Source organism: Acomys russatus, chromosome 29 (assembly GCF_903995435.1).
Source record: "Acomys russatus chromosome 29, mAcoRus1.1, whole genome shotgun sequence".
Lineage (NCBI taxonomy): Eukaryota > Metazoa > Chordata > Mammalia > Rodentia > Muridae > Acomys > Acomys russatus.
This window is the reverse complement of record NC_067165.1, coordinates 11,700,998-11,836,955: the sequence shown is the minus strand read 5'-3', so window position 1 is coordinate 11,836,955 and position 135,958 is coordinate 11,700,998. Positions and strand designations below refer to the sequence as shown.

The window sequence follows — 135,958 nt, the reverse complement described above, 5'->3', positions numbered from 1 at the left end:
TATTTCCTTTCATCTTTCTCTATTTCTGGATGTTGAAGGTGGAACATAAGAGGCTCCCAAGCAGCCAGGCATGGTGGCACACGCCTCTAATCCCAGCACTTGGGTTGCTGTGAGTTCGAGGCCAGCCTGGTTTGGTCTATAAATCGAGTCCAGGATAGCCAGGGCTAAAGAAGAAGGAGAAGAAGAAGAAGAAGAAGAAGAAGAAGAAGAAGAAGAAGAAGAAGAAGAAGAAGAAGAAGAAGAAGAAGAAGCTCCTACACACAAGCTTTTAATCCCAGCACTGGGAGACAAAGTCAGACAGTGAGTCTGAGGCCATCTTGGTCTACATAGTGAGTTCCAGGCCAAGCAGGATTACATAGGGAGACCCTGTCTCAGAAATGATGATGGTGATGATGATGATGGTGGTGGTGGTGGTGGTGATTGAGCTAAAGGAAGCATAAAAGCCAACAGAGGACCTCTAAACACCCAGGACTCAATAAAGGCCAGCTTCCCCTCCCCGCTCTGCATGTACTCACCACAGAGCCTGGCTCTGCAAATGGTGGCAGGCTCTACAGATAATAATGAGACATAAGCGTGGGGCTTGGCTCTGAAAACAAGAACAGCCTTAGTGACATCTTGGACTCTGAAAATGGTAACAGACTCTGCAAATTATCACAGAGTCTGATAGACTCAGGAATCAGCCACGAGCTGTGCTCTGTGGATGGCGATTGGCTCTGCAAACACTTATGAGCTTTGCATATGATTTCAGGCTCTGCAAACAATGACAGGCTCTGTAAGCAGTGATGGGTCTTCAAAATAAGAACAGACTGTGAAGGGTAATGGGCTTTTCAAAGTGTGATGGGCTCTGAAAAAAAAAAAAAAGTCTTACCTGTTGAGGACAAGATCCATGGAATCTCTAAAGAAAAAAGCTGCATCTTAGTAAGATCCTCCTCCCTTCCTTTCCAGGTACACCTAGAGGCCCTTTGTCTATTTTCCTACTGGAGTTGGCAGGCTGGGTGGAGTATGCAACAGAGGAGTGAGACAAGAAAACATATGAGGCTGTGTCGCCACTCCCAAGGCTTTGAGAAGATGACCCTTCTATGTGGTCAGATAGGGGCCTGTGTCTGTGATGACAGATTTGTTCTCAGCCCAGCTCTTTGCAAGGAGGAAAGTGTCTTTCTACACCAGAAGCTCTCAGAATGCTAAAAGGGTGTTTAAACCACTCTAGGCTCCCTAGGGGAGCCACAAAGTCAGCTTTACAAAGCACATCTTGCAGGCTCCAGCCAACCTTAAAGTCCAGCTGGTACCTAAATACCTTCGCAGCAATTTAAATCCCTGTCCATTCTTCCTAGGCCTGGCCAACATTAATGGGGAGCATCTCTCAGAGCACAGGGTCTGGGGGGTGGGGTGGGGTCATGGGCTGTGGGTAACAGTACTGAGACACTGTTGCCGGAGGCTGGGAGGAAGGTGATGATGATGATGATGAGCCACGGAGGTGGGGGTAGCCAGTGAGGGGGAGGCTGCACTGATGTGGCTGCAGAGGTGTCAGGGAAGGGATGGGAACAGTCAAAAGGTGGCCATGCTCGCCATCTCTGAGGTGGCAGGAGACAGCTTGGCGTACTAGCCAAGAGCGCAGCCTGGGCTCAGCTTCTGTGAGTGTGACACTAGGTGATTTATTTCAGTCTTCTGTGCCTTCATCTCCTCATCTATAATACAGGCATAAGAGTAGTGCCTATCACCCAGTGCTACTATGAAGATTAAATCAGTTAACCTCTGTAAATCCTTAAAATAGCTCTTGGCCTGCTGTGTGTGATAGCTGCTGGTACTGTTAAGGAAAGATAGAGGAGGAGATGAGAGTAGTATGGGGCAGGGACGGCATTAATGGTGGTGGGAGCAGAGATAATAACGATGATAGTGATAATAATACTGTTTTAGACAGGTGTGGTGACACATCCCTTTAATCCCAGTACTGGGAGGAAGATGCAGGCAGATCTCTGAGTTTAAGGCCAGCCTGGTCTATGTAATGGGTTCCAGGACATCCAGAGCTGTGTAGCCAGACCCTATCTCACCATGTTCCTCCAAAAACAAAGTTTTAATGGAAGTCTGGTTCACATTGGAATAATTTAAGCTACTTAGGAGGCTGAGACAAGAGGTTAACAAGTTCAAGGCCTGCCCGGGGCCTGGATACCACAGTAAATTAAAATACAACATGCATAGTAACTTAGTGAGATGTTGTTTCAAAATAAAATGGGGTGAGGGTGATGGCTCAGTCGACAAATTGCTTGCAGCACAAGTTCAGATCCACAGCATCCATGGAAAGTAAAAAAGGCCTGGTGGCCAGGGCCATAGTCCCAGTGCAAAAGGCCTGGTGGCTGGGGCCATAATCCCAGTGCAAAAGGCCTGGTGGCCGGGGCCATGCTTCCAGTGCAAAAGGCCTGGTGGCCGGGGCCATAGTCCCAGTGCAAAAGGCCTGGTGGCTGGGGCCATAGTCCCAGGGCTAAAAGGAAGACACACAGGAGTCTTCTGGAGTCTTGTCAGTTGGTGAGAGATCTTCAAAACATAAGGGGGAGAGTGATAAAAGAAGATACTAGATGTGTTTCTAGCTCTGGTCTCCATAGGAACATATGTACAGGTATGCATGGAAGCATACAAGACACACACACACACACACACACACACACACACACACACACACACCCCGCTTAAGTATGTTGCAAGATCTAAATTCAATCCTGATTACAAAAAAAGAAAAACAAACAAACAAGAAGCAGAACAGAAAAGGCAGCCTGAGTACCACGTGCCCTGCCCTGCTCTAAGCATTTCACAGGTGATGATTTGTTTATATACTAAGCCCCTTAAAGTAGCTAATGCCATCTCAGTGTTAAATACAGTAATGATACAGGCTCAGAAGATAACACAGCCAGGAACTGGAGGAACTCTCAGGAGTGAGTTCGTCGTCACGTGTCAGATGCTGCTGCTGGTAGAACTGGGTACAGCAATGGTAAGTGCTGCATAAAAGTGAGGACAGCGTTGAGTTGCAGGTGGCAGGGATGCTCATGGGGGTGGCCTGGGTGGTGGTTGGTGGTAGCAAAGGAGGAGGTGAAGGTGACAGGGTATGTAGGGACATAAGAGCAACATTCATTGTCTCCTATAATCCCAGCACCTGGGAGGCTGAGGCCAGAGTATGTTGAGTTTGAGGCCAGGTTGTTAGCTAGTGAGACTCTATAAATAAATAATAAAATAAACCTGAAAAACATTCATTGGCTGAGCTCTGATTTATGGCCCAAAGGACCAGGCCCTTCCCAGTCCTTTAGGGTGTCAGGGAGGACTGGCCTTTAGTAAGACTAAAATCAAGAAGTGAGCAACAATACCATGTTCTATTGATCAGCTAGGAATTCTGGGTCCCAGATAGTGAAAAGGAGGAAGACAGACAGTGTTGCTGGGGTACACACTGGGGCTTGCTGGCTTTTCTTCCTGCTTCTCCTGGTGTTTGACACTCTCTAACTCTAGTAACTACCCAGTCTATCTGCTCCTGCCAGTGGTCCCCACTAACGGTGCAGAGGATGCCATAGGCAAGCCACCCATCCTGTTGTGGAACTCTGCTGGCCTTGCCTGCCTAGTGCAGGCCTGCCTGTCTCTTGCTGGCTGCTGCACCGAGCAGAGAAGTCTTAATAGAGAATCTGTTTCTGTGCTGCAGCTCCCCGCCCCACCAGCCCATCCCTATTATCAGCACCATCAACGGCAGCAAATGACACTCTAGGAATCTTGACTCCAATCTGATGCCTGGTCCCCAGGGCCTCGGAGAGGCACAGGCCAGCCAGGCTGGGGGGCTGGGGAGGGGATGTGCAGTAATAGGATGTGGCCGAGGATAGTCTATTAACATTGCTGGAAACGTTGATGAGCCCCCTTCCTGGCCCCTTGTCATCCCCATCCTCACTTAGCCAGGTACCAAGGAGGCCTTGGTGGGGGTAGTGGGTAGCTTGTGGAGCTGGGGGTGGGGTAGGCTATCTTTAAGTCCAGATATCAGGCTCTGTTGGGGGCTATAAGACTTAGAGGAAGGTCAAGAGAGGAGGCTACTCAACCCTTTAGCCTTCTGACCACGGATCTGGGCGGAAGAGGGGGGCAGTGCCCTTTCAGGGAGACGGTATGTGATTTCTCCTGTTTCCAACACAATGTGTCTTGGGGCTCTGAGTCTGGAAGGAGCCTCAGGGAGCAGTCCTCCCACCCAGGCTCCCTTTCCCTGCCCCTTGAACACAAACAGCTCACTTCCTCCCTGGGACACTTGCTTCATAGCTAAGAGCTTCATCTTTTGAAGTTCTGATTGGCCTTTCTTAGTACCAGCATCCTGAGACACCTAGACAGCCTCCCTGGGTTTGGAGAGGAGGTTAGGTCTCAAGTCACCTTTCCTGGGCTGTCACAGTTCTTCATGGCCACAGATCTTTTAGCCCATGTGTGATGTGTGTACCTTTTACTCAAGGTACAGAAGAGGCAGGGGAGGTGGCAGAGAGTTCCCTAGATGAATCAACGCAGAACACTGGCATTCTAACGCAGTCCAGTTGCTTTGTGACCCTGGGAGAGCTACACATTGCTACCCTCACTGCCTTTCCTTGCCCTGCCCTCTCCCCAGAGCATGAGCTAGGAGTGGCAGCACACATCCATAGTCCCAGTGCCTGAAGTAGAGAGGCAGGACCACCAGGAGCTCAAGGTCATTATCTGCCATATAATGAGTTCAAGGGCAGCCTGGGCTACATGAGACTGTGTCAAACAAACAGCAAACAAGCAGACCCCAAATATGAAGAGATAACGAAGCTCCTCAGGAGATGGAGCAGTTCAATAGCTCAACGCTTTGGGAAGCTGTGCATTTAATGCTTGAGTTAACAGCCCTTCTGCCCATGAAAATCGCACCAAGGGGATGAGAGAAAATGGAGCAAAATGAAGAATGTGATATTGGGCCTGGCTGTGTGTGACAGACAAACGGGTGAGAGGTTAGAACTCAGGGCTCTGCTTCTTCCTGGAGGGTGCTTGGCAAGTTGGAAGCCAGAGCACTTGGGCCCAGCAAGGCCAAGCTTCTTGCCTGGCTTTGCTACAGGAAGGAGAGGTTGGGACTAGCTGGATCAGGAAGGGTGAGGAAAGCTCGCTGCCCCTCCCTCAAGTCTGGGCTCCTAAGCATCATGCCGAACAGCAATCTGTTCTGCCCACTGCCTCCACCATGGCCCATAGTCCAGAGGCCACAGACGGTCAAGCTGTTTGCCTCTGCTGAGTGGCTGCCCTTGGTGCCCCCAGCAGGGGCCTGGCCATCAGTCACAGGGCTGGCGGTCCTCAGGGATGGATATAGAGCCTTATGGGCAGGGATAGATGCAGACTGTGGGTGGCAGGCAGCAGGTAGCAGGCAGCAGGCAGCAGTGGCTTCTGCTCATGGGCCCCCTTGGTAGCCTCTATTCCCTCTGCAGCTCTCCTGACCCACTTTACTCTTCCTCAGGTCACTGGTACCATATTTCCTTTACCCACAACCTATCACCTGCCGGCCTCACCTGTCTTGTTCCGTGTGCTCTTTCCTCTGTGACCCTGTGATCTGTTCCTTCTCTTTGTTCCCTAGTCCCCAGTCTGTGCGTCACAGTGACTCAGGCTTAGTTTTTGTTTGTTGGAGACATGGCTTCTCTAGGTAGTCCTGGATGTCCTGGAGCTTGATATGCAGACCAGACTGCCCTTGAATTCACAGCAATCCACCTGACTTTGCCTCCTAAGCTCTGGGATTAAAGGTGTGCAGCAGCACCACACCTTACTTTTAGTTTGTGAGGCCTCTACTCAGCCTGACCAACTCCTCTCCCAGTTAACTGTAGAAGATTATAGCCCCAGGATATAAGTTGTTTTTTGTTTTGTTTTGTTTTGTTTTCTTTTGTTTTATCCGACCTAGGACTTCTAGAAGTCAGAGGAAGAAGTCTTATACCCCCGGAGGATGCAGAGAAAGCCTCTCTGCGGGCTTCAAGGAGAATGCCATTCTGAAAGTCTGACAGCAGGGGGCGCTGAACCCTTGGTACTTTTGGTTTGTCTTTAGTCTTAACAAGCTATAAAGCTGGCAATTACCCAAAGGAACTAGGTGGAGTGTGTAGTGGGTGGGAACCTAGAGGGTCCTCGCCAGGGAGTGAGTTTATCCTAGTCTGATGCTGATCCAGGCTGTTAGGGTTTTTTTTTTTTCTTTTTTTTTTTTTTTTTCGAGACAGGGTTTCTCTGTGTAGCCTTGGCCATCCTGGACTCACTTTGTAGACCAGGCTGGCCTCGAACTCACAGCGATCCGCCTGCCTCTGCCTCCCGAGCGCTGGGATTAAAGGTGTGCGCCACCAGGCCCGGCAGTGAGAGCTTTTATAAATTGTATGCACATTATGGAAGGCAGGAGAGGGTGGGAGGAGAGAGTGCCTAAACTTGGGGTGAGGTCAAAGTGACTATGTGACATGGATTCCAAGAAGGGGAAGCAGGCCTCAGGCCTGCACTGTCACTGTCTTGGTCCTAAGGGCATGAAGGGTCACTGTCACTGTCCTTAGGTGCTCTGTGATGGGCTGGCAGGGAGGCCCAGCAAGGGCCTGGGGAAGACCCAGGCATCTGGAGACAGAGACTGTTAGGGGAGACTTCCTTAAAAAGCTAGAGATGGGGAAAGGGCTTCAGATAGCTTTGCCATCTGGGACAGGCAAGAAAGATGGCCTGCAATAGTTCTTTCAGGGCATAGCAACACCTTTCTAGGCCTCCCAGGATGCTGGGAACTGGAATTGAGGCCCCCACCCTCCACTCTAAGTAGACCATGGAAGGTTGGTAAATATTGTAATCAGATTAGCGAGTAGAGTAGAAAAGGCAGAGGTGATGGTGGGAAAATACTCTGGCTGAGCTAGCCCCTAGCTCAGGCCTGGGAATCCAGCCCTTCCCATGTGGCCCCACAGCCACCCTGGCTCCCTACCCTCTGTAGGCCTTGGTAACTTCCTGGCACTTGGCCTTCTCCCGGCCTGGTAGAAATTTCTGTATCCTGGGTCTCCCAGCCTAGGGAAGAGATGGTTACACTAGTTCCTCAGGGTCCCAGAACCTTCCCTTTTTTCTGGCCATTGTGCTCCTCACCTGTGAGATTCCAGGATGGTCATGTATAGTGGGAGTGTTTGATAGGGGAAAACCTACAGCTCCTCAGGGATGAGCCAATCACTTTCCTTTTCTGCCTTCTCCATGGCTAAGCTGAGTTCATGTCAGAGGCTCAGGGAAGCCTGGGTAGATGGACCAGGAGCCAGACACAGCTAGTGAAAAGACTGGGCTGTCTGGTCCTCCTAAGAGGGGAGGGCCAGGGGAATAAGAGCCAGCTTTCTGTAGAGCTGGATGTGGGGGAACTGGGTAATAAAAACCGGGGGGGGGCGGATTGAGGTAGAATTAGGGCTGGGAATTAACAGAGGTAGAGTGGGGTACCCGAGGCTTGAGAATCTGGGTGTGTGGGTGAGAAAGGCGGGGAGCCAAAGGGTTGGAGGCCAGAAGGTTTTAGTCTAGAGAGATATTGGGAGGTGTAGGATTTAGGGTACCAGGAAATTTAGGAGCTGGATGTTAAGAACTGGGGTGTTGGGGGATGAAGAGATAGCTCAGAAGTTAAGAAAACAGCCTGCTCTTCCTTAGGTCCTGAGTTCAATTCCCAGCAACCATATGGTGGCTCACAACCATCCATAATGAGATCTGGTGCCTTCTGGTGTGCAGGTGTACATGCAAGCAGAATACTGTATACATAATAAATAAACAAACAAACCAATCTTAAAAAAAAAAAAAGAACTGGAGTGTTAGGGGGAGGACATCATGTATTAACAAGAAGAGGTTGAAATGTCTCGGGGATGAGGAACTAGGGGAGTAGACTAACTGAACCTGGAGAAAAGTAGTAAAGACCCAGATTCTTCTGGGCAGAGGTCTGTCCAGGGAGATGAGAGTGCAGGGCAGTCCCAGGCCAGACCCCCTTTAGCCCCTGTGTCCTTGCTGAGGCCACTGGGGGCAGGCAGTGGTTTCTCCTTGTTGGACTGTCAGAGCGGGTTAGGCTTGGGGGAATTGGTTCTCTGGATCATCTCCTGGGAGCTAGCCCCTCCTGGCAGCTTTGTTTGGGAAAAGCGCAGGGATTAGTAGGGCTGCCCCCACACCACCTCCCAGCCCCGCCAGCTCCTGGTGCTTTCATCCTTCTCCCGAAGGTCGCTAAAGCTGCAGTGCTTTGAGATTAGGCCCCCACAAAGGGGCCCCTTGTGCTCTAGCCAAGCCTTGGGGGCAGGAAGAGGAGGGGGTACCAAGAACTCAGTGCAGGCCAAGCCCTGGAGACAAATCCTCTCCTTTCCTGGAACATCCTGAGTGGTCCTCAAGCCAAGGGCAGAAGACCCCCTCCCATTTCCCCCATCCCTAGCGCCAAGAGTTTGTCTCCATCTGAGTCTTTTGAAGGAACACCCCAGGATAGCTTGCCTCGTACAGCCTTAGGCATCTCCAGGTGCAGCTGGGAGGTAGAGTAAGGCAGAGAGTGCTAGGGGAGCAAAGCAGAGGCTGGATGGATAAAGAACACTGATCCGGCTTGTCCACTGAGCAATCAAGGAGACCAGCGTGGCAAGAGGAGCTCCTGGGTCTGACAGAGCTGAGGCAAGAACGTGGAGGGGCAGGGCGTGGTAGTCCACACACACCTGTAATCCCAGCACTCAGTAGGCAGAGGCAGGTGGCTCTCTTTGAGTCTGAGGCCAGCCTGGTCTACAGAGAGAGACCCTGTCTCAAAAAAAGAATGTGGAGAGTTTTACTATTCACCAGGTGTCTGAGCCCAGGGTCAACAGGAACTCTGGACAAAAAGGAATGACTGACTCTGTGCAGATGAGTGGCATTTGCGTTTCATAGGCCAATCAAAAAGTGTTTTACATGTGGGTACCCATGTCAAAGTGCCCTACAAAGGCATAAAAGGAAAGCTACCAACTGCTATCAGTACCATTTCATAAAGGAAAAGATATCTTGGCGTAAGAAATTGGAAAGATATAATCCCAGAATAGAGTTGCATTGGTTAATGTGCCTTTATGAAAAATTTCCTACCCAGACCTTCCTTATAATTTATTGGCATTTGGGTGAAGTGTCTCCAGACTTTGAAGGAGGTGCTTGCTTCAAGGGGTTGAGGGTCCTAGGTCTGTGCACTCATATCTCCTAGGCTGGAACTCTCCCCAGCCCCCCTGCAGCAGCAGCAGCAGCAGGTGGGAGAGGCAGTTGTTGGAGGTGTGGCACTAGCTGCTCTGCAGAGATGGGGCTCTGCAGAGATGATGGCACTGCTAGTCTTGGCTTCCCCATGGCTAAGGAGACTAAGAGGAGGGGGAGGGGAGCGGGTCTGACTGTCGGTCGATAGAGGGAAATTTCTTCCTGTCTTCTTGCTCATAAAATGTTTGTGGTCAACATATTGCACAACATTCCCAGAGAGACCACAAAAGGCGGTGGTTGGCTAGCAGGGTCAAACGGAGCACACGGAACCCGGTCTGTCTGATCATTGCACGGCCGGATCACTTGTGTGTGGGGGGGCTAGTGATAAGGAGGAGGGGCTCAGGGTAGCTGAAGTGGTGGTGGACATTGACAGCAGCAGGAAAAACATCAAAGGTGCCCGATAAATCCCTCTGAGAAAGTGACCCTGTTTAGAGGACTGCTGGTGAGTGGTAAAAGCTGGTAGAATTAGCCAGTTTTTTATGTAGCATTTACCAGGCATTGTGCTGAATTTCAAACCAGTTAACCCTTATGACAGCCCTGGGGATTAAGTATGATTATTTGATTACCTCTCCCATTTTATAAATAAGAAAAGATAAGCACAGAGGTTAAGTGACTTGTCTGAGGTCATGTGGCTAATAAGTAGCAGACCCTAGATTTGCACCTAAGTGGGCTGGCTCTGGTGTCTCACCACTGTTTACCACAGATGCCTTACCAAGAGCCTGAGCAAAGCCTCCTTGAGAGTTGCCACTGTTCCCTGGCCTTATCCTTCCACTACAGGGCAGCTCCGCTGTTTTCCTGGGATTCAGAACCATCATGAGGTACTTGTCTTGTAGGCATTCGCCAGAAAGGAAGTGTACCCTTGCCTCAAAGTGGTAGCTTTAAAAAAAAAAAAAAGTGTCCACGAGTCCCTTTTTCTTATCTGCTAATTGATATTTTCTTTTGAGAATTCCATATGTGAGTGTGCTGTATTTGCATAATTTCCACTCATCATCTCTCACCTCCAGCTCTTCCCATCTCCTAGCCCTGTCTACTCACACACACACACACACACACACACACACACACACACACACACACACAGGCCTACCAAGTGCATTCCTTCCGTGTTACCCATATGTACATGTTTGTTTAGGGCAGATCTCTTGGGACTGAGTAACTTTATCAGGAGACAACTGACTCTCCTTCCCTTAGCAGCCATTGGCTACCTGCGGTTCTTCATCTAGGGGTTAGGGTCAGGGTCTCATAGACTTTCTCCCATCTCATGTCCATAAATGCTGTAATGTAATTTCCTTTGAGAGGTGGCACTTATTTTTCTTTCCTCCACGCATGGACTGGACTAGACTTAATTACTTGCTTATGATGATCAGAATTTGGCAGAAGGGATGGGATGTCACCTTAAAGTTTTTTCTTTTTAAATTACATTGTGTCTGTGCACCTGTGTGCCATGGTGTGTGTGTGTGTGTGTGTGTGTGTGTGTGTGTGTGTGTGTGTGTGTAAGTCATAGGACAACTTAACAGGAATTGGTTTTCTCTTTCCACCATGTCAGTTACCACAAGGGTCACTGGGAACAAGCTCAGGTGGTCAGCGACAAGTGCCTTTACTATTTATCACTGAACCATCTCACTGGCCCAATTTATCACTTTTGAGAATAACATATTAAAGGTATTAAAGATTCATATTCTCTCTCTCTCTCTCTCTCCTCTCTCTCTCTCTCCATCCTATTGTGTAGGTTCCAGCTGACAACACTACTTGAAACCAGCACCAGCCACTAGGCATAGCGTGAACCTTCCTGGAGGAGGACTCTCTTGCCCCAGTGGAGACTGGGACAGCCTGGCCCTGAATACCAACATGACCAGACTGTGGCCTCACAAGACCCTAGGCCAGAACCACCCAGCTAAAGCTCTTCCTGGATTCTTGACTCTCAGAAACTGATTCAATAAAAGTTTGTTGTAGGTTTCTATGTAATCTTTGTTTTGTTTTGTTGAGGTTGAATGTTATTATGTTGCTTAGACTGACCTGGAGCTTGAGAAAACCTCCTACCTCAACACCCCCTAGCTGCTGAATTACAAGCTTGCACCACTATGTTTAGCCACAACTCTCCTGGGGTAAAGCATTGAGGAAAGTGGAGTTCTTTGAGAGGTTTGAGTAGGGCCCAGGCTCCATAGATGCTATTTTGAGCCCCTTCTGTTCCTGGGCTGTCTTCTTTTTCTGTCACGCCCTCAGCTGCATTTGTGGGGTCCCTTAGCATCTTTCAGGCTCTGTTTAGAGTCCCCACCCAGAAGATCTCTCACACACACACACACACACACACACACACACGACTGTGTTTCCGTGTGTGTGTGTGTGTGTGTGTGTGTGTGTGTGTGTGTGTGTGTGTGTGTGTAGCAGGAGAGATATATATGCAGTGTGTATTAATTGCCTTCCTGTAGCATGGGACATGCACTGAGCTGTATTTCTGTATTATTTGGAGAGAACATGGCTGTCTGCAGGATAGCTGTGTCAGATGGCCCAGGGTGGGAACTTGTGTACTTCATCTATGTGTCTGTGTTTGCTAATTCTGGGATGTGTGTCTGGGTTTTCATGAGCAAGCATTTGGAGAGCCTGAGCTGTGGTTGTCAAAGGGTTAAGGGAAACAGGCGCCACCATAACTCTTAATCATAGCTTTGCAAGCTTAGCCAGTGCCCCTGTTGAAAAATGTTTCAAAAAGCAAAATAAATGATCTTTTAGTTACAGAAGTATTGATTTTGCCCACATCTAGTAATAAAGAGCAAGTCACCTGTAGCTAAAACTCTTGTAAAATATATTTTATACTCTAATAGTCTGCAGATAGAGTCACCCGCTGAGCACAGATGACAAATCTCCCCAGTGTGGCCTGCGTTGCCCATATTTCACGTCAGGGACACAGTGGTGGCGCAGGCAGCAAAAGAACTGGGCCTCCCCGCGGGTGAAGACATGGCCTGGTTGGCTGGAAGAAAAGAAAAGAAAAAGCCAGGTTCTTAGCACATAGAGCTTCCCTGCCCCTACCCTGGGCCCTCAGCATCGGCTTGGGTCGTGATGGAGGCTCATAGCAGACAGATTACTCCTCTTATGTCTAGATGGCACAAAAAGAATTCCCCTAGTTTCTCCAAGCAAGGTGATGTTTCTCTATACCACTCAGCTTTAGAAGCTGATAATTTGGGGATGTGGAGGCTGAATTTATGAGGAGAGAGAGAGAGAGAGAGAGAGAGAGAGAGAGAGAGAGAGAGAGGCAGACAGGGAAAGAAGAGAGATTATCCTAGGTTTGCTCAGTAACTTTCACATATGTATCATGGTTTGATCTTTCCAAACCTTCCTGTTTGCATAAAGGGATATCTTGATCCCCAACACACAAGTGTGAAGGGTCTTCCCTCCATGCATTCAGAGGCGCACACTTGACACTTTCTGCTGGACATGTACCCTGCACGCATACCACACTTGGCTTTGTGTATTCGTCCAGACACCTTGGGCTCAACCGGTCCCTTCACACAGATCTGCCGTTTTGTTATCTAAGGAACTAGGCGACTTCCACTGTCATCTGTAATTCCTTGGAGAAACAGGCTTCTGTCTGAACCGACCAAGTAGGCACTCTAGTTTGGGGTCTGGACTGTGCACTGCACTATTCTGCCTCTAAGTAGCTCAAGGCCAGTCCAGCATTCTTGCCTCACTGTGGCGTGGCATCCATTTCTTCCAGCCCTTACAAGTAAAGGCACACTGCTCAGTGGCTCAGTGGGCACTCTGCCTCTTTGTTTTCTATACTTCCTAGAGGGGACGCAGCCAGAGATGAAGCATAAACCCGGGAGGCCACACACTTGGCACCAGTCTCTCTTTTGCCCCAGCCTGATGTGTATACCAGTGCAGGTCTCAGCATTTCTGTGAACCTCTGTTCTCATAAAACCCACCATTGGCATCATCCGAGTCTTCCCTTAGACAAGACTCATTCTTTTTGCTATCTTCTGGATGAGAGCAGCCTCAGAGAAGCCAGACATCTCCCTGCCTTCTGGCCTCTGTGAATTCTTCTGTGCCTTCTGCCTGGAACACTTAGAAAGTGTCTGCTCCAGGAGATGGCTTGTGGCATTAGATGCCACCCCTCCATCCCCACAGAAGGCAGAGTGGGCAAAGGAAACTTGGTACTCAAAAGCACTACCGAGTACCTCCACATGGAAATGTATAGGGGTATAGGGGTTTCTAATCCTTGTTGATGGAAGCTGAAGGTGGAAAGACAGAATTAGGAGGCTGCCGAGTTGAAGGAGCTCCAGGGGAAGGGAGCGAATGTTAGGTGGTCTTGGAGATCAGGTCGGGAGGCAGGGGCGGGTAGGAGCCCCAGGGGTATTTGGAGAGCACTGGGAGTGGAAGGAGTGGAGCAGGGAGTAGTTCGAACTAGGAAGGAAGGCGCTGGCAACTAACTGGGTATTTGTGTGTGGGAGGGTACTTTTGGATGGAAAAGCCCGGAGGACTCAGGAGAATCTCTTTAGCAGCCGGGGGCCATAGCCTGTCAGAGGGAGGGGACAGAGCAGGTAGCTGCACCGTGCTGGGATTGGGAGGTGGGGGGTGGTGATGAAGGGGTGGGGAGGGCTGTTTAAGCGGCGGCCGCGCTAATAACCTGTCCAGGAGATGGCTCGTGGCAAATTGCTTTGTTAGTCTTGTCAGCGCGGCCAGGGCCGCCGTCAGCGCGCGCCATGGATCAAGATGATGAATCGCCGTGGATGGCGCAGATGCGGGCGGCCCGCGGCCGGGCCCCGGGGTAGGGGTGGGCTGTGGAGGGGGCCGCAGGGGGCCAGACCACCGCCATTAACTCCCGAATTAGCTCTAAGCCGCCCACCACCTAGCCACTGCCCTGGGGAGCGCTGGCCGTAGGGGCGGGAGTGAGCAGAGGCTGCTTGCTCCCTCTTTCGCAGACCCTGAACCTGCACCCGGGCCTCCAGAATTCTGGCTCCTCTGGATGCCCAGGGCTTCTCCTGGGCACCCTGAGAGGGGCAGGATCTGCAGTCAGCCCAGCGAGTATGCCTGCATTGTAGGTCTGTGTTCGGCTTTCTTATGGTGTCCTTTACTTAACCAGCTTCGTCCCATGTACCACTCTATCTATATGTCCCAAGCCCCGACACAGGGAGCTGATGAGGGATGATGGGAGGAGGTGTGATCAGGAGTTCTCTTTCAGTGTGGGGTGTGTGTGTGTGTGTCTGTGTGTCTGTGTGCACGCGTTGGGATGGTCTATGAGGGGAGCAGGTTTTGAGTTTAGCGTTGCTATTCTAACCCAGCAGAAGTCTTAGGCACCTGAATTTCCAGATACTTACTTGGCAAAGACAACTGAGATCCCTAGAGTCCATGGAAACCTGTGGGCACTCACTTCTCCCAAGTTCTTAACTGGACTCATCCCTTGACCACTCCTTCTTTGTTCTAGAAATACCCCCCATTGCATACATGTATACATAAGCAGAATCTACATGTTTACATGTGTACATATTAAACACACATTATGTATAAATTTACTCATAGGACATAACAGGCTGATGAATTGAGCAAACATGCAAGCACATCCAGAAATGTAACACTCACCTGTCTCCACCCAACCCCCACCCCTGAGGCCAGGGCAGTATATTGGAGGGGGGGGGAGATCCTAGTTTTGGGTATGCCTTTCTCTTAAACTCTTTGAAGGTATTAGCCACAGCCTGGGGCAGGTGGGTGAGGAGGCTGTAGGCGCAGTCTTGTGAGGAAGGTCCTGGAACCACTTTCATTTCTTAGCTTCTGTCTAGACAGTGGCATTTTCTTTTCGAAGCGCTTTTGTTAAACCATCAGGACCCCACACATTGTGGCAGGCCAAGATTCCCACCGGTCCAGGTCTCCCTAAAAGGCACAGCCTCCTTTCCCTGCTCTGCTCTCTCTCCCTGACTTTCCATCCAAGCAACTGAACTCATCAGGGATTTTTGTGCCTCTCTTCCCCAATCCACAGTAAACCCAGGAGCCAGCACCTGCACTTCAGTGTTTGTGGAAACTAGGGTGGAGGGTGGAAATGTGACAGAGTGACAGCAGCTCCCTCTGTCTCTGGTATCTCCTTGTATGAAAGCCTTTGAAGGTAAGTCTAGCCTGGCAGTGTGAGCTTCTCTAGGTGCTCGGAATTGTTTTATGAGAATGGAGCATACTGGCCACTTAGCCACCGTCTCCAGACCTGGGGTGACTGAGTTGATTGCGGGGGGGGGGGGTTGAGGGAGGGGTCTTGGCAGCCTGGGATAGGAAAAATAGAAGGGTGACTCAGAGTGTGTGGTAGACAGAGCCTTCCAAAAGCAGGTGCCTGGTTGGGACAGTTGCTCATCCCCTGCAGCCCCCCCAGCATGGGATCTGTGATATCTCCACCTCCCTGACCTCTTCAGGGCAGAGCCATTACACTTCAGCTTGTCCAGTGGTCCCAGTCCTGTCCAAGGCAGGGGAACTAGGGAAGGATGGGTGCAGTCGGGTCACTGAATAAAGAACGAAGATGCTTACCTCACTGGAACGAGATTCCTTACATGATGGGGGAGGGGAAGCACCATTCCTGGGCCTTGTCAAGTAGGGATGGCTAGAAGGTAGAGCTCTATATCCGGCTTACCTTGGAAAGGCCTTGCACATCTATACTCTGGGACCCAGAGTTGTGTGACAGAATAACTAAATGTGTATGTGTGTGTGTGTGTGTGTGTGTCTGTGTGCAAATCTCTACAGTTTTCTCCAGGATGATCTGCATGAATGCTTGTATGTGAAGGGCAGTTGGGTGGAGGTGCAGCATGGAGCTTCAGTGACAGTCTTGGTTATCTAAGCCAGAGAGAGGCAGCCTTCACTCCCCTCCTCCTCTTCTCTCCTTTCCCCTGCTGCACTGGACCCAGATCCCCGAAGAGAAATTAAAAGGTTATTTAAAACCCCTGCCTTCACTTTTTTTTTTTTTTTTTTTTGTGTCCCTTTAAATTGAGCCTAAACGGTTTTGCTTTGGCAGAAGAAATCTTTTCTGGAGCATTGGGTGGGGGTGGGGGTATCCTGGTGTGAGAGAAGGGTCTAAGCAGCCTAATCCTCTTATGCCCCCTCCCAGTCCCTTTCTTTGGAGACCCCTCACCCTCCCCTCAGGGGCGCCCTGCCTCTAAACTCTGGGCTGGAGATCTATCCAACCTTTAAATCTGCTGGTGGCTCATTCTGTTCTACCAACGCCGCCAAATTTTTCTGACCCTCTCGACTGAGCCTGGGATTCTAAAATCGACTGTTATTATGGCCACTCACTCCATGCCTTAGGCCACAAGAGAACAGCCCAGCTCCTCTGAGCTAGGCTGGAGAGCTTTGCCTGTAGACCTGAGCAATGCCAGGACTAGGATCTAGCTGCCTATTTCCGAGGGTAAGACTTGGTGTCTGTTCTGCACAGCTATCTGGATTACACTGTACTTGACTTGGAAAATCACATGAGATTTCTTTACTAACATGCAAAAGAAACCCCACAGGTAAACCCCACCGTTAAGCATGGGGCTACATGAGCGCTAGTCACAAAGACACAACACAGTTTAGTCCTAGCCACCGAGGCCAAAGGTACGTTGCACAAAGTACTTGCCACACAAGTACATAACACGCATCCTACCACCACACAATTACAGAGCTTCTCAGAGTAAATACCCACAACAGACAATCGCAAACTCAAGGTTCCCACTACGAGAGTGGACACTGACCTGACCCCTCCTCGGCACACATCTCAGATGCACAAAGCCTTGCCTGGTTCCATAGCCTCTTCCTATGTCCTCTTCCTATGACTCAGTCGCATCTGGAAGGAGAAGAATGCCTACAAGGACCTCAAACCCTCTCCAGGGATTTTTTTCCCCTTGTAAAGTGTGTGTGTGTGTGTGTGTGTGTGTGTGTGTGTGTGTCCCACCTGAGACAGGCGCATGTCTTGTATGTGCATGAAAAGCGAGCCCCGCGTACTTGGCCTCTCCAAGTGCATCCTGCTATCAGAAGTTCCACCCTACACAGGTTGAGCTTGGGTGGCGAGTACTGCGTGCAGGTGTGGTGGGTTTTCACAAGCTTATCCAGCTCAACCTTGATGTGTGTGACAGCGCGGGGAGGGGGAGGGGCGGGAGACAGAGCGCCCCTCAAGCCATCGCAGTGCACCCACAGGGTCAAGATCCTGGGAGACCAAGTAGACGTAGAGAAAGGTTTCTCAGTACCTCTCATCTCCACAGGAATTGACCAGCGGCTTCACCCGCCTAAGATCCCAGATCCCGAGACTGGGAGCCAGCCAGTGAAGGACCGATGTTCTCGGGGAAATGATGAACACTGGCGGGGGTGGCGGGGGCGGCGGGGGGGGGGAGGCCCGCAGCTCCTCTAAAGGTTTGACCCAGGCTGCCTTAGGCCCTGAGCTGTGCAGCAGATCCAGAGGGTCTGGGCGGGGCCGGGGCGAGAGTGGCGTGTGATTGGCAGCCAAGGGGGCCAGTAGGAAGCGCGCGGCCCCGCGCCTCGCGCCCGGGAAACGCTGTTTAAAACTCCAGCTCCTGTCGCGACGCGCGTAGATGGCAGCGGCGGCGGCGGAGCAGGCCAAGGAGACCAGGTGTGAGCGGGCGGGGCTGGCGGGGTGCAGCTAGGAGGGGCACCGGGCCTGGCGGGGAGGGGAGGGCGCAGGCCGTCAGCTCCGGGGACCTCCTCCCCTTTTGCGGTCCTGCTGTCTGGGACGTGGTCAGAGGCTCGGAAAGTTTGCAGAGGGCAAGAGACTTGGAAGGCGACAGACTCTAGAGGAAAAGGAGACTAGATCCGAGGGAGGCGGAGGGAGCCGCAGAGGGAGAAAGAGAGAGCGATCCCCAGGGCTGAACACGAAGGCAGAACAAGCAACCCAGGGAAACATAAGGAAAGAACTAGAAATTCCGAGGCAGAGTGGAGGTCGAGTCGTGGGCAGAAAAGCGCTGGGGCGGAGACGGAAGCCTCGGCCGCCAAGACGCAGGCACCCGCAGAGAACGCTTCGGATCCGTCACGGTTTTGCCTCATTTGGAAGATATTACTTCGCCCCTGAAAAAAAAATAAATACAAAAAAGGTTTGGATATTAAACGGAGACAAATCCTTTTCAGTTTGGAAGGGGGCGGCAGCGGGGGGCTGGCTGGGGTAATGCAGATCAGATGCGCCCCGAGGCGTCTCGCAGCCCGCGGCCGGGGCTGGGGAGGGGACGCGGTCCTCCACCCAGGTTCCTTGCCCTCGGATCACCCGGAGTCACCTCCTAGCTTCCCGGTTCCCGCGTGCCCTGAGTACTGGGATCTAGCTCATATGTCATCCTCCATGGCTACTGAGGGCTCCTTTTCTCCGGGAATTGCGACTTTACACGAATTTTTCGGCTGGGGGTGGTTCGGCACTCAGCTAGCCTCTGTCCTCGTAGACACGACCTCAGGTTAGGATATTTCAGGCGGGTTTTTATTCCGCAACGGCTTTAGTTTTCTGGAATTCGTTTGGCCTCCCACGACGGCCTATTCTGGCGTGGGTCGGGCGAACTCCGGTAGGGATTGCGGGCTGGGGCGGCGCTTGGGAGGCGGGGATCAGAAAATGAGGGGCTCTGCCAGGGTCTCTTCTTTCTGGGCCTCTCATTCCGGTGACCATAACCTAATCTTGGACGGCTACAAGCTAGGGCCTCTAATGGACCGTTCTGGATCTTGGCTGAAGTTTCGTAAGTTCTCAGACCGTGCTCAGGGGCCGCTAAACGCCTGGACGGCGCATTTAGAGCACTGGGGTGTTTGTGGGGGGAGGGTGGGGGAGAAGAGTGTCTTCTTTCTCAAATTTCTATCAATCTGGGGACCCAAATCCTGGTAGGGAACTAAGGGCTCTCAGTGTAGCGACTTGCGGGAGAAAGGAATGCTAGATCCCGGGAGAATTGTGTTTAGAGGCCCGGCCTTTCGCCCTTTCTAAGTTGGGAGCATTCCAAAGCGAGGAACCCTAGGGGGCCTCGTGCGTAGCCTCAGCACGGATTCTGCCTGGGGCGGTCGAAGGATTTTTTCGTTTTAAAAAAGCTGTCTGAGGCCGAGGGTCCTCTGAGTTACTACTGGTTTTCTGTGAGCATCTCCGGGTTCGGGGACGTGCGGAGAACAGGCCTTGGGGGCAAACAGGCTGTTAGCACCGCTGAGGTTACGGACAAAGCTGCGGAAATTGTAGGAGTTCCTGGTCCGCTGTCTCTCGAAGGTGGGAGTAGAAGAGTCTTGCCCTTCTCGTGCCAGGGATCCCGTGCGTCGCAGGCGGGTTGGCTCTATAGAGCGTCGGCTAAGGAAATTCTGTGGCCTATCAGTTTTAGGTGCGTTGCAGTGAGGGCTGTTTTCACTCTTTGGGGGGGGGGGATCTACGCTTCATTTCTTTGCATCTCCAGATCTTAGAAGGGGGAGACGCACTCTTGCCTGAAGATAAGTTCCTATAGCCCTTCTCCAATAACCAGCTGTGCTTATGTATGTGTGTAGGCTGTTAGGGGGAAAAAAAAAACCAACGTAGAATTTGCTGCCTAGCGAGAGCAAATTATCCAGATAATTGGCTCCAATTTCTCTCCTCTGTGTTCGGGTTTTTGGATAAGAAGCAAAGCACCGCAACTCAGTACAGGGATGGTCATCTTACCTCAACCCTTAAGACCCCAGGAGCACCGACTCCTGCAAGGACGTGGGAACTTGGTTGCGCAGTTGAAAGTGGAACTTGAAGGGCGAAGGTGCGAAGAATTGGAAACCCGCCCCAGGCGAAGGCACAGGAAAGAGAACGTGCTGGTCTGGTCTTTATCTTAACTCTGTTGGCTTAAGGGTCAGTTTCCTGGCTTACCGGTGAGTGCTTATGGGACCCCTCCACCATCCTCTCGGTTATTTTCAAAATCCAGAGGCAGGTGTTCCTCTGGTTCAAATAGACAACATAAGTTAGGTATGTGGTCTGAGCACGTAGAGACTTAACCGGGAGGGGGTTTCCACGGAACCCTTGACTGGTAGGTCCGAAATGGGGACCCGACCCTAGCTTTTGCTGAGGATGTTCTGATGGCTGGGATGTTGGGGAGCGATAGATGTGGTAGGATCGTCGGAGCTCCAAGTGGGCTTTGAAGGCAAGAGGAGCACCAGATCCAATTACTGCAGCTCCCCCTGCCCCCATAATGCGTCCCTGCATTAGAAAGGTGTTGGTCCAAGGTGACTGCCAAACCTAGTGGGACTTGTGGCTTACAGTCACCTGGGCTATAGATAGCACACAGTGACACACTCAAGTCACACACTAGAAGAAAGATCTTCTGGACCCAAATTCTCGGAATCCCCTGGTAGATACAGCTACATACTCCAAGGTTAAACTCTCACCGACACTCGCAGGTAACCCTTAGGGCGACAGGGCACAGCGGACAGCCAGGACTAGCGACCTCGCCTCGACAGCCCAAGGGCAGTACACCTACCCTTTCGTCCAACTTCCACCCTCTATTTCTGTCTCTCTCCGGAGGGAGCCTGGCGGAGGCACTCTCTACCCTTCCACACAGCCCGAAGTCCCGGCGGAGGCACTCTTCTCCTCCCCCGCGATCCCATTCCACACCCCTCCTCTCAGGCTCAGCCTCTTCCCCCGTGTCCCGCTCGGCCGCCCCGCGGTGCCCATGTAAATGACAGCAATAAATATCTAATCAAGGCCGCAGGCTACGCCGCGGCCCGCCAAAGCCCATTACATACGGGCAGGCTGGCGAAGTGGGAGGGGTGCTTGGGTGATGGTGAGCTTTGGGCCGGCCTGTGTTCTAAGCTTACTCATTCTTCCTGCTTTGAGTACCCCTCGTCCCTGACCTTGAGCGAGTCTCAGTTTCCCCTTCTGTGAACGGGTTCGGTGATAGTTTCTTCTATCCGGCCTACCCCTTCCTGCTATCCTAGCCGCTCTCTTTCAATTTGGTTCTGGTCTGTTTTACCGACACCTCATTTGATTCTGCTCTGGTCCTGCCTCGGTGTCAGTATCCCAGCCAGCAGAACCCTGATCACAGCGTTAGCCGAGTTTCTGTAAGCAAATGCAAGAGCGGTCCTGGATTCCCAGATCTGCACGCTTGGCCTTTCCCATCCCGGCCACTCAGTTTAGCACCTCTAAGCCCGCCGCAACCCTACGCCCTTAGGTCACCAGAGCCCGTTCTGTCTCCTAGCCCCGTCTAAGCACCGCTGCTTCAGCTGTCAGGCTTTGGCGACCGAGCGGTCCATCCGAACACCAATCTGTGTGCAGAGCGCAAATTGCGCGCTGGGCGCCAGCACCACAGGCTCATACGGAGCATCCTCACCAGAGATCTTGAGATACCTTCTCCACAGGGGGACTCTACAGTAATTGTTTGCAGCCTAAGTCTGCTCGATCCCAGAGCCGCGCAGCTCCTGCCGGCGGGACTCCGGGCCAGGGCAAACCCACCGAACCCAGCCGTCTTTTCTGCCCAGGAACACCGGAGGTCTCCCGCTCTGTTGCAGCTGCGCCTAAGTCTCTTTGCCTTTGGTTTCCAGTGCTCTCTGCCTCTTTGAGAGTGGACACAAGAAGCAGAGAATCAAGCAGTTACCTCTAAAGCTGGGCTCACAGAGACTGTGGTCGGGTCCACCAAACTGCCCTCAAGCTTAACTAGAATCAAGAAAACAACAAAAAGCGCTCTCTCTCTCTCTCTCTCTCTCTCTCTCTCTCTCTCTCTCTCTCTCTCTCTCTCCTTTTTCTTCTTTCTTTCTTACCTCCTGCGGTCGCTGTGTTTTGTTTTTTTAATTTCAGCGGTCTGATTTCTTAGCACCCCCAACATTAAGGACCTCGGAAAATCGAGGACTGTAAGGCAAAAGGGCCTCCCTCAGTCTTGGCCCATTAGCCTGTGGGGGGCTAATTACCCCAATTAGCGGCTGATTTATAATTAATGGCTCGGACCGAGGAGTAATTGGATGTTAATGGATAACAGTGTGTGTAGGGAACTTTAAACGTCTGAGCTTCTCAGGGGGCAGCAGGCTAGGTCATCTTGAGACACCCCTCAGCCTTCTGCCTCCATCCCTGAGTGGAGAGGGATGGCCAGGGTTTTCTTTGAGCAATTTTGCAGGTGCTGGGTGCCTATTGAGTCCTGCACCTCTCCTGCCCTGACCCTGGTACCTCAAACCCACACATATGCTTTCTTGGCTGCAACTCCAGGAGCACCTGGGAGGCTGCCCTGCCGTGAAGGGGCCAGGGATTTCTTTCTCGAGAAGGTGGCTTGATGTCTGTGTGGTGGGAACAGTGGGTTTTCCCTGCTAGGGTGGGATGGAGAGAGTAGAATGGGGAGGAGACAGGCCCCCAGTTTATTATTCTGGGCGCTTCTTTCATCTCAGCTGTTTTTTTTTTGTTTTGTTTTGTTTTTGTTGTTGTTTTTTGTTTTTGTTTTTCTCACCCAGGGCATTCACTCATCTGAACCCTCACACTGAAACTCATTTCACTGAAGTGCACTGTAGGCCAAACAGTGGTTCTATGTTTATTTGCGGAATCAATGTCTGATACTCTGTGTGTTGCATTCTGGGAACTGAGTACCAGCTGGGAATTCAGGTCCTTGCTGTAGAGGGATCTCAGACTGGCCAGACTGAGAACTCCTCTGGTGGATATTGAATTCACATTTTGGAGTCACATTTCTTGGATTCCACATTGCTTAAGCTGCTTAGCTACGTGGCTTTGGGCAGGCAGGTGGTTTTTACCTCTCTGTATCTTGGCTTCTTTATCAGCTAAGTGGGAATTACAATGTTGTAGTAAGTGCATGCAAGTGAACTTTGAGCTACTGATCTCCTCCAGGGGGTAGCAGGCCAGGCTGTCCTAAGACCTAGTTCCCCAAACCCCAACTCTCTGCTCACCAAGAATATTATATGACTTGTACCAACAGGTATCTATGCGCATGGTTGACAAAACTTGTCGCATCTTTGGTAGAGGGCAAGCAAACGGGCAACTATACAATTTGGTGAAGTAAAAAGTTGTGAGATAAATTTAAAGAAGTCACCTGGCTCTTTCTAAAAGATCGGGAGAGGCTTCCTGGAGAAAAGGGGTGGCTAAGCCTAATCTGAAGAGTTCTCCAAGTGATGCTGAGGAGGAGGAGGAGGGGGAGAAGGAGGAGGAGGAGGCAGTGGCAGAGTGGCATTAAGGGGACAATTCCTCCTTGGCTGGTAGTAGGGTGATCGACACAGTGGGTTAGCAAGGAGCAGCAAGGGGGCAAATGAGATGAATTTCAATATGCCTTTCAAGAAAAATTGGCCTTGACTGGTACCAGAGATGATTGGGAGATAGAAAATAGAAATAGGATCAAATATACATTGGAGCAAAGGCTGGTGACACAGGCAGTGAGGGTCTGAGGGACGTGACCATGCCTCAGACTTCCAAGCTTAGGCAACAGAAGCAAATGATGCCATGTTTCTATCCAGTGGCTCTTATCTCTCTCTTTAGACTGTCTTCTTGGCTCCTCCCTGTGGTCTTAGCCACACTGAATCATGAATCACCTCATGTCCCAGCAGGAAACCTGGCCTGGAATAATCAGGTGCCCGGCAAGGAAAGGGTGAGGCTAGTCCTAAGACTCATCACCTTTGAGCACCTGATTTAGATTAAAAATCTGGGGAATTGGGAAGGTTTGCAATGACAGATCTGGGGATCACTGTGCTAATGGCCATCTGCAGCTCTGAAGAGGTCCAGGGTATGGTCTCTGGTGCTGGATGCGGATGCCCTTCCGGCGGCTTTATCTCTTGGGTGGCCAGAGCTGATGGCTCAGGCAACTGGTCAGGATTGAAAGGAGGAAGAAGAAAAGGGAGCCCAAGGTTTCTTCTCTAGGAACTGGCTATACTGAGGCTGAGGAGGAGAACTTAAAGGGACCACAAGTTTCCTATGGCCGAGGCTGTAAAAGTGGTTTCTGGCTAGAAACTGTGCAGGCACGGGGTGGGGAGGTGGGAGGTGGGGTGGGGAATGGGGGGCATAGGGTTGGGGAGTTGTAAAAGGAGGCTCTTTGATCTGTAGCTAGGCCTCCTTGTGGAGATCTCCAGTAAGCCAATGTAAACTTAGGCTTATTAGCCATAGAAGGCTGATGGCCCTGAGTCGGCTAACTTGTAATAAGAAATAAGGAAGAGATAGAAAATAAACCACTCACACACATGCATTCAAGAGAAGAGGCAGATGAAATTAGGCATCTTGACTTCAACTGAAGTCAGGTTTCCCAATCTCCACACGTACACTGAAGAGAAAAGATTCAAGAGAAAAGGTGGATGAAGTCAGGCATCTTAACTTCAACTGAAGTTAAGCTTCCCAACTTCAGCACCGTTTATTGTAGATGACCATACTTATACTTCCGAGAAAAGGGTCTTACCTCACAGTACAACAGGTTACATGTTTTAAATCTAAACATTTTAAAAAAGATTTATTTTATTTAGACAGTATTGTGCACAACAGAGGAGGGCACTGGATCTCATTACAGATGGCTATGAACCACCATGTGGTTGCTGGGAATTGAACTCGGGACCTTTGGAAGAGCAGCCAGTGCTCTTAACATCTGAGCCATCTCTCCAGCCCATCTAAACATTTCTTATCTAAGTATCCATTACATAAGTTCACAGTGAATTCAGAGTGACAAGGCCTAAAAGTTATAAGAATATACAACTTATCAATCAGGACGGACCTAACTATACATTATCCAACTATCTCTTAGTTCATAATGAGTTCAGGACAATAGCTTTATCTGTCTTTCATTCTAAGAAACAGAGTAAATTCAGACATCTCTAGGTAGCTTCATTTCAACTTAGGTTCATTGAAAGTTTACACAAACTTGCCCATATTTATGGTGAAATACCAGGACTCTTGGAGGCTCATCTGAAGCCACAAATCTGCTACAAGGCTATCCTTAGTGAGGCATTTGAAGTTCCACAAAAGTATTTATTACAGCCATAAACTAACTTTAACTTTTAAAACTATTTGAATCAAATCAGGCATTCCATAATCAGGGATTAATTCATCTGAATAACAAACAGTACATCTTCAATAAAATCCTATAGGAAGTTTGCTCAATCAGAGCTGGTCAATACCTAGAAAGTAACAGTTCACACCAGTGCCACATGTTTTTTCTTTTTGGTTATTTGAGACAGAGTTTCTCTGTGTAATCTTGGCTGTTCTGGACTCACTTTGTAGACCAAGCTGGCCTTAGACTCACAGTGATCCACCTGCCTCTGCCTCCTGGGTGCTGGGATTATAGGCATGCGCCACCATGCCTGGCTCTAATGCCAGAATTTAGAGAGATGCAACAAAGCACAATTGACAGAGTAGTCAGAGGTTGGAAGCAATTCTGGGGTACATCACTATACAGACTTTGCAAATACCGGATCAGCTCCAGAGATCTCTCATGCCTACTGTGCTTCCCCAAATCAATGGCTCCTGACAGCATGTCAGAGGCTGGAAGCAGTTTGGGGTGCATTATGGTAGAAGACCTTGCAAATACCAGATCACCTCCTAGACAGCCCACATGCCTAGTGAGCTCCCTTAACATGGTGGCTCTTGGCATCACTGAGCGCCTACAAAGCAAACAACATCTGTGGAGTAACTGGAATGTCTCTTTGCCAAGCCTATACCCAGATGTTGTGCCTGAGGGTCTTGGTAGGCAGGGGCTCCACATCCCGCATATCAGATACTCATTGCTGGTTTCTTGAAACTGAGAACTAAGGATAGATGTGGGAATAGGGGCACTTGCTGGGGTCAGCCTCAGCTTTTCCAGTTTCTAAGCCATCCGTGGCTTCTTTCTTAGCCTCGGTTCTTCATCTGCAAAACAGCAACAATAAAATCACCTACTTAGTTGAACAGGGTAAAGAAACTAATGAGATTCCTGAAGCCAAGCATCTGGCAGGTGCCAGGCACAAAACAGAAAACCCTGGCTTATCTGTGTAGCTATTCCACAGGGCATGTACACTTAGGCACTCATGCCGAAAGAATTTCTCTTCTTTGGCGTCTCTCATAAGATGTTTGGCTTGACTGAGTTAAAACACTCTCATCTCAGTTCTCCCAAGCGCCAGCATTACAGGCATGGGCCACCTGTCTCTGTCTGGCTTGATCACACACCTTTCTCTCTCAGAACAAGTAACAGAGACCAAGGTCACATGACAGGTCAGAGTCAGGGTGTATTTGTGTGTGGCTCTGGCCTCATGTTCTGTACTCATGGATTTATATTTTTCTACCTCTGGGTACAAAGGTCCTTTGGGAATTCAAACTGCTCTGTAGGAAAGATAGCTGCAGAGATTTATCCCCTGAGAGGGTCTCCTAAAACCTCCAAGGCAAAAAGGGCGGCAGCACTTCAGGGAAAAACTTCTCTGGCAATAGGCGGCTTCATTGACGCCCAGGCCTCGTTCTCACTGTGGCCTATCTAATTCTTGGCCCCATGCTAGAAATTAATGCTAGCTGGCACCCATCCTACCACTGCCACTTGCTAGCTGGGCAGTGGACGTTTATATCCTCAGGTTAAGGGGGACAGGGCTGTGTTGAAGTTTATTCCGAGAGAGCACAGTGCACTGAACAGGGCTTGGCTCAGAGTGAGGCCCCAGTATGAGATAGCCATCACTGTTAGTGAGGTGGCATGCCTCAGGGTGCCTGGAGCCAGCAGAGGAGAGAGAATGCTTAGAGAGTGTTGGCTCCCACACTTCTTGCTTTCTTTCTGTGAGACAAAGTTGCTCTCTGCCTTCTTCTCCACCGCGTGTCGTGTGTCAGAGTGAGAAGAAATTGGGGGAGAATTAAACGTAATGAGAAAGAAAGGCAAAGAGTGATGGAGCCAGCCTGTGAGGTGACCAGCTGAGCAGGGTGTGACCGGAGAAGGAAGGGTCCGCTTTCCTTTTAATCAAAGACGCTTCGCATGTGGTTTCCTGGGAGTGCTGTTGTTAATTTATAAAAAATGCCCCCTAATAAAATTCTGCTTGATTCTTCGATTGGCTGGGCATTAGGCCGCAGCCAGCAGCGACGCGGGGACATAACGGATGCATTTGCAGATTTGGAAAATTAAAGCCATCTATATGGCGCCTGTGGCGGGAGATCCGCCGATCTGCTTGCTTAATGAAATATAAAGATTCTTTTAACCAATGTAAGCACAATTCGACAGCTTGTGAAACGCGGCCGCACCATGATGGATGGCTCTCCTGGCTCGCCAGGAATTGCAGGGCGGCACCTTTTAAATATATAATTGATTCTGTTTGGAGTGTGCAGTGGGCTGAGCCTATGCAAGGCCCAGCCTGGGGCTGAGCATGCAGGCCCTGGTTTAGAGGCTCCAGCAGGCCCTGCAGAACGGTGCAGAGAGGTGGCTCTGGCAACCTGATGTAGAGCAGAGTCCAGATGCTGGGCTTGGCCGAAGACTCCAGGCAAGTTCAGGCTGTGTTGCTGGGAAAGGGCCCACTCAGCACCAACCTCTATCCATCTACTGTGTTCATGGAGACAGAGCCATCATCCTTTCCTGTGCCCCACAGTGGGGCATGGTGGCTTCGCCTCTCTTATTATATCTTGATCTAAAATTCTTATTGATTTAATACTTTTTGATTTAATATTTGCTAGGCCAAGATGCCTACCAGGCTCTGTATTAGGTGTTGCAGAAGAAAAAAGAAAGGAGAGAGAGAGAGAGAGAGAGAGAGAGAGAGAGAGAGAGAGAGAGGCATCTTATGTTGGACCTTCTATCCCCTGGATTTCTTTTTCTTTGCCTCATACTCTGCACAAAACTGGCAGAACCGTAATACATTGGCCAGCACCAGGAGATGGATCCCATATTGCTCCCTAGACTCACTTACACACACACACACACACACACACACACACACACACACACACACACACACACACCATTGTGTACAGAGGTTCACAGATATACTTAACTGCAGAGGCGTGTGAAAGAGGGGCAAATGTATAGACTGCAGACAGATGCACACACAGTTCTGTGGTGGATCCCAACAGTGCTGTTTCTACGTGTGGACACATATAGTTACTGACATAAGCTACGAGTATATGACGATATGGTACCACACTTATGTGGCTTGAGTGGGAACTAGCATTCCTAGAAAGGGATCTCTCTGAGGCCTGAGAGGAAGCTGGAGCCTTAATATCCAGCTGGACTGAGGAAGGGAATATGAGACTAGGGGCTGGATAAATGGTGAAACAGTTCAGAGCCCTTACTGCTCTTGCAGAGGACCTAGGTTTAGTTCCCAGCCCCTTACCTGGTGGCTCACAACCATCAATAACTCAAGCTCCAGAGACTCCCACACCTTCTTCTGGTCTCCACAGGCACTGCATGACTGAAACCAGAGAGACAGGAGCTCAGCTGGCATGACCTGGTTTGCACGTAGCTTCATCTCAAAGCGCATGCGCGTGTACACACATGTGCACACACACACACACACACTCCTGAGTGTATGTGCTGGTGGGCAATCAGAGTTTTCTTTATTATCCCCTGTCACCTTGGTTCCAATCAGAGATGATAGAAGTTGAGCAATGTCACAGGCTGAAGTGGAATTCTGCATGCCTCGGGGTGGGAGACATTGGAGAGGAACTTCACCTGTGGAAACACAGCATCACTTTCTGGATGCTTGGACCTCTGCAAATTATCTGGTCATTCTTATCTCCCATTTCCACATATATATATAAGATAGGGATAGTAGCAGTTTCTACCTCATATGGCATTGGAAGGATTGATGGTGATGTTTGTGTTTCAGAGCTACTTAATAAATGGTTGTCATTAATTCATTCGTCAAATCCTAATCTCCTGAGCCCTGATTTTTGTGTGAGACCCTGGCAATTTGGGCTGGAGTTGGAGTGTCCAGAAGTGCGTGAGATATAGACTCTGCTACAAAGGAGCCGTCTAGTGGAGGAGCTAGAAGTATCTTTATCTTACTCCAACGTAGGTGATAGAATTCAGAAAAACTACGTAGTCTGGGAGTACGGCTTAGTGGTAGAGCACTGTCTAGCATAAACAGAGTCTAAGGTTACATCCCCAGCAGAGGCAAAGGATCCGTGTGAGGTGCATTGTATTGAATTTGGTACAGAAAGTGTGTTGTGTAAGTGGGAACTGCTGTGGTTGCCACTGTCATAATTTTCGTGCCTCAAGTATACTTAACTGGAGCCTGGAGAAGGGGGAGATGCCTTCTCACAGTTTGTGAGGACAAATGCTTCCCTTGAGCTAGGACTTGGAGAAGAAGTAAGAATCTGTCAGTTGAAGGGGGAGGAAACATCCGTGTTTTGGGTAGAGGCTTATGGGAGAAATTGACAAAAAGTGGAAGGTAGTGACACATTGCTGGGTGCAGGAGAAGAGGCAGAGCACCTAATTGGATGGAGCAGTGGAAGGAAAGCTAGACTGGGAATGTCTGGGGGAGACCAGGCACCACGGAGATGAGGAAAGTATGGGGCTGAATCATGTATATCTTGGCTCACTTAATGAAGATCTTTTGTGTTGGGGTGGGAGTGTCCACCTTTGATCTCAGCACTTGAGGGAGCAGAGGCAGGTGTGTTTCTGAGTTTGAGGCCAGCTTGAACTGCATAGGGAGCTCCAGGCTAGCCAGGACTACCCAGAAAGACCCTAAGTGGGGAGGGAAACTTTTCTACATCAAAAACTGTGAGATCAGCAATCATTACATGAATTAAAATGCCGCTGCATGCAACAATATGCTTTTAAGAAAAAAAAAAAAAAAAAGCCCTGAGTGTGGTGGGGGAGTGGCATTGCAGTCACAGGGCTGGGAAGGAGGATGGATTAGTGGTTTTTTTTTTTTCTTCAAAATTTGTTCCCCTGCCTCATCTGGAGTTTGCAACACTCTTCGAAACCTAGCTCCATCTCTGCATCCATTGGAACATATGAGTAACCCTCCACCCACTCATACCCACCCCAATGACAAAAGAAGATTATAAATATAAATATATACATATGGAAATTTCCTGTAATCCCATCTGCTATCTCTTAGAGATAACCTCCGTCAACATTTCAGGGCATAACCTTCTAGACTTTTTCCTATGCATATTTATTCATACATTACAAAAATGAGATCACATCGGGCATCCTGTTTGTTACCTATTTCTTCCACCCGGCCATATATTGCGAGCATCAGCACATATAGACACATATCATTGTTTTAAGCTACGCGCTGTATTTTGTTGTGAGCCGTGACCATACCCTCATTACTGAGCTAATCCCTTCTCGATGGACAGTTAGCTTTCCAATTGTTTGCCATCATAAGCAGTGATGTGATAAATATTTCTGTACACATATCCCCGCATACTTGAGGAATAAATTTCTAGAAATGGGATTGTTAAATGAAAGATGATATACTCTCTGAAGGCTTTTGGTGCAGAGACTAAAGAGCTTTTTCATCACCAAGGTAGGAGAAAGACCATTTACCATTCCCCTGTGGTCACCCTGGATGATAATTATTCTCTGTATTTGATAAGCTAATTGGTGAAAAATAAATTGTTGTTCCTCTCTTTTCCCCCCTGTGGTTATAGCTAAGGATTTTGCCATATATCAGCTGGCTACTTGTGTTTCTTCCTTTATGAACTGTTTCTTCATTTGTTTAACCTGCCTTTTCTCAAGGTGATCATCCTTTTGCCTCTATATTAAAACTCCGTACATTAGGGCTAGAGATACAACTCTAGAGAGCTTGCCTAGCATGCCCAAGGCTCTGGGTTCAAGGTCACCTGCACTGAGCAGGTGGAGGCAAGAGGACCAGAGTTAAGGGTCAGATTGGGTTACAGAGCGAGTTTGGGTCTAGCTTGTCTCAAGCAAAACAATAATTTAAAAATATTCTTTTTAATTTTATATTTGCTATGTCATTGATATGTCTAATATTTTTCTTTTTTTAAAAAAATTTATTTATTGTATTTATTACATAGGAGTGCTTTATCTGCAGAAGAGGGCATCATGTTGTGAGCCACCATGTGGTTGCTGGGAATTGAACTCAGGACCTCTGGAAGAGCAGGCGGTGCCCTTAACCACTGAGCCATTTCTCTAGCCCGTGTAATATTTTTCTAAGTTTGTTGCCTGCCTTGAGCTTTGTGGCTTATCCTGTCATACTTAGGTTTTGTTTGTTTTTTTGTTGTTGTTGTTTGTTTGTTTTTGTTTTTTGAGACTGGGTTTCTCTGTGTATTCCTAGCTGTCTTGGACCTTGATGTGTAGACCGGGCTGGCCTCGAACTCACAGAGATCCACCTGCTTCTGTCTCCCAAGTGCTGGAGTAAAGGCATGTGCCGCCACCGATTGGCTTTATTTACATTTCAATACATTTTATCATCATGCCTTTTCTTCTCTTCCCTTAGATTTCTGCTCACATTTATGGTGCGTAGAGTGAGCTTCTGTAACTGTTGGAAGATGTCAGCCATCGGCTCCAGACTCCTGCCCCCAGCTGCCAGCTCATTCTTACTTGGATGCTAGGTTCACATTTCGCAGTTGCCATGGCCCCTCCAGGCCTTCCTTCATCCTTTCCCTCTCGAATCTGTGCCTTCCTCAGTGCTCCTGATTCTACAGAAGACTCGGCCTCCCTCAGACGCCAGGGCCGCACGCCACAGTCATGCCTACCCCCTTTGCTCTCCTTTCCTCATGTCCTGTAACTGACCTATCAGCAGTCATGTCCAGCTGCTTTCAAGCTACATCTAGCCGCTGACCTCCTCTCGCCTCCTTCCCACCCAATGCACACAGCATGACTAACAACACCTTGGACTTCGCAGCAGTCACTTGGCTTTTTCCTCTCTCCCCTTCAGTCTGTTCTGCACATAGTAACCTAGGAAGGATGGAAGGGCTTTGTTTTTGAGGCAGGATCTTACTATTTAGCCCTGGCTGGCCTGGGATTCAGAGATCTGTCTGTCTCTGCCTTCAGAGAGTTGATATTGAAGGCATGCAACTATGCCTTGGCCTATAATGAACTTTAAATACATTAAACAAGCAAACAAACAAAAATATACAAGAAACCTCCTGGTTCTGGTGAGGTAAAGGTGCTTGCCACCAAGCCTGATCTCCAGATCCAAAATGGTAGGAGGAGAGAATGACTTTCACAAATTGTTCTCTGGCCTACACACATACACACACACACACCTACCTAAATATACATATAAATAAATAAATAAATGTAATAAACTTTATTAGAAAATCATGGAGACTGGATAATGCCGCCATAAAGTACTTGCTGTGCAAACATGAATCCCAGCTGCTTGCTTGCCACCCAGCCTGGCATAATTTGCAAGCTACACGCCAATAAGAGATCCTGTCTCAAAAAACAAAGTGGATGTTCCTTGAGGAATGACATCTGAATTGATCTCTAGCTTCTTGTTCACTTGTGCATATGTGCACGCACATGTACACACACACATGTACACACACACGTACACACACACACACACACACACACACACACACACTCCTTATGATGGACTAAGAAGTCTCCCAGCAGTGCAACGCCCACAGCCATTTTCTCTCCAGCATCATTCCCTCCACTTGCTGTCTCCTCCATCACCCTTCTAGGTTTTTTTTCTTTTCCTTTGTTTAGGATTTTTTTTATATGATTGGGCGGCGTCTTGCCTTCGTATACGTCTGTACTTCGCCTGTTGTGCCCAGTGCCTCCAGGAGCCAGGAAAGGGCACAATAGCTCTGAAGCTGGAGTTGTGGGTGGCTGGGAGCCACCATGTGAGTGTGGGGCTGAGGAGCTGAGTCCTCTGCAAGGACAGGGGCTCTCAACTGCTGAGCCACATTTCCAGACCCTGGTGTCCTTGTTGCTTCATAGACTCAGGCTTATATTCACACTTCAGGGACTTTGACCTTGCAGACCTTCAGCCTGGAAGGCCGTTCCCTGAGCGCATCATGGCTCACTTTACATTGGTCCTTACATCATAGAATCATCTCTGAAGTAAGCTTCCTCTCTTACCCTGCCTCGTTTTGCTTCAAAACATTTGTTCCTGCCTGACCTATTGCATATATTTTTAATTTTACACACCCCCACCTCACCCCAATACAGAGAGAGAGAGAGAGAGAGAGAGAGAGAGAGAGAGAGAGAGAGAGAGAGAGAGAGAGTTTCCACTACACTGGAGATTGAATGGAGGACACTCATACTGAGCAAGTGCCCTACCAATAAACTATATGCCCAGCACTTTTTGTATTTTCTATTTTAAGACAATGCTTCACTAAGCTGCTGAGGATAACCTTGAACTTGTGATTTCAGGCCTGAGTCTCTAGATAGCTGAGGTAACAGATCTGTGATGCCAGACCTAGAACATTTATATAATTTTAATTTTACCCTTCCTTCCCTGAAATGTAAATTCCATAGTTAGAGGCATTGGTACTTGGTAGGTGCGTGTTTAATAAGAAGTTGTTAAATAAATGTACAGTGTGTGGTATAATGTTTGCATATAGGTGTATTTGCTACATAAATAGATACCTATGGAAATGTTTGTATGTGGAACTTGGAATAATGACATTGAATTTTGTGTAGGTAAGATGGCTTCTGTGAATTCCTTGCCAACAGCATCTTTATATGTGGGCTTGTCTGTGAGTGCATGTGTTTGTGTGCATGCTGAGGATGTTAGCTTGTATACACATATGTCTATTTCAGGACGAATGGGGAGCTGAGACACCTGAGCATGTTCCCCTAGGAAAAGAACCAGCATCACCGTGGCCTTCACTTTCCGCCTCCTGTGTCCAGATAACAAATATACCTTTGTACCTTTGGGTGGCTACCTACATGGAGCCACTTTCCAAATGTGGCATTTCAAGCTGATCCAGGCTGGGTGCTCAGATAAAAATGACTGCAAGGTTCAGAGGGGACCTAGGGCTGGTGGGGGCTGGACAGCCTCTTGCTCATACAAGGCATCTCAGTAGCAAAGATCGGTCCTTGAGATGTCTTTCTTGGAGAAACTGACTGCGAAAGAATGCGACCTCAGTGCCATGTAGTGGGGGCATGCCTTAGATTGACCGTGTGCCTTAGCACGGCACTCTTCTTTCCCTTAGTCTGCAAAGGGGTTTGTGATTCTTGGCTTGCTTGCTTTTGGGGGATTTGTGAGACTAAAAGAGGCAACGGCAATGAATGTGTAATGGTAAGAGTGATGGCTTTTTATGTCTACGAAGCATAGTAGGGTTTTAAATTACCTCTCATCAGAGCAAATGCCCCCGTGGGGAATCCAGCTCTGGACTCTGCTCCAGAGAAATGCAATGGTGTGGGCTGAATAGATACATGTGTGAGTAAGTCAGTGGATGTGCATGTGAGTAAGTGTCCGGGGAATTCAATGACGTAGCAAATGGACTGGGCCCTCACGAAGACTAACTTGTTTATTTTGAGGCAGGATCTCATGTAGTCCAGGCTGGCCTCGAACTTGCTCTACAGCTGAGGATGACCTTGAACTCCTGATCTTCCTGCCTCCATGGCCGAGTGCTGAGAGGAAAACAAAAACAAAAACAAAAAGAACAAACGGGCTTCCTGCCTAGCTAAGACTAACATTTTTGAGCACACAGTACCCAAGGCTGTATTGGAAAGGCTTCTCTTAGTGCTCAGCAACCCCAGGTTAGCCCTCCCGTTAGTGCCCTTTTCTTGATTTGGAAACTGAATGAGAGTCAGAGAGGTTGGCTGAGTAAAGTGGGCATTGAGGTTCTAGACTGGGGCTGATGTCTCTCTCAGGATAGAAGTCAACAGCCATGCCTCACGACCCTTCTCCTTCTCACCTGCAGGCAGATGCCGCCATGCAGCACTATGGGGTGAATGGCTACTCTCTACACGCTATGAACTCACTCAGTGCCATGTACAACCTGCATCAGCAGGCAGCCCAGCAGGCCCAGCATGCCCCTGACTACCGGCCATCAGTGCATGCGCTTACACTGGCTGAGCGCCTAGCTGGTAAGGGCCCTGGGGATCTGGCCATGGGGACAAGACACGGGGGCATGAAAAAAGAGCCTATGGAAGGCAGAAGGGGATGGGGTGTGTGAACAGTGTATTCTAGGTACCTCAAAAAGCCCTTGGTTACTTAGTAACATAGATGACAAGTCAAAATCTGTGCTATTCCGGCTTTGGCGGCACATTTATACAACATCTGTGCAAGTACCTGCAGAATACCGCTTGCTTGCCAGCTGGGTCCTGGGGCTGCCTCAGCCTTCAGTTTCCTATAACAAGCCTTCAAAGGAGGTGTTCATTAGATGTGGAGACTCAGGGAGCAGGTACAGGGCTAGCCCAGGGAATTCTCATTGGGAAGTCACTGGAAGAGCCCAGGAGGAGACTGGACACAGGAAGACACAGATAGTGATGGCGCTCATGGCCAGGCCACTGTGTGGCTCTCCCTTGCCCCTTCTCTTCTCTCTCCATAGACAAAGAAACGGAGGCTCAGTTCAGACTTGTTGTTAGCTGTCTGCCATTCACCTTTCTTCTCGGGACCCAAGCTTCATCTAGGGACAGTGGTGGCGCTCAGGCAGCTGGCAGGCTGTGTGACGTGGCCAGCAAAGCATGGCTATGCTTGAAAGTCACTAGCACTCAAAGCCCAACACGAGTTCCAAGCACGAGAGAGAGAGAGAGAGAGAGAGAGAGAGAGAGAGAGAGAGAGAGAGAGAGAGAGAGAGAGAGCAGTAGTCAGTCCTCTCAGTTGGTTTCTGTGCCGATGTTTCCGTGGCCGTGATGAAATATTGGAGAGAAATAATTTAACAAGAGAAAAGACTTATTTTTGGATCACACTTTTATGAGTTTTGAGCCCTGGTTGACTGGCTCCATTTGCTGTGAGATTGTATCATGACATCATGTCAGAGTGCATGTCACAGCAAAGCCGCTCACCTCATGGAAGGCAGAGAGCAGAGAGGGGAGAAGGCGCGTCGAGGACAAGATGTACCCCCCAGAGGCCTGCTTCCTCCACATTAGCCTTATCCCCTGCCAGTCCATTAGCCATGAGTCCATCAATGGATGGATTTCGATAAGGTTGATGAAGTTAGCAGCTTCATGGTCAAATCACCTTTTCCTAGTGCCACTGGCTGGGGACAAAATGCTTAACATGTGAGCTTTCAGCCCATTTTATATCCAAAAGTAGCAATGGTATGAGAAGGAGTGAATGACACAGATAATGGGCTCGGTTTCCAGGGAAACGATGCCACTCAGTCCACGATGTCCCAGTCCAAGCCCATCCTGATGCACTGTGGGGCCACGCCCATGCCAGGTGGTTGTAAGGGACTTCCTAGGAGTCCTTGAAAACCAAGTGTCTACAGAGCCAGGCACGAGAAGGCATGCGGACCAGAGTCAGTGGTGGGACAGCTCAGGGCAACATGATGGGATGGTGAAGAAAGGAAAGCTTTTACAGGCCAGGTGGCAGGAGCGTTCAAAAGGCACGTAAGGGGAAAGGATCAACAGGACGCAAGGCACAGGAATGAGAGAGGATCTGAGGGCCACGCCCGCCTTGGGGTACCAGTCCGGCAGGGAGGATATGGCAGCCAGTCCTACTGCTTTAGACCTTGCCAGGTCTCTAAGCAACTGAGTCCCTGGTCACCTTTCTTAGGTCAGTGTAGACACAGTGTGTCCACTGTGGTGGTGGTCAGTGTGGACTTGCCGCAGCCACGGCTAGGTCCCTAGTTTGGAATGAATCCCCTTTGCCCAATGTGAGAGTGGCATCTAGCTCCAGAGCTATATTATAGAGAGGGCTTAGGACAGAGGCTCATGCCCACTAATAGGAGCAGAGGAACTTGGGGATTTGGCCCACTTCCAAATTGCCAACTTTTAAGGAGGAAATAGCCCAGTAGAGCATTCTTACAGAAATCTTACCTTCCATGGCAGGTGCTGCACTAGGGAGCCTGGTCTCCCCTTGATCACCCTACTCCTTGTAGTCCTTGGAGCTAGCAGTAGGAGGCCGAGCTGTTCTCTCTCTACCAGAGTGGATGTGCCAAGTGGCTCCTACTCCTCCTGCCCAAGGGGAACACTTGAGATTTCAGGTCTGCCTGGGCTGGGATTGGGACAAGTTATAAAAAAGGTCCCTCTTTTAATTGGAGAAGTATCCCAAAGTCTGGAGTTTCCTGTACATTTTCCATTTTGGGTTTTGTTGGAAGCTTTCCAAGCACCAGAGTACAAGAGGAGGAGTCTGTGGTATTGTTCAGAGGCAAAAGCAACGTGCGTTCACTCCAGCATTAACGTGGTCCACTTTTGTGTGATGGGAACTTGCAGCCCAGATACCAGTCAGGCAGAAGGGGAAAGAACTAGACACTAGCCTTAGGGAGATATCTTCCCGGCTGCTTTCCATGTTACCAAACACAGAGGCAGCCTGAGAGGGTCAAGGCTGAGTGCAATAAGCCTTTCCCATGTGCTGAGGGCCCTGCCAGGGCTAAACTTTCTGCTTAGGAAATGAGACTAGGAATCTCATGTCTTTCCATCAGAGACATATAGACCAGGGAAGAAGATGAGAGTTAATGTGAAAGATAGAGAAGCAGTGTACCCAGTCAGACTTCCCCTAAACTGTCCTCGAGACAAACATCAGCTGACAAGCTGGCTTTTCATGGCTAAGGGTCAGTATTCTAGTGCTAGGATGTCTTAATATCCAGAACCTAAGGATCACAGGGTACCAGAATCATCAAGACATGCATTTTTAGATCATTAGCATCATGCCATCTCAGAATATTATAGAATCTTTTTTTTCTTTTCTTTTTTTTTGGGAGGGGGGTTTAAGACAGGGTCTCTCTGTGTAGCCTTGGCTGGCCTAGACTCAATTTGTAGACCAGGCTGGCCTCGAACTCACAGCGATCCACCAGCCTCTGCCTCCCAAGTGCTGGGATTAAAGGCGTGCGCCGCCACCACGCCCGGCTTTTTTTCCTTTTAAAGATAGGATTCCACTTTATAGCTCAGGCTAGTCTTGGACTTGCAAGCCTCCTGGCCTCAGTCTCCTGAATACTAGGATTGCAAGTATGTGTTTTCATTCTTGGCCTACTACGTTGAGACTTTAAGGATCTTGGGGTATTACCTATCTTCACACTGTTAATGCCAGCCAGATCAGGAGAGCAACCCCCCAACACACCCACACGCCTGACAACCACTCTTGCAACTGAATTCGTCTCCTGTAGTTCTGAAAGTGGAGGTTGACAGAAAGGTTTTTAATAGCAGCCAGTGGAGAGAGGGATGGCAAATTTTCAAGGTTCAGGGGTCAGCTCTGACAGCTGTTTGGGTGTCCAAAGTGGGTCAGGGCAGAATCAGACTCAAAGCTTATTTCCCGTAATTAAATGGGCCCCCTCTGCTTGCCCTCCAACGGCTGTACATTTCAAGACATCATCTTGGAGGCCCGCTATGGTTCCCAGCACCGCAAACAACGTCGTAGTCGCACGGCATTCACAGCCCAGCAGCTCGAGGCCCTGGAAAAGACCTTCCAGAAGACTCATTACCCAGACGTGGTGATGCGTGAGAGGCTGGCCATGTGTACCAATCTGCCTGAGGCTCGTGTGCAGGTAGGGTCCAGCTCTCCCAACTGTAGCTTGAAGATGAGCATAGCCGTGTATCTGGTGTCCAGTTGTCTCAGAGCTGGGGTTTGCTTGGGTGGTGAGAGATACACGTCTACTTCTGTCGTGCCTATTTAGAAAGGATGGATGGGGTTGGGTGAGGGAGGTTTATCACCTAAACCCTCTCCTAGAGACGCAGAATACACGTTTTCCTCACCTGACTGCTCCTTCTCCATGGCCCTCCCAGGTGTGGTTCAAGAACCGCAGGGCCAAGTTCCGGAAGAAGCAGCGCAGCCTGCAGAAGGAGCAGCTCCAGAAGCAGAAGGAGGCAGAGGGCTCCCACGGAGAAGGCAAGATGGAGGCCCCAGCCTCAGACACACAGCTGGAGGCAGAACAGCCTCCCAGTCTGCCCAGTGGTGACCCTCCTGCTGAGCTCCAGCTGAGCCTGTCAGAGCAGTCAGCCAGTGAGTCAGCCCCGGAAGATCAGCCTGACCGTGATGAGGACTCCAGAGCTGGGACAGAGGAGCCCAAAGCTGAAAAGAGCCCCTGGATCTGAGAGCAAGGTGCTGGGCTGCAAGAGGGGCAGCCCTAAGGCAGGTGAGGCTTTGGGGTGTTGTGTGTGTGTGTATGTGTGTGTGTGTGTGTGTGTGTGTGTGTGTGTGCGCACACACTATAGGCAGAGTGGGACCATTGGTTAGGGAATCCAGTCTCTCTCTCTCTCTCTCTCTCTCTCTCTCTCTCTCTCTCTCTCTGTGTGTGTGTGTGTAGTGTGCTACAGGCAGAGTGGGTGGTACCATTGGTCAGGGAACCTAGCATAATAGGCCTGCGTATGTGACGTGGATCAGAACAGATAGTCACACTCTGACATTCAGGAGCATGAGCAGTAAGGCATGACGGGCTATAGCAGACCTGTGACCCTGTTTGCCCTTTAGTTGCTGAGTCATAGAAGGTCTAGATAGGTGGTTCCAGGAGGCTGGAGAGGGAACAGGTGGGAGGCTGCCTAGATCTTCTCCACCATTTGTCGATTATTTCAGCTGTTCCAATATTTTGACAGCCTGTACAGACATAGCGGTGTATGCTGGGTGAACGCTGCACTGGTGCCCGAGGTTCCCATGGACAGCAGATTTATTTCACCCTGGTCCAAACTTCTCTTAGGACCTGGGCCCATGCTTTTTCATCTCAGGGGTCTAGCTCATTAGGAGCTGTTGTGGAGTGGGCATCTGCTGAGAGGGTCTAGAAGATGCTCTTTGTATGTATGTATGTATGTATGAATGAATGTATGAATGTATGTATGTATGTATGAATGTATGTATGTATGTATGAATGTATGTATGAATGTATGTATGCATGTATGAATGTATGTATGTATGTATGAATGTATGAATGTATGCATGTATGAATGTATGTATGTATGCATGTATGTATGTATGTATGAATGTATGTATGTATGTATGCATGTATGTATGTATGTATGCATGTATACATGTATGTATGAATATATGTATGTATGAATGTATGTATGCATGCATGCATGCATGTATGTATGAATGTATGTATGTATGAATGTATGTATGTATGTATGTATGAATGTATATATGCATGCATGTATGAATGTATGTATGTATGTATGAATGTATGTATGTATGCATGCATGCATGCATGTATGTATGTATGTATGTATGTAATATAGATAGGGTCTCACTATGTAGCTCTAGCTAACCTGGAGCTTCCTATGTAGACCAGGCTGGCCTTGAATGGACAGAGGTCCACCTGCCTCTGCCTCTGGAGAGCTGGGATTAATGATGCACACCACCACTCTTGGCCCGGGATGGTTCTTTTTAGGCCTAGGCATATTGATCTCTTCTCTACAGAGCTGCTCTGGGCTGGAGCCCCTACCCCTAGCCATGGCTAAGAAGGAACAGAAGAGCTCTGGTATATTCAGACACAAACCCTAAGCTAGGCAGGGAGGGTATAGGGACTGTGAGCTGTGGGCTGCAGGGAGAAGATAAGAGTCCTGGGTATTCCTTGAAAAGATTAAGGGGTTTCCCCTAGGAACTCAGGCATGGATGCCCAGGGAGAGGAGCCTCGGGAGCGTCACCAAGTCTCTCTCAACCAAATTCTGAGGGTCACTTCAGAGGATGCTTTGCCTGACATGGTATGGTGATGGTTCTGGCCAGGCTCTCTTCGCTGCAGGACCAAGGGGATAGGAGGGAGCCTCTCCTCCAAGGCCGATCCACCTGTTCTGAGCACCTGTTTCTTGTTCTCTGCAGATTCCCCAGGCAGCCTGGCCGTCGCAGCCCCAGGGGGCGGCCTCCTGGGCCCCTCCCACTCCTACTCCTCGTCCCCACTCAGCCTCTTTCGGCTACAGGAGCAGTTCCGCCAGCACATGGCAGCCACCAACAACCTGGTGCACTACTCGTCTTTTGAAGTGGGAGGCCCAGCGCCTGCTGCGGCTGCTGCGGTGCCCTACCTAGGCGTCAACATGGCCCCACTGAGCTCCCTGCACTGCCAGTCCTACTATCAATCCCTGTCAGCAGCGGCTGCTGCGCACCAGGGTGTGTGGGGATCCCCATTGCTGCCGGCGCCCCCTACAGGCCTGGCACCCGCCTCAGCAGCCCTGAACAGTAAAACCACGAGCATCGAAAACCTTCGCCTCCGGGCCAAGCAGCACGCTGCCTCCCTGGGACTTGATACGCTCCCAAATTGACTGTCTGGTTTCCAACCCGACCATGGTCTCGGGTGTTCCCCCATCTCGGTCCCATGGTTACTCCCGGAAGGCTCTCCAAGTTCTCCAAGAACTAACTTTGGGAGCCCAGGGATGATGCTGCGGGGCCTGGCGTCCTCTCTCCTTGTCTCCTTTCTTCAGAGTCTCAGCTCTGAGTGAAACCCACACACCCTCTGCATGGCGCTGCTTGGACCCCCCCCACATCCCCCCTCCCGTGAAGGTCAAATGGGGAGGAGGTGGACAACTGGCTAGATCCCCTCCTCAGTCATGCCTCCTCCCTCCTGGCCCTCCCTAGTAAGTTGATGTGTGGAATGTGAGATATAAATATAAACATATAAAACTATATTTTCAGGCATTGCCTGCCCCAGGCCCCTTTACCTGCTCTGCTCTCATCACATTGCCACTGCTAACCCCGACTCTGAAATTCACTCCAGAGTGCTCCCCCCTCTCTCCCTCCCTCCTGCCCACTCTCTCCCTGTCCCTTCTCTTGATTCCCCCCCTCCCCGGCCCCAGATTCACTGCCTTAGTCTTGATCCCTGTCCCCCTGCCTACCCACATCTAACTGCTGGGCCTTCCTTCAGCCTCTGGTCTCTTCCTTTGGTGCTGGCTGTATTAGTGTCTGGTACTCCCCAAGTAGTGTTTTGTTTGAGGCTGTGGGTTTGGTTTTGGTTGTTTTGTTCCTTCCCGTTTCTCTTCTGCCCCGCTTGCCTATCTCTGCCCTTAACCTGAACCCTCTCTAGGCAGGTCTTCCATTCTGTGCCCCAAAACTCAACAAAAGTTCTACTTGGAGACCCTGGAGCAATAGGCAGATGTCCCCCCATAGCATCTCCCCGATATTAGGAGGTACTCACAGTCGCCTTGTCTTCTCTTTCCTTAGCTTGGAAGTACCAGCTCCCCAGATTGTAGAGGGATGTGTGGCAGCATTGACCTGGCAGGCTGCAGGGTTCTAGGGTTCCTTATCAGTGAGTGAAACCATAGGCCCACATGTGATCTCAGGGTGTGTTGTCTTCCTGTCCCATAGGCAGCTGTGGGAGGAGGAGCTTCTGTCTAGCTAGTCCCTGGCTTGGGAAGGGCTGTTCTTATGTGTCTAGGCAACCCTGCTCTGCAGACTTCCGTTCAGGGTGGTATGAGATGGGCAAGCCCAGTGCTTTCTGGGATGGTCTTGTCTGGATAAAATGGCTTAAAAAGTTCTGTTCATTCTCAACCACGCAGTGTTCTGTGCCCACGACCTTGCAGGGCAGAGGCTTTAAATAAATTTAACAGTAACAACTGCAGCCCAAACACTCAGAGAAGGCAGTGTGTAAGTTAGAACAATAGTCCTGCTGTCCTGCTGAGGAATGGTGGTGAGTCCTGCACATCTGAAGCTCTCTGTGAATACTGCCTCAGTTTCCCAGTTAATGTGACAGCTCCTTTCTAGGTTAGACAATCTAGATTTGGTCCTATTTTTCTTGGGTTCCAGTGCTAGCCTTAGGGGCTACTCCATTTCCATGCCCATGGGGGCGGGATGACTTGGATAGATTCCTGGTTTATGATTCCCCACAGAACCCTAACCCCCACGCTTAGTGGGTGGCCTGGCATGGCTGGTCTAAAGAGCTAATAGTGGCCACCTTAGTAAGGTCAGCATGGGGTCAGTATGAGGAGAAGGCTTTGGCCAGTAAAAAGTGGGGAAGGGAATAACTTGAGCCGGGAAAAGCATGAAGGCAAATAGGAGAGGTGAGCTTGAATGGCCATTGAACAGCAGGTGACTGGCCTCAGGAGAGGGCTGGCAGGCAGAAAAGCCTAGAATGCAGCCTAGCATTCCCACTTCCATGCATGAAGCACCAAAGGCAGGCATGGGAGGGTCTCTGAATACAGGGCATCCTCCTGGGGTCTGGAGTCTGGAAGGTGAGTCCAAAGCCATGCGAACATCTGAGGTGGAGAGACTTTTGGCTAGGGAGACGAGAAGTTAGCAAATCCTTAGGGACACAGAGGGTTTCTGGAGGGGAGGTGTCAGTGGCCCATGGTTTGCCAACTGTTCAGGAAATTTTGCTTCTGAAATATCTCATCTGTGACCAGGCACAAGGCTGAAACGGTGTATCTATTTCTGGGTGCAAGTCACTGTCACTGGGGCTAGGGATCTAACATTTCTAGGCATTAACACTTTTCCCAGAAGCCTCCACAATATCCTAAAGAGCAAGGCCCCCTCCTGGAGTCGTAATTTGTCGTGGCAGAAGCCAGGCCTACCTCAGGCTTTCAACATTCACCCCTTAGATCTTAGTCAGTAGTTCTCTCACTCTGCTGACCCAAACTCACAAGGTGGGAGAGGGAAGGGAAGACACAGGTGGGTTTTACCCTCAGGTAACTTAAGGTAATTTAGTGTCCCAGACTCAGATACTCAAAGCAGCTGAAAGAGAATGGGTTGAGAGAGAGAGAGAGAGAGAGAGAGAGAGAGAGAGAGAGAGAGAGACAGAGAGACAGAGAGACAGAGAGAGACAGAGAGAGAGAGAGACAGAGAGACAGAGAGACAGAGAGAAAGAGAGAGAGAACCACGCCCCCTTGGGAGGATTACCTGGCATAATTCTTTGGAGGAATTAGAGGGTATGAGCGTGGCCCGGCTCACCTACCTGACACTGTTGCCTGACTCTCTCCCAGGCCTGCTGGTCACTTAGGACAGAGAACCCGAGGATCAAACCCTTACAGGCCCTTCTAGGAAAAGACTAGAACCTCTCTGCTCCTTCCTGTTTGAAGTCTCCTTTGCCCTGCTTCCTCACTTCCCTAGAGCATGATGGTCCAGGGGCCTGCCTACCTACCTCTACGTGGAGGCTGACTGGCCATCTGGACTGCTTTCCAAACCAGCTTTCTTGTGACTGTTTGTGCTTAGAGGTTGTACCGGCCCGTGGCAAAACCACCGTGTATTGTATTTATTTATTCTGTTAGTTGAAGAAACAAAACTCAAGCCACTCGCTTTCCCTTGTCCTGCCCCCCCCACCCTGGCCCCCCCTGCGTAGTACAGCATGATGCTCTGTCCTGTGTATCTATCTGTCAGTCTTTTGGCCTTACTTCCTGTGACTTTGTGACCTGTTCTTTGTCCTAATTGGCTAATAAAAGAGAACCTGGCAGCACAGGCCTTGAGCCATATTCATTCCCGAAGATGCCTACAGTGGAGGCTGATGGGATACAATGCAGGCCTGTCTTGTGATAACTGGCTTCTCTGCTGGTCTTGGGACACTCTCCATGACTCTTACTTGTCTGTAGCTGGTGTGTCACTTTGGAGAAGTCACTGGGAACAGAGAGTATGGTATAGCTCTATCTTTTCTGGGCTTTTCGGGGTGGGGGGCTCACCCAAGCACAGGTGGCAGGGCAACCTGGGGCAGGAGAAGCCTGGGGAATGGTTCTGCAAGACAGAGAGGCATGGATAATATGTGGCTGGCACCTCAAGCAAGCTGGAATCAAAGCTGAGTACTAGGAAAGCACATTTGAATCTCTAGGCATGGCGGTGCACACCTGTAATGCCAGCACTTGAGAGGTGGAGGCAGGGGACACTGAAGGCCAGCTACACACGCTACTTGAGACTTCGTCTTAAAAACAAAATTGACTTTGCATCTGGTTAATTTTGGTGTGTGGTGCTTTTTATTTATTTGCAAGAGTTTTTTAAATATTAAATTTTATAAAATTAATAATAATAATAATAATAATAATAATAATAATAATAATAATAATAATAATAAAGCCAGAGCTGTTCTCCGGTGGAACAGGGGCCTTCAAGTGGAGTGAGTTCTTTGTCATCAGAGGTGGGCACTCAAGCAATGGAGGGGGCTTGCTGCAGTGGTAAGGTCACATGTGTATACGTTGTTGGAAGTCCATACGAAAGAATGAGGATCTGTGCCGTGAGCTCAAGGGCTTGCTGGCGTTTGTGCATTTCCACATCAACAAGAAAGAGTGATAGACAGGAGACAGGATATACAGGTGACAGTTGCAGAAAAAGTGCGCGGTTCAGAACTTTGTCTTGTGAAATCTTGGTTTTTTTCTACTTATTTCAAGAAAAAAGAAAGCCGGGCATAGTGGCATATGGCTTTAATCCAAGCACTCTGGATGGAGGCAGAGGCAAGTAGATCTCTGTGAGTTCAAAGCCAGCCTGGTCTACATAGTGAGCTCCAAGATAGCCAAGACTACAGAGAGACCCTGTCTCAAAAACAACAAAAGAGAAATCTCCAGTCTCTGGCCCTCATACTGGCCTCCAAGTTACAGAGTGTCTGCAAAAGGACCCTTTGCGAGGAGGAGTTGAGCTGTATGGAGCTGGGGGTTGGGGGTTTTGGACATCCCTCCTTCAGGCTTTCTTGGTAGATCCCTAGCAGGCCTGAGGAGTTTGAGATGGGCTATCTTCTTTATTTTCCCGCGTGGGTCCTTGCCTCCCTACCTCCCAGGTCATTGTGACCCTAGGAGCTGAATTCCTTTCCCAAGTGGGGCTGAGGATTAGGACAGAAAGCATCCCCCTTCACCTCCCTGACAGATCAAATGTCTCCCCACATCTCCCACAGCTCCCACCTGGGCCTTGAGCCACCCGGTGCTTCCTACATACCTCCTCAGCTCTGAGGGACACACCTTCCCTGGCACATAGGTTGTCTGATAACATTGCAGTTCAAATCCCTCCCTCATTTTCTCAGCGTTGGCTGGGCACCTGCCCGATGCCTAGTTCCATGCTGGATGCGGGATACAGAGAAACAAGTATTAAAAACACACCCTGATCATCACAGCACGGGACGATCGAGGCACCACGGAAACAGAGACCATCTTTATGTCAGCATGGGAGGTCAGGACGGTACTTCAGGAGAAGGACATAACCTGAGCCCCATATGTCAGGGGTTTCTCAGGAGCCCAAGAGGACAGAGTCCTGGGAGAGGCACAATCTGTCCAAGATGCAGGACTGGGTCCTGAGGTCAGGAAAAGCCAGGTGGGACTCGAGGACAGTGGGGTCGGTGTCAGTAGATGAGGCTAGGAAGGGAAAGAAAAAGCTGGGCTTGCTGTTGCACACTGTGATCTCAGTACGTGGGAGGAGGAGGCCAAAGAGGATCCTAGGTTCCAGGCCAGCCTGGCGTACAGTGAGACCCTGCCTCAACAACAAAACAACAACAACAACAGAAAAAATCTAGAAGACAAACAACGAATGGAAACCAAGTTTAGAGTCAAGCCTTAGGGCTAGAGCCTGGGACTTTGAACACTGGGTAAGTGGAGTGATTGAACTTGTATTCTGGTAATTGCCTGCTCCTCGTCGTCTGTGCATGGTGGGTCATAACATGCTTGCTAGAAGGAGCGAGACCAGAGGGGAGGCCGTGGTTATGTCCTGATGGGACAGTAGCATCAATCTGGTCTACAAGAGCTGGGAAGGAGAAGGCCTGGCTGATTAATGAGATTTGGGAGGTAAAATCACCATGGTGACAGCAGGACGGGGTTGGGGTGAGCAAGGGTGCTCCTAGGTCTTTGGCTCAGCTACAGGCTACATGGTTGCCCTACTCTGCTGGACCTGGCATGCGTGTAGGAGGAGCCTTCTGCCTATTTCTGGGAAGATGATGGTGTGGGCTCTGCTGTTGGTATGGAGCTGATTCAACATGCTCTTCCTGCTATGCATCCTTCAAGCGAGATCCTCTAACCCTGACACAACTCTGTGAAGTAGATATTACTATCATCCTCATTTGATATATGGAGAAACAGAGGTCCGATGTGATCACATAGCTTGCCCAGGGCCACCAGGCGGCAATGCTCACCTGAGGTCAAGACCCAGCTAACCTTGAAATCCATACTCTGAACGTTGGTGGCTGCCAACACATTGATGGCCGCCGGAGCCAGCCACGTGACTAAATGAAATGAGACAGAGAAGTTGAAGGTTGGGACCCCCGAGGATTGCTGGTTGTGATATGGCCAGGGTAAGCTGACTAGAGTTGCTGTTTTCTCTCTCTCTCTCTCTCTCTCTCTCTCTCTCTCTCTCTCTCTCTCTCTCTCTCGTCCTCCTCAGCTTCCTCATCTGTTGAATGGGAGCTGTTAACCATGTCTAGCCTGCTTCCTAGGAGACTCAGAGGAGGTAAAGAGCAAGAAAGCATTTGATGAAACAGAAGCCAAGCAGTAGTGTGCCCCCCATAGTATTTGAGGAGAGTAAGTGGGCAAGTTAGGAGGAGGCATCCTCAAAGTCTGACCTGGAGTTTCCCTTTTCCTAAGATTTGGCCCGGGTTCCTTAGTCCTGGAGGAGGGAAGAGGGGTCTGATAGGGCCTGGAGATGGACTCCCTTTAGGGCTGGGGAACCCTTCCCCATCTCTTTCCCACAGAGCTGCCCTGGGCTAGAGCCCCCCACCCCTAATCTTTCATTCTCCTTTGCTTCTGGGAAAGCCGATTAGGAGGCGGCCTCCTGCCCGCCCCCCTGACAAGTTTGTCTGAACTTCCAACAAAGGCTCTTAGAAGGCTGAAGAGGGAGGGCTGGGGCACAGGGAACCTGACACCACTGGCCTGGGATCACCCCAGCGGCCTAGCAGGTTGTACTGTGGCTCTGCCCACCCTGTGGTGAGCAGGAATGTGCCTCCAAGGGGGCTGTGGTGGGGGTAGGGCTGCAAAGGAGCTCTTCACCTGAGAACCCCTCACTGTTGACTAAGAAGGCAGCAAGGGCCGGCCACTAACTAAGCAAGCAGTCAGGGAGCGTGAGCATTTTAATACACACTTCTAATTACACACTCATACATTCTACCCTGCCCCCCACCTTCACCCCGTGATATGTTCAAATCAAGGCAGAACTCTCTGGGTATCTCTCTGTGTTTCACATTCATGTATGCATGTACCCTCTACACACACACACACACACACACACACACACACACACACACAGCACGCAGTCTGCCAGCTAGACGCTTTGCACACCTGCTTCATTCCCAGAAATGTATTCTTCCCGGTTCACTCACAGGCAGACAGCCTACTGAATGCTCAGAGGTAGGTGTGAGGTCCTTTTCTAGAGAGAGAGGGGCCAGTTTGGGTCCACAGTCCGTTGGTGATTGTTGCCATGAACTTGGGAAGATGTTGTCCTGGTTCCCATGGGAGGTCCTACGCCAGCCCCATTGCCATTTGTACACCCACAGCCACTTCCATACACCCATCCAAGGGGTGTGTCCAGCAGCTTCCTCTCTGGGGCCTACTAACTTCATAGGTCCGGATGGGGCGTCACAAAGGGTCCTGGGTTCAGAGGTCTCATAACATTCAGATGTGGTTGCTTGAATTCCTTGTTTGTCTGCTTACTAAGAGTTTACGAATTTATTGTTCGTGTGTGAGTGATGGTGTACACACGCTGTGGTGTACATCGAGAAGCCCAGTGGCAACTTCAGGCATTGCTTCTCTTCTCTCCCACATGTGTTTTGAGGCAAAGCCTCTTGTTTCTGCCACTGTGCCACAGTTGTGAGCTTCTGGCTGATCTCTTTGTTTCTGTCTTCCATCTTGCCAGAGGAGGGCTGGGATTATTGACAGGAGTCACCACATCCAGGGATTGAACTCAGGCCTCAGAGCTTGCATGCTTTACCCATTGATGCATTCCACCCCTCATCCACCACCTTGTTTTAGACAAGCTCTCACTATGTGGTCCTGCCTGGCCCGGAAAGCACCGTGTAGTCTCTTGAATTTATGGAGATCCTCCTGCTTTGCCTCCCAAGTGCTGGGACTATAGATGTGCACCATGGCCTACACTGAAATCCTCCTTTGTTTTTTTAAAACAGGGCCATGCATCTTTATTTTATAACGGTCCCACAGACTATGTGGTTGCTCCATCGTCACTATATCCCTCAGCGGACTCACTAGGCTTCCAGGAGCCCTTGGGCTCCTCTCAGTTACTCAAATGCCTTCATTCCCCCTTCCAGCTGGGGCTCTCCCCTCCACTCCAACACCGTACCACACCCCACTAAGGGCCTACTATACTGAGTCACTTGGGGCTCAGGGTCCTCATCTGTAAAATGGGGCTAATGACAGTGCCAACACCAGGCTTCCTTGTGATCACTAAATGCGATGACAGCTGCAAAACAGCACAAGCGCTCCATTCAGTAACTGCTCCGTGAAGGCTCCTCAATTGCTTGTCTACTCTTGTAAGTGCTGGTAAGCAAAAACAGCCTCTGCCCGGCATTTCATCTCATGGGGGGAAACAGAAAATGGCGAACTAACCTCCCTGCATGTAGATGCGGAGGGAGCAGCCAGGTGGAGGAGAAGCACACACAGGCCTTACAGCAGCAGAGGCAGTCTGGGGCTAGAATCTGGGGGTGATCTGGGACAGGTCACAACTCTGTTAAAGGTCAGAACCGAGCTCAATTTGGTGCTTCGGTGAGCTCCCCCTGTGGCTGGTGCCAAGGTTCTTCCATTTCTGTGGACCATTTAAGAAGCTTTGCGGGGAGAGGTGTATCAATGGCTCAGCAATTAGGAGGGCCTGGGTTTGATTCCCAGCACTAGCATGGTGGCTCACAGCCAGCTGTACTAGTGGCTTCTGTCTCAGGGGATGCAAACCCTCTTCTGGCTTCGGCAGGCATACATGTGGTGTGCACAAACATAGAGGCTGGCAAAGCATCTACCCATAAAATAAAATAAAAAGCATCCAAAAAGAAGCTGCCAGGTTTCTGTGAATTTGTTTCATTGCTTGTAAACAAAACAAAACAAACAAACAAACAAAAAAACCGGGGAGCTCTCTACTGACACCCCTGCCCTGCCCCCCCCCCCACCCCCGTTTGTGAGAACCTAGAGAACTGATCATGGAAATGAAGGATTAAGCTGCCACTGTCACTAAGGACTCTAAAGGACTCTAAGCCTCACTCTGGGGTACCCCTCTACCCCCCTTCCTGCCTTCCAGGCCAGCTCTCTACCGTGCCTCCAGCTGTGGGGAAACTGCTACCTCAGCCCGGGATCCCTTCCAAGATAAGTCTGGAACAACAAAGGCTACAGGAGCCGTATTTCCTCCTGGGGCCTGACCGCCCAGTGGCTCCTTTATCTTGGCAAGCAAGTTGAAGAGCTGTTCATGGAAAGAGCTCGTGTGGGGCGTGTGTGTGGGTGCGTGTGAGCCTGAGCGTGTCGGCACAAAGCTGCTCATTGTTGCTGTCCCTACCTGAATGGGCTGATAAGGCCTGTAAGTTTGGGTCCTTCACAGGCCACTCTGATCACCCCCAAGGCTGGCTTCCTCACAGCGCGAGCTGGGCAGCCAGGAGGGAGAGGAGGCACTCTTTCTTACCTAAGAGGAAAAGAACTGGAAACTGGAGCCACAGTGCTTCAGGAAAAAAAAAAAAAAAAAGAAAGAAAGAAAGAAAGAAAGAAAAAAAGAAAAAAAAATCCAGGTTAGCAGAGGTGGATGAATGACAGCAGGGAGAGATGAAAGAGAGATTCTGTTCTTTTAGAAGAGGCAGGGCACGCCTCAATCCTAAGGCCTCTTCTGGGCACACAGGGACCTCAGGAGGCAGGCCCTTCAAGGAGTGAAAGGTTCGCCCTTGATAAGCCATTTAGAGAAAGACTCAATGTGCAGCAGAAGGCTAGCCTGGTTCCAGGGCTGCCAGCTACTGACAAGGACTCCATGTCTGTTGTGAGTCTGGCTTGGACTCAACAGCTTTTTGACCCTGACTTAAGTCCCCTGGACTGGGTTGGCTGGAAACTGGAGACATGCTGGCAGGACTCTGGGAATGGCTGGAACTGTCCACACAGTCGTCTGGCCTGCCTTTTGTCCTCCTTTCCCTGCCATCAGCTACCAGAGGATGGACAGATGGGGCTGTGTTGCCTGCTAGAGAATCAGGTCTGTTGGTCGTCTGAGGAATCCTAAGGCAGGTCCTCAGAACGGACATCTTCAGAGCTCTCTCTTTGGTCCTAATCCAGGGAAGAGTCACCAATAATCCATGCCTAACCACAAGCCTAAAGAGGTGGGGACCACCACTTTCTACCTTCTTAGACAGCCTGCTTCAGGAAGTTCCTTCACACTGAGCTGAAACCTACCCAGACAGTAGCCTCCTTTATTTGGGTTGACCTGGTCCAGTCCAAGCACCACGCAGAACATGTCTATACACACTATTTGGGGGCAGACACGCCACAGACTGTACCAGAGGGTCTCTTACACACTCACTGCATCCTTTCCCGCGAGTCTTTGATTCTGATGATTTTTTTTTTCCTCCCGGGGAAACAAATTCACTCTTCAGATCCCTCACTCCAAGGAATACTGCTGATGGGTGTGAGATGGTATCCCCTCCTTCTCCCGCCCTCCGTGGCTACCTGTGCTTGTTCAGTACCCAGGTGAAACTCCAAGAACAGGGCTTGGCCTGGCACAGGTCCTGGTTCAGAGTTGGTGTCCAGCCAACACCAAACTCGTTGAACTAAATTGGAATAACTATGTGAGGGACAACCCGTGTCCAGGTGAACCTGGTACCTGTATAGCCCTGTCCTGGCTTCGCAGTATGGTCTTGGGTAGGTCCTGACTTGTCATGGGCCTCTGGTTTGGGGGTAGAGGTTGGACAAGGTGATCTCCACTTGCCTCAGACAGACTTAGCTTCCAAGTGTCTTGCTTCTGTACAATGATCACCCGCAGTTTCCTTCATTGTTCTATCTACAATCTCTGCCTGTGCTGGGTACTCCCAGGGCTGGATATAAATGGGGCTTAGAGGTACGTATGTGGCTAAAGCCCCAGCAGTGGTGATTTTGACAGTCTAAAGGAGTCTCAAAGGATGGCACTTGAGGACAAGTGAGTCTGCCTGTCCCTTTTCTGGCCTGCCTCTGTAGTAGCCTTCTTTCTGAGGACATGGCCTTATCCTAACACAGGCTTTTAGCTTTCTCCTTTTAGTCCCAATCGTCAATGTCTAGTGTTGAGGGACCACACATCGGTCTGCAAGGTGTATGGGAGTGAGCTCAGTGAACTAATAGTTATGGAGCACCGTTCATTCACTGGCCAGATGCAGCCCTTGTCCTGGTAAGTTAGCAGTGAGCAGATGGAGGGCCCTGATGCTCACATGCTTTTGTATTAAAAAGGATTCAGGCAGCAAGCAGATGAGCAAAGAAATGTATACATCTGGGATGCTGATTGGGAGACAGAGGCATTGAGTTTGAAGTAAACCTGGGCTACATAGTGCGACCTCATCTCAAAGGGAAAACACGAGAATATAAAGCATAAATTAAAACAGCATGCGAGGTCAGGGCTTAGCCCAAGAGACAGGCAGAATGATTAGACCAATAGTTAGAGATGAACAAGCAGATCACCAACAGCCAGGTAAACAGACAGTGGGGGAAGAGGCTGGTCCAGGCCTGCAGGCAGGACAGATAGAATGGAGAAGGGAGGCAGGACCTATTAAGCTGATGACTCCAGGCCCTAATCCTGTGCCAGGCCCATGCGGGCAGTGTGTGTGTGTGTAGGAGGAGGGGAGCACCCCCCGCTGGGGTGTAATTTCACGCTGAAGGGCCTGATGGGGCATCCCATGGACTGATCCTTTCTGGATCAGAAAACCCACTTCCCTTTGTCGCATGCAGGGCGATTAGTGCCTTAACCCTTTGTGCGCTGGCTCACTGCCAGTTCTGCCCCCCACCCTTGTCTCAAACCCCAGGGGACCTAGCCCAGAGCCCTTCTTTCCTTCCAGCCTGGCTAACTAACTCCTGGATCTGGTCCTGTATGCCTGTATGCGTGTGTAGGAAGGATGAAGCTTCCTGAGTAAGGAAGGGCTGAGTAAGTCCAGGGTGGGTAGATTCTAAGACAGTTTCTCTGCCCCCCCCCCCCCCGCCACCTTTTCTGACACTCAGCTTCCTCTGACTGCTGTTGTCTTAGACCAGCAAGCTGGTCACCCCATATGCAGGGTCCTCCATTTTGGTTTAGTGTGTGTGTGTGGGTGCGCGCGCGCGCGTGTGTGTACGCGTGTGTATGCCATGGTGCACACGTGGAGGCCAAAGGACAGTTTGTGGGAGCTTTCTATCATGTGGGCCTGGGCGGGGGGGGGGGGGAATCGAACTCAGGTTATCAGGCTTTGCAGCAAATCCCTTTCCCTACTATGAAATCTCATTGGCCCTGTAGGTGCCTCTTATAGCTCAGTCTGGTCTGCACTCCTTCAGGAAGTCTGGAGTCCAGTCTCCTCTGCTTTACTCAAAGGCAGGAAACACAAGCCCACAGCCTTCCCACACACCTTGCACTGGGGAACTCACTACCTCCCAGGCAATAAAGCCAGACTCTTCTACTCCCAGTGACTCTCACTGGGAGTGAGTGAACATTGACCCTAGAGAGGTCAAGCCCCGTGGATACTCACAGGCCGAGTGGCAGTAACATCCCAGAGATACCCCTGGCCAATTCTTCTAATAGCAACATCCCAGGACTAAGTGGGCCCTCACATTCAGCAGCCCGCATTTATGCCCACTTTTGCTGATGGCCTCCTCTTTGTGCCTCTGTCCAAAGACCCACCAGGAAGTGGCCTCACTTTCAGCTCTGTACTCATTGCTTGCACCCTTCCCAGGGTAACTTCAACATATCCAGGGGGCTGCTCCCCTAGCTTGGGGAAGAAGGGCAGGGACCAGACTTGGCCTCCTTTAAGCTCACTGGGTATCTAAAACCCCAGCCCCATTAAAAGAAAGCCCCTAAATGTTATTTACACTTCGGAGTCTTAAAAACCATTAACAAAAGCCACTTAATTCAATTATCTTCCCGGCTGGCTCGGTTCTCAGCACTGAGCACTGGCCTCCCCTTGCCACCCCTCCCCCCCCCCACTGTCATTGTGTCGGGCTAATGAGGTAAACTGAAGCGAGCCCTGTCCCCCCTGACAGGTTTATGAGAATTTAATAAAGCGTGGCCGGGACCAAATGAGTTGCCTCAGCCTTGGAGAGCTCATTGTCTTCAGCGTCAGCGTTTTTTGACTCAAGCTGCCCCCCTCCCCCGCCCCAGCTCTTGCCTGGCTCAGCCAGAACCCGAACCCTTAGTACCTCCCTAGGTAAACCCAAAGTCCTGTGTGCCTGGCAGAGCACCCATGCCAGTCCCTGAGAAGGGCAGAAAGCGAATCTGTCCGTGTCCCTGGGACGTGTCCCTTTGTGGGCCTATAATCTCTAACACACATCAGGCCCCAGAACCAAAAACCTGGGGAGCTTCTCCTGTTCATTTGCTATATATAGCCACTGTCAACCCGAGGCTAATTTGGACAAGCGTCAGATTTTTTTCTTGCCTATTTGGAGTGACCAGCCAAAGAACCAGCTTCTAGAAGGAGGGGATTTCTCTTCCTGTGAGGGCACGTTGGGGGGTTTTGAGGTCTCCATTGTGACCTGGATTCCTTTTTCTTACATGGAATGCCATCTTACCTTTTCTATGACAGGTAGCAGAGGCTGGGGACCCAGGAAGCACAAGGGACTTGTTCAAGGTTCCAAGGCGTCACAGGTGCAGATGGAAGAGGCACCTCAGGCTGGCTTCCCAGCTAGACCCACTCTGGAGCAATTGTGATACCTTGAGAAGCCAGGCTGCTGCCCCTGTTCCTTTATGTCCCAGGTGTTCTAGGACAGCTCTTACGAGGACAACAAGCCTTACTCCGCTTGCCCTGCCAGAGACCCAAAGACATGAAGATCCCGGGCAGCCCAGGGACCTAGAATTCCTTTTGTCCCCTACCGAAGTGGCTCTAGGCATTGCTTCCTTTGGGGGAAGGAGCTAGGCCTGATGGGAGTCTTAGCATATCTTCATGTCCATGGGACGTCAGGAGAGCAAGGCTTAGTGATCAAGACTGAGTGGGACTGGGATAAAAGTTGAACCATTGTCAAGTGTCAGAGGTCAATGGCCAGAGTTAGGGCTCAGTATATGGACCAGGGTCAGGGCTGTTTGTTCCCAGGGCCAGAGCTCAGTCCAGGGCCCAAAAGAGGGTAATGTATGCCTATCATCAAACTTTAGTCTACGTCCAGGTGCCAGTTCAATATATAATAAAGGTCAGAGTTTCGCCTGTGAAACAGGGTGAGAGACAGGTAAAGACTGGGTTCCATATACTGGCAAAACAGCATCAGGGCTCAGAGGGTGATCAGGGTCAAGTTCACTCTATAGTCAAGGACCAGGACTCAGTATGGATCAAGGTGAGGGCTCAAGGTCAAGGCTAGGGTTCAGTCTACAATAGGCTCAGGACTTTTTTGTGGACTCGATGAGTTCTATTTCCAGGTCAAGGCTTCTCAGTAGTTTCTAGTTGTAGAAACGGATAATTTACTTAATACATTTGGGTGACTAACCTCCAACTCCAGCTCCCTCCCTCCCTTTTCCAGTGTCCTCAGGGTCTTTGGCCTTCAGAAGAGAAAATGGCAAGGTTGGTCAGGGGGCTGGAGTGCGCTGTCATGTACTCAGAGTGCCCTCTGGTGGCAGTCTCTAATAGTGTTGATTTTCTCAGGCTTGATCCTCTTACACCTTTGGGAAGCCTGGTCCTCTGCTGTCGCCTTAGACGCCCATCTGGCCACCTATATGCTCTTGCATTACTGCCCACTGCCCTAACCAAGGAGTAGATACAGAGAAACCTGCAAGTGGACAGTGGACACCTCCAGGCTCCTGTTAGCAGGGATCTACGGCTCAGCGGTGTGATGAGTTACATCTTTTAGTCACTAGTTTGACAGGTATTATTGTTCACCTCCCTGTGACAGGATTAAGAGTGAATATAATAAAGGCCTCTACTTCCTGGCTCTTATTCCTCTTCTTAATTGGCAGCTCCTGACCACAGCCCTCGTAGACACTCCCTGGCAGCAGCTGAAGGTTCATAGAGGCTCACAGAGGGTCCTAGATCCCTTCTCCACTAAATTTGCAGGTTAGACTAAGCTAGGTTTGAGGTCTCTGCCACTACCTCTCCTCACACACCACCAATTATAGGCCAGAGGCTTCTAGGTTTCCAGAACCCAGGCCCCGGGAACCCAGGTCCGTCAGTGCTGCTCTTCTGGGCTGACAGTTCCAAGGAATATGACCCTCCAGTCGATACCCAAGTGCTCCAGGCAAAATTCTAGTACTTTCTTTTAGAGTCTTTCCTTTCCCTTCTTCCCCCAGGGAAACCCAGCAGGTGACTTGTCCCATCTACCTCAGAGAATGGTGTGGTTGCTCACAGTGGCTACCCCAGCCCCGGCCCCACCTTGGGTTTTACAGTAACCTCCTAACCTGCCCCTTGGTTCCCAGCTCCCACTTCAAGGCTGTTGTCTGCACAGCGGGTGGGCGATCTTTATAACCATAAACCAGATCATGCCACTTCTGTGCTTAAAACCCTTCAGTGGCTCCTGTCTCTCAGAGAAGGAAATCCCAACAGAAGTCTCACCCCGTCCTTCCCATGCCTGCCATGGGCTGGGTAATCATCCCCTCCACAGGATTCTAGTTTCACTGCCTCCGATCTCTATAGTCCCTTCTCCCGGGTTCTGACACACAGAGGCCAAGTTCGCGCTCGCCTCTGTGCTTTCTCAGTCATCACTTCCTGAACTTAAAAGTGTTCCCACCCCAGACCTTTGCACACTCTTTACTTCACTCAGAATTTAGCTTCTCTCAGAGAAGACCTCTCTGACTACCTAGGCCTCCAAGAAACATCTTCTTATTGTGATTTCCAGTGTGTGTTATGTACATGTGTGGACATGGGTGTCCATGCATGTGTGCACAGATGCAGTGGCCAGCAGAGAACATGAGGTGTCCTACTCTGTTACTTTCTGCCCATGCTTTTGAGGCGGGACACTTCAAGCTGCATCTGAAGCTCTGTTGGTAGCCGGCAAGCCCCAGTAATACTCCACTCTCCCTAGCAGTGCACTGCGTGATAGGCTCAAGGGCATGGCCAGACCCGGCTTTTTACGTGGGTTTTGGAATGTGGGCTTCGGCAACAAGCACTGCTGCCTATTGAGCCAGCTCTCCAGTCTTGTCTACTGTCCGCGTCCCCAGGTAGAAAGCAAATGCCCAGTGCTGGACACAGGGTAAGGTTCAGGGATTATCTGTAGGGTTTATTTGTAAACACTGGCTTTCAGTGGCCGCCCTCATTTCTTCTTGTGGGGGACTAGGAGGAAGACACCCCAGTTTCTGACTCTTTATGGTTTCCCTAGTCCAGGTCAGCAGTAGCTTCCTCTGAGATGCAGGGCTCTCTGGGCTACCCCAAGTTCCCCGTGGCAAATCCTGGGGAGCCCTATCCTTTCAGAAGGATCCACTCTGTGTCCTCCCTGCAGCCCTGCACCTCTGGGAGCCAAGCAGTCCCTCAAGGATTCCTTGAGGTCAGGGAGCTTGCTGCCTGAATCCAAGCCTCACCTTGTCAGAAATAGTCCCCCAGCCGAGCCGGCTGGGAGAGGCCTGTAGCAGGGAGGCCAGAGCTCTTCTTTGACTCCACTATGTATGGAGAGTGGGGCTGCTCCAGGGTCTCACCAGCCATACTGCCCTGAAAGGGGCTGCACCTTAGCTCCCCCTGGCGACATTATATGAAGGGAGGAGATGCTGGGTGGCAGGCCTGGAGACCTGGAGACCTGGAGACCTGGAGACCTGGAGGGTGCTTGGCTGGGACTGACTGCAAAGTGGGCCCGGGAGCACTCGTGTGACTGAGGAGGTGGAATGGGCTCAGATGAAAGAAATAATTATCTTCGGCTAGGGGTGGCAGGAAAAGACTCTGAGGGGTCAGCACCTCCATCGCATTCTCTCTCGCACTATTCTGCTCACACCATTGATTTTTGGTCTGTTGTCGCACTGACTGGAATTCTTATCTGAAGTCCACTCTTCTCCTGGGTAGCTAGCTTCAGAACAGGTTGGAGATTCTTGAAGGTGGGGAGAGCCCTGAGAATGTAATTCAGGGCATCTGTCAGCTAGGAGAGGGTTTTGGGCGAAGCCTAGCATTGCAGGGTGTATAGGGGTGTCACCGCATAAGGTGCTGGGAGAAGGGAGGTCCTGATCACACATAAGGCCGCATCAGTGGGGGCCTCTCTCTCTGGCTACTTTCAAGGAAGTGGAAGCAGTTGGTGTTTGGAACTGCAGGGAACTAACTAATCTAGAAGAATATGAGCCTGGGAATGGTGGACACACACACACACACACACACACACACACACACACACGCGCATGCCAACACTTACCCAACAGAGGTGGTAAGATGTTCCAGGTGCCCAGTGATTCAAAGGTTAGACTGCTGGCCTGTGTGAGCTGATAGGCATGGCTTATTGAACACCTGCTGGGAAATTTGCTTTCCTTTAGGTTCCTGGAGTGGGGAGACAGCAGGAGAGGAGGAGGAGGATGCAGGCAGCAGATGAAGGAAGAAAGAGCCCCAGGGCTGCTGGGAAGTACCTGGCCCACACCAGAAGAGCAGCTGAGCCCACCACCATGGAAAGAGAAAGGAGCGCTGGTGAAGCCTAGAGGGGGTGGGCAAGGAGTTACCACTGTCAAGGGATAGCGGGCCAGCATGGCCACCATCGGTTCTTGCTTGGGTACCTGAAGTGAGAGGAAGGACTGGCTCAGAGTCAAAAGCCTTCCCTGGGTCTTCTGTTCCCTGGGCCTCCTCATACCTACTGCGGGAGTCCTCATCCACCTGGTCAGATTACAGGCTGGGCCCAAACTGCAAGCCCAGCTAGCCACGAAGAAGGTCTGGGCTTTGCATGGCCCCCGGCGCGCTTCTTCCTTCCTTCTGTTTGCTGGGTGGCCACACTCTCAGCTGCTACCTTTTTCACTCGCCCACATATATGTGACGTCAATAGTCGTTTAAATACCGACACTCTTATAGCATCCAAGCAAGTGCACTCACGGCCACTCCTACCCCCACCCATACGCACATCTGACACAGCTTCTCCCATGAACATTTTCAGGCACACAGAATCTCAGAGACCATCTTATTTGGTCACATACTCCTCTCCCATGGGATCTCCTTCTAGATCTCCAAGGAGGGCTGGTACCAGGGTACTGAAGTGGTTAGCTATGGGCTGCCATCATCCCAGGATCCAGGTGTTCATCAGAGGCCTCCTGTCAGCCCCCTCCCCCTGCACATCACAGAGCGCTGACTCAGAGGTGCTTTATTGAGCGAGGCACAGCTGAAATGAATGCACACGGTGGGACACAGTCATGGCAGTGGGTCTTGTAGGCAGTGAAAAGTCACACAGGTCCCTTCAGGACTGAAAAGCCTCTGAGAACCTCAGCCTCAGCTCCCCTGACCTTCGTCAGGCAGAACAGGGTGGATGTGCTCTATCCAGTTTATTCCAGGGGCCATTCAGAACCTTTGCTCCCCAGTTAAACCCAAAGCGCATGTTGGAGAGTAGGGAGAAGGAGGAGAGGAAAGGGCAGGAGGCTAGATGCCGGTCACAGGGCCTCGTAGAGCTAGCTCGACCTTCATCTCTCATTCCACCCCAGGACATAACTAGATCCTCTAGATCGCATGAGGTGTCCTCCACAGTGCCCAAACGCCTTCGCCATGGGGAGGGACAGGTATCCAGACCCAGGGTCCAGTTTCATCATTCATCAGTGTGGAGTGGAGGAGGAGAGGAGGAAGCAGAGCTTAGAGACCCAACCTAAGAGATCAAAGCGCTGTTCTCTTTGGGGTGTGAGAACTAATCCCATCACTACCCTCTCTTTTGGACATTCTAGAGATGGGACAGATGAGGCCGCTGGTACTCATTCCTTGTCCTTCCTCCCCCTTCCTCCTCCTTCGTCTGGTCCACTCACTAGGAGGCAGCCGGAATGGGAGGGAAGTTGAGCTGGGTCCCTTCGGTCGGTCCGTGGCAAGTAGCCAGCAGTGGTTGCAGGTGCGGGAGGGTCCAGGACGAAGAGGCCTGGGCCGGGGCTGGAGCGGCTGGAAGATGCTGCAGAGGCAGCTGGACTGAGCTGCACAGCCGTCGTGTCCTGCGCTGTGCGCTCGCTGCTCTCCATCTCCAGTGCCACCGCCCCTGGACGCCCGCTGGTGGCTGGGGAACGCGCGCGGGACACCGGGCACTGGCGGCTGCATACACAGCAGGCAGCAAAGAAGCCAAAAGCCAGTACGAGCAGCGCTGGCCCCACCATCAGCGGCGCGTTGTGCCCGGGCAGGAAGGTGGCGAAAGCTCCCACCAAGGTCACGTTCAGGCCCGCCAGTAGCACGCACAAGCCACAGGCACAGCACAGAGCGGGGGACGGCAAGGCCCACAGTCTTTGGCCTTGGGCCCTGCCGGGAGGCCCTGGGGCCAGGGGCGCTGTGTTCTTCGCTTGAGGCATTGGCCCGCCCACACCTCAAGCTTTGTCCGGCTGCCTGTCCAGAATGACACACATGTCAGGGGCAAACTCGTGGTGGTCCTGTGGGCACACAGCAAGAGGGCTAGTCAGAGGGGAGGAGTCTTTTTTAACCTCCAACCTGGGGTCAGTTCTGTGGCTACCAGCAGTGTCTGCAAGTCTGGCCCAGGTCGTCTTGGACAGCCCTGGGCAACAACCCATCCAATGGGAAGAGTCTACAGATGGTTTCTCATTCAGTTCCTGGAGTCGGGCACTGCTAATCTTAACCCTCACGGCTTCTCCAGGAAGCCTTCAAGCTTTAATTAAGAGACCGATAGTAAAGTGCTCAGCAAGTTGCTGGTTAAATGATTCTTCTTTCCTTCCCCAATTCCTTAGTCCTAAGCAAAGGGCAGCTTTGGGGTTTTAAGCAGTTCTCTCACCCTCCAAGAGGTGAAGGCCTGGGGATAGTTCCGGTCTGGTTTCTTATTGCTCATGTGAAGAGAATGAAGCTCGGAGACGCCTGGCAGTTTACTCAAGACTCAGACCTAGCACCTACTTAACCTGCCGTCTCCACCATACAGGACTCCGGCAGACGCAGCAATAACACTAACTTTCCTGAGCATCAGACGAGGCCCCGTGAGAGTGAGGAAGCTTCTGATGCTCAGGTGTTCACAGAGCGGGCAGTGTCCCCGTGGTCTGGACCCCCTGTGTCCTCTCCAGACAGTGCGTTCTGGTAAATTCCAGGCCCGCCTCCATGTCACCACCCAGGATTCTGCAGTCGGGCTTGGCTTCAAAAGTCTCACCTATGGGGCTGGGGTGATCCTCAGTAGGTAACAGTGCTTGCTGCCGGAGCCTGACCACTTGAGTCTGATTCCTGGAACACAAGTAAAACACCCCTGAAACAAGTAAAAAAGCAAGAAGTGGAGGCTAGCATCTGTAATCCCGGGTTCGTTCTTGTTTTTCTTTTCGTGGTGGTGGAGACTGAATTTAGGCTAAGGACTCACTTCCTAGGTGAGCCCTATCTTAGCATTGAGCTCTTTTTTATTTTTTATTTTTTTAGTGTTTCGAGACAGGGTTTCTCTGTGTAGCCTTGGCTGTCCTGGACTCGAACTCACAGCGATCTGCCTGCCTCTGCTTCCCGAGTGCTGGGATTAAAGCATTGAGCTCTTTTATTTCCCCACCTCATCTTCCTTTTTTTTTTTTTTTCCTTAAACTTTTGGAGACCCAAGCTCATTGAGTTGCCTAGGCTGGCCTTGAACCTTTGATCCTCCTGAGCAGCTTGGCTCCCAGGCCTGTCCTGCCAGGTCCAGCTGAGCTTCTTCTTTTCTGGATACATGTTAAAGCAGGGTATCCTGGCCAAAGAACTGTGATGTCATTCCAAAGCCAAACTACTGGATTTGGAAGCTGAACCCTCTTGACTTTATTCTGCTGCTGCTGTAAGTCCTCCAGGCCCTTTGTGTTTTGTCCCGATTTAAAGCTCTCAAGTCCAGCACTTGAGCACAGGAACAGCCATTGCTGTGAAGAAAGTGACTCCTCCAAGTTGCCCAGTCTGTGGAGAGCATCTAGACCACACCCTGTGCTCTGGATTAAACCCAGGGTTTCAATCTGCCAAAGTCAAGTGCTCTATCACTGAGCTACATCCTTAGACTTCTGCTGTTGTTGTTTAAACAGGGTCATGTTAAATTGCTAAGCTGCCTAGGGTGGCCTTGAACTTGTGATCCTTCTGCCCTACACTCCTCTATAGATGGGAGAAACTGAGGCTTGGAATGAGAAAGGTGATGGAGGGAGATTGCGGCAAGCTGGAACACAGCTTACACCCCCCCCCACGCCCCACCCCCAGCACAGACAGGGCCTGACCACTAATGTCTGCTGCCTAGGATCCTGGCCAAGCAATTTCCCCTTTCTGCCAGCCTGCCTGTGTCCAGGAAGACCTTGTGATCTCTATTTGGGGCAGAGGCAGGGGCAGGAGCAGGAACTTGGGGTTGGGCCTCAGAGGCCACCATACGTTTGGATTTTGAGCTGATAGGCACCCTGGAATAGCTGGAGCCTCTCTCCAGGACCTCAGCTATCTGAACATAAAGTGAGGGATGTAACGGGGATGGTTATCACTGAGCTGAGGTCCCTTGTCAACTTGAGGCCTCATGCTTAACTACCTGAGGTTTGCGAAGTTAGAAATGGGAGCCTATTTAGAAGTCCCTATCAAAATATCACAAGGGATCATAAAAGGAACACACTGACCAGTAATATGACTGCACTAGTTTATTTCTCCATATTATTTGCTTTGGGCTGGGTTAAGCTATTTCCCTAAAAAGTCACTGTTGGTCCTGGTTCTGATACTTTCTCTTCCTCTCCTTCTCCCTCTTCCCCTCCACCCCATCCCGTGTCTGTGTGTGTGTGTGTGTGTGTGTGTGTGTGTGTGTGTGTGTGTACAGGTCAGAGGAAACTTCATGTTCTTCAGATGCTACACACACACACACACACACACACATACACACACACACACAGGATTGTAAGCATTGATTACAATTACCTAGGAAACCATCAGTACCTTAGGTGGTCATCAATAGGTGGAGCTAAGAGCTCTTTGGGGGAAAGTTTCTGCCTGAAGGCCCTGAGTCACCATCCTGTCAACTGCCTGGCTGGCAGTGGCTGCTAGGCCTCCTAGCTCTTGCTCCAAGATCTTCTGGGTAAAAGCCAGGGACTTTGGCAAAGATATTAGTCACGGGCCCTAGGCTTGTCCTCCATGTGTGGCCCAGTCTTTTTGCTCAGTTAAAGCCCTTGTTGTCCCTTGACTGAGAAAACTTCCTCTTTTTCTTAGTCCCTAAAGTTTGGGCAAGGCCTCTTGTCTAGAAGCCCAGACATAATGCTCACTCTATCTTCAACTCTACCCCATCCTCAGGGAACCTCCCACACCATTGCTGCTCATAGCCTGCCAGGGCTCACTCACTACACTGCAAGTTCTCAGCTTTTGCCAAATGGATTCTGCCTCCCCATGGTCCAGAGAGACACCATCGTCCCTTCCCAGTTAATGGCCGGGAGTTTTCTCACTCTCTGAAATATGCAAACACACACACACACACACACACACACACACACACACACACACACAAACACACACACACTCACACACCCCAATTTAAAAACAACACCTGAGGAGGAAGCTTGAAAGGCCTGGCTTTTGGGCTGTCTCATCCTGTCTCCCACTGTGTGTCACCCACTCCCCCTGACCCACTCACTACATGCGTACTCACGGACCAGACACACCCAGAACACAGCTGCATTGAATGCAGAGCTGCAGACATAGGCTGACGCGTCCCAATCTGGTGGAGATGACCTTCTGCTTATCGGCTGTGTCTCTAGATACTTCCTCCTTGGTGGTGGTTGGAGGGTGGGTGAGGTGCGTGAGAGCAGTGGCCCCAGGAGAGGGGATGGGATGGGGTGGGGAGCTGTGACTCAGGTGCTCCTACGATGCCCTCCTGTTTACGGTGGTCTTTATGCCTCTAGCCAGCCCGCAGTCCCAGAGCTCCTCCTGTGAGGTGGAGTGCCATTTGGAAGGTCTCCACAGGCTTCGCAGGCTCTCATTCCAGCACAGTAAGATGGCCAGAGTGACAAAGGGTTCTGCATCAGCCACAGCCCTGTGTCTGTTAGACCATCCAGGCACCAGCGGCTCCACTGCCCTGGGTCTTTTGTTTCCCTTTGGTTCTTACCAAAGCTCTTAGCTGTGTTTCTAGTCCCTAGCCAGGGGGCATGCATGGGCAGACTTAGACTAGGCCTCTGCCTCCACAACAGAAACTCAGCTACCTGGAGCTGCAGGAGGGACAGTCCATGGGGACGCTAGACTGCTGCAGTGAGGCTGTTCTTCCTTAACCTCCTTCCAAGGCTTTGTGTCTAGCTCCTCTAGCTCCACTTATTCCTCCTCCCTGTTCTAGCTTGCCAAGGGCCTGTGCCCTCCGGAACGTGCCCCTTCCCCCTCCCCCCCCCCCCATCCCCCGCCCATTGTGCCCTCCAGGACTTTATCATCTTCGGCATTGCCCTGAACCAGCCCACCTTGGCAAAGCCTTACATTTTGTTGTCCATGGTACCTCTACTTCCATCACTGAACAGGCTGTGATAGCACCTACTGTGTGTCTAATGACGTTCCAAGCTGTTATGGTTCAAGTATGGCTTGTCTCTTCCAAATTCAGATTTCTTAGTGGTGGGGCTTGGATGTAAGGCCAATCACTATAAAAAGTGATTAGGAGCTGTCTTTAATTGCAGTACTCAGGAGGCAGAGGCCAGTCTGGTATATATAGTGAGACCCTGTCTCAAAAAAAAGGAGGGAGGAAGGATTAGGGAATGTAGGCTAGTGCTCTTTTCTCGGGCTTCCCAGTCTCCAGGACAGTGTAAGTTACTCGGTCTTAGATATTGTTACAGCACTGGAAAATGGACAATGATTAAAAAAAGAATAAACCCTTTATATACACGAATTCATTTAATCTCATGACAATCTTAAGAAGTAAACATATTTTCATCCCTTTTTGACAAGTAAGAAAATATAGATTCAGGTTAAATTAACTATCCAAGGTCACAAACCTGGAGCCTAGTCAAAAATCTAGGCTGTGTCTCCCAAGCCTGTACCTAAGCGATTGCAGCTCCAGGACTGCACACTGCCCCTTGCTGTAACTGCTCTTGGACCGCATGTGGTCCCCAGAACCCTACCTCTTGGCCACCATGGTCTTCCGTGTCACTGAATCTGTGTTTGCCTGTGACCCACACTGATTTTGCTTTAGTTACTTTGTGTGTGTGTGGTTTTTCGAGACAGGGTTTTTCTGCCTTGGCTGTCCTGGACTCCCTTTGTAGACCAGGTTGGCCTTGAACTCACAGCAATCCACCTGCCTCTGCCTCCCGAGTGCTGGGATTAAAGGCACACGCCACCACACCCGGCTTGCTTTAGTTACTTTTGTGATTGTTGTCTCATCTCTGCGGGTCCAGTGCTGACCAGCAAAGCTCAACCCTGTCCCAGCCCAGATTCCTGCCTTCTCAAGTCTTCTTCACACAAACTTTTAAGCTGGGAGATGAGAAGAGACCTCACTGGATCACACCAGCCTCCTGCATCTTCCCAACTCCCCTTCCTGGCCTGAGTGAGCGTCTCAGTGGCCCATACCTGCTTCTGGGAATGGCTGCCTGCCTCATCTTCAATCCAACCGAATCAAGGCCTTGAGCTAGCAGTCTCTTCACTTCTTGAACACATGGCCTGCACTCCACAATTCACTTCCTGCCCAAGGCAATCCTCTCTCCCATCATGTTCCCGCCCCTGTATTCACCAATGTCATCAGTGACCCCTTGTCACTGAGCTTATAAGCATCATCCAGCATTTAGTCTCTGCTTTGAAGCCTTCGGAGCCCTGCTTCCTGGGAACACTGCCTCTGTATATAGGTTTCTTCAGTGCTGCCCTTTCCCACCTCCGCCACAGCCTCTGGCTCCCGTCCACACACTTGCAACTCATCTTGGGGGCCAAGGATCTTTCCAGTTCATCTTTTTTCTTTTCCTCTTGACTCACTAATTGACTTTGCTCAACTCCCCATTTCTTCTGTTAACCACCACCATCCCCCCTCCCGACCTCCCAACTGCTGCTCCCTCAGCCCAGACTCATCCAGGCAGCCTTCCTGATTTTGCTCAGGTGAGGCTGAGCTCACCAGCTTTGAAAAGCTGGTTTTCAAGTCAGCTTTGCTTTCAGCTAGCTGCCCCAGCTCTGCTTTCCTGTGCAGACCGTGCGCCTCTCAGTTCAGGCTTCCCTAGCCATGGGGCTTCCTGTGTCCAAGGGCCACAAGCTCCACCTGGGGTACCTGCCTCCTCTTGGGGCTCAGTGAATATTAGTGAAACAAACAGGAAGGGAACACTGGTTTAAGAAAACGAGGAAGTCTGTCTGTCTTCTTGGCTTCACTTGTCTCTCAGATTTGGAGTTGCTGTCTGCCAGCTTTTCTCTCAGCTTTCTCCCCACTTTGGGCACTGGAGAAAGTGTAGAGCGTCAAGGGAAGCTACAGGGTACAGCAGGGGAGCCACGGCAGCCAGCCCGTGGTGTGTCTCCTGTTCTCTAATCCCTCTTTCTCTTTTTCACTTTTCTCAAAATCTGAGGTCGCTCGCCCCTTGCCTGGTAGCCTCCTTTCTTTAGGAGTTCCGTGGCGCAGGATAAGCATCTTCCCTTTTTTTCTTCAGCAATTCCCCCAGCACCCACCCACCCCCAAATTTCTGCAACTGCACTTGCCTGAGAGGGCTCGCAGACACTCCCTTGCTGTGACTCGACTGAACCCCGAGCCAAGAGAGTCCGGGTGTCCAGTGTTGGTTAGGCTCAAAGCACGGGATCCCCGCCTGGCGGAGCTGGATCATCCAACAACGCTGTTAGGGGCTTCAGGAGGGTGGGCGCGGCAGGCTGAGATGAGCAGCCAATTCCTCTCTGTAGGGTCTGAGCGGCACCCGCGGTGGATGGGAGACAGCGGGGAGGGGCGGTGGATGGGAGACAGCGGGGAGGGTTGGGACAGCAAAGCCTGCCTGTGGACCACAGCATCCCCGCGCCGCGGGTTGGAGCCCCTTCCCAGCGTGGGCGGCCAATCTCTCCCGGCAGCTCCCACCAGCTTCCTCCAGCCTACAAGCCTCGCACGTGTCCTTCGCGCCTTCACTCCTTTGGGTTCGTGGGTTGCGAGCACCCCAGCAACTAATTCCCCACCGCCCACACTGTCTAGGTTGCATTCTTTTCTCACCCTGAGTGGAAACAGTCCTCCGCTGAGGACGCCCGTGCCTGCAATGTCTAGCATTTCTGCAGCCCTGAAGGGCCTGGTGCTCGGGAGGGGGCAGGAAGAGTTTTCCCAGGGATGGATTTTTTTTTTTCAGCATCTCTTCCCCAATTAATCATGTGTCCAGCACTTTAGTATGAGGTGTGCCACACGCCCCTAGAGGCCCAGGGAGATGCACTGGGTAGAGGCAGCTTGAGGCTGGACTTTGTTGCAGAGAGGCCTGGATAGATGTGGAAGGAAGACACGGAAGACATCTCTGCCCATTGACCCTTCATTCATCTATAAATGCATCCACAAATCCACCTGATGTGTCTACATCCTTTTTAGAGCATGGGCCAGTGAGAATGGCCCAGCCATCCTCCACTTGCAGATGGGAACACTCAGATCCCAAGGCTCCCAGCTTCTTGCTCTGGCCCCTGGAGGCCTGAACCGAGACAGGAGTCTCATCTCTCTTCCCTTGGGTGGAGCAGTTTTACTCCAGACAGACCCACTAAGGACGTGAGGTCAAGGGGCTGCCTAGACCAAGTATCACCCAGCTTTGCTTTACTGCTGTACTCTCCAGACTAGCTCAGCCATAGCCCAGGCCCAGGCATTTCGAGTTCTAGAAAGACCCAGTTTCCTTTCTGAATAGACTCCGGGAAGGGCTCCCACTCTCACTGTCCACTCCAGCACCCATGCTGGGCCACTGGCAAGTTCCGTTGTTGCTCAAGTAGTAACCAAGAACTACATTCAAACTCCAGTTAGCTTGGCCTCACCTCCTCTCTTCTCCAACAGGGCCAGGAGAGAAGGTGTGCCTCACAGGGGCCACTGGGGAGAGTGGGTGCTACTGGAAAGGCTGCATCTGAAGATCCACCTGTGCTGGAGGAATGGAGGTTTCAGAAAGCCCACAGCAGGGAAAAGTGGGGAATGGAAGGGCCAGCCCCACACCCCCCTTCAGTTCCCCATCCCCTCAAGGCTCTGCCAGCTTCTCCAAGGGATGTAGGTCTTGCTTGTTTTTTTATATATATATGATTTTTTTTCTAGAATTTTTATTTGGTTTTATTTTATGTGCATTGGTATGTAGGTGTCAGATGCCTTCCAACTGGAGTTACAGACAGTTGTGAACTGCCATGTGGATGCTGGGAATTGTACCCAGGTCCTTTGGAAGAGCAGACAGTGCTCTTGACCACTGAGCCATCTCTCCAGCCCTTCATGTGATTGTTTTAAAAATTTATTCCTTAATGCTCACAAGTGCTTCTCTGTGCCTGGCTCCTCAGGCATTAAGTTTATTATATCCTATTTTAGGGAGATCCTGCCTGGGAGGGTCAAATAGTGGGGAGCCACCTTCTCCTCAGCTTAGATTTATAGCTCCAATTCCTACGCACCACCTTTGGGCATCTCTCTGGAGCACAGAGGGGAAATCTGCTGATGAAGAGGAGAAGGAGTTTCTCATCCATCAAGGAAGAGCTTGAGTGGTGATGGCGCTAAGGAAAAGGAAGAAGAGAGAAAACAAGGAACAGACAAAAGGGTGGTGGAGAGAAAGCTGGAGGAACTAGTCTCTACATCTGGCCAGCATTTGTGAAACCCACCCCTTGTGGGTGTTGGCTCCCTGCTGGCAGAGAGCCAAGCTCTATGGCTGTGCAGAAGAGAGGAGACCTGGTTGCAAGGCTTGACTCGGTCCCTTTTTTTTTCTGGGGCATCTAATGAGTCCTTTATACTGTGACATCTCAGCTTTCTCATCTGTCCAAGATGGGCTCTCCCACGTGGCCTGTTTTCCAACATCTACTGGATGTCTTCTGTGTGCCTGGCTCTCTGCCTTCATGTCTAACATGGAGAGACAGACCAGAGCCACTCAAGTGGTCAGCTGTCCTTGGAGCTATTGGAGCAATGTCAGACAAAGCTTCTGAGAGGATTCATTTGCCTGGATCCTGCAAGAATTAGACTGTTCCTAGCTTGTCTTCTCCTCAAAGCAGTACAAGGAGCAGGTGTCTGCAGAAATCAAACAGTATTGTTGTTCCTGGAGGCACAGATGTGGAGGTTGGGGCAGCCATCTGCCTGGCTTTGGGCACCTGAGCCTCCCTAGCTCAAACCTTACTGTGGAGATGCCATACTGTAGCTCTCCAGGAAAGCCTAGCGGGTAATTGTTTTGTTTTGTTTTGTTTTTTAACTTAATTTAAACCACTACATTTGCTGAGCACCGACTGTGCACCCTGCTTGGTGCTAGGGACTAGGGGAAAAACATCATTCATCATATTAGGTAGGCTTGAGAACTGTTCTTGTGAGCTCTCAGGATATAGCTGAGTAGAGTGCCTAGCATGTACAAGACCACAGATTCAATACTCAGAATAGAAAACAAATAGAATTGTTAACCTCAGCCAGGCATGATTAGGCACATAAGGCGAGATCCTGTCTTAAAACACACACACACACACACACACACACACACACACACACACACACACACATACACACAACTGATTTTGTGAAAAAGAATTCAAACCTTCCTCGAGGTTCCAAGAGAGAGGGGCACACAGGCTGCCTGAATAGGACAATGGGGACATGTAGCTACGGGATTCTGAGATGGCCTTCTAGAAGGAGCAAGGAGACCTCTTCCCACAAAGAGTGGGAAGAACAGGAGATGCTGGGGGCCCTGTCTGCAGCTAGGTGCCTCAAAGCCTGCAACAGTGTCAGCATTGGGCTTAGCTGGAAAGTTACATTACCAGGGGTCTGTCTCTGCTCCTGACATAGACACGGCACTCTCAGCTAGGCCCTCTCCCCATCTGTGGTTCCTGTGGTCAGCTTCTGTGGCTGGGACACAACAGCCATCTCTGGCTATCGTCGGGGCCCAGGACCAAATTCCAACAAGAGATCAAGGAGGGAACAAAGTTGGGATGTTGTCTGGACTGATGAGCCAGGGAAGAAGCTGAAACTTCCGGAGTCCTGTGGCTCTGGCGATGATGTCAGGAGTGAAGGAATCTGGTAAGAAGAGCCTCATTGGAGGAGGAGGTGGGCCCAGCTCCCCAGGGTTTGTCTCTGCCTCTTCTGTCTTGAAGGAGGGCCCTGACACAGGGATGTGGGTAGAGGGGAGGGTGGGAGAGGGGGCGGTCCTTATGCTTCTTCAGTTGCCCGGCCTCCAGCCTTCAGCCTCTCCAGGGTTCTGGTCACAGTGGACAGGCCACTACGGGCTCCTGGAGGAAATAGCAGCAGGGGGATGGAGGCTGAGTCTAGACATTATTGAACTGTCAGGTCAGAGAGCCCAAAGAGAGTGGGAGGATGGGGATGAGGGGGTCAGAGTGCTCCAGGACCCTAGGGTAGAGCTGGGGGACAGATGAGGAGCCCTAGGACCAAGTACAATGTGAGGAGGGCAGGACTGGGGAGCTCTTGTTTCAGTGTTGGTCCCACTGCCTCCTTAGCTGTGATCTTGGATGTGTCATGTAATGTCTCTGTGCCTCAGTTGTCCCATATTAAGAAAAAAAAAAAAACCCACCGAAGTTTACTGTAGCACCTCCCTGCCTGTGGTTCGTGAGAGCCAAGCTGCTAATACATGTGGAGTGGTTGGAGCTGCATCTGGACTGGGCGCTTTTGCTGAGTAAGCACAGAGAGCAGATGGGGCTGGGTTGCCTTGGAGACACTCCTCCCCGGGGTTTCCCAGTGTGGAGAACAGGGTCAGGAAGGGAGAAGATGCCTAGTTTCAGCTATCAGTGCCAAGAGCCAGACTTCAGCACCAGGAACAGTTTGGACAGTAACCAGGTCGTGAGGCCTAGCAGTAGGGAAGGCAAATTAAGGGAGCCCTCTGTCTCTGTGTCCATGCTAGGCAGGACAAGGAAACCCTAAAGAAAAATGAGAAAGGCTTGCACACACGGAAGCTGACCCAACCTCACTGCTTCCCTGGGCTGGGACCCCCTCCTTACAAGGCTGTCCAGTCAGAGAGCAGAGATGACAGAGTCCAGAGTTTCAGGCACGTACCTTCTTTACTGGTGTTGTTGCTGGGCCTTCCTTCCCCATGGTCTGGTCCTGAGTTAGGATGGACTCTCAAGTTTCCTGCAGGAGGAAAGCACCCCAAATTCCCATCTCCTGCGTCATTCCCTAATCAAGCCTACCTTGAGAGAGGACATTCTTTCTGTATCTAATCTCCATCAGTGGCTGTCCCTGCTCTTCTGTGTCCCTTTAGGTCACATTAGCTAGGCTAATTTCGGGAGGGGCAGAAGAAATGAGTTCTTGAAAGAAGTGGTAATGGGTTCTCTGTGTGTGTGTTGTTTTATTTTGTCTTGTTTTGGTTTGGTTTTGGCTTTTCAAGACAGGGTTTTTCTGTGTAATAGCCCTGACTATCCTGGAACAGTTTGTAGACCTGGCTGGCCTCGAACTCACAGAGATCTGCCTGCCTCTGCCTCCCAAGTGTGAGGATTAAAGGCGTGTGCCACCACATCTAGCTTTGTTTTGTTTTTGAGACAGGGTTTCTCTGTATTGCCATGGCTGTCCTGGAACTCACACTGTAGAGCAGATTGGCCTTGAACTCAGAAACAGTCTGCCTCTGCCTCCTGATGCTGGGATTAAAGACGTGTGCCACCACATCTGGCCAGAGGTGGTAGGTTTTTTAAGGAGGGAACTAGGAGTATGTGAAGCTCCACAGGCCTGAGGGTGTTGGGAATCTGGGTGTAGGTGGTGGAAGTAAGGTGGGAACTAATAAGAGGCCAGGAGACCTACGAGGAGGTAGAGGGTCTTTACAGGGCTGAGGATAAGTGTGTCATTTGGAGATCTTGGAAACTTCAGGGAGTGGAAAAACTCTTAAGGGAGACAGATTCCTGAGGTTTAGCCTTGTCTGCTCAGGCAGCTGGCTGGATTCTGCTACTCTGTAGCCATGGTGACACTGGCATACAACTCTCTCCCCCCCCCCCCAGAAACAGTCTCACACGTGGGCACATTCAGTGACAGTCACTCACAGGTTTGCACAGAAAGGGTTTGCACAGTTCTTGTCAAAGGGTCTGTGGGGGAGGAAAATGCTCACCTATAGCAGGTAGGATGTGGTCCAGGTTGAATCGAGCCTTCAGGAAGGGGTAGGTGAAGATGAGGAGCCCTGAGGAGGGACACAGAGGATGCTATGATGGAGAAGGCCTGACTGGTGTGAGATGCAGGAGGCTGGGATGGGTGGTTTATGAGGGTGATGTAGGAGGGCACAGGTACAGAGGGTCAGGACTGTGGGTGTGTAAGTGGGAGGTGTGTGTGTGTGTGTGTGTGTGTGTGTGTGTGTGTGTGTGTGTGTGTGTGTCTCCCCAGCACTCAGCCCTGGCTGGGAATTCAGTGCCTATCTGAGGAAGGGACTACAGATTATCCAGCCACAGGTTTGCAGGCTCATTGCTCCATTCTGCTTAGGGAAGAGCAGGTTGCTCACTTTTCCTTCTTATTCGGCTAGAACTGGGCCAGCTGGCACCAACCTCACTGACCCCCGTTTCTCTCTCCGGCTCTCTTCTCTCCCAAGACCTCTAGTGTGGCCTTCTAGGCTTCACTGCTTTCCTTCCCACTCGAACCTGATGGCCAGGAAGTCACAGGGTGGGTGGGGTCCTGCCCTGCTGTCCTCTGGGAGCAAGTGATCCTGGCACTCAGTGTTTGCAGCTGTGCCTGGAGTCCCCAGCCTAGAGCTCCAGGTTCTCTTGGGACAAGGGAGTAGGGTGAGAGATGGCATTCTACATCAATGGGCCTAGCCAGGACAGACAGACAGACAGACCTGCTCCTGACACAATGGAGGAAAGAAGGGTCTTTTGTCTCAGACGTTCTGTTTTGCAGGCCTCTATCACCCCACTCCAACCAGGCTGATGAATTGTGCCACAAACACAAGATCCCACTAGGTAGTCAGAAAGGTGTGGACCCCTAGTCTGTCCTCCTCCATCTCAGCACACTCAAAAGAGCCCTGGATCAGCTCCCCTTCCTTCACTCTGCGGTTGCATTATTTACAACTTCGTCTTTCACTCTCCTCAACCAATTTCCACTGACCAGCCCTACCTTCCATCTCTCATTTACCTCTTCAAGATATCTGCTTGCCAGAAAAATCCTCCCCCCGCCCCCAGCCCAATACCTGCTCACCAAGCCCAGCAGCACCAAGAAAGATACCACCCACAGCAGCGGCAGCCTTGGACACGGAGACACCAATGATGATGCTGCCAGCCACCAGGCCAAGGGCCACACAGGCCAGCTGCAGGCAGCGGAAGTCTCTGGGGTTGATGGGGATGTCCATGCAGGCCTACCCAGGGCACTGCTTCCAGGCCTTCTGGGAGTCTTGGGCTTCTCGGATAGACGCCTCCTTGTTGGAGCACTACATCCAGAGTGGAAACTTCTGGGCTGTAAGTCTCTAGGCGGGTAACTCTGGGGTTTATCGGCAACCTTATCCCACAGCTTCCCAGGGGCCCCTAGGCCTAGCTTAACCTCACACCCCAGCTTACTCCTCCTCCTGTGAAGGGCTCTGAAGCCAGAGGCCACTCTTGGAATTCCTGCCTGGCCACATTTCTAGCTTGGCTAGAGTTTTAGGGGGGTGGGTCTGCCTCATGGGGTCCCCCTGAAGGGGGAGCCCTGAAGAAGCTGGGTTCAAGTTCTCCTGCTCAAGACTTTTATCCCAGCTCGGCGGACCCTGCTCAGTTGCCTTGGAGCATGGGCCTATTAAAGTTTAAAGAAATGCAAGGCGGGGTCAGGGGCAGGCCTAGGGAACATAGGCTTTTTCAGAGGTACAGGCAGCAAGCAGGTGATGAGTTATTCACGAGCCTGAAATGTGAGCTCCTGTTTGCGTCCCCAAGGTCCAACGGCAGGCAGGCCAGGTTGCACTGCTGGTTCCTGAGCAGGAAGACTGGGCTTACGGCCTCCTATGGCACTTAGGGGGTAGGGATGTGAGGTGACTCCTGAGTTGAATGCTCAAGGCTGACGATGCCCCTTGGTTTAGGGGTACAGCTGGGACCCTGTTTGGAGACATGGAAGGAGGGGTAAATCCTCCAAGTCTGCTCTCTTCTCAGTCTCTCCCATGCCTCTCCCACCATCCTGTCAGCTGCTGGCCTTAGATAGGCCTGAGAGGTCTTAGCCGAAGCCTTGAGCTTAAGACGTCTCAGGGCATTGGCACACCACATTTTAGCTGCTAACTGGAGGAAACACTAAGCCCCTGGGGATTCCTGGCTGGGAGGAGCCAGTTGGGTAGGATGGGGTTGGACAGAGGACCTGGGCGAGAAGTGTCATGAAGCTGGGACATGGTGGGGACCGTTCAGCTTCAGTACGTCTACCCAGCCTGGCTGACCTTGTCAACTGGTTTGGAGGACCCACCAACCTGAGCCTGAGTAGCGGTAACCCAGTCAAGTATAGTCCTGATCCCTGGTCCTCTTTCCTAGAGCTTGGCTCTAACCCTCATTATTTATTTTATTTTCGAGACAGGGTTTCTCTGTGTAGCCTTGGCTGTCCTGGACTCACTTTGTAGACCAGGCTGGCCTTGAACACATAGAGATCTACCTGCTTCTACTTCCCCGAGTCCTGGGATTACAGGTGTGTGCCACCGCACCCGGCTTCTAACCCTCATTATTAATTGCATTTCCTGGACTATATGTATTAGGGTATTTCCAGTCCTAGAGCACAGTCCTGTTCCATGCTCTGACCCGAAGACGCTTCCCAAGGTCACATGACCCTGCTCCAAATCTCCAACCTTCCTTTTGCTGCCAATCTCTTGCTACCATGCTTGCAGTATCCACCAGCTTCAAAATCCCCTGCCTCCACTGCTTCTCCATCCTCAAGCCCCTCGCTCTTTCTCTCTGCTGAACATCTATCTGCCTGGTGCTTGCTGTCTGGTGAACCTCTCCTTGTCCCTCAAGAGCTACACAAACAGCCCTTCCTGTGCAGCCTTCAGAACCATGCCTGGGGGTGCTCTGCCGCCCCACCCACAGGGCTCCCTGTCCTTTGTTCTGCCTTTTCTGGAGACTGTGAGCTCTGTGGAATGCCATGGCCACAGATTCCTGCCTGAAGCTTCTGGATATAGGGCAGAGCTCTGGGTTTGGCCTTGCATCTCCACCTTGAGGCATCAGGGAGAAGGGTGACAGGTAGGCCATCTTTATCAACAGTCGTCTCTTGCTGTACAGTGTGGGGCAGAGGGGCTACACAGGGTCCCAGGGGCACCAGAGTCTTTCCCATGGGAGCCCAGGTTTTCCTGGAGCCATAAGGACTCAGAGCATCAGTGAGCTGTGGCACATACTAGGTCCCACCATAGAATCTCTTGTCTCCCAGTGGGGTAAAGGCTCAGAAGGTGTCTGCCTACAGAGCTGCCTGGCTTTTGTCTGCTATGGAGACACCTGACTATGGAAAAGGTCTGTCCATGGCTTTTTGTCCTCAGAAGAGCCAAGTCCAAGTGTGGGTTGAGTGTGTGGAGGAAGAGTGGTCAAACAAGCCCCAGCTTGGTCTGGTTCTATTTATTTTCCATGAAGGGTGAGAACCCTGGAACAATGTGATTAATTCACTGGTCCCTTGGGGGGATGGGCAGCTTTCTTGGATGGTTCAGAAGCTGAAGTCAGGGAAGCAGCTTCCAAGGCAACTGCTACCATGGAAACGAGGATGTCAGCCTTGTGGGGACCTTGCTCCTAGAGTCCTTCCCAGACCTGAAGCTGCTGGAGTAGTTGGCATGAGACCAATATAAGCTCTCTGTGGACCTGGGTCTGGTAAGGGGCAGTGGACCAGGAGGGAGAAGAGGTCCCAGGGTTCAAAGCAGACATGTGGAAGCCCAAACACTTTATCATCCCATGGCCAGAGCTCCCAGGGTCCGATTGAAACTAGTGTTGGAGCTAGACCAATGTCCTCTAGCTGGATTTGAGAAATGAGGCCTGTGGTCTGAGGCACTCTAGGGGGCTGGGGCCAGCTCTCTCCTTCCAAGGTGGAAGAGCTGCCAGAAGAACTTGATAGGACAGAGAGGCACGAATCCTGACAGCCTGTCAGATGCTTGAAGCTGGCTCTCTGGAGACTCCAGCCCAGTGTGATTCCGGGAGCTGGAAAACTGGTTTTTACCATCCATCCCAAGTTTCAATGTCTGGACAAGGCTCCACCATCCCAGAGCTCCCTCAGAGCACCCACCATACCTGTCTTTGTCCAGCAGAGCTAGGAAATCCAAGTAGTAGCCTGGTGAATGGTGGTACAGGCAGGACTAGAACCCAGGACCTCAGGCTTCTAATAACAGACACCACCTGGCACCATGCTGCCCCTCTGACAGGGACCCCAGGACAGAGTGGTGTGCAGAGCAGCCAATCAAAATAAGGATGGGGGTGGTGGTGCAGAGGCCTGGCTCATCTCAGTCAGCTCAATCCGCATACTGCACAGGGGGCTCCCTGGGCAAGGAAGAGGGCAGCTTGTTTCCAACCTGGTGTTAAAGTTTTACTAATCTCACTCAGGAGACAGGGTAAGTAGAGCCAAGATAATCAAAGATGATGAACTACCTACCGGATGCACCTGGGCCAGCATGACCCTTCACCTTCATTACTTTGTAGTTTTTACAGCTTGGTGAGCTAAACACCAGTAGGAAACAAACTCCTAACTAATTTGTCCGGGAAACAAAGTCTGTGAGTGGCTGAGCTGGCACTTGGGACAAAGCAACAAGGCTTTGGGCCCCAAGCCTCACGGGAAGGAATTTAAGTCCCACCATTCATTCCTAGCTTTCCAGCTCTCTGCCTCTTTTTTCATGTCCAGTGGGATAAAATAATAGCATGTACCCATAGGACAGCTGTGCAAATGAAATGCCTGTTAACTCCATGGAATGGACCTACTATAATTGCTAGCAAAACCAAAGCTGGCATAGAATCATTTAAACAGCTTTTCAAGGGAGACACCTCAGCATGTGGGCCAGTGTCGGGGGTTGGTGGGAGGGCAGAGCTTGAGCAAAGGCCAAAAGGATGAGAGCCTGGGGTCTTGGGATGCAGCAAGATTGGGGATGGTGGTGGGACGTATTTGATCTGGGAAGCACCTAAAGACACCTTCTTGTTGGAGGACTGGCCAGGCTAGTGTTCAAGTCCACAGACTATTCAGTTTCTAGTTCTGGATGCCTAGGGGCTGGGGACGTTTGGGCCATTCTGTCAGTCTGCTTTCCTAGCTGGCCTGGGTGGATGAAGGGATGTAAAGGAAGGACCATCAAGCATGCTACCACTATGCAGACGGTCACGCTATAGGATAGCCGGTAGCCCATGGCCTCAGCTCTGACCCCAGATTCCCTCTTTTTTTCTTTTTCTTTCAGACAGGATTTCTCTGTGTAGCCTTGGCTGTCCTGGACTCGCTCTGTAGACCAGGCTGGCCTCGAACTCACAGCGATCCGCCTGCCTCTGCCTCCCGAGTGCTGGGATTAAAGGCGTGCGCCACCACGCCCAGCCAGATTCCCTTTTGACATCTTGGGAAGTTATAAAAGCCCTTTCCTTCCCACCCAGCTCTCTCTAGTATGGTTATGGGTGGAAGGCACCATTTCTCTTTGTCATCAACTCTGGTAGGATAAGTGCAGGTCCCCAATAAGGGCAGACTAAGGCTTTAGGCCTTGTGGGGTAAGCACAGGAGCGCCTATTAGAGCTCCTTTTGAAATCTGCTTGTGTGGTGGCCACTGACCCTGCCTCAGCCTCTTTTTGATTCACAGCCCCTAAAAAGCAGAGTTGTTTATTGTAGAAGTGGTGTTTGGTGAGTTTTATTTCCCCAACTACAAACAGAACAGCAAGTCTCCATCTCACCTTGCGGATCCAATGAGGGACTCCTTCTCTCAGCCTTACTAGGCTCAGCCCTCATCCCGGAGGCCTGCCTCCTCTTCAGGTCTGCAGTTGAAAAAAGGACCACCAAGGCTGCCACAGGCAGGATTTTAAATTATTTATTAAAACAAGCACACGTTATGAGAGGACCTTGGCGATTGTGGTTGACTAATGTTGTGTGTCACATATGCAAATCTGTTTTCTTTATGTGACTCCACAGCTTATCAGACAATGGCTGTGCTTTCATGTCTGGGACAGTGGGGCTCTACCTCAGACACAGCAGTCTAACTGCCCTGGGTAAGCGCCTTGCTCCCCAAATGTGCAGGGAGTAGGCAGCAACAGACCCGAAGACACTGTCTTTACAGTTTTCATCATAGTAACAGCTTAAAATCAGTTGGGAAGAAGGCATTAAAAGCCAAGTGCCTGGATACCCTGCCTGGGGAAAGCCATGGGCTTGCAGCGGGAGTGTGAGGTTCTGTGACTGCTGGAAGAACACAGTTTAAAAGCAAACATATTTTTAAAAAGAGAAGTAATACTGACTTTAGCAGCAATCCCTAACATGGAAAAGGATGATAAACGAGGAACACATTTCGGTCACGGCAAAGAAAGATTATGTGTGTCTCCGTGCTATAGACTGGAAGACTGCTCTGGCTCCCTGCCCTTCCTGGCTCTCCCTGCTCAGCCAGGGAGAGGACAGGCAGAGAGGACGTCTGTAGGACAGAGGAAGGTAGGAGGATCGCCAGAAGGTGACAGTGCAGGGAGAGAAGAGGCATGTGTTTTGGCAGCCTCTGTCAGCTCCTGGAAGCTAGCTCCCTGAAGGCGGAGCCCCGGCAGCCCCCACCGCCAGCTGGATCCGGGATCTGCACACCGGGAGCGGTAGGAGCCAGGGCGAAGAGACGTTCCTGCTGCAGGCGATTATGCAAAGTGACAAGTGATTGCTTTCCTTTTCAAAGACAACCCCTTTGGAAAAAGCTTTCTCCTCTAAGGACCCAAGGGAAATGGGGGATGGGTGGGAACCCAGGGAGCCTTTTGTGGATGGAAAAGGCCTGCTTGGGGCTGCAGGGCAGGCCCTCTGCCTGCTACACCCTTTGACCTCACAGGTTTCCAGGGAGCGCCACCTTGACAGGCCTACAAGGTGCGCCTGCAATGGTTCAGAGGCCCGCAGGTGTTGAACATGGGTTTGCATCTGTGCTCCGTCCAGCCTGGGCCTGGGCTCGCCTTCGCGCCAGGCGAGATTTGGATGGAGGGGACAGCTTCACGGAGCAGAGGCCCTCAGCTAGGGCCTCATGTTCCTCAGCCAGTTCGTTCTCCTCATGCTGGGACAGCTGGCGGTTAAGGGCAATGGCCTCAGCTGCGAAGAGGGTCAAGTCCATGGTGCTGCTGTTTCTGTAGGGGCCAGGAAAGGCATGGAGAAGAGGGCAGCAAGACTGAGGTCAGCCAGGAAGGCTCTGGGATGTACCTATTCGCTGCCAGGTCCCACAACCCAGCAGCTTTTCCTGGGCCATGCTGCTCCTGGCTTAGAACCTTGCTTGACTAAGACGAGAAAGGCCTGTGAGCCTCACGGGCTGGACAGTCAGGGCAAATGGTCCCTTCTCAGATCACCCACCTCCAGGCTCTACCGTTGTCCCAGCTCTTCCCAAGCTAAGGCGCTGCACTTGCCTCCTTTGCCCCGTGTAGGCAGCGGCTCTGGTGTGGGGTCTGTGCTATGTATATCTGTGCTCCCTGAGCCCAGCCTGGGCCGGCACCTGCCGGGCACTGTGAGTCTGTTGAATAATCATCTAAGAGGGGCCTGGGGTTTGGCACTTGCAGGCATCTGCAACAGCTTCAGTCAGGTGGGAATGGCAGCCTGGGTGGACAGAGGGAGATTATTCTGGGCAGTTCCTCCTGAGAGCTGCGGAGCCCCCTGGATGCTGAACGTGGGTTTGCATGAGGCTGGTCCCCAAGGGGGTTCCCGTCCAGCCTACTCTATCCCTGTGGGCAGAGCTTGGTAGGAGCTGATCTGCAGCGGCTATGTTAACCTGAGCCCGCTGATTCTTACCTTCCGTCTCTGAAGTGGATTCTGGAAGACTAAGTTTGCTGTGAAGACTACCGATATATTTCAGTTGCTGATATGTAGCACGTGATTGTACCACCCAGTGTCATCTCTGATGATTGCACGTGATGGAATTGTATTTCTTTTCTCTTTTCTGTTTTTATGGCAGGGGACTGAAGCCAAGGCCTTGTTGATGCTTTACCCTCCACTCCAGTGAACTGCGTTTCTCTCAGTACACTTTTCAGGATGGACCCTGGTCTTTGAGCAACAGACGACTGTGTGTGAAATGCCTTTAGTGCCACATTGGACATGTAGTAAGCATTTAAGACAGAGAGGCCATTGTTACTCCTGTGTGCCTAACAGTATACGTGACAACCTGTCCCTCTGCTTTAACAGTGGCCCTGAACGCGGCCTCTCTTTTTACCAATGCTGGGAGCAGGACCCTCCAGCGAGAATGACCCACAGATAAGGGCCACCTATGGGGTATAAATGGTGATTCACAGTCACATTCAAGTGAGTAGAAAACAGGGGTTTTCCTGCAAAGAGGGCTTGAGATGAAGCTCAGAGAGAGGAGGGGGCATTCTGTGTGGAGATCAGTGAGAGGACTGAGGGCAAGTGGCCAGAGAGCTCTCTGGAGAGGGCATCACAGGTTGAAGATGGGCCCATGTCCCACACATGGCTGAGGCCTTGAGGGAAAGGAAGGCCAAGGTGAGAGAGCAGTGGGTGAGATCAAAGCATTTACCTCTGGAGGACTTGCGGCGTGGGGAGTCCCCTTTCTGGAGCTTGCTAGAATGGGAAGGACAGATTGTGGGTAATGCTGCCCCCACCTTCCAAGAGCTTCCCCCACCCAGGCCAGCAGAGGGGGCAGGTTACTACGGGTGCTTGGCCCAGCAGGGGACTTGGCTATGCCTGCTGCAGGGTCAGACCTTCTGAAGACAGAGAGTAGGAAAGGTGTCCTCTGACGTCACAGCTGCCTCGGCAGACAGCCCCCCTCTCTCCCTTTTCCTGTTAAAGTCTTCATCGCCCTCAAAGGCTCAGTTCAAAGGTCACTTTCTCTGCCAATCTCACACCCCATTTCAAGCAGAGTCCTTGTTCCTTTGTGTCCCCTGCCCTTTCCCGGTATCCATCATGCTGTTCTACAAGGTCTGCCTGTCTCCACTGGAGCGGGAAGACAGTCCTGGGCCTTGATCCTCTCGGTCTACATGGCTCTGACATGCAGTGGATGGAGTCAGCTACTGAGCTACTCTGACACCTCTCTGGACTAACAGTGCCTGCCTCCTTCCAGTGTTGGGGCGATGGAGGCTGGCTAGAGAGCATGGACACCTAGTCTTCTCGGAGGAGAAAAGCTCAGGTATTGTGACTGGCCATGAAGGATTTAAAGTTTTATAGTGAGGACTATAGTGGCTCCTGAACTCATGGAAAATACCACCACTCGCCCTTGAGGCTCCTGTACCCTAACTCCCAACTGCAAGGAGAATCACATGACCCTAAGGCAGCCACATAGGCTGTTGGACCTTGCTCTGCTAGTAACATATTATATCAGAGACCCTGAATGGCAACTCCAGACTGCTTCCTAGGATGTGTGCCTCTGATAACAGGGATCCATGTGTCAAATCCTCACAGGGCTCTAGGGGTTTGGTCTGTGGCCAAGGCTAGAGGCAAATCTTTGGCATGTCAGGGGGCTGAGCCAGGAGTCAATTCCTTCTGCCATACGGTGACTGAAGCTGCTGTCCCACCTAGACTCAGCTTGGGGCAGTCACACTGTCTGGGATGAGGGTTTCCTTGAGACACCTCCTGTAGGCCACCCAGCCTGTGGTCACTCACCCCTTGTACCCACGGGTGCTGCAGAACTTGGGCCGCGCTGAGTCTCTGCTTTGCATCTCGAACCAGGAGCTTAGAGATGAGGTCTTTGGCCTCGTTGGAGATGTGAGCCCAGTCCTTGTCAGGAAACTCGTATTTGCCTTCTTGGATGCTTTCGAATAGCTTGTTCTAGCCAAAGAGAGTTCCTTCTGCGGTCACACTGGCCAGGGATGGGCAGGATACGCTGCCACTGATCTGGTAACCCTGGTTCCAACTCTGCTAGAACTGTTGCTCATCGTTTGAGGACATCACAAGCAGAGCCTCCTCCCCAAATCTCCCTCAGATCCCCCAGTAATACTCAATGATGTTGGAAGGCCAGCACAGCTATGCCACATGTCGGGCAGGAGAGGTGATGTGTGAATAGTATCCGTGGAACAAAAGCCCAACTCCTGGCTCCTGGCAACATCCTCCCACCGCCAGCATGCCGCCCTCTCCTCCTGCCCACAGCCAGCATGCCGCCCCTCTCCTCCTGCCACAGCCAGCATGCCGCCCCTCTCCTCCCCGCTGTGCCTCCGTGCCCCGCTCATCCTGCCTGCAGGCCTTGTCTTTCCCCCTGGCCAGGCATACCTGAGTGTGTTCATGTCCGCTCTTCTCAGCAATCCTCCCCTAACATGCCAGCTGCCTGAATGTCTATCTCCATTTTACCTCTGGCTTCCCTACCGGAAGAGGGTGCCAAAAAACTCCTCCCAGACTTAGGACAATCTATCCTAAAGCTGTCTGGTACCCCACAAACATGCCGAACCCCACCCATGCCCAGTGGGAGGCCCAGGCAGCACTTACCTGGCACACCCTGCACACCTCTCCCCGGTCCCAGCCACAGTCAGCCCCACAGTGACCTACAAAGGGGGGGTAGCCACTCAGCATGATGTAGAGGACCACACCCAGGCTCCACAGGTCACAGCGCTTGTCATAGAAAGTGGCCTCGTCCCTAAAGACCTCCACCACCTCAGGTGCCATATACTCTGCAGAGCCGCACTGTAGGATAAGGGCATGGGGGAGGGGAGATGGCAAAGAGAGAGGGTGAATTCATGGGTGAGCAGATGGCCAAGTGCACAATGTAACTCAAGCAGGAAGATGGAGGGATGAAGTTACAGACAGAAGTTCTCAGGAAAGTGGCAGGGCTCACCAGTACCCAGACACAAAGAGAAACTTCAGCTGAGGCATCATCCTCTATGGCTCCCATGGCCAACTCCAGGTTCCCTTCTTGGGTCCTTCTCTGGTGCCCAGTTAAGGAGTCCCAGGGGTGCCTCCCTACCTCACTGTCTATAAAGCAGACCCTGTATGCATACACTTAAATGCCAAGAATGGCATGGGAGGGGATCTGTGGAGATATGCCTCCATCCTGCAGGGAGTGTTTAAAGCGACTCTTGCCCAACTCTCCACTAGCTCAGAGGAAGGAAACCTGATGGTTTAAAATTCTGAGGCTGGGCTGGAAATATGGCTCAGTGGTTAAGAGCACTGTCTGCTCTTCCAGAGGTTCTGAGTTCAATTCCCAGCAACCACATGGTGGCTCATGACCATCTATAATGTATAATGTGATCAGATGCCGTCTTCTGGCCTGCAGGTGTACATGCAGGCAGAGCACTGAATACATAATACTAAATAAATAAATCCTAAAAAAAAATCAGAGGCCATTGAGTCTCGAAGAACTCCGATAAAATGTCCAATCTCCCTGCCCTTTAGAAAGATAAGGTTCAGGATGGACAATGGCATCAGAGCCTTGGCAGTCTCGGGCCATGATCCCCTGGTCCTTGCACAGAAGACTGTTGAGAAAGATAAAACACATGTGTTTTACGTCTCCCTTATTATTCCAGGCTCCTACCCACTCCTCTACCCGTTGCTCCTAACTAATTTGATTAGAAGATGGTGAGTGCTCTCAAGAACAGATAGTATTTTCGTTGCTACTGGCAATTAGAGGTAATGAGTTTGAGAACAAGGGAACACTATGTTGGATGCTATATAGAAACATTTTTTAATAATGTCGCTCAGAATAAGACATGATATAAGCATATTTAAAGACAAGTCTTTTTTTTTTTTAAGGCTATTAGGGAAATTCACTGATGAAGCATGAAAAAACTCAAAAGAACCATCAGTCTTAAGTATGTGTGGACACATGTCTTCTGCAGGAGCCGCTCCCAGAGCCACTGTATGAAATGTGAAATGTGAAATATAAAGGAGGAGAAGCAATAGGCCAAGCGGTCCTCTATGCATTGGCCTGGGACCTCAGTTTTCCCACAGCGTGAGCCGTGGGATGGTTGCTCCTATCCTCTACCTCAAGGGGGATGCACTGACTTCAGCGGGTATAACAGGGCAGGCTGTGCAGTGTCTGTTTTCATTGGGACAAGAGTCAGGATGCAGCCTGCATCTGAGGAGACGATGGCTCTCCTTTGGCAGAGGGGACCCACCCCAAATGAAACCTCCAATGGCAGTTTCATTAGCATCTGGGTGGGATTGGGTTTGAGAGGCAAAGGACCACTCAGGCCTGAGAGGTGTGACAGGGGATTTCCTTTCCTAACCCTCTGGTCTGGGTGTCACAGATTCAGATGCTCCACACACACAGTAGCAGGGCACAAGGTACTAGGCCATACTTACTGGAGTGGTCAGCTCTGGGGTGGTTATGGGGGTGCAGGAGTTGTTCAGTTTCACCCCACTGCCCAAGTCAAAGTCACAGATTTTCACTGGAGACACCTGCAAAGGAAGACAGAATGGTTTGCCATAAGAAGCTGGGGTTAGTGGGGACAGCAGCAGGACAAACAGAAGCTTGGTTGTCAATGGCAACTGCTCTGTCTACCAGGCCATATTTCCTGTCCTTGGGTTAGCTAGGCACCTGAGGACTGACTCCCAGCTCTCCTCTCTCCATACTCTTAATTTCCTAGAGGAGAAGAGGCTGAACTAGATGGCGTTAAGATCGCCATGACCTAGCCAGGTGCTGGTGGCACACACCTTCAATCTCAGCACTCAGGAAGGAGAGGCAGGTGGATCTCTGAGTTTGAGGCCAGCCTGATCTGCAGAGTGAGTTCCAGGACAGCCAGGAAGGCTGGTCTCAGACTCACAGACATCCACCTGCTTGTTTCTTGAGTGCTGAAATTAAAGGTGTCACCACACCTCCCCGTTTTAGCAATTCTTAAATGTATGACCAGCCTAGCGTCACCAATAATATACACCATTACCACCATCAGTTTCCAAAACTCTTCCATCCCTCCAAGTGGGGACTAAACTCTAGCAATGACAGCTCATTTTTGGCCCCCAGCTCAGGCAACTCTAGCCTACTTCTGCCTTGACTAATTGGTCCATTTTAGATATTTGATGTAATTGGAACATAAATGTTTGTATATATAGCTCCTTTCACTTGGCATAAATGTTTTCACTGTTCTTGTTTTGGCAAGTGCTGGGAGTAGAACCCCAGGCCTGTGCATGCTAGGCTAGTTCTCTCGCCTTATCTCCAGTCCTGGCAAAAATGTTTTCAAGATTCATGTATGTTAGAGCAGGTATCAGAACTTCATTCTGTTTTAGGGCTGAGTAATATTCCATTGTCTGTAGAGATCACATTTTGATTATCCATTCTATTGATGGACCCAGGGTTGTTTCCATGGCGGCTAGTTTAAATAATACTGTTATATAGATTAGCACACAAATATCTGTTCCTGTCTCGCCTTTCAGGTTTTTTTTGTTTTTTGTTTTTTGGTTTTTGGTTTTTCGAGACAAGGTCTCTCTGTGTTAGCCTTGGCCATCCTGGACTCACTTTGTAGACCAGACTGGCCTCGAACTCACAGCGATCCGCCTGCCTCTGCCTCCCGAGTGCTAGGATTACAGGCGTGCACTCGCCTTTCAGTTTTGAGCACACACCTCAGAGATGTGCCTCAGATGATGTATCTACGCTTAGCCTTTGGAGGGTTTGCCAAACTATTTCCCACATTTCACAGCCCCAGCAATGTATGAAGATTCCAACTTACCCACATCCTCACCATCATGAATCGTTTTCTATTAAAAAAAAAGTAGGAGCACAGTAGTGTCTCACTGTTGCTTTGATCTGCAGCTCTCTAACCAGGATGCAGAACTTCTTTTCATGAGCTTGCTAGCCACCTGCAAATCTTCTTTGAGGAAAGTCTATTCAGGCCTTTTGACCATTTCAGAACAGAGTTGCTGCTCTGTTGCCAAGTTTTAGGAGGCCTTTATATATTTTGGTCATTAAACCCTTATCAGATAGATTACTTTCAATTCTCCGATTATTTAAGTTATCCTTTAAGCTTCTTGATAATGCCTTTTGACATTCAGCCTCTCTTAAAATTTAGATTTTTTTTTTCAACCATAAAAAGGGGAAATAAGGATGTACCATGGAGAACAAACTAAACACAGGACCTGAGAACACCTTGTAAGTCAGAGGCAGTAATGGCAAGTTCTGAGCACATAGGGCTCTAGGGCCTGGTTACCTTAGTGTTCATCTAGGCTTTTTCATGTGCCATTGGATGACTTTGTGTAAGGATTTTTCAAACTTCTCTAAGTGCCAGTTTCCTCATTTATAAAACAAAGATAATAGTGGTGTCTATCTTAAGATGTTTTAGAAACACTAAATAAACATAAGTGCCTGGTACAATGTGAATGCTTGAAATGTTAACTGTAATTATTATTAATGGATATAATAATGATGCATTATGAAGGTGTATGCCAAAACCACTGACAGGAAGGCACAGCCACAAAGTCTTTGTTCCTTGAGACAGGTTCTATGTAGTTCTGGCTGTTCTGGAACTCACTGTGTAGGGCCAGGCTATCCTTGATCTCACAGAAGTCTTGCCTGCCTCTGCCTCCCGAGTGCTGGGATTAAAGACGTGCATTACCTCAACCAGCAGAAGTTACAACATTTTGCTTGAGGCAATACATTAACATCCCTGCCAAGAACTGTGCATAGTGGACTTGCTCACACAGTCTCTTCCAGCTGCTCCTTACCTATGAGCTAAGGATTCTGCACCAAGACACACTGCTCTTGCATAAGTATGTGCACGCACACACATGAGCTGTGAATGTGGGCTACTGGTACCATCAACCTCCTCCTCCTCCTCCTCCTCCTCCTCCTCCTCTTCTTCTTCTTCTTCTTCTTCTTCTTTTGTTTTTTTGAGACGGGGTTTCTCTGTGTAGCCTTGGCTGTCCTGGACTCGCTTGGTAGACCAGGCTGGCCTCGAACTCACAGCAATCCACCTGCCTCTGCCTCCCGATTGCTGGGATTAAAGGCGTGCACCACCATCGCCCAGCCTCCATCAACCTCTTCTAACATAGAATTTGTTAAATTCATACACTCGTAAGGCAATGCAAAGACTCCCATTTATCAGTAGATGGGCTATGGTAATGTTTACCCAGGTTACACTGTTCAACACAAGCATTAATGTTTTACTTTTAATGAACACCTTTGGAGCTAGGAATAGAAACAAACTCTTACCAAGAACTTGCTCCCTAATTATCACTTCTAATAGTGGACACCATCTGGCATAATACCATACCACAACTAGCATTTATGGGCAGGGACATAGCTGTATAAAAGAACATTTTTGGGTTGTCTCTGACTCTCACCAACTACTCTGAAGCATTGTGATAGGAAACAGTAATAACGCTGTGCACGGCTCACATATTTTACAAGCTTGCAGGCTGAAGCCAATCACACAGATGATCAGATCAAAAAGGCACAAGGAGGGGCTGGAGAGATGGCTCAGAGGTTAAGAGCACTGGTTGTTCTTCCTGAGGTCCTGAGTTCAATCCCCAACAACCACATGGTGGCTCACAACCATCTATGATGAGATCTGGTGCCCTCTTCTGGCCTGCAGGCACATATGTGGGTAGAATACTGTATAAGTAATACATAAATTAAAAAAAAGAAAAAAAAAGGCACAAGGACTAACTACCTGGATTTTTTTTTTTTTTTCAGACAGGGTCTTACTCTGTAGCCGAGGCTGGCTTTGAACTCCTGGTTCAGCCTCCTGAGTGCTGGGATTGCATCTGGCTGGAATGTGGGAACATTACACATTAGGTACACCTCTCTTATGTGTACGTAGTCAGCTGCACTTGCGACGTGGCCAGAGGAACGTCTAACTCCTGCACGGAGGTAGGGAGGTACTCCTGATCAACATGAGCTGTAACGCCTCAAACCAAGCCCTACATACCTTTTCTGGAGATTCACACAGTATGTTTTCTGGCTTCAGATCACGGTGAGCAATGCCTGGAGTGACAATCGGCAAAGAAGGGGTTAACATATGCACATAATTATCAAACATTCCACACACAATTAATTTTTTTCCCAAATGCTGTTGTTCGCAGATTAATTCCCAATTACGGTACATTAAAAAACCAACGAGCTGCAGGAGGCAGTGGTAAGCAGAGACACAAGCCGAAAGCACCGTTGATTCTGCCAGCTCTTTTGAAGTGGAGGCTTCAGAAGTCTGGCAGGGATAAGAAGCGCCAAATGAGTCCCAGCCAGCCCACTTGCAGCACCGCAGAGACAACCGAGAATCTGAGAATTCGTACTGTGCCACCTGACACAAAGCAGAGCAGCCGGCCCCTGCAAATGGCAAGGCTTGGGAGAGTGGAGGCAGAAATAATTAGTGCCTTGTTTGAGGGCATCTCAGGGGCCTGGATGGCTCCCCCCATTTCTTCTCATGTAACTGGTTTTAGATTCCTCCAGTGCGACTCCTGGAGTACTCAGAGCACCAAGTGTTAGTCTGCAGTTCTCCCAAGGCTTCTCGGCTATTCTTCTTACATACTCCTCACGGCAGGCATGTTTGTGGCCACCCTGCCTGCAAGCAGAGCTTTAGCTGAGCACACTGCTCTTTGGGGAAGACACCACAGTGTTCGGGCCAGACTCCTGTAGGGGCCTGCAGATAGCAGTTGACCCACGAAGGGGTTAATTTTTGCTGGAATGGCCAAGAAGGTACCTGGGGGGGGGGGGGCATCTTCTTCCTCACGACAGAAAGGGATAGAGCTATCAGATGAGGCCATGGTGTTCCGGCACAGAGCACAGAGCACGGAGTTCTTCCCTCCCCCCCCCCCCCCCCACAGGACACACAGCACCGCAGCGCAGGGCCTGGAAGCCCGAACAAGCAACTGAAGGAAGATACAGAGCAACCCGGAAAGTGAAGCTGCCCCACTGCAACTCCCTGGATCAACTTCTCGGGCAGCTCTCTGGTTCCCTAGCAACAGGCCGGGCTTTCCGAAGTCACTTCACTAGAGAAGGAACAGCTGAGCTGCAGCAGGCTAAGGAACTTCATCAGTCTCCTAATTGAATGAGAACCCAGAGCCACTCTGCCCGGGCCTGCACAAATTGAGTCAGGCTATACTGCTCACTACACTAAAAGTGAAGGATATTTTCCATTATGGCAAGTGCTCCCACAGAAGATCACAGGCCGCACAGGAAGCCTTACTCTCCAAATAGGTGCCCGTGGCCCGCCTGGGCCTCAGCCCGAAAACTCGGGGAGCCGGGCTGTAATAATGGGCCTGCCTGAGTGAGCGCACCAGCCATCGCTCCATTTCCCTGAGGTTAAGCTGCACCGTGTCCAGTATTTAAACGTAGGGAACTTGTTTCGGGGCTGACCCATTCTTGCCCAATTCATCTTCCAGGCGTGAAGTTATTTAGAAAACAGCCAAGTTCAGCTGGAAATCGTTTTTCATCCCCTCCAACTTCTAGTCACATGGGCAGGGGGGCCAGCTACATGGTAACAGGCACTTCAGAACTCCTAAGACACCACTGGCCTCCAGTCCCTTCAGTGCGTTTTTGTAAATAAATAAATAAATAAATAAATAAATAAATAAATAAATAAAATAAAATAAAATAAAACTGCCTTTACCCCTCCTCCAAGGTATGGCTCCTGTGAAAAGCTTGACCCAGTTTTGCAATCTACAGAGGCAGCTTGGGGAGCAGTTGTAAATCTTTGTCAGGCAGGTGTTACCTGCATGCATCCCAGCTTTCAGAAACAGAACCGCTTCCATTCATCATGCCGTGCAAAGTACAGACACCCCCTTCTATGGATTTTCAGCCCAGGTGCAGGGTCAGGGCCCCAGCATGGACACCAGCAGTTTGCAGACCACTGTCAGCCACCGAGGAACTGGGAGGAGTCCATGAGCCTGAACCTCTGCTCACCTGCCACACATGGGTGTGCTTGCTATGTGCCTGACACGGAGTGGGATGCGTGTATGTCATGCCTACGGCTGGGTCTCAGCACGCACAGCCACAGTTGTGCAGGGAGTGGAGCTAACTCACAAAGCAGGCAGAACACTTTACTTCAAGGAAAGTAGTTTTAGAAATAAAAACTCTTTATGTCTAGTGGGAGAGGGTAGAAGTAACATTTAACAGAGGACTACTCTATGCCAAAGGTTTTATATATATATATATATATATATATATATATATATATATTTACACACACACACATATACATATATATTATAGCCCATATATATAATATGTGTTATATATAGAATATAACACATGTGTATATACATAGGTATGGCACTGCTCTAAGCCTTTATTGTATATGAATTTGTGTATGTCGCTGTGTGAATCTTGTGTACATACTGTATATATACACTTGTACATGACAAGAACTGTGCACAAGCACCCTATCACTATACATGTGTGTAGTTTCTGACATGTATGCACACATATGCCCATAAGGCACACAGAAGACACAGTCAACAAGTATAATGTGTTAACGACCCTGGAGGACACGGTCATCTCTCCTAATTCTTACTGTAATGCCACAGGGTGGGTGGGTGCTACCACTGAAAGAACACAAGAGGGTTACAAGAAGGTAACTCAGTTTTCTGTGGCATTAAAAAAAAAAAAAAAAAGTAGGTCTGGACAGATGGCTCAGAGGTTAAGAGCACTGGCTGTTCTTCCAAAGGTCATGAGTTCAATTCCCAGCAACCACATGGTGGCTCACAACCATCTATAATGAGTTCTGGTGCCCTCTTCTGGCCTGCTGGCTCACATGCACGCAAAATGCTGTATAAATAATAAATAAATCTTTTAAAAATGTATGTAATAGACCAACAGACTTATGCAAAAAGATTTAATTCACTACAGAAGTTCTTAAATTAAAATTAAAAGACTACCTAACTCTATCAGGCCATTGTGAAACAGATACAGGTGATATCCTTCAAAAGAGGAGGAGGAGCAGGCTGTGGTGGCACACACCTATAATCCCAGCACTTGGGAGGCAGAGGCAGGTGGGTCTCTGTGAGTTCGAGGCCAGCCTAGTCTACAGCATGAGTCCAGGATAGCCAGGGTTACACAGAGAAATCTTGTCTCGAAAAACAAGCAAAAAAAGAAAGAAAGAAAAAAAAAAAAAGATGAGGAATAATGCTAAAATGCTCACATGGGAATGGGCCATTCATTTGTGAATTTTACATTATTTGTAAAGAGAAGAAGGGGCCGAAGAGATGGCGACATGGTTAAAGAGTGTTAATCATTCTTCCAGAGGACACAAGTTTGGCACCCAGCATCCATGTCAGGCAGCTAGCTCATAACCACCTCCAGGGGGATCTGATGCTTCTGGCCTCTCTGGGCATTCCACTTGCATATACCACCACACAGACTCACACACGCATAATTGAAAATCAAGTGGGTTTTAAGAAAGAAAAAAAGACCCATTACCTACATAGAGCCACAGTGCACGAAGCCACAGATGCTTTGGGCACTATGAAATCCAGTCTTTTCACCCCTTATTCCCCTCCCCCCCATACCTCTCTCTATCTTTCACTCTACCATCCCCCACCATCCACAGTGAAGCCTTGGAGTCACACCACCTCCCCTTTCTAGGTGGACAAGTTTGCATCGTGAGGTGCCAGATGTACCACCTCTTGGACAGGTTCCCTGCCAGAACTGTGCCCTCTGCCTTGGTACCCTGAGTCTGGCCAGCCCAACCTGCCCACCTAAAGCAAAGGCTTGGATCACCTTTAGTATGCAGGAAGTCAAGGGCAGTGGCAACATCCCGCACCACTCTGCTGGCTTCTAGCTCATGGAAGTGCTTCCGCTTCTGGATGTGTGCTAGGATGGAGCCTGGGGAACAGAGGGATGAGAAAGAATGGCTTTGTAGGCTCTGTAAGTACAACTTCTTAAAGGACAAGTTTGAGGTTAGGGACACAGGCTTCCTCATTGCTACCCTCTATGCCTATGTGTGACAAGTTCAGATGCAGAAGAATTATATACAAGGCAAAAGGATTCTAATGCCACTGGGGCTGGTCTGGTTTCTGAAACTAAAAATGAAAACACAGGGCTGTGGGGGGCTTAGAGACATTTCCTCCTGAGAAGAACACAGACAGGCCCTCCAGTGGAAAGTTCCCACCCTCAACTGTGTAAGTAAAGCCCTGGAGTGGGGACACCGAAAACATAGGATTGCTTTTCCTCCTAAGTATTCTTCTACATGCCATTGTTAATTTTGTTGGCAATGATTAACATTTATTGAATATTTGCTATGTGCCAAGACCTCTATGTTCAATCCTCTTCAAATACACTACCTTACCACAGATGCACAACATTTATAGAACAATTACCCTCCTTTTATGAATGGGCAACTTCTGTTAAAAATGGTTAAGCAACTTGCTTAAACTCACACGCCAGCAAGTGGCAGAGCCATGACTTTTGTCCAGTAAATCCACCCTCAGAGTTTGTGCACACTTTCTTTCCACAGGACTGTGGTCCAGCTGCTGGGGGATGGGCAGGTGAGCCCACCCATGTCCCCTTTACCCCATGGTCTGGCTTCACTTGAGTAACACCTTAAGTGACGGCGTAAGAGGATCTTAGCTGCACCCAGTTTTCTTAACATGTAATTCACAGCCTATACTCAACTACTGGAAGCCAGTGTTTCTGGACTGAAGGTGTCATTCTCGGGTCCTAAAAAAATGGCTCATGCTTACTTTTTATGGTTTTTGTCTTGTTGTACGTCTATTGTTTATAAATGTATTTAAAAACCAAGGCAGAGAATAGTATTTAATACACTTCCCAGGTGTCCCTAAGCACAGTCAGTTGTTTTAATGATACCAACAGCCAGCACTTATAGAACTCTTTGTGCCTATCAGCCTGGTGCTAACTGCTTCTCAAGTACCGTCTCTTTCAGTCTTCACAGCCGCACCGTGAGGTAGGTGCTACCAATAGCTCCATTTTACTAATGTGAATACCATTTGGAAAAGGCTAACTGAGGTTTCCGAGGTCACGGTGGCTGATAAGTGTGACTTCAGCCCCTCTATGTAGCTGTCAGCCTCACACATTCTTGTATCCTCCACCTTGCAAATGAGTCCTAGGGCTGGGTGAGCAAAGGGGAGGGAAGGTGTCGGTTTTTTTTGTTTTTTGTTTTTTGTTTTTTGCTTTCACCATGACAGAAGAGCAACTTAAATGTGCATTCCAGTGATGGCAGTGTGGTGGCTGAAAAGGCATCTTCCTTCTACCAGAAGGGTGGCATGTTCTTGTCCTTCTCCGTACCCCGAGTCTGTGTTCCAAACAACGGGGCCCTCCTCTCCTCTGTTTAGCCTTTCTAGACTTCACAGTGTAAGCCGAAGCTTCTACTTCATAATTAATTTAGTTAAATAGTGAATGTGTCAAAACAGGGGACCGATAAATTGACCACTGGCAATATCTACGTATGATTCCTATTATAATGAAAAGGCATTTATAGACGACCCACACAGGTGACATTCTAAGCTCTGCAAAATGCTAATTATCATCCTTCCCTCTGGCCTCCCTTCTCGCAAACCAAGGGCAGTTGCTAAGTCCTTCATCCTTTTTATTAGCTTGACTCGCTTTAGAAGTCTCTGGGATTCATGATGGATGAGCACCCACTCTGGGTCTTAATCCAAAGTCCAAACACATACTCAACGAGACGCACCTCCTTGCAGTTTCTCAAAGACCAAGTAAAACCGTGTATCATCTTCGAAGAATTCAATCAGCTCCAAAATGTTCCTTAAAGAGAGAAGAGGGGGAGCATTAGATGCTAACGTCCACCACAAATATCCAATGGACAAATATACAGTGGCTGCAGTGGGCAGACATCAACTTGAAATCAGAATGCTTATTAAGGACCCATGTTTGAGAAGCAGCCAACGGTGTTAGCAAGATTCAGGTCACCTTATCTTTCCATAATGTTTAGTCTCTGGTGTTTTCGCCAAGTCTGGGCTGTCAAACCCCAACCCTAAAACCCACTAGGTAGAGTTATAAAAAGTCCTGGTCACATTAAACTGAATAAAATCTGCAGCCGACTGGAAGCAATTGCGGCTAATAACACTGAATAGTAGGTGTGTGTCCTGGAGGCAAGCAGCAAATAATTACTTGCCCTCCCTCTTGCCCATAAATCACGAGGCAGTATTTACATTGCCTGGAGAAAATGGAAACATCTGTCAAATAGACTTGGGGCCTAACGTGGGCACCGCTAGACCCTAACTGCTAAGCGCTGCTTAATGAAACCGCCGCGTTCCTGGCCACCGTAGCACTTGTGGCCTTCCCCGGTGAGCACTCTCTCTCTGCCGGAGCATTGCAGTGCTCTGCCAACAAGGTCGTCTTGTAACTCAGTGGGGAAGCTACCGGCTTGGATACTGGAGGTGTTGGGGGCTTTTTTTTTTTCCTATAGAAGAACGAAATAAACCTAGTAGAGTCTCTAATGCTGAACTAAGAAGCTGCAGGGCTGAAAATAAAAATCTGTCCCTCGTAAAAAAATGCTGACCACTTGGGGAGATACCAGGCTTTTACTAGTGTGAAGGCGTCCAAATAAGATGGCCAAAATGGCCTAATTTGAAAGAAGATTGTAGAGGCAGTGCCTGGAGTTAAATCAACAGCGGGGGCCCCCATCCTCCAAGCTTAATGACAAAGCCATCAATACCAGGCCACTGGCTCCCTGCTGACCCTGCCTAGGAAGGGGGGGGGGGGGGCGGACAAATCTTGGAGGTGACCCTGATTTAAAGCCACAGTGGGAGGACCACTCATTTGGAGCAGTGTAACACAGGGTTAAAGGTTACTGTGGCCCAGTTGCCAAGCAAAGAGTGCTGGTCCCACCCTCAGCATTGTAATGACATCTCACACTGGAACAGGAGCCAGCAGAGAACACAGGCACACTGGGAGAAAATGAAACCCCATTCTTCCTCCAGCAGACACTGGCGGGGAGCTCTTGTACCATGTGGACTACAGCATTTCAGCCAAGACGAGATAGTGTTTTGGGGCTACTGCTACCCTTTCTCCCCCTTGAAAGATGGAAGGAGTTACGTGCAATTGTGGAGAAGCTGTAGTCGGGGATGGCAGGAAGTAATCCCTTCTTGGTCAAGCGTCCCCCGGAGGATGTGTAACCCACTCACTTGTTCCCTTGACACTGATACAGCGTCTCCACCTCACGGAACACTCGACTGCGACTGTGCCCTGCCTGCTTCTCGATGATCTGTGGGGAGAAGGAAACCTGTCATGTATACTCCCTGACCTCAAGACAGATCCCCAGGCAACACCCCGGAGAGGAGGCGAGGTTAGACACAGACTCCAAGTTCCTTTGGAGCAGGAGTCTGGCGTGGGCTGCAGTGGCTTGGGGAGTGGGACACCAGCCCTAGGGCTTCCACGTGGCTGCCTATGCACAGCGTCAGGGATGCATATGAAGCTGCAGCTCCCGGAGCAACCAGTGAGACAAAGCAATTTCTACTGCCTCTTTATTCCAAAGAGCAGGGGTTTTGTTGTTTTTGTTTTTGTTTTCTTGAGATGGAGCAAGGGCAAAGATGAGGGAGGGCAGGGTGGAGAGGAAGCAAAGACTGTCCACTCAGCAACTCCACTGGATAGAAGAGAACACCCTCTCTTCTGTTAGCCTCACTCTGTGGCAAGCTCTGTGTAAGTAATTTAGACATTCTGTGTTGGTCAACCGAGACAGCAAGGTTAAACAAGATAAGGAAGAGGCCCGGCAGTGGTGGCGCATGCCTCAATCCCAGCACTAGGGAGGCAGAGGCAGGCGGATCTCCATGTGTTCGCGGCCAGCCTGGTCTACAGAGCTCAGAGAAACCCTGTCTCGGAAACAAACAAACAAACACCCCCCTCCCCATACACAAAATTAGATATTTGGGCTGGGTGGTGGTGGTGCACGCCTTTAATCCCAGTAATCCCACCTGGCAGAGGCAGGTGGATCTCCGTGAGTTCGAGGCCAGCGGATCTCCGTGAGTTCGAGGCCAGCCTTGTCTACAGAGCGAGTTCCAGGACAGCCAGCAGCCAGGGTGGTTACACAGAGAAACCCCCTCTTGAAAAATGAAAAAAAGGAAGGCCTGTCTTCTGTCCATTGCCAGTCCTCTCTAGCTCACACTTGCTCCCAGCCTAGACAGCTTCCTTCAGCACAAGAGCCTTCCCTCCCATACTGTGGGCAGCTCCTGCTACATGGCTGCGTCTCCACTTGGAGCTGCTTGGCAAGTGTTGCCTGCGGGAACACCTGAGCCCACGCAGCAGAGGGTTGTGTAGGGTCTGGCTGATCCTGAAAAGCCCTCTGGCGCTATCGAGAGCCCCAGAGCATTGTAAACAGAGCCTGCAGGCAAGCCTTCTGTAGAGCTCAGAAGGGAACATCCTGCCCCTTCCCTCTAGCTGCTTGGCACGACACTTCAAAAGACTCTTCTAATGTGCAGTAGCATAAGCATGTGTATCCAACTGTAACTGGGAAGTTAGTCACACCTGCTAGGAAGCCACTCTGGACCCCCCCCCCTTTTTTTTAAACAATCAGCAAGGTACAGTGCTGGGGAACAGCTGCTTTCATCAAGCAGGGATAGTTGAAGTTAAGGGCAACTCTCCAGGAGGTGGGACTTCTTTCCGAGGAGATAACCAATGGGCTCAGAGCACTAGCCAGGGAGCAAACCATGGATAACTACTTTAGTTAGAGGCAGCATGGGTTAGACTGTCGGATCGGTCCACCCTAGCTCTGCAGGTCACAAGGTGGATGCTCAGAGAAGCAGTAGTGGACCGCGCGTCTTGGGAAGCCATGCTGGGAGATCTAGCTTGTCTCTAGGTTATCCAAAGCTTTTAGATCCAAACCCTGGATCACAGGGTCATGCTTTCCTTCTATGACTCACCCTCAAAGAAACAGACCTGTCTGTCTGTCTGTCTATCTATCTATCTATCTATCTATCTATCTATCTATCTATCCCTATATGTGTGTGTGTTTTTTTTTTTTTTTGAGACAGAGTCTCTCTCTATAGCTCTGACTGGCCTGGAGTTCACTATGTAGACCAGGATGGTCTGAAACTCAGAGGTTTCCTGTCTTAGCCTCCTTTGTGTTGAGATTAAAAGTGTGTGCTACTACAATGGGCTCCATTCAATTTACCATTTATGTATGTGGTTTGTTTGTTTGTTTGTTTTTCCTTTTCTTTTTTTCTTTGAGGAAGTATACTTTTTCCTTAAATTCTTATTTATTTATTATGTATACAGTACTTTGCTTGCATGACAGAAGAGGGCTTTAGATGGTTGTGAGCCACCATGTGGTTGCTGGGAATTGAACTCAGGTCCTCTGGAAGAGCAGTCAGCACTCTTAACCTCTGCGCCATCTTTCCAGCCCCCTGTAAGTGTGTTTCAGGCATATTAAAATTCTTTTAAATTTATAGTTCTTTGTGTCTGGAAAGGAATGGAAGGGGCTCTTTTGTTGTGTGTGGGACAAGACCCCAGCCAGAAGGCTTCGTGGAGCTGTTCTTCATACTAATAACCCACAGCCGGGGGTGAGGAGAGTCGGTTGGAAGAGACGTGTCTCTGGATCCAGTTTAGCAGGGTTGCCCTGAAGGAGGCAGTGCACAGACCTGATGGCTCAGCTGGCTGATCAGGAACAAGCTTAACCCACGTGCGTCCCCAGGTCCAGCAAGACTCCCACAGAGCTCAGTGGTCCTCAAATAGTGGGTCTCAGGATCCCAGAGGCACCTTTCCAAAGACATAGCTTCAGGCTCTCTCCTGCACTGAGAAACTTGGCTCTCTGTGTCGTCAGCTCCTTGGCTGATGCCTGCCCACTGCAGTTTAAGTCTGCCCTCCATTAGGGTTTTCAAACCGTACTGAGGATCACACTTACCTGGACGGTGACATGCAGAGTGCTGGGCCAGGCCTACTTTTTAATGCAGTAGAGCCAGACCATGTGTATTTCTCATGCTTCCCCAGGGGCCACTGGTGTTGCTGGTCCAGGGACCCTACTTGAGAAGCACAACTCTGCCTCTAGCCCTTCAGTGGCCGAAGGGTTCAGAAGCGAGGCTCACCAGAGTCATGTGGCTAATCAAAGGCAGCTCTGAGGCTGAGCCCACATCAGCCCCACAGCTGGGTGCTCAGTCGCTTCAGATTTTAGTCCTCACCGCCTCGATGCTGCTCGCTGCTGTGTCCTGTGGTTATAAAGTCTGTCCGCCTCCGGTTCATTGTCAGTTCTACCTTCACACTCACGTCACCAGACGCTGGGGGCAGGAGCTGTCAGTGTCATTTCCATAGAGGAGCTAGGCCTTAAGGCGGTTTGGTGAGCTGCCTGCAGTCAGCTGAGTTTTAAAAACAGACGTAGGCAGAGCTCCTCCTTCCAAAGTGGAGGTTGCTTATTGAGTGATCAGAAACAGCCTACTATGTGTCAGATGCCGATGTGAGGACATTACGCATACTGACTTACTTAATCTTCATAATTCTATGTGAGTTCTAGTGCATTCATTTTACAGATGGGGAAGCTGAAGGACAGAGGGCGAGTAACTTGTTCAAGGTTACGAAGCAGTCAAGCAGAGAAGCTTAGACCTGAGTCCAGCGAATACAGGGTTGCTCCCCACTCCAACCTTTCTTTCTGAGCTACCATGCCACATAATACACAGTTTATTTAGTTTGGGAAACGCTAGAAATGACGATTTGCAGAGGAGAGATGGGGACCCAGTGGGACCACTCACTTTGACAGCGTACTCTTTGCCAGTCTGCAGGCTCACGGCGCCCTGGACTTTGGCATAGGCTCCTTCTCCCAGCAATTCGGAGGTCAGCTTGTACACATCTAGAGGGAAGCCGTGACGGAAAGGGATACTGTCACTCGGTGTCTCTGGTCTGCTCACCGAGGCAGAAGAGACCATGGTGACTCTGCAGCCTCTGTGACAAGGACCTCTCAGCTTTCCCAGACAGCACCTGACTCTCAGCAAGACTCCGCAGACATCTGTTCTTCACCAGAGATGAGGTCAGAGGAGGGATTTCACATATTCACCTCTGTCCTTTAAAACCTACTTTTTGGGCATCTACTGTGTCAGGTAACACAATCGGGACACAGAGAGGAACAAAGTCCAGTCCCTCTCCTCTAAGGGTTGAGTCCAGAAGGGAAAACAACACACACATCAGCCCAGAGTATCCCAGGCCCTGGGGAGTACCACAGAGTAGGGGAGAAGCAACCAGGGAAGGGAACTGGCAGTCCAGGGATCCTCAGAGAAGGCTACCATTTGAATGAACAGTGTTCATTCATTTCTTCATTTGCTGGACACCTACTATGTGTCTTGCATGGGGGTTGTGAAGGGAATAATATACAACTGTTTATACAAGCGACAGTGGAGGTCACTGGAGGAGTCTCAGAAGTGTCCGAAAGTCACCCACAGGAAATCAGAGACAGAGCAGGATGCAAACAATGCTTTGCAGTTTCAGGTCAGAGTGGGCACAGCAGAGTAGTAATAGACCCAGGCTGGAAGAGTGTTCAGAGCACCCACCAAAGCTCACAAACAACAGAGTTCTCGGAGCCTTTCCAAGGGAAGCCGTGGCTCTATCACAACCCTTGCTGAACTGACCTTGCCCTCCCTTGCTCCCCGCCTCAGTCTTTCTCTTGAGGCAACCTAGTCCTTAAACTCACTGCTTGAACAGAAGACTTAGTCAATGTCAGATCTTATCGTTCTAAGTCATGAGATGTCCTGAGTAACAGGAAACTTGTGTGTTCAACAAACAAAAGACTTGCTGATTTGTGCACTCTTCTAAAACCCCAGGGACTTTTGTCTCCTCCACTGCCCAACACACACACACACACACACACACACACACACACACACACACACACACACACACACACGACTAGAGAGATGGCTCGGCACTTAAGAGCTCTTGCTGTTCCTCCAGAGGAACGGAGTTCAGTTTCCAGCTCCCACGTCGGATGGATCACAGCCCTCTGTAACTCCGGCTCCAGAGGAATCTAATTGGTTCTGCAAGCACCCATATGACACACACTCACACAGACCAAACACATTCATACACACACATAAGTAAATTTTTTTTTAAATCTTAAAAAAAAAAAATAAGAGCAAATAAACCAGATGTGGTGTTGCATGCCTTTGATACCAGCACTTGGGAGACAGAGGCAGGTGAATCTCCATGAATTTGAGGCCAGCCTGGTCTACATAGTGAGTTCATAGTCAGGGCTATATAGGGAGATGCTGTCTCAAAAAGAAGGAGAAGGAGAAGGAAGAGGATGAGGATGAGGAGGACAAGGACGAGGAGGAGGAGGAGGAAGAAGCCATAAACATCTATACTAAGTCCTTTCTTGGTTCCACTGTGGTCTGGGCTTGCAGCTGCCCACATGCACAGATGGCACACTGTTGGCTACTACTTGTATGTGGTTTAAATGGCATACTTCTTTCCCAGCTAACCCTTTGGTACTTGTCCTCACACACACCAGGATGTTAAGCGGTTGGAGTAAGGCATTCCTGACTCACACAGTGATTGTTGCCGGAACAATCTACAAGACCATCAACCTGCTGGTATGTGTGCAAGGGTAGGAAGAGGGCCCACGAGGGGAAGTTGCTTCAAGCCTCACAGTGAGAAACCACACGAAGGGGGTAGGCTGTTCCTGAAAGTGGCTACTGATCTGATCCTTTCACTGCTTAGAAGAAACACTCAGTGTTTCCTACTATCTTCTCACCGAGCGCCCAGAGACAACCCTGGCAGGCCCCAGCCTAGTGCCTTGCACCTGGGCATCCAAATGTCTGATGATGCAACATCATGTCCCCCTGGATACAATGGATTTTGGGTGGGTGGGTGGGGGAACGCAGCACCTACAGCACACATAGCTGCAGCCTCTGGGAGGCCAGTTCCCCTCTTAGAGAAGACTGCAGTGTCACTGCAGCTGTGGCCTTGGGAGTTTTCACTTCCTCTTCTCTTGTTCTTCTGCCTTCTAGCCTTCCAGGAACCACAGGAAGAAGGCTCACATCTGATGAGGAGCTGGCACAAGCGAGGCCCTCAGCTCTCACAGATGGGGTTTCCTGCCACTGAAGCAATGCTCAGACCATTGAGACCACTGCCTTGCCCTTGAGGTTTGCCTGTTCTTTCTCCCTCTTGATCACTTCTCACTCACTCCTGTCTTCTTAATCACATGGATGAGCTCGTTCTAAGGTGATGTGATATGAGAGACGCCTCTCCCTCCTGCAGCACTCATACCCAGACCTACAAAAGAGTAAGGGACCAACCTTCAAACTTTCCTGGCAGGGAGTCGGTAGCCCGGGTCTTGCGCTTCTTCTTCCTCCTCTTGTCACTGTCCACGATGGGAAGGGGCTCGCTGCTGCCCATCTCTGGGAGACAAGACGGAACAGAAGGGAAATTGCACTGTACCGATCAAGCGATAAGTTTACCCAGAAGGAGAAAAGAGAGAGACCCAGGAGCTTTATACTGATGGTTTTTAAATATCTGTGAGGGATATTGATTTGTTTGGACCCAGGAGGCACAACTAAAGGCAAAGCCATTATAGGAGATCATTAAGTGCGGGAAGGGACTCAGACAGGCAGCTAGATTAGGAGAGGCGAGCAGAAGCCTGCATTTTTGCCAGGCTCATTAGCACATGGATTTAGATCTGCCACCAGCCAAACCAGAGTCCCCAAACAGAACAAGCAATCTACAAGCAGGGCCCACCTGTGGTCATCAGAAAGGCAGGGTCCCTGAGGCTAGGACCTGGGGGAGGAAGGGGACAGGGACAGAACCTGACAGCAAATCAGAAAGATGAGCAGTATTTCCATGGATCTGCACTGGGGACAGTGAAAGGCCTCCTAGAGAATCTGCCTTATCCTTGAAGCTAACACAAGGGGCCGGTGGTGGGGGCGGGGGGAAGGGGGAAAGGCGGCTGGGATGGGAATAGCCCCCAATTTCTTCACTCTAGGAGCACAGACAGAATGCCTCCTCCTCATCCTCTCTCTTCCCTGGTCCTTCTGTGAAGGGGTGCAGGGAGGCCAGCAGCTGACAAGTCTGAGACAGGCTGCTGGATGAGGTCACTTATTGCAAACACATCATCATTTCCCCCTGGCAGGCACCTGGCTCCTCTGCTGGCAGACACAGACACAGGACATACTGGGCAGGAAGGGTCAGGACAGAGCGGAGCAGCAGGAGGCAGAGAAGAGGCGGAACAGTGGGAGCCAATCGCAGGTTTGTTTCTAGGCCACTCTAACTTCCCTGCTAAAGATAAATTACTTGAGAACATGTCATGCCCCTGATCTGGAGTGGGGCCTTAATACTCTTTGCCTGCAGTTAGAAATAATAAGATTTCTCTGAAGTCTCTGGGTCTAAATCCCCACCAGGGTGATTAAACCTCCACATCCCTCTAAAATAGAGGCACCCGAGAGCTGACGGTGGAGGGAGTGAGAGACTTCTACACCAAACTTCAATAAACACGGGCTCCGAGGGTTGGGTTTTACCTGAGAAATTTAAAAATGGAATCTGGCTCTTTGCTCAAGGAGGGGGGAAGGCCCATGCCCTTCTGCAAGGAGTCGACGAAAGACTGCTTAGTGCCACTGCCCGTATGCGCGCCACTCACAGAGAGGCACTTGGCAGTGGGAAGCAAGAAGCATGCAGGATGGCACTTCCAACACTGCAATCCCGAAGGAGGCAGCTCAGTAGCCAAGCACCTGACAGCTCTGCGGAGATGCATCCCTCCTTCCATTTTTAGGGATCTGATAACCACAGGTTCTCAATTACACTCCAGAATAGAGAAGAAGGGGGAAAAACATGAATAAAAAAGAATCTACAGAGTATCAAAAAATATTATTCCTGCCAAGAGCTTCAAGCACAAGTTCTACCTGGGGACACCAGCGCCCTATGACTAAATGCTGCTACTTTAGTACCCACGCTCATAAGGCAAATTACGAGAAAAAATGCCATCCAGATGCACTGACAGGACGCTGTGAGGAATTCTTCAGAAATAAAGCACAAGGCCATTCATCTCTGAAGGTTTGGGGGAGGGGAACAGGATGGGTTGGGACACAACCAGACTATAGTCCCTGTGGCATGCAGTCTAGTGTCAGTCCCTTTCCCAGCTATCTCCTCACCATTGCTGCAAACCCAGAGCAGAGTGAGCAGATGTGGTTTCTGCTCCTTCACCCTCCCCGGGTCACACTCCGATTAGAGGCCTGTGGACAAACCAAACAGCCAACAGGCAGGCAGTGTGGAGAACAGCAGGCGAGCTGGCGGCACTGTGACTCACAGGGGACCCTCAGACATACTTACAGCTCTGGATAGAAAACCCTGTTAGCAGCAATTTATACGTGCTCTTTACTGCGCAGCAGGACTGTGGAGCCTCCTGTGGAAGCAGCATACCCCTGGGCAGAGCCACACACTCAATATTAGATTTTATGGCTTCACACACAAAGACAGAGTACCTGGTCTATTCTGCATTGGTCTCAATGGAAGAAGGCACGCCAGGAGGGACAAATGGGGAAGGTTTTCCTTGCAAACAGAACTTGTTGAGGGAGAGCTGTTTTTGAAACTAGGAAGGAAAAATGTAGGAAAACAGTGAAATGAAAGAAGCATGCTTAACTTACCCTGTCGTCATAGCACACAGGACCACATCCTGGTACTATCAGGGAGACCTTGGTTCATATGTCCCAGACACTGGACAAACGCATCCTCAGGGGAGCCCCCACAATCATGCAGCACCTTGGCCTGCCAGAGTCCCCAGCTGTAGGAAGTCTTCCTGGCCATCAAAGCCAGCTCAAAAGTCCTTATCCTATGCAGCTCCCCCATGGTTCCAGATGAGCTATGAATGTGTAATCAATCCCTCGGGAAGTCAGTTAGGCATGAGGCAAACGGGGCACGTGTAGAACTAGTAGCTGGTACTCCCACCTCTGCTCCCAAGCCTCCAAGAGAGGCTCCACTAGGACAGATTTTCTTTGGCCTTGATCATTCCCTGCGTTCCTACACTGTCCCCTATGCACCCCCTTTGTGTCTTCTATAACTCATAGTAGATCTGGGCTGGAGAGATGGCTCAGTGGTTAAGAGCACTGCCTGCTCTTCCAAAGGACCCGGGTTCAATTCCCAGCACCCACATGGCAGCTCACAACTGGCTGTAACTCCAAGATCTGACACCCTCACACCAATGCACATAAATTTAAAAAAAATTAAATAAAATACTTAAAAAAAAGTCACAGTAGATCATCAGATGAATATCCTCCATCACAAACTGTACTGAAATAGAAATGGTATACGGTGCATAGCGTGCATGACACACAGGCCCCTGTAGTGCACAGTGCATGCTCTGAAAGAAATGTGGGTACGCATATATATATTGCAGACGATGTGGGGAAAGGCTGCTCTGTATTACGAACCCCATCAACTCTATTGCACTCTCCAAAAAGGTCTCAGACACAAAATGACCTTAACTTGTTTTCAAGAAGACTGGTCCATTTTCAGACTACGTAACATGAAAGGAAGTGAGCAGTTCTTTGCACTTTCCAGACTGCAGTGGTCAGCAGGGCTCGGGGGCCCCATCTGTGTGTCCAGGGCGGGGGTAAGGGGGAGGCACACACGGAATAAGGGGAGGCCCACTTCAGACAGGGAAGGCACCTGGGCCTGGGTCAAAAGAGCAAAGGAGATGTTCTGTTGCTGGTATTACCAGACAGCCTGGAGGTTGAGCAACTCTTCCCCTTAAGATCCTTAGTTCTGGGGGCTGGAGAAATGGCTCAGTGGTTAAGAGCACTGGCTGCTCTTCCAAAGGACCTGGGTTCAATTCCCAGAACCCACATGGCATCTCACAACTGTTTGTAACTCCTGTTCTGGGGTATCTGACACCCTCACACATACATACATGCAGGCAAAACACCAATGTACATAAAAAAAAAAAAAAAAAGAATCCTTAGTTCTGCCAGGCATCATGCCTGTAATCCCAGTACTTGGTGAGGCAGAGGCAGGTGGATCTCTGTGAGGTCAAGGCCAGCCTGGTCTATAGAGCTGGGCCAGGACAGCCAAGACTACACAGAGAAACCCTGTCTTAAAAAGAAACAACAACCAAACCAAACCAAAACAAAACCCTTGTTCTTTCATCTTGAGAATAAGTTTACATGTGCATCATCCCTGTCTACTTGCCAGGTTGTTATAAGATCCCAATGATACAGTGAAATGCAAATGTGCTTCAAAAACTGTATTATGTGTGCATAGGTATGTATGCACACACACAGACATATAATAGAAATGGGAAGTCCAGGCAGAAACACGTGAGCCTGTTAATATTATAATCTAAAGAATGCCAACAAAGCAGATAGTGTTATAACGGGCAGTCTACACAGTCTTTTGAGTCATTTTTAATTTATGGTCATGCTCTATGTGATGGTGGTTTTTATTTCCCTCTTCATTCTTTTCAAGATTTTACAAATTATATGTGACTGAAATTTATCATTTTACCCCATTATTGTCTGGATCAAATTTTACTTTGAACAAAAGAAATGGGCTGGTGGTGGTGCATGGAGCTCAGGGTTGGGGTGGTGCATGGAGCTCAGGGTTGGTGTGGTGGTGCATGGAGCTCAGGGTTGGTGTGGTGCATGGAGCTCAGGGTTGGTGTGGTGGTGCATGGAGCTCAGGGTTGGTGTGGTGGTGCATGGAGCTCAGGGTTGGGGTGGTGGTGCATGGAGCTCAGGGTTGGTGTGGTGCATGGAGCTCAGGGTTGGGGTGGTGGTGCATGGAGCTCAGGGTTGGGGTGGTGGTGCATGGAGCTCAGGGTTGGTGTGGTGGTGCATGGAGCTCAGGGTTGGGGTGGTGCATGGAGCTCAGGGTTGGTGTGGTGGTGCATGGAGCTCAGGGTTGGGGTGGTGCATGGAGCTCAGGGTTGGTGTGGTGCATGGAGCTCAGGGTTGGGGTGGTGGTGCATGGAGCTCAGGGTTGGGGTGGTGGTGCATGGAGCTCAGGGTTGGGGTGGTGCATGGAGCTCAGGGTTGGGGTGGTGGTGCATGGAGCTCAGGGTTGGGGTGGTGCATGGAGCTCAGGGTTGGGGTGGTGGTGCATGGAGCTCAGGGTTGGTGTGATGCATGGAGCTCAGGGTTGGGGTGGTGGTGCATGGAGCTCAGGGTTGGGGTGGTGGTGCATGGAGCTCAGGGTTGGGTGGTGCATGGAGCTCAGGGTTGGGGTGGTGGTGCATGGAGCTCAGGGTTGGGGTGATGCATGGAGCTCAGGGTTGGGGTGGTGGTGCATGGAGCTCAGGGTTGGGGTGGTGCATGGAGCTCAGGGTTGGTGTGGTGGTGCATGGAGCTCAGGGTTGGGGTGGTGCATGGAGCTCAGGGTTGGTGTGGTGGTGCATGGAGCTCAGGGTTGGGGTGGTGCATGGAGCTCAGGGTTGGGGTGGTGGTGCATGAGCTCAGGGTTGGGGTGGTGGTGCATGGAGCTCAGGGTTGGGGTGGTGCATGGAGCTCAGGGTTGGGGTGGTGGTGCATGGAGCTCAGGGTTGGGGTGGTGCATGGAGCTCAGGGTTGGTGTGGTGCATGGAGCTCAGGGTTGGGGTGGTGGTGCATGGAGCTCAGGTTGGGTGGTGGTGCATGGAGCTCAGGGTTGGGGTGGTGGATGGAGCTCAGGGTTGGGGTGGTGGTGCATGGAGCTCAGGGTTGGGGTGGTGCATGGAGCTCAGGGTTGGGGTGGTGGTGCATGGAGCTCAGGGTTGGTGTGATGCATGGAGCTCAGGGTTGGGGTGGTGGTGCATGGAGCTCAGGGTTGGGTGGTGGTGCATGGAGCTCAGGGTTGGGGTGGTGCATGGAGCTCAGGGTTGGGGTGGTGGTGCATGGAGCTCAGGGTTGGGGTGATGCATGGAGCTCAGGGTTGGGGTGGTGGTGCATGGAGCTCAGGGTTGGGGTGGTGCATGGAGCTCAGGGTTGGGGTGGTGCATGGAGCTCAGGGTTGGGGTGGTGCATGGAGCTCAGGGTTGGGGTGGTGGTGCATGGAGCTCAGGGTTGGTGTGGTGGTGCATGGAGCTCAGGGTTGGGGTGGTGGTGCATGGAGCTCAGGGTTGGGGTGGTGCATGGAGCTCAGGGTTGGGGTGGTGGTGCATGGAGCTCAGGGTTGGGGTGATGCATGGAGCTCAGGGTTGGGGTGGTGGTGCATGGAGCTCAGGGTTGGGGTGGTGCATGGAGCTCAGGGTTGGGTGGTGGTGCATGGAGCTCAGGGTTGGGGTGGTGGTGCATGGAGCTCAGGGTTGGGGTGGTGGTGCATGGAGCTCAGGGTTGGGGTGGTGGTGCATGGAGCTCAGGGTTGGGGTGGTGGTGCATGGAGCTCAGGGTTGGGGTGGTGGTGCATGGAGCTCAGGGTTGGGGTGGTGCATGGAGCTCAGGGTTGGTGTGGTGGTGCATGGAGCTCAGGGTTGGGGTGGTGGTGCATGGAGTTCAGGGTTGGGGTGGTGGTGCATGGAGCTCAGGGTTGGGGTGGTGCATGGAGCTCAGGGTGGGGTGGTGGTGCATGGAGCTCAGGGTTGGGGTGGTGGTGCATGGAGCTCAGGGTTGGTGTGGTGGTGCATGGAGCTCAGGGTTGGGGTGGTGCATGGAGCTCAGGGTTGGGGTGGTGGTGCATGGAGCTCAGGGTTGGGGTGGTGGTGCATGGAGCTCAGGGTTGGGGTGGTGGTGCATGGAGCTCAGGGTTGGTGTGGTGGTGCATGGAGCTCAGGGTTGGGGTGGTGCATGGAGCTCAGGGTTGGGGTGGTGGTGCATGGAGCTCAGGGTTGGTGTGGTGGTGCATGGAGCTCAGGGTTGGGGTGGTGCATGGAGCTCAGGGTTGGGGTGGTGGTGCATGGAGCTCAGGGTTGGGGTGATGCATGGAGCTCAGGGTTGGGGTGGTGGTGCATGGAGCTCAGGGTTGGTGTGGTGGTGCATGGAGCTCAGGGTTGGGGTGGTGCATGGAGCTCAGGGTTGGGGTGGTGGTGCATGGAGCTCAGGGTTGGGGTGATGCATGGAGCTCAGGGTTGGGGGGGTGGTGGTGCATGGAGCTCAGGGTTGGGGTGGTGGTGCATGGAGCTCAGGGTTGGGGTGGTGGTGCATGGAGCTCAGGGTTGGGGTGGTGGTGCATGGAGCTCAGGGTTGGGGTGGTGCATGGAGCTCAGGGTTGGTGTGGTGCATGGAGCTCAGGGTTGGTGTGGTGGTGCATGGAGCTCAGGGTTGGGGTGGTGGTGCATGGAGCTCAGGGTTGGGGTGGTGGTGCATGGAGCTCAGGGTTGGGGTGGTGGTGCATGGAGCTCAGGGTTGGGGTGGTGCATGGAGCTCAGTGGCTGGGCTCTGACTTAGCATGCTCAAGGCCTTGGGTTTGATGTTCAACAGTGGGGAAGGAAAAAAAACTTTTATCAAATTCGAGGTTAATCACAGTTTTTCAAATTGTGTCTAGATTTCTCTGTATAAAAATTCAACATTTAGCTGGATGTACACCTTTAATCCCAGCACTCAGGAGGCAGAGGCAGGCAGATCTTTGTGAGTTCAAGGTCAGTCTGGTCTACAAATCAAGAGTCAAGGCAGGCCTACAAAATGAGACCCTGTCTAAAAAAAGCTGGAGAGCAACTGAGGAAGATAGTCAGCGTCAACCTCCTGCCTCCACACCTCTGTGTGCAATGTATATCTGCACTTACAGGTATGGACCACGCACATGTGTACACCCACATGAGCAGATTGCACTTAGAAGGGATCTAAGACTTAGCCTGGCACCTTCACTCAGAGCAATTAGGAGATGCCAGGGAGTGCTGGGGGTGGGGACACAACCCATGATAACAACAGCAGATAACCTCAAGGTCTACTTTCCAAAATAGCTGCCATTTCTCAATAGAGTCTGACTCATCAGGCCTACTTTCCCCCAGGTTACCAGATGTGCACTCCATTCCTTGATAGAGTCTATATCCAGATCACCAGCTGTGACATCTCATGTAGGATGTCGGAGGGTCATCTGGTTAACTCGACTTTGCAAACAGCTCTTATTTACCTCCCTGACCCAACTCCGCAGCTCTTGGAGGATCCCGACCTGTCTGAGTACTTTCTTCATCTGCAAGGGCTTTCTAGAAAAGGAAGAACTGGGAGGGGAGGGGGGTGGGGGTGGGGAAGCAATCACAGACAAATCCAGCTGTGTCCTCAGGGTCAGCTGAGGAGAACGGACAATGGGAGGAAACTGAGGGGGCTGGGAGTAGCTTAGTAGGAATGACTGTGGACCCTGGTCCCATCCTCATCACAAACCGTAATACAACCATAAACAAAAAAGGAAATGGAGGAACTGAAGGAAGTTTGGCAGGCACGTAAGGAAGGAGTTCAGTAAGCCATGTGAGACAAGGGAAGAGGGGACAAGAAAGATCGGGGTCATCTGTGCCTCTGTAGCAACAGACGGTATGCTGGTGCACACCATAACACACACAGTGCACATTCTCCCGTGTCCCTCATGTGCCAGGCCATGTCTGAAGCCCTTTACCAGTACTACACTCTACACACTCACTGGTGCAGGCTTCTCAACTCTGAGGTAAGCATTCCACATTTTACAAATGAGGAAACTGATACAAATGGGCAAAGAGTGACACTCCCATGACCACGCGGTGAGTAAGCGGCAGGGCTAGAATTGAAGCCTAGAGTCTGGCTCAAGAATTTAAGCTTCTAACCTGTCATGACACTGTTCTCAAACAAAATGCTGGAAGGCAAAGGTGACAGCTGGTGACAACCAGGCACCAATGCTATTGCTTATGAATCTTGGTACAGGGCTTCTTGACTTGGTACTGTGCTGGCTAGTCTTCTGTTAACTTGACACAAACTAGAGTCGTCTGAAAGGAGGGAACCTCAATTGAGAAAATGCCTCCATAATATCTGGGTGTAGGGCATTTTCTTAATTAGTGTTTAATGCTGGGAGGGCCCAGCCCACTGTTGATGGGGCCACCCCTGGCCTGGTGGTTCTGGGTTCTATAAGAAAGCAGGTTGAGCAAGCTATAGGGAGCAAGCCTGTAAGCAGCGCCCCTCTGTGGCCTCTGCATCAGCTCCTGCCTCCAGGTTCCTGTCTTGTTTGAGTTCCTGCCCTGACTCCCCTCAGTGATGGGCTGTTACCTAGAAGTGTACCCTGAAATAAAACTTTTCCTCCCCAACTTGCTTTTTCACCACTGCACCGCAACAGAAACTCTAAGGCATGTGCTATTGAGGCTCTGATATCTCAGCAGGCCTCCAGCCCCTCCGCTCACTGTTCACAGAAGTACTGATATCTTAGCAGGCCTCCAGCCCCTCGGCTCACTGTTCACACAAGTATTTCTTGAATGTGCTCCAGTGTCCAAAGGGCTGGGCAGCTCTCTTCTAGCTTTTATAATCTCAAAGGCCTAAGAGTCGCATCCTCACTGCTGCATTAACTTCAACCTTCCAGAAGTCTCTTCTTGCTCTGAGGTAATGTAGTATTTTGTGTTTTGTCATTTTATAGAAGATGAACTACAAGCCAATGTCTAACCACATTTTTCATGCCAGTCCAGAATGAAGTATATAAGGTGACAATCTTCTCCCGTCTGACGTGGGAATTGCTGGATGTGGTTTCTGACGACATCGCAAGGTATAAGGGAAAAGGAGAGGGTATATTTGAGCAGAAGCTGGTCAAATTTAACAGACAATAAATGCCAGGGGCCATATATGAAATTAGCTTCATCAGAGGAAAGTCTGTGAGAGCCCACAGAGCTGGAGGGTTTTTTCCTCTCGGCTTTCATGTTCAGAAAGGCTGGGCCATGCGGTTCAAATCAGCTGCAGTGAAATTGGCATTAGGGTGATACTTTGCAGGCCCTGAAGAAGGCTGTGGTACTCAGATGCCCAGACACTCAGACCCATCTTCTCCCTCTGCTTGGATCTTAGGATCACAAGGAGCCTTCACAACCATATTGCAATTCTGGGTGGAAGGAATGACATCAGAGGGATGCAGAAGCAGGAACAGGAAGTGTGTGTTTACAGACTATGAAATGAGGCAGTAGTAAAGGGCAGGGCTTGGGAAGGGAGCACAGTGTAAAGTCTGATGACAGCAGGCTACGCTAGCCATCCAAGCTCATTAATACAGTTCACAGCACCCTCCAACACTGGTCCCTGCCTTCTTTTGACCTTTGATACCAACAGTCACTCTTCTGTGGAAGAGTGACAACAGCTGCTTTTTGCTCAGCTTACAACTCAAACAGTGCGACAGGCACCATTCCTTGGCACACCATTGTTGTGCCCTGGACATGCACCTTCTATACGTCATATAGAGTGCCGGAAGATGGTCCTCAGGTGAGATTCAGCAAAATTACCACCTTCTGCTGCTTCATCAACGACACTCTCAGTAGGTGGCAGTGAGGGACAGCACGGCTGCAGGCACAGCTCTGCACCACTGCCCTGACCTGTGCAACGGCGCCAGCAGTTTCCTCACTGTCGCTATGCAGCAACGAATAATACTAGGTCACTACTTTAAAGAGTTCTGGTCCTGCAGATCCCCCGGAAGGGTTTCTGTGGGGCACACTTGTGACCCTGTGTTCTAGGCAATGAGGAGGGAGTCGGGAGCGCTCCTGGGTGGCCTCCCAGCTGGCTACGGTATGCAGTGCAAACAGCAACCGCTCAGAGACAGGGTAGACTGAGGCTGGGACAAACCAGAGAGAGGTAAGGAAGGCCTACACCAGAGGCAAGGGTGGCGGGGGTAGGAAGGGAAGAAGCCACAGAGACAGAAATAGTCCTGCCAAACGACTGGAAGGCAGTGGAGGAGTCACAGTTTATGACCATGCTCTGAAGAGGGGACACCATTTGGTTCTTCTCTAGCTCCTGGAGCCAGCCACAGAGTGGGGCCTCAACACAGGTGTATGAATATATGGTTTTTTTTAGCCAAAGGCAACTGTAAGAACAGTAGTGCCATCTTAGAAGGGGGAGAGCTTGGAGGGTAGAGGTGGGGAGCAGGAGGAAATGACAGGGCCACCAGGAAGCTTCTGGTGAGGACAGGTGACACACAGCAGCTGAGTATTAGGAAAAGGCACAGGCCGGGCTAAAACAACCTTACTCAACCCTCACGTATCCCAAATCAATCACTGGCTCTTGACTGATAACTTGCCAGGCATGCCGAGGCCTCCAGCTAGAGCAAAACACAGAACACACCACAACCTCAGCATCCAAGCCATGTGTGAGACATAAATAAACAAAAGAAATTCCCAACATTTCCTTGGGAAGAACAAGATTCAACAGGCACAAGGATTTCACTTTTCACACTTCTACTGCACTTGGCTTCATCTTGTTATGACGTGGAAGTTTTATTTTTATAGTTAAAAGCAAATAAACACGTTTACTTACTGTTCTACTTCCCTTACGTCGCTCTGCTATTTTGTTCCAGAAGAAATGTGATCCTGTTCACTAAGTAGCTGCCACTGGAAGTTACTGGGACATGAGGTGGCTAAGCCAAGGTGCTCAAGCAAATACTGAAAACCATCAACTGCTTAGATGACCTTGAACTCACCCCTTTCTCTGGAAATATGGGAGACGTTCAACACAAAGTAATGTGAAAAGAAAAATGGGGGCTGCCATAATGGCTCAGTGGATAAAAGAACCTGTCTCGGCAGGGCAGCGGTGACGGTGGCATAGCCCTTTAATTCCAGCACTCAGGAGGCAGAGGCAGGTGTATCTCTGTGAGTTCAAGGCCAGCCTGGTCTACAAAGTGAGTTTCAGGACAGCCAAGGCTACACAGAGAAACCCTGTTTCAAAAAAACTTAAAACCAAAAACAAAAGAACCTGTCTCCAATCTTGATGACTTGAGTCTCACCCCTGGGACCCACGTGGCAGAAGAAGAGAACTTAACCCTTGAAAGCTGTCCTGTGACCTCCACACACAGCACGGCACCCCCATCCCCAACGAATACAAAATAAGGACGTGACTTAAAAAGAAAAGGGAGGAGGTGAGCTGTATACCCAGCCTTACCCACAAGGTTCTTCAACTCAGCCGAGAAGCTCGTGAAGCTGCAGGTTGAGAGGAATTCCGAGGTCGGTGTCTTCCAGCCACAGGGAGTTACCCGCTGCCTCTGTTCAGCTAAGGCCCTTCAGTTTGCCATCTGCCTCATCCAGTGTGGCAACCTTCAAGAAGCAGACGGAGGGAGGGTGTGAAACTGCTGGCTTCTCTAGGCCCAGAGGAGACCCTGATCAGCCCTAGTGCCCCAGCTCTGCCAGTGACACGGACGGAGATGTACACACAGATGCCCCCGGGCTTTAAGGGCTGACCGCTGGATATCTGAAAATACTGATGCTGAGCCCTGGAAGATTCGTCAGGGGTCTGAATAAAAACACTTCAGGTTTGCTCCCACTGAGGACTACAGACACTGAAAGGTGCAACTTGCCACGATGACGGAGGTTGACCCTTCTCTTGGCTCTGAGAGTCTCACACAGAGCACGTCAGCTGATGCTTCCCAGCTGCTTGCTTGTGAGAGATGCCTCACTGCTTGCTGGCTCCTGGAGGCCAGGCCCAAGTCTCACAGGCAAGAGTTAACAGTGCCAGCAAGATAAAGCAGACCCTGAGAGCAGCAGGTGGTGAGAACGGAGGCACTTTTGTGCCAAAACCAGTCATTGCTGATTCCCAATGTGATGACTTCATCTCCTGTAGGCCCAGTGCCATTTTTAACCCCCTGGCTTTAGTTATCATGTGTCCAAGTTGCTCAACTTTTGCTCTGTGAAACACACTTTCACTTCCCCTTTTCTCTGGGGAGGAGCACTGAAAATGTGCTTAAGTCTGAATTCTGGGCTTCTGTGCCAAAATTTCTAAGGTTTCTAACTGGAACCTGGATGCATTTCAATGTTACCTCAAATCACATTCCCCAAGTTGGACTCGTCCCCAGCCCCCACCATGGCTTCCTTCCTCCTGATTTCTCCCCTTCTCTATCTGGTTACATCATCCTGCCAGTCACCCAGTCATGGAACCATTAAGTCATTTCTCCCCCATCCACGTAAGTTCCAAACGCTCAAGTGGCCAGGCCTCTCCCTCAGCCTTATCTATTGCTCCCTGCAGGGGAGTTCCTGCTTATCTTTCCAGGCCCATAGCAAATTACTGAGAGGATCCTACCAACTCTAGAAGCAGTCTAGAATTCCTTTTCTATTCCCCCCAGCATCTCAGCGAGCTCATGGCATTTCCACTACAACACAAAACACACACTGGATTCCCCCGCCAGCCTGCCAGCCCCTTAAAGGCAGGATGTAGATATTTTCATTTAGATATTTTAGCATTTAATAAAGTATCTGGCACAAACAGGCTCCAGTGGATCTGAATGAATTGCTTCCTTCACAACGTATCCTGTTCATTGCTTGCCAGAGACCTCAGCACATTGGACAGCCATATCTATTGGGCTTTTTATCCCCAAAGGACTCTCCCAGGCTCGGTGAGACTATTCCTAGAACACAGGGAAGCCTGGCTGATATGATTTCCTGTGGCCACGACTGCCTTTCCAGAGTTAGCCTTTAACCTATGACCTTTAACCTGCTGCCTTTAGTGCTACTAGAGGCTAGCAATTGTTTTGCTGTAAAGGGCCAGACAGTAACTATTTCACACTTTGTGTGCCGCATGGTTGTTGCTTCAGTTGCTCAGTTTTGCCTTTTTAGGGAAAAGTGCAGCCACAGATTGTACATAAATGGATGATTATGACACATGTCAACTAAACTTTTTTTTTTTTTTTTTTTTTGGTTTTTCGAGACAGAGTTTCTTTGTGTAGCCTTGGCCATCCTGGACTCACTTTGTAGACCAGGCTGGCCTCGAACTCACAGCGATCCACCTGCCTCTGCCTCCCGAGTGCTGGGATTAAAGGCGTGCGCCACCACGCCCGGCTATGTCAACTAAACTTTAATTATGGATACTGCAGATTGAATTTCACATACTTTTCATGTCTCCCAAAATGTTTACCTCCTTTGATTCTCCATCTCCGAACACTTAAAACTGCAAGAAATCACTTTTAGTTCGCAGTGTCTACCAAAAAAAAGAAAAAAAAAAGGTCGCAAACTATAGTTTGCCAACAACTAGTCTACTGTAAAAATAAACAAAAGCAAGATTCAGAGTTCCACTACAGCCATTTGGAGCCACTCTAGAGCTGAGGAAGTGGAAAGCAAACGGGCTTTCCAACACTAGGTCCTAGATTTAGTGTCCAGCCCTGGCATCCACTAGCAAGGCAGCAGTGGACGTACGCCTTAATCCCTCTTCACCGCCATCATCTACAAAACAGGGACAATAACGTGCTGTGACAATTAGAGTGTACCTATCAAACTGTGACACCCATGCCTGGCGTTTATGAGGCACTGCATAGCTCCCATTAACATACTTGGTGAGGCAGCTTCCCCATGGCAACTGCAGCTCTGGAAAGCAATCTACACACCCTGGAAACTACAGCAGGAGAGAACATGGTGTCAGAAAGGCCAGAAGCAGAGAGGGGGGTTGGCTCTTCTAGCTGTCCACACAGGAATCTAAGAGCCCAGTTAGCCCGATCACTCCTAACTCCTTTGCGCCTCTTCCCCTCTTCACCAAGAGCTTGAGACTCAAGGGATCCATCACTTGACTTTCAAGACAGAGATCATCTGGGGCACGCAGACAAGGCAAAAGCCACCCTTGATCCCAAAAGCCCACCGGAGCCTGATGTCTAACAGGTGCCACTGCCTCTGCAGGGGTGACTCGGGCCTCCCTTCGCTGCCCAGATCTGTCGTCCTATACTACGCTTACCCTCTTTTCCAGAAGTCTTTACCTGCAGTCCAGGCAAAGGGGCCCACCGGCTGCTTCTACCTGACTGCCTTAAATCATTCCCAGCTTCCCACGCGTGTGGGAAACTCACCCGGAGCATCTGTGATGCTTTATCACACGACTAACCTGAGTCGGCTCTGGGTCCCTCCACCTGGCACAACGCTGTTGCCTTAATGAGTCAGAGACCTCTGAAGCATCCTCCCCTTAACCTGTTTTAGCTGGACTCTTATTAGCAGACTGAGCACAGTCTGGGCCACCACCAGGAAGAGGGAAAACCTTGGAGAGAGAAAAGAACCATAACCAACGGGATCCAAGCGACGGAAAATAGGTTTTGAGGATGAGGTGAAAGCAGCCAGGTGGTGTAGCCTGGAGAAGCGAAGATGAGGCCTAACTGGATTCTGGCTTTAAGTACAGAAAAGGCTCTCATGAGAAAATCTTGATCTCATCCCCTCTTTATAATCAGAGGGAACTTTTCCATATTCATGGGGAACAGAACAATAGGAACGCACTCAGGTGAAGGCCAGGCATGGGGGAGGGATGTGTGTGTGTGTGTGTATGGGGGGGGGGGGGTTTAAGCCGGGAGGAGCTAAATTAGACAGCACTTCCTGGAGACACCATATTGTTGTTTTTTTTGGCATGGGAACTGGAGAGGCCTTGCTTGCTGCCCTTGCTGAAGGCTGCGGAAAAGGAAATGAACACCTGCTCTGCTCCCATTTACTGTGGAGAGAGGTGTGGAAAACACGAGCCACGTCAGAGTTTTCTATCAAGCCACTGCTTCCCACCAGGTACTTTCCGTGGTGCTTTGGAACCCTGTGATGGAGTCACCTTGCGTCTCCAAGTTTGGGCAAGGAAGAGAGAAAACAGCAATGTCAGAGTAAGGCAGTGGAGAGAACGGCCCTAAGATGTACTCCCTATGAAACCAGTACCACTGCCGGGTACTGACGCAATTAGTAATATCGCCACTGATACAACTATCCTTTACTAAGAATCTACTACCGAGCTGTTTAATGTCATTTTAGTTTTCATAGCAGCCCCACAAGGTAGACAATATCTGCACCCTATTTTCCAGATGAAGAAATCTGAAACTAGGCAAAGTTAAAAAACCTGTCCTAGTCAAACAGCTAGTAGGTGACAGAGGCAGGGCTCAAACCCAGACAGACTAACTTAAAGTTTGTGCTCTGCCTATTGCTTGGCCACGGGGGGGTGGGGGGGGGGGGGGGGGGGGGGGGGGGGGAGGGTCTGGAATTTAAACCCTTCTTTCTGAATCCAGGTCCATCCTATCTACTTTATCTTCAGACAGCCCCAAGGCGGGGAAAGCAAAGCAACACACGGCATAAGAAGACCTCTCAAGTGAGCCCTGTATGCCGGGGAAGAAGACAAAAACACAATGAGGATGACCGAAGGCCAGGCTCCTGCTCTGTCCATTTCAGACACATGGTGGAAAAAACAAAACAAAACTGAAGTGCTATGATACTGCCAATTGTGTCTCAGGATCTGTAGCAGAAATCCAAGGGTGCCCACAGCCTCTATAAACTCCAGGAGCTCAGGGCACTGAATGACAGAATCATGACAGCAGCCATGAGTGCAAGCCAGATAACCTACACAAGCAGACTTAGACGTGTTATCTCCTGGGTTTCCCAGTTAAAGCTTCCTCATTCACATCCCTATTCTGGAAGCTTCTTTGTTCCATTCAGCCTCTGTCCCACAGCCACAGTCAACAGAGGCCTTGCCAGGACACCCAGAGCCCTGTGGCACAAGGGAAATAAAACGAGCCTTGGAATCCACTTTCCTAAGTTGGTATGAACCATGGTGTCGCTTCCTGGCTACCCGGCCTTAGCAAAGCTACTTTAATCCTTCTGAGGTCTGGTTTCCTAGTCTTTAAATTGGGGATAAATATCCCTCTATTACAGAGGTTGTGAGGATTAAGTAAATTATAGTGTGTAAACTATGTGGCTCATTGCAGGCCACAGAGCTGACACGATGAATGCTAGTGTTCTTCTCTCCCCACAGGGCACAGTAGAATTCCTTCTCTTCCCCTGTGTGCCTGTGCCCGTGTGTGTGTTTGTGTGTGTGTGTGTGTGTGTGTGTGTGTGTGCGCGCGCGTGCCTTCCCATATGTTTCCGCCTCCAGACATGGCTCCAGCTGCCCTTTCTCCCAGGAACGAGCTGCTCCCTCCATGTTCCAGCTGAACTTCTCCATCAGGAATCTGGCTGTGCAGGGACTGATTTCTCCTCCCCACAAACTCCCACTTGGTTTCACATTCTGACCTTCTTTACTCCAGCCATCAGCTATTTATGTACTGATCCATCCTCCTAGCTATGCACGAGAGAGAAGGCTTTGAGGAGACAGTTCCCTGTAGGAGAGCAAATAATACGTCCTTGTCCTTGGTGCTTATTTCTCAGTCCTCGCGGCAAGAGCGTCGTATATGTTGCTGAATGGAATCTTCCCATCTTACATTGGGAATCTTTACTGAAAGGTCCAGGACTGAGTTTTCCCTAAAGCTGTGCATTTTACTGGCCAACAATAAACAGACGGTTTTTGTGTTCCTGGGGATCACAGTCAGAGCCTTGTGAGCGCTAGGCCAGGGATCTACCACTGAGTGATAGCGCCAGCCCAGCACTCTTCTAAGTATATTCATATTTCCAAGCTCAGATCTACTAATGCTCATGTGGACTTGCTTCATTCCTCTGTCCACCCCGCTGGGACATCTTGGACTCCTCTTGGGACATCTCTTCAGCATGCAGGGAGATGCTGCTGGAAGGATGGCTTCCACTCTCTGAGGAAGAGGGCTCCCGGAGCAAGCTCTCCAGAGAGCTTGTCCACCCCATTGGGTAGATGACTACCATTACAACCATACTAAAAACCCAGACTAGAGGACCTAACAATGGAAATGATTCCTATCTGCTTTGGTTTCTGAGTCTATAAAATAGCTTAAGGTACTTAAAACTATAGTCCAGTTCATAGTGAGTCCTTGATAATGTTAGCTTCATCAACCATGTAGAGCTGGGGAGGCCTCATAGACAGGGTAAGCTTAGTAACTGGAGGGCAGCCTTGGCATCACAGAGAAATTCCATCCTAAAGAATTAAAATTAATAACTTAAAAAATTTTTTTTTGTAATGAGCCAGAAAGATGGCTCAGCGGTTAAGGGCATGTGCTGCTCTTGCAAAGGACCTGAGTTCAATTCCCAGCATACATGCTGAGTGGCTCAAAATGATGTGTAACTCCAGCTCTAGAGAACCCAATACTCTCTTCTGATGGACTTGGGCACCTACACACACACACACACACTCACTCACATACACTCACACATTCACTCAGACACACATTCACATACACTCACATATTCACACACACACTCAACTCACATACACACACACTCACACACACATTCACACACACACTCACACTCACTCACATACACACACACTCACTCTCACACACACACATACACACACTCACACACACACACACTCACATCCTATGATCAACAAAAAACTTTCTGTTCCATATGCTGGGGCTGTTGGCAAGGAAAAATGTGAATTTGTAGTTGCTGGTCCCACATGGAAAGGACTACTGTTTACCAAGGCCAAGGGCAGAACAATTGATTAGTCAGCCACCTGTGAGCTTTCCCTTGCATGAACTATATCACACACTATACAGGTCCCTGAACACAGCACAACCTCTCTCATAACTAAATTTAACAACAGCAAAACCAGGGCCTGAAATCAATAACAGCCACGAAGAAGCTTGGCTCCTGATGAATTCCTGCACCTCTGTGCCCCTGATGCTTGTAAGTAGGGCATCATCCATCTAAACCAGGGCCCTCCTCAGCCACGAAGGAAAACACAAGGTCTCCTCCTAATCCTGTCAGCTTGTAAAACAAGAACCAAAGCGAGAAGATAAAAAAAAGAGGTCACTGACTCATTTAACCACAAGCATTACAGAGACCTACTATGTGCCAGTCCTGTGCCAGGAAGAGGAGGTATGACACGGACCTGGCTCCTTGCATACCCCAAGACAGACTTTGCTAAGAATTCTATTGAAAGTTCAGTCTCTGCTACAGGAGACTGGAATGGGAGCATCTCATCCAGCAGGAGGGTGAGAGGCGTCACCAAGAAGGTCATAAGATGTGCTGTGAGCACCCAGGGAGTGGCTGCAAGAAGGTGCCATATTGTTGAATTGCTCCAGACCACACAACGGGAGACCACGCTCTCCCTGGCTAAGCATGTGCTGCTGCAATGTGCCAGCTTGTTCTCAGAACTTCTCTCCCCATGGTTTGGCTGGCTGTTGCCAGGCCCTCTGATGGCCAAATATTCTAAAGCTCCAGGGCAATGACATTCCCACACAAGCCAAAGACCCCTGGTTATATAAAAGGAGGAACGCTGTGGTGGGCGCAGGTGCGAGGGAGGGGCTCGGAAGTTCCCACCAGCTGACTTCTGTACACAGCTCCGCCCCTGCATCTATCCTTCGGTATCACTCCCACCCAGCCCAGGCCCCTTTAGAAGGCTTGAAGCTGAGGACGGTGGGCTGAAGCTCTTTGGCTTGATGGTTGCGGATCCAGGGAGACACTAGGCACTCAGCTTGTGCTTGGCACACGCACGGCCTGTGGTCAACACGGTTCAGCCCCCTCCTCATACTACAAGGTCAAGTCCACCGGTAAATCCCACAGAGGCTCCGAGGCTCCGGTTACGTCAGCTTTCCCCCTAGGGCCTCCCTGAAATATGCCAGATCAAAACACTCTTTCCTAGAAATCCCAACAGTTATTTGTGTATCGGTACCTATTGCATGTAGGCCAATTTACACGTAATCATACTTAACCCTCACGATGACATTATCCTACCCATTTTAATAGAGAGAAAGCTCCGGGAGAGAAACTGAGTTGTCCTAGGATACAATATATATCCCAGGAGATGGGAAAGCCTGGCTCACCCCCAAAGTCAAGCACTCCCACGCTCATTTCTAGACTCTTACAGTCCACAATCCTACAGCTAGGAGAGAGACTGCATCCTACCCACACTCCTAATTCTCTCTGCTGAAAAAAAAAAATGTGGCATGGGCTTTTAAACACTGTATTGCAAGATAAGTGGAAACAGTTAATTTAACACAACGAAGTACACATATTTTAAACGCGCTCATGCCAGTGGACTGTCTGAGCCTTGAGCCCTGCAACAGCTTTGAGTGGATCCTTCCTTGGTTTGGTCTAAGGCTCAAACCCCATAAAGGCTGAGCTCCCACCGCCGGTACACACTGGGTCCCGACCCGTCACAATCCAAGCGTGTCCCTGGGCACGGGCTGAGAGCCCCGGAATGGGATTTTACACGCTGGAGTCTGGGCAGGGAAACAGCTCTGAGGACAGCCCTAAAAGGATGTCCCCCTTCGGCTGCCCCTCCACGGAGGAATCGGGTCATGACCTCGAGCTGCTCAGAAGGCCCCGGCTGCCCCTCCCGGGCGCACCGCTACTCTCCAGACCCCAGCCCGGGTTCCCGCGGAGGGACTCCTCGCTGTCTCACTTTTTACCTTAGCTGACCACCGCGGGAGCGGCCGCGCGCACCCCCACCTGCAGGTCTCTGTCGAGAACGCGGAAGAGGCGGGGTTAGACTGGAGGGGGAGGGCCTGGGCAGAAAGGGGCGTGAGGGGAGGAGTCACGCCTGCGCCCTGGGGGCCAAACGTGGCAAGAGGCAAGCGCTGGGGCGGCCTATCTGAGCTTTGGCAGGTTGCTGCTGGCTAGTGTGTCTTAAATTTTTCAAGTGGAAAGAGGAAGACCCCTCATGTGCCAATAGTTGCTTCTGCGAGCCAGGACAGAGCCTTGTTATGAACCTGAGGGCAGCTTTGTTAAGTGAAGTTTATTTTGAGACAAGGCCTTGCGATTTACCCTGGCCTCAGTCTGACTCAGTCTCCAGAGTTGTGTGATTACAGACGCACACCACCAGGCATGCCTATACAATTTCTATAAAGGTCTGTGTATACAGGATTTCACGAGGGTTTGAATAAAATACTACTTTCAGTAATTAAAACCTTTTTGTTTTTTGAAACAGTCTCACTAGATAGCCCTGGCTGTCCTAGAACTGACTATGTAGGCCAGGCTGGTCTCAAACTTACCTGTGCCTCCCGAGTGCTGGGATTAAAGGCGTGTGCCACTAAACCAGTTAAAACAAATGTTGTTAAAGATCTTTTTCTTCTGCCGTGTGTGTGTGTGTGTGTGTGTGTGTGTGTGTGTGTGTGTGTGTGTGTGTGTGTGTGTACTAATTAGATTAGCACCTCAACCAGTCTCCCTGCCTCACTTCCACAGGCTGCAGGTGCCTGAGAGGGGAGGACCACTGCTTGGCTTCAGTTCCGGGTTCTGACGTAGTTTTCCCTGTGTGGTGAAGTAAACATCTCTATCCCATTCAGTACTGTTGTTTGGGTCTGGTGAGCAAGGCTCTTAAAGAGCTTCTAGGTTTCCCACCACTCGTCTCGAAAACATTTGTTCTCTCTTCTCTTCTGGTCGGTGTGTTTAACTATCTTGATGAAGATTGGAAAGGGGTGTCTTCTCTCACCCCTTTTGTATTTAGTCTATTTTCTATTTGAGTCCTACCCAAAGGCTGTATATTACAATCTCTTCCAATTATAACCTCCCAGGCCCACTAAGCATCATGTCCTTACAGGCCTTTCTAGTTTACTCCCCAACTCTTAATGGCCAACTGGTCCCGAGTCACTCAGAAATATACTGAGGTCCAGAGTCTCAGAGTTACTAGCCCCCACTCCCGCACGTCTCCCCACATGTGGTAACCTTGATTAATTAACATTGGATGAGGATTTTTCGGGTGGGTGGGTGGCTCCCAGGAAGGAGGGCAAACCATGCAGAACTCAGACCTTCTGGATTATTCTACTACATCCCATAACTCCATAGTGTGGCAGCAGGGGACATTCACGAAAGCCACAGGCCGTTCAACATCATTTCCTCAGTGGGGGATGTTCTGCCCCAGGGAGGAGAGCATAGCTTATTTTCTGTTCTCTGACCCAAAGATTGGTGCAGATCCTGAGCCGACAGAACGACAAAGGCCTGGCTTTGCTAGGCTCTGCCTGTTTGAGTGAGAGAGTCTCTTTTCTCTCATGACTCAGGTGGACATTTTTCCCTCTTTGTCCTCTAAACGCCCCTCTCAAGTCTCTTAAAGCAAGTGCGCGCGCGTGCATATGTGCTTCCTAATGTATTTCCAGACACCTCAACTTTGAGATAAATCTCTTACTTCCATAATATATGTGGACTTGCTAACAGTTAAAACGTCCAGTGACCAAAGAGATAATGGTTTGTAACAGGTTTGAGAACACCACTTTTAGAATGCTGGGCTCTGGGCATTAGGAAGGGCAGCAAGACTGTGGGCAGCAGGTGCCCTTATCCACTGAGTCAACTTGCTAGACCACCACTTCCTCCTCTTCTTCTTTTTTGGTTTTTCAAGACAGGGTTTCTCTGTGTAGCCTTAGCTGTCCTGGACTAACTTTGTAGACCAGGCTAGCCTCAAACTCACAGAGATCCACCTGCCTCTGCCTCCCAAGTGCTGGGATTAAAGGCGTGCGCCACCACCGCCCGGTTTAGGCCACCACTTCTGACCGTAGAATAGACTGGAAGTGGTTTAGAGAGACCTTGTCATGTGACCTTGGGAGCTGGCTGGCGCTAGAGGTCAGGCTTCTGCCTGAATCTGGAAGAGATGCTGAGGGCTGGAAGAAAAGCCAGGCTAAAGAGAGACTTGATCGTAATTCAAGTGATTGTTTGGACCATAAGATGTACTTACCCCCCCCAAAAGTGTGTGGGGGAATTAGGGTGTGCCTTATGGTCTGGTTGCTGCTTTTACTGTTTTTCTTGTTTTAAATATTTATTCATTATATATATATATATATAGTGTTCTGCCTACATGTGTGCCTGCATGCTGGAAAAGGCACCAGATCACATCATAGATGGCTGTGAGCCACCATATGGTTGCTGGGAATTGAACTCAGGACCTTTGGAAGAACAGCCAGTGCTCTTAACCTCTGAGCCATCTCTCCAGCCCTGCTTTTACTGTTTTTCTTGTTTTACTTATGTTAGAATTCTGCTTCAGTCTGCCTACCTGTGATGTCATTGCTTACCTAACACAGTGTGGCCCTGCCTAGGGCTATATAAAAGGACAGTCCTACCTAGCCCCTCTCTCTTACTCTTCTCCTCACTCTCCCTCTACACACTACCCCACCCCCGTACCCCTCCTCCCTTTCTTTCTCTCCCCATGCTCATTTAATAAACTCCTCATAACATAGCATCTGGCATCTTCTTTTCTTTTCTTTTGGTTTTTCGAGACCAGGTTTCTCTGTGTAGCCTTGGCTGTCCTGGACTCTCATTGTAGACCAGGCTGGCCTCGAACTTACCGGGATCCACCTGCCTCTCCCTCCGAGTGCTGGGATTAAAGGTGTGCGCCAACACCACTCGACTTATTTTCTTATTTTTAAAAATCATAACAACTTCTCTAAACACTGGGTATGTCTTATGGTCTGAAAAAATACAGTAAGTATGAGCCGAACATGAGCACATTTATGTACATTCACAGGTTGAGAAAGAAGGAGCCTGGCGGCCATTCACACCTCCAATCACAGTACCCAGGAGACAGAGGAGGGTGGAGCCCTGTGAGTTTGAGGCCAGCTTACAACCGTGAGTCTATAGGATGAGTTCCAGGCTAGCCAGCATTATATAAGAGGACTCTGCCTCAAAACCACAACAAAACCATTACTGTGTTATGTGCTGCTGCGTATGTGTGGGTACACATGCCAGAGTGGTGTCTCTCCTTCAGGCTCTACATGGTCCTGAGAAACAAACTTGGCTCATCAAGCTTGCATTGTTGGGCAGCAAGTGCCTTTATCCACTGAGCCATCTTTCTAGCCCCACCACTTCTGAAGTGGTTCAGAGGGAAGGTGCTTGCCACGGAACCTTGGAAGCCAGCTGGGGCCAGAGCTCAGGCCTCTGCCTCCCAGGTAGAGTCCCTGCTGGCTCCTTTGCAGCTATAGGAGGAGCCTTTGTTGATTCTGAGTGGCATGTGGCTGGGGGCAGCGAGTTCTAGCTACCTACTGGGAAACTGAAAACCTCTGGATTGAAACCTGCCCCTCTCCCCTGAGAGCGGCTTCCTGTCCTGTGACTGGGGTTGTGGTTGTATTTCCCACTGCTCTTTTAGCCATTGGTTTCTCCAAGCCATCCAGGTATGAACAGGAGAGCCAGTGTCAAGTGCCTCAACAAGGAAAGATTTACCCCCTCACACTGAGTTCCTTGAAGGCAAGGCCCTGCATGGCCCTCTGCTCCCCTCCTCAAGGCTCCTAACTTAGCTTGGTCTAGAATTCAGAGCCCTGGAAGAACTTGGGTGTCCTCACACTGGAGAGCTAGGTCTGTCATCACTGTGCCCTTATGGTCCAGGAGCTTAGGTCAGAATGTCTTTTTAGCCACTCTGGTGGCCTCTCCTACAATCTGTCAAGACCCATGTGGCACCCAGACCACAGCTTCCCACTACTGGTTGCTTTAGTTTGCATCTTTTATTTTACCAAAAATAGCAAAATCTTCCCTCTTTCACAAAAATAGATTTCCCTCCCCCACCATCATCCCTTTTCACAGCCTGGATTTCAGAGTATATTCTGCAGCCCTGTGTGGAGGAGTCTCCCACTCTCCTCAGTTCTGAACTACTGCCAAAGCTGTAGGCCTTGGGGACTTTTCTGGAGACAGCAGAGTGAGACGTTGCAGGTCCTGCCGGTCTGGAGAGCACCGCTGTCTCTCTGGAGGGCAGGCAGTCCCTTAGCCATAAGGAGGGGCCTGGTTTTGAAGGTTTGTCTCAGCAGCCAACCCAGGCGTGGTGGGGCTCTCTGGCACCAGGCTAAAAATCCTGGAGAGTGTCTGACAACCCCTATTTCCACATGCATCTAGGTGTGGCAATCAGCAGGCCCGAGAGAAGTCAAGAGCCTTGGCTTTTATGCAGGTTTTGGCTTCCTCTTCTGCACAGTGAGAGACAGGATTCTTCTGTGGCTTCTTGTCCTCCATCCTAGCCTCTCAGAATAAAGGCTCTAGAAGGGCAGAGACCTGTTTCTGCCATGGTTTTCCTACCTGTGAATATGTGCACAGGCTCAGCATGGAAGTGCTGAGTAATGGCTACCGAACGAGCATCCCAGACTCCTCCAGCTCTGAGAAGCAGGAATGTGAGGGATGGTTGGGTGGAGGCAGGTATCTTTAGGATGGAAAGGTCTCCATCAGCTACATGGTCCTCAGAGTCCTGATATAGGAGAAGAGACTCTGGATTCCCCGATTCAAGTTCCAGTGGCTCTCTGGTCTGGAGGGCTATTTTGTGCTGGCCTTCAGTCACATCAGTAGGTTCTGGGTTCGAGACTGAAGTCCAAGTTCAAGATCCAGGGCCCTTTGTGGGCATGAGGGATCAATCTCAACCCTCAAGAGGCTTCCGGTTTGTTTTCTTTAGACAGGGTTTCTTGATGTAACCCTGGCTGTCCTGGACTCCCTCTGTAGACCAGGCTGGCCTTGAACTCTATGTCTGCCTCCTAAGTGCTAAGATTAAGGGCATGAGCCACCACTGCCCAGCTTAGAGATTTATGATATCAGCCCTTCTGGAGGCAGAGAGATGAGTGAAATGACAATTCATGGACATCCTTGGCTGAACAAAGCAGCACATATGGTGGTAGGTCAGAGGTTTAAGGAACTCAAGGCAAAGCTGTACTTCCTAACCTTTACCCAACTGCTTGGGACTCCTGTTGATAGAAAATGGTAGTCTAGAAGATTCAGAGGTACAGTTCTGTCTACATGTACATGGTCAGAGCTGAGTTGGGTCACTAAAGTTGCCATCATTCCTATAATAATCATGGATTTATGGTCAGCCTGCCCATCCGTCTATCCGTCCATCTATCCATCCATCCATATAGCATGAGGAGGGCCTACTATGTGCCAAGAAAGACCTGGATCCCTCAGACAAATCCCACAGTCAATTCACATGTGCATGTGTGCGTGCACGCACACACACACACATACACATACACACAGACATACACACCCCTGCTCAGATACAGGCACTCACTCTCTTATAATTTTCTTGTCCTCACTTCAGCCACACCCATATTCCCCCACACACCTCTAGGAACCACCATGGTTGGGTGAAAGGGTGAAGTATCAGAGCAGAAACCTGGTAGTGTACCCAACTCTTGGACTTGATGTGAGGGGCTAAACTCCTCCTTTCCTTCTGTGGCTCACTTGAAGCCCTCCCTTCTCCATGCATGCAGGGACACACAGACTTCTGAGAAGTCCAGAGGTGTTGGGTATATAGAGGTGTCCTATAGGCCTTCAGGTTGCTTTACCAAAGGCTCCTAAGGGGCCCCTCTCCCAGCTACACTGTGTTCAGATGGTCCATCTCATAGGCAACAACATCCAGATCTGGACTCAGTGACAGATCCGTTCTGTCATCTCCCTCTGTAGAGACACAAAGTAAGGAAGGGTTAGTTTGATCTCAGCCTGCCGGGCAACTCCTTGCCAAATCAATGGGTTTATTGAGCCTGACTCCACCCCCCCCCCCCAGCTGCAAACCATAGCAGCAGAACTGGATTTGTAAACTGACATCTCCATGAACACTCTACGAGAGCACAGAACCCACTGTTGAGTGAGTTGCCCCCCTCACTTACCCACCTGGCATAGGAGTTTCATACAGATCTTTCGGATCTGGGCGTTTAGAGGCTAGCATCGGCAGGGAAGGGCAGTGGAGACTTGGCCTTACCAATGGCTCTAGTTCCCTCTGGTCCACCAGGCTGAACTCCTGGATAAAGTAGTAAAAGTGCTTGTAGCAGGTGTTGACGTGCGCCTCCGCCCCCATGCTAAGGATGCTGTCGAAGTGGTGGATGTAGACATGGACAAAGACGCGGAAGAGGCGGGTCAGGATCTTGGTGCAGACCTGCTGGAAGTTCTTGGGGAAGGGAACTCCTGGCAATGGAGGGGGGTGGAAGAGGGATCAAAATCCTAGGGACGAACGCTGCCCCTCCCCACAGGCAGCCTTTACCCCTCCTTAGCACAGGACCCATAGAGAAAGGCAGAGCAAGAGTTTGGCTTTTTCCTATACTTTTCTTTTCTGGGTGGGAGAAGTGTTGGGAATTGAACCCAGGAATTTATTCACACCATTGAGCTCTAACCCTAGCCCCCATCTTTCCTTTTTTTTTTTTTTTTTCTGGAGACAGGGTTTCTCTGTGTAGTTCTGACTGTCCTGGACTCGCTTTGCAGACTAGGCTGGCCTCAAACTCATAGCAATAAGCCTGCCTCTGCCTCCCGAGTGCTGGGATTAAAGACGTGCGGCACCATGTCCAGCCTCCATCTTCCTTTTTAAATGAAGCACATATCTGAAAATGCCTTCTCCTTGCTGGATCACCTTCCACATTTCCCACTGCTTAAAGCAAGGCTTGGCAAGCTTGTCACTGGCCAGTCTGCCTCAGACCACAGTGAAAATTATGGCCTAACCTCTCTCCCCAGACACGTGCATGCCTGCAGAGATATGCACATCACTTTCTCCTACATAGCCCAGTGGGAGGTTGTCAGCATAGGGGGGCTGTTTATTTTTTTAAATCACGGGCCTTCAGGGTTAAGTCTTAGTATCCCAGCATGCACGGAGCAAAGCCTTTATGAGACAATCCTGACTGCCCTCTCCAGCCACACCCTCAGTTCCCCTGCTCACTATTCTCATAGCTGGCTCATGGGTCCCCCAACCCCCATCACACCCCCTACCCCCTGCCACCCCCAACCCGATGCTAACACTTCAGGAACTGCTCCAGATATCACTCATTCCTTGAGCTATCCAATAGCATGAAGAGCTTTCCCTTGGTGAGCCCAGCCCTGAGCTGGGCCCTTTGTACCTCTGCCCTATTGTGCTCATAGGTCTGGTAGCCATTCTAGATATGATAAAATGCAGGCAATGTGTAGAGGTGAAGGCACTTGCCTGAGGACACGTAATTATTAATTAGTCCAGACTGGAGGCAGGATTCAATCCCTCCCTCTGTGCACAGTTTTGCCTCTCAGAGATAAATGGTACAGATCCTGCCTGTCCAGAAAAGGCCACGAGAACCACGGGAAGGCAATGTGTGCACAGGCCCCACATCCGAGGCAGGGATCCTGGTGGCTTACATCCTCTTTTCTGCTATGACAAAATCATCCAGTCATCTGGTTAAAAGTTTACCCGGGGCTCACAGACCCAGGGATGTAGGCTAGAGGGAATAAAAGCCAGGATCAGATCCAGCCCTACTCCACACACCTCCACACATCTTCCTTCTCACTGCTCTTTGGGAGCTTGCACTCTGCCTCTCTGAGAGCCCAGCTTGGTCCCCACACTCATTGTACCCATCTAGACCCTGGCACCTGGGCCCACAACACCTGAGCTCTACTTCTGAACCCTTTTCTATTCAATGTGCTTTCCATTGTTCGCCTCAGTTTCCTCCAGTGTAAAACAAATGGGCCAGTTGTACACAACTGTGCAGGAAATGGCAGCCACAGCTGGGGAGGATGGTGACTCAGTGCCCAGCTTTCCTCAGCACTGGGACTTCTTCCCTCTGGGCTTGACCATGTGCCCCACCCATTTGAATCTCTATAGCCCAGGTGGGTGCTGGGACCCAGGTTGCAGGTGGAGCTTCTGTGATGAACTTAGCTCAACACCTGGGTGGGGAACCTGGGCCAGGGTGACAGTGTTCATCTCCTTCCCTCCCCTCCCCCCCAGGCCCTGCTGAGATACGAAAAGGACCCACAGCCTGAACCTGACAATGGAGCACCAAACCAGTCTGAGGGAAAGATACCTTTTGGGCTGATCCAGCTTCCAATCCGTCCCTTTCCTGGAGCCAGGATTCACAGTGGACTCTCAGGAGGCTGGAAGCCAGATCAGCCCAAACTGATATAAACAAGTAATAAAAACATATCACTTGTTCTGGAAAGTGGAGAAACATTGTTTGTGGTCATGTTGGGATAATATGCAGTGGAACAAACACTCATGCTTTGGACATGAGGTTCTCCGAATGGGAGTCAGACAGTCCTTGTTAAATGTTTGACCCTGCCTCAACTGGTTTCCTCTTCTACAATATGGGAATGACCATCCCTGGCTATGCAAACTCTCCAGCGAGAGGGTGCTCACCAACACGTGTAGGAAAGACATCCTCATCATTGATGAGACCCTCGATCCAATCCATGAGCAGTGCCATATAGCGGGGTGCTGAGAGCTTGGCAGGCCTCCGGTACTGGCGCTCGTCCTGCCAGCGGTACTCATAGCGGGGCCCACCAGCCATGACTGGGCAGCTGGACTCACTGCAGTGCTCAGCCATGGTGCCATAGATGAGATTGATACGGTTGAAGAAATCCACCACATGCACAGCGATCCAGTCATCGATGCTCTCACCAGGAGGCAGCCTCACCACAGTCCGAAGGTCCAGGCCGGACTTGAGTGACGCTTGTGCCTTCTTATATAGCTCAAAGCGTTGTGTGCCAGGCTCGAAGCGCTTCCGGGGCCGGAAAGTCTTGTCCTTAGCAAATACCTGCTTCAGACACAGTGCCATGGCCAGGCAGGTGGAGCTGGATGTGTAGGCGCAGGGACCTGAAGATGCCCAGACAAGGACAAGGGCAGGGGAAGTAGGTGGTCAGAGCCTTATACAGTGGGCTTTGGCATCCCACCACATCATTTTCCCCTTAGCTGTCATTCTTGGGGCAATTTCTTGACCTCAGTGAAACCTTCATCCCCTAGCAAGCATTGTCCCTCCACCCACCCCTGCAGCAGCCCCACCTGCCTTTTGTTTTCCTTACTTTCCTCCTGCTTTCTTTGAATATTGCAGAGGGTGTGGCCTGGGCTCCAAACAGGTGCTTACAGGGCAGTTGACCATTACAGAAGTGACAGAGGCTTCTGCAGGCCTCCCAGGGAACAGGGACCCCAGATAAGACGTTCTCTGGAAGCCCCAGAGGCCAGCTGTGTAGTGAGAGAGCCTGGCTGCACTGTGCTAGGAGTGAGGAGGGGTGGGCCCTGGACTTGGATTTCCTCTGGGATATCCCGAACGCCATCCGGCCATCGGGGATTCCCAGGGAGCAGAAGGGACTTTTCTACCGAAAATGTCCTTTTCTCTTTCTTTACTCTGAAAGAGGAAAGGGCCCTCATATAGCTAGCTGGGTGGCCTTAAGTGTGGCTGCAGGCTCTGCAGGAAGGGGAGGGTGGCAGGCCTAGAAGAGCACTACTTCCTGTCACAGAGACTAGAGTTCTTTCCCTCCAAGGCAACTTCCTTCACTCCTAAACCTGCATGAGCTGCTGCACCTGACACTCCATGGACTTCCAGCATGCCTACTGTGCTCCTGGCACCAGAAGCTGGGGGAGAAAGCAGCTAGCCCTTCTGGCTATCTGCTTTGCCTCTCAGAAGAGAACAGACTTCAGGGGGCATCAATCAGAGCCCCCAAAGTCCTGAGATCTCATCCTGGCTTCAAAGCTGACTTGTGTGCATCACCTGGATCAGTCCACGCAATCCTGATACAGTCAGGGTTCTGAGCATCTCAGGCATGGCATCGCCCCACCAATGCACACGAGCTATCAGGGAGCACAGAGCCAGGCAACTGCCAAGACTGGAACAGCCACAAGCCAAGCACAACCCGGACCACAGACTTAGACCACTAGGCTGTATAAACCAAATGAGCTTGGGTTCTGTGCTGAACTCTGACCTTGTTAGTCTAGCTCCACACTGAATGAGGCTTGAGACAGAGGCAGACAAAGCTTAGCCTTCATGTCAGACTGAGGCTTGACTTGGAAGCAGTTTCCTTTCTCGTTGATCAGTGCTGTGGCACAACTGGGAAGAGTGGTGGGATTAACGTGATTAGTTAGTGTGACCAGGGGCATGGTGCATAGAGGAATGCTACCTCTGTCAACAAGTCAAACTGACAGACATGTTTGGATCACAGCAGGCCGACAGAATGGAACAACCAGGAAAAAAAAAAAAACGAGAGCAGTTTGGAGAGTAGCGAGAGCTCCTGGCCTCTTGGAAGAAGCCTGAAGATGTGGAAGGCTGTCTCATTTATTCTGTGCCCCCAACTTCTTCCCAAAGAAATGCCAGGTTGGGACCTGAACTTCCTGAGTGAAAGCTCTGTACACTTAAGTTGCTGTCTCCCCTTTAAGCTCTTCCTGGGCACAGGCTTCCAAAACCACTCACTGCCGTCAGTGGGGTTTCTGGTCCTCTACCTCTGATTGGCCTCCCCATTACTGTTGTTACAGACTCTGACTCTCTCTCTCTCTTCCTCCTTCCCTCCCTCTCTCTCTGCCTTTCAACCACACCCCCTCCTTTCCTGCCCCACCCCCTTCAGCAGCCCTCCTGGGCTTCTCCTGGATCCCTGAGCATGTCCTCACTCTCTGGACTTCTCATCTGATTGCATGCTGCCTCCTCCAGATCTCAGCCTTGCGTAGCGGCTGTCCTTTGACTGCTTCTGTCCCTACCCCTTTCCAGATCACGGCAGGACTGGCATAAAGTTGGTCAGGCTTTAGGGAAAGCGCAGACTCAATTGTCTTGAAAGTAGTTGAAATGCAAGCATGGGGACCATTTGGATCTCCAGAACCCATAAAAAGCCTCCTGTAACCCCAGTGCTCTGGAGGTAGAGGCAGGGGATCCCTGTGGTAAGCTGGCTAGCTAGACTAGCCAGACTTGGGAAGGCCCAGGTTCAGCAAGACCTTGCTTTGGGCTGGTGACATGTTTCAATGGATACACTTGCTTTCCTGAGATTGATGCCTGGGACCAACATGGTAGAAGGAGAGCACTCCCACAAACTGTCTTTGACCTCCACATGTGCACTGTGGTACACAAACGTGCGCACACACATCAATAAATATAATTAATTTTTAAAAATAGACCTTGCCTCAATAAATGAAGTGAAAAGCAAGGGAGAAAGACAACTAATGTCAATGTTGGGCCTCCATACTTGCATGCCCACCCTTACATACTCACAATAACACACACACACACACACACCTTCTAGTTGAAAGAGCTCTGAGAAATCAAGTGGCACATTCCACACCAACAGATGGGGAAACTGAGGCCCAGAAAGAGGATCTGAAGAGCCTGGCTTTGCGTAGCAAGCTATAAGAAGTAGGGGTTTGGTATAAAGAGGGACTCAACTTATAACAAGGTACAAAGGACCCTTTTCCTACTCTGTCTGGACACTGGCCTGGTGTAGATGAGAGGTGTGTGTGGAGGGGGGGGAGAGCCCCACCTCCTTGCTGTAGAACTTTAAGGCAGGACTTTTCCTAGAAAGAGTAAAGTTGGAGGTGAGTACAGGAGGTAAGAGGGCAGTCCCCTCCTTGCTATGTCTGTTACTGCTGTCTTCTCTCCAGCCTCATGCCATCCCTGAGATTGCTTCTCATGGAGCCTCTGTTCCCCTTCCCCAAAGACCTCCACCGTAATTACTGGGTGGGGAAGTCACTAGTTTGCTCACTCTGTCACCAAGGATCTAATCTTCCCAAAGGAAGAGCAGAGACTGACTGACCCTGCCTGTTTCTAATACCTAGACCCCTGCCAGGGACACACAGGCCCCTCCCTTGGCCTGACTCACAAACAGCTAGAAGATTGCCCTAGTTTGAACTCAGAATCTAGCCTGCGCCTTGAGGTACAACATCTAAGTTTTAGATCCGAAGAGAAAAGTGGAAAAGAAAGACAGCTCTTCTCCAGCCAGAATCTCCCCCACCTAAGCCCCTAAAAGCCTTCCCCTTAGCTTCAGCTGTTAGGACCAAACAGGTCCTAGGACCCAGAGGAGCCAGCCTGACATTTCCGCTCCTGAAGACACGCCCCCCAACAGCCAACGCCACCGCCACCCCCACCCGTCTTGTCTTCGGACGCTGTGAATCTCGGACCCGGGGCTGAGGACTGTGGCCACCCTGCTTTCGGGCTGGGGTCGCTTCCAGAAGGTGCCTCGCGAGGACCTAGAAGAACTGAAAGTCGAAGCTAGACTGGGCCTGGGGGGCGCGGAGTCCGGGTGCTCACTCACGCGCTCCGCCTGGGTGGACAGCTCCAAGTCTCTGTCTGCGGGGCCCCACCGCAGCGCGCTGGGTTGTCCTCCCGCCTGTGATCCCGCCGGGCTAGTCTCAGCGCCCAGTCCGCCAGTCTGCTCCGGCGGCCGCCGTCCCGCCGCCCGTCCGCGAAGAGACGCCAGCTCCGCCCCGGGCTCAGCCACGCCGCGGCCACGGGGCGGGGAGGGGCGGGGAAAGGGACTCCCCCCCGTCCCAGGACACACACTCTGCTCTCCAGCCTTTCCGGGAAGTGGGAAGTCCGGTCGGGCTCTCAGTCTCCACGAGGGCAAAGGACTAACTTATCAGTCGCCCCAAGGGACCGTCTGGATATTCCTTAAGGAGGCAGCCTCAGATTTCTAGGCTGTAGAGTGGGAACAAGTCCAGCTTCCGCCTGAAGCAGAAAGAAAAAGGTCGTGGTTTAAACGTTTCCTAGCCCCCCTGTAGCCATCTGAGTTTCACTTATCTCTGCCCTCGGTAAGGGTTCCTAGCATCCAGTCTGTTCAGCTTCAGCCCACCGCCACACACAGCGCTCAAAACCCGCCACTGGAGGCTGCATGCAGACAGGCGTAGGTTGGCGCCTTATTTACATCCTGTCACCAGGGAAGCAGAGGCAGGCAGATCTTTTTGAGTTCCAAGCTAGCCAGGGATGCATGAGGCCCTCTCTCAACCACCCCCCCTTAAATGAATGAACAGCGGGTGGGAGTCATGGACCGGGTCACCGCAAAGAGGAAGGACTGACTCCTCCACACTGTGTCCCAAAGAAAGTTCAAAGAAGACCTCTTTACCCACACCCGTCACAGACTATGTCTGGTTGTGTAGATTCTCTCTCTCTCTCTTTTTTTTTTTTTTGGTTTTTCGAGACAGGGTTTCTCTGTGTAGCCTTGGCCATCCTGGACTCACTTTGTAGACCAGGCTGGCCTCGAGCTCACAGCGATCCGCCTGCCTCTGCCTCCTGAGTGCTGGGATTAAAGGCGTGCGCCACCACGCCCAGCTAGAATCTCTCTACACAAAATCACCCCATTTCCTATCTCCAAACCTTTGTCTCCGTGGTTCTTCAGAATGGCTTCTCTCCCATTTGATCTTCGTTGCCCACTCTTCTACTGAGATTTCTCCTCCGGAAACATCAGTGCTCAGTGGCCCCGGGAACTAGTCTGCAGGTTCTGCCTGGGGTGGGGAAATTGAAGACTTTCTAGACTAGGTGGGTGTTACGGTTAATCCTCATTGTTAAATTCACTGGCTTCAGAATTGCCAAGGAGACACACTTCTAGGAGTGTCTGACATGGGCTAGAGTCCTGGAGTAAACTAAAAGCCAAAGAAGAAGAGCGGGGGGAGGAGGAGGAAGAGGAAGAAGAGGAGGAAGAGGAGGAGGAAGAAGAGGAGGAGGAGGAGGAGGAAGAGGAGGAGGAGGAGGAGGAGGAGGAAGCCAACCAGTATCCACTTGCTTATTTCCCGGCCAGCTGCCTCCTGCTCCTGCTGCCACAGCTTAGAACCACTCTTCCTGCTGTACTTTCCTCACCATAGTGGGCTGCACTCTCAAACCTTGAGGCAGAACAAAACACCCTTCCTGAGTATTCTGTCACAGCACGAGAGATAACCAATGCAGAAGGCCAAGGCAGGCAGCTGGGCTGCCAAAGTCACCCTGGAGAAAATGCATGGTGAACAGGTGTGACTGGGGACCCGTAGGTGGTCTTACACCATGGCACAACTGGCCCCCTGGGATTCCCTGGGTCTGAGCCTGCTTTCTCAATTGCAGGAACACACACTTAGATCCTGAAAAATTTTAGGTTAGAGCCGAGGATTCACTCTTTGACTAAGGGCTTAGTTCTGCTCCAGCATAAAAATCTCTATTGTTTTGTGCCCAGGACCTTAATCTGTTGAAAATTTCCTATAAACGTTTACATATTAATGGAATTCACATTTGCTCCATTTGATTTGATATAATAACCAATGTATTTTTGTTGTTTAGGGTAACCGTGTGCTGAGATCAAGATAAGAAAACTGATCTCAGGTGCTGATTGGGACACAACATATACAGGTGATGGAGTCAGGGCTTAGTCATTCAGAAGTGGAAATGGGTGACATAATGCATCGATGGACCAACACTAGGCAAGAGTGTGGGGATATCCGCAGGAAATGGAGCACCCTGGGTGTTTCGAGGAGCATTTAATAGTGGTCCCGCATTTAGGTATAGTTAGTTGAAGGGAAGCCATGAAGAGACTATATCACCAATGAGGTAGCAAGGGCCGTAGATAGCTGTAGCTGGCAGCAATGCCAGGCTGAGGTACACCAGGAATGGGAGATATGAGAAGGCTACAGGAAGCTCTGTGGCCTAAGGTAGAGGCCAT

General features: G+C 50.5%; 5 protein-coding genes across 8 annotated transcripts; 1 reads left to right on the top strand and 4 right to left on the bottom strand.

The window, feature by feature from the left end:
* Window positions 1-34,816: 34,816 nt before the first annotated feature.
* Dmbx1 (diencephalon/mesencephalon homeobox 1) lies at window positions 34,817-41,237 on the top strand. The gene is given in 5 exon segments (XM_051171964.1): window positions 34,817-34,979; window positions 38,361-38,539; window positions 38,778-39,074; window positions 39,076-39,127; window positions 40,801-41,237. Coding segments are annotated over 5 exon segments (1,119 nt in total). The 5' UTR covers window positions 34,817-34,825.
* An 18,536-nt stretch (window positions 41,238-59,773) lies between these two features.
* Window positions 59,774-63,886, bottom strand: Tmem275 (transmembrane protein 275). The gene is given in 3 exon segments (XM_051171420.1): window positions 59,774-59,891; window positions 59,893-60,444; window positions 63,616-63,886. Coding segments are annotated over 2 exon segments (525 nt in total). The 5' UTR covers window positions 60,367-60,444; window positions 63,616-63,886; the 3' UTR covers window positions 59,774-59,840.
* Window positions 63,887-70,217: 6,331 nt separating this feature from the next.
* Window positions 70,218-73,469, bottom strand: Kncn (kinocilin). The gene is made up of 4 exons (XM_051172033.1): window positions 73,188-73,469; window positions 72,115-72,183; window positions 71,076-71,150; window positions 70,218-70,297 (listed from the first exon to the last, which is right to left on the bottom strand). Exons 1-4 carry the CDS (start codon window positions 73,336-73,338, stop codon window positions 70,218-70,220), a joined length of 375 nt encoding a protein of 124 aa, XP_051027990.1. The 5' UTR covers window positions 73,339-73,469.
* A 5,045-nt stretch (window positions 73,470-78,514) lies between these two features.
* Window positions 78,515-121,137, bottom strand: Mknk1 (MAPK interacting serine/threonine kinase 1). 4 transcript variants are annotated; one of them, XM_051171144.1, is made up of 13 exons: window positions 112,800-112,915; window positions 103,302-103,408; window positions 101,127-101,228; window positions 98,592-98,689; window positions 95,043-95,122; window positions 93,587-93,660; window positions 91,660-91,764; window positions 87,875-87,930; window positions 84,318-84,413; window positions 82,506-82,700; window positions 81,690-81,854; window positions 80,608-80,651; window positions 78,515-79,219 (listed from the first exon to the last, which is right to left on the bottom strand). In XM_051171144.1, the coding sequence occupies exons 2-13, from the start codon at window positions 103,315-103,317 to the stop codon at window positions 78,985-78,987; spliced, it is 1,266 nt and encodes a 421-aa protein (XP_051027101.1). In that variant the 5' UTR covers window positions 103,318-103,408; window positions 112,800-112,915; the 3' UTR covers window positions 78,515-78,984. The 4 variants fall into 4 exon arrangements, with proteins under 4 accessions (XP_051027101.1, XP_051027102.1, XP_051027103.1 ...); XM_051171145.1 differs by lacking the exons at window positions 103,302-103,408; window positions 112,800-112,915 and adding an exon at window positions 121,105-121,137; XM_051171146.1 differs by lacking the exon at window positions 80,608-80,651 and having other exon boundaries at window positions 82,506-82,561; window positions 112,800-112,932.
* Window positions 121,138-127,172: 6,035 nt separating this feature from the next.
* Window positions 127,173-133,717, bottom strand: Mob3c (MOB kinase activator 3C). Its single transcript, XM_051171745.1, has 3 exons — window positions 133,592-133,717; window positions 129,726-130,181; window positions 127,173-127,543 (listed from the first exon to the last, which is right to left on the bottom strand). Exons 2-3 carry the CDS (start codon window positions 130,141-130,143, stop codon window positions 127,245-127,247), a joined length of 717 nt encoding a protein of 238 aa, XP_051027702.1. The 5' UTR covers window positions 130,144-130,181; window positions 133,592-133,717; the 3' UTR covers window positions 127,173-127,244.
* Between the last annotated feature and the right edge of the window lie 2,241 nt (window positions 133,718-135,958).

What these genes read in the sequence shown, in the direction of transcription:
- Kncn (XM_051172033.1), bottom strand. Translation starts at nt 73,338, where the DNA reads ATGGACATCCCCATCAACCCCAGAGACTTCCGCTGCCTGCAGCTGGCC. An exon ending in TCTTGGTGCTGCTGGGCTTG is followed by an intron (nt 72,184 to 73,187) that starts GTGAGCAGGTAT and finishes GTCCCTCCTCAG; the next exon opens with GGCTCCTCATCTTCACCTAC. An exon ending in CAACAACACCAGTAAAGAAG is followed by an intron (nt 70,298 to 71,075) that starts GTACGTGCCTGA and finishes TATTTCCTCCAG; the next exon opens with GAGCCCGTAGTGGCCTGTCC.
- Mknk1 (XM_051171144.1), bottom strand. An exon ending in CTTTGAGAAACTGCAAGGAG is followed by an intron (nt 91,765 to 93,586) that starts GTGCGTCTCGTT and finishes TCTGTTCCCCAG; the next exon opens with GCTCCATCCTAGCACACATC. An exon ending in AGCACCCGTGGGTACAAGGG is followed by an intron (nt 80,652 to 81,689) that starts GTGAGTGACCAC and finishes TTCCCATTCTAG; the next exon opens with CAAGCTCCAGAAAGGGGACT.
- Mob3c (XM_051171745.1), bottom strand. Translation starts at nt 130,143, where the DNA reads ATGGCACTGTGTCTGAAGCAGGTATTTGCTAAGGACAAGACTTTCCGG. An exon ending in TGTCTTTCCTACACGTGTTG is followed by an intron (nt 127,544 to 129,725) that starts GTGAGCACCCTC and finishes CTCCATTGCCAG; the next exon opens with GAGTTCCCTTCCCCAAGAAC.